Source organism: Ornithodoros turicata, chromosome 1 (assembly GCF_037126465.1).
Source record: "Ornithodoros turicata isolate Travis chromosome 1, ASM3712646v1, whole genome shotgun sequence".
Taxonomy (NCBI): Eukaryota; Metazoa; Arthropoda; class Arachnida; order Ixodida; family Argasidae; genus Ornithodoros; species Ornithodoros turicata.
This window is the reverse complement of record NC_088201.1, coordinates 218,928,909-219,064,992: the sequence shown is the minus strand read 5'-3', so window position 1 is coordinate 219,064,992 and position 136,084 is coordinate 218,928,909. Positions and strand designations below refer to the sequence as shown.

The window sequence follows — 136,084 nt, the reverse complement described above, 5'->3', positions numbered from 1 at the left end:
AGTGTCAGCGATCCCAATGTTATGAGTGCACGCGGCGCAGAGTTCGGTGTACGCTGCGAAAGGGGTCGTGGCAACGCTCTATTAACCCCCAAGAAACGGAATAAAATGCGCCCTGCGCTGTGTCTGCACCCTGCTAAAAAATCCAACATAATTTTCCAGTATGAGAATTCCAGTATCATTTCATATCGTGTTCGGGAACCATGTATGTCATCTGTATAACTGTATACCAGCACATTTATACCTGCTCTTGGTAGTGCTGTACCGGATCTGTATACCTGTTCAGTATGTGTATCTCGTGCGACTGCATGTATGTGGAAGTCTCATTAACTTATGTAAGCTGCAAGAAATGCATGCAAAGGCAGCCATGTCTGTGCTCCTGATGGTTGTGTTGCGCTCATGGGCACCATCAGGATCCTTTCTAGGTGGAGGGAGGCAGGGTAGAATGTTTGGAGTGGTGGTGCATCAACTGTGCCCACAGCTACACCGGCTCAGAAACCCTAAGTTTCTGAAAGGCAGGGGGAAGCCTCCCCCCCGACGGCGTGCCCATGCTTGTGTCGCATACTGTACCAGGATATGCAAACAGTTTGTGTCCCCAGGCCATTTTTTATTTTTTTCTGTTGGTGTCAGACAGCAGGTTACGAACATAACTAGGAAGCATCTTAAATCATTCTTCCTTTGAGTCGCTCGGAGGTGTTCTTCTTTTCAGGTACTCCCCGTAGGCACCTGAAATGAGGCAAAATAAAAAATAAATGTTATACAAGGGTATCCTACATACCATGACAACTGTTATACGGGGTGGTTCACGTTATATAATAAAACGTTCTAGCAATAACATACTTTACAGAAAGTTAGGTGGACGTACATTATTTGACTAGCAGATAACGTTTTCCTGGCTTTGTGAGGTATTTGCAAATTTTCTACTCTACTCTAGCTTGAGAAGCTTATCTTGAGTATTTTTCCAGCTCAGATCAGCCAGACATGTTTTCAATCCGCTACTAATTTCAGTTCATAGAACAAAGGGTGGAACTAAAACGGAACATACAGAAGCAAAGAAGACTCCAATTTGTCCCTCCCACTCCCTAAGGCTCCATTTGATTGAGCCACAAATGGAGCAATGAATCAGAAGATAAACACGTGGAGATATTCCACCTCTCAGAACAGATATAGAAGTAATGAAAGTGCGATCATATTTTCTTATTTGCTGTTGTGGATTTCACACCTCGGTTTACCCCTAAAAGTGGTGGTGGCCAGATGGCAATTTCCATCATCATGCACTTGCCTCATTGGCCAAAATGCGTTACAGTCTCATCAAGCCGGTACCAAACTGTTTTCTGCTGAAAACGTGATGTTAACGTTGAATATATCAAAGGTAAAGCGAATAAATTAAACTTGTCGTAAGGGGAAATTTAAATTGCCTTTAGAAGGCCAGCGAAAATGTTCCCTAACCTGAATAGTATTTTATTTGCACAACTTGTTAATCAATCAAAAATATTGTATTTGTAAATAAAGATCCAGATATAAGCTTAATGGCCTATAAAGCAAATGTGAAAGAAAATTGGAATGCAAAAACTCTGTCTTCTGACATGTTCCATGAATACTTGTAAAAGAAGCTGTTCACTGTTGTGTATCTCATCACCTTAGTAACCTGACTGACTATGTTTCTGAAATATTTAATATGTACATAAAAAGAGCAGCCATAAAGATGTGCATAGTTACCATTACTGTTACTGTCAATGACAAAATTAAAAATTAATACGCAAGTCGTGTACAAGAGCGAATAACGAGACGATTATGAAACTCACTTCCAAGGGTATCCAATTTTTGGGGGTTGCGGCGTCGCTTCCCCTCTGCGCCTTGTTTTAGAAACAGACGGTAGGTTTCTCCTGTTAGACTTCTCTCTGCCAGCTGCTCCGTGCTCCATAGAGTTCTCACCATGTCGCGGGAGAACAGAGAGTCCTTCTGGGTGTCAAGCAGGTATTGAAAATGTTCCTTGTTGACATTTACGCCATTCTCAAGAGTCACCAGTTGCATGAAATAGAACAGATATATTGTCGACCGGAAACAGAAGCAACAACGTCGCAGGGCAGGTAGTTTACTTTGCCCGGAACTCGAACCAACGTTGTCAGACCAAGATCTCAAGGCTGGACAAGCACAATGGCTGCACAAGCACAAGAGCGTGCTGGCCCAATCCAGCCCAGCAACGCTCTGCGCTCAAAGCTCTTCTGACATTTCTGGACACCATCGGACTTCGATCGTTATTGTGAAGGGGCTCGTTATTTTATACCCCCCATTCCATCCAGCAATGGGGTAGAGTATCGCCTGTGGCGATGAAACTCCCCACTCTCCAAGGTCGAAAATAAAGTTGTTGTTGTTGTTAAATTCCTCTCGTTACTGTTCAGCAATTGTGTCAGGTCTGATTCGTTCTCAGTGCTGCAGGAACTCATACGAGTGATTCATTTTGATGTAGCTCTCCATTTCGGGTGATTCTAAGGAATTTTTCAACTATTCTCGGATCTACAATTTATTGGCTCATTTGAGGTGTTATTAGTGCTTGTCCTATTGTGAGCGTTCTAACCTAAAAGCATTTCTTCATGTTCCATGAATGATGTCGTAAGAGAGGGAGCATGTCCTACCTCATCTCCAGTAAATACCAAGTCAGGGCGTGTGGGGGCACTTTGAATGAGGGATCTTCCCAGGAATGGTCACGATATCCTGTTCCTAGAGTTGGAACGTCCCGAGGTCTGTTGCAGATTGGACAATTGTAGTGTTAGGTCAAACCATGCCAGACATGTCAAGAATAACTTCCAAGATTTATAACACAGAGTGAGTGTAAAGCACAAGAACATGCTCCCCAATATTCCCCTCTGAATTACATGTCCGTGCACCTGTTGTCAACAGGCAATGCTGCAAGGAAAGTAACAGTCGCAAAACACACTTGCCACTGCAGCATCCCCGCCGTAGAATCGAATACATACCAACCAATCAACCAACCAACCAACCAACCAGAATGCAAGAAAGCAGAGGAGCTACCAAATACACATAGTATGCATGGCGCATTTCCTGTCTTTTATGTCACGTTTTTTTTTTTTTCAAGAATCCCCCTCATATGCACACCGCACACTTTTTAATCCCCTATAAACAGCACATCCTCGCTACCTCACTCAAATTGCTTTCTGAGCAGGGTAGGAGTAGTAAACGGAACCGTTCCGTTTATTATACGCTCTAAACCTGGTACCATCTAGTAAAGGGTAAAATTTCAAAATTTTTACCCTCTATTTCAGAAGTTACCTTTTAACTTATGGGCAATACCCTCTATAAACGTTACACGGAACACCTATAAATACAGGTTACTGTCTCCTAACCGCCATACCGACGTAAAAGTTACAGTTTCGCCAGGCATGGCTGTTTCTAAGACGCTCGCCTCCTCACAGACGCCACAGAACAAATGGTCTTCAAAATGAGCTCTCATCAGTGCAGAACGCACACTGTCATTCGGAACATATAGCTATAATATACGTAATTCATCTAAGGGCATCCAGTGACGAAAAGTGACTGATCACTACATGTACAGATTCACATGCACAACAAATGAAATAAATAAATAATTGCAACTGGAGCATATGTATTATTTAATTGGCAAACCTGGAACTACAGCTGAGGCAAGAGCACGAGGACGTCACAATATAAACACTTGAGCTGTGATGAACGACATTCAGTTTCAAGGAGGTGTACTCTTTGCAGTCCCACGTTGTTGCAACTCCCTCACCAGTACGCCGAAAACATTTCTATTCCTTTCTGATATGTCAGAATGACACATCAGCGACGCGGCTATGGTTAATCAGAAGCACACGAAGAAGTAAAACACAAGGATGACAAAGGACTAAGCAAATAACGGACGTTAGACGCACACGTACACGCTGTGTTGAACCGTTGAACCGTGTTAGAGAGAGAGACTGTGCTGTGATAGTGTTCCTAGACTGTCCACCAAAAAACGTAACCACGAAAACTATGTAGTGAACATACCGCAGAAATACCGTGATAAAGTTCCGTCACTTGACCCTTGTGCATTCTTCACAATTCTGAAGACGATACGCAGTTCGTACAGACGCAGAGACACAATAACGTAACGCACACTGATCCGACACTCTCGTACAGAATGATTGAATGTGCGGCTTGAACGAGAACGCAGTGACTTTTGAGCAGTACCTTTTATAGAGGTTACCTTGCAAAGAAACAAGAAAAACAAGCGAAGGAAATTCAAACGCGGAATTCCTTTAGAAGTTACAACGTTTCCATAAAGGGTACATTTATAAGTTACGACGGTTGGATTTCCGTTGAACACTGATGTAACCTCTACTGCTCCTCCAGTGTCGCGTTACAAGTTGTGTTTAACCTCTTAATAGAGGTATCTGACGTGTAACCTCTACGATATTTGGAAATCTACGTCTATATAAAGGTTACACATTGCTAAAAGTTACAATAAAGGGTACCGAGTTAAGTGTAGTCGTGCTCAACTTGAGAAGAAAAAGAAAACGAGTCCGTCAGCTCCCAAAATATTACTGAGCCGCAGAAGGATTGCTGGACGCAGAGAGGTTATGGTATTTCCCTGCGCCAAATAATCTAATACATCATACTAACGCTGCTTACGAATTGGATGTTAAAATCTAGCCGCATGACACTACGCTGCGGCAGAAAGTTCGCTCCCGTACTATGGCGCATGGTGGCGTTGCAGTATTTCTCCTTTGAGCGCTATTGGGTCTCCTTATCTATAACGGCGTGCTGGACATGACGAACTACATTTCTTTTGCTTCTTAAGTGAAGTTTCTATAGTGTGGAAATGCGATACATTATTTTCATTACCACTTCAGTGGCTAACCCAATCAACTACCGACAGGCAGGAAGTACAACCCGATTTCCGGATGTCGGGTTCGGATGGCACTGAACTCTCAAACGATGTTGCGCTCGCTATGATTAGCCGCTGTTTGGGCATAAGACCATGTTTGAGAGAGTAGAAAGGCAATGGGAACTATTTGCTGGGACTGGCCGCTGTTCCATTGGCCTGTGGAAGAACACAACCAGCGGAAACCGGGAGATGCATTAATGAGAGGTTGCGCGAGCATAGGGGCAAGGAAGAAAGCGCTACGAAATGAGACAGTATTGTAGGAGACTTGTAGTACTTGTGAATATTGTAACCTTACATGATTTGCGTGCAGCGCAGCGGCAAACCCGAACATAAGTTGCCGTGGACCTCGTGCAGAAACAGGGATGTCGAGTGCAAGCACATTCCCTTATGTTGAAATCAATGTCATCTTTGTGCATTTACGGATATCTGGCTGAGTTTAATAGCGGCGCACTTTGTCATTTGCCACTTCCTGGCCTTTTCGGTGGCACGCGCTCACAAGCGCAACGTCGTCCCATATTTTTCTGGAGACTGGTTGAAGCGTGTTGCACTTTTAGTGTACATGTTAAAATTTGTGAAGTTAGCTGCAATCGTTTGCGAGTTTCGCAGAACGGTGAATCGCGGTAGGAGGCGAATTCTGACTTTATATGCCTATGCAGCGAAGGAGGGAGAGGAGGCGACAAGCCGACCTTCTATATCTATGTGGTGTTGGCTGTGCTACCTGCCCTCGCGGTTGTCGTGGGTTTGGTTCATGTGCATATCAAAACTAGGTTCAATATATTCTAACGCACGTGCGCATTTCAGGATTAAAAAAAAATTGAATTACGTTCAACGAGGATTGCCTTCCATTCTACCATTCCGCTTTTGCACGAAATCCCCCATGAAATAATTGCTTAATGAATTTTAGTGAGTTCGTCATCGTGTAGCTACATACTCTCTTAGAGAGAATGTCAACCTGGCCGTACAACTCATCTGTGAAAACGACACCTACGCTGGTCTCGTGGCGTGTTGTAAAATGTGTATATATTAAAGTCATACGTACATTAAATTACATCAGCCTAATGAATCACTTGCGCTCACAAGAGACGCGTCTTGCAGACGCCGACAGAGTAGGCGCACTAAGTGTGTACTTCTTAGACGAAGTGGCGCGATGTACAGCTCCGGCCACCCTTAATAACAACACCGGGAAAATGTGGTATTAATGTGGCTATTAATTAATTAACTAAATGTGGTAAAATTACAGCAACCCTTGGGGCCACGAGGAAATCTTGATTAAACAAAATTATTCTTTCAGTTTAACGCAAGAACTTCCCAGTTCATTTCACAGTCTCCCATCAAACTGGGAAATGAGACCGAATTGTTTCCAGTGTTATTAATAAAGTTGAGTGAAGTTTTACAAGCCGGAGATGTCGGGGGTCGCGAGATTGAGAGGGCTCCTCGCTCATGCGCCTCTTCCTCAAATTGAGGCGACGTGGCTTTACTGATGCTTGAAAAGTGCGAAAGAAATACAGTCGCATTTAAAAACCGAGGTGTCAGTTCCTTATAATTGGCACGTTGTGCTCAAGAATGTGGTTTCGCGCCAGCTTCTGGTGCAACAGAAGCAATTCGAATGGTAACGTGAGGTGTACTTGAGGCACGTGGTAAAACCGCCACGACTGTTCTTGAGGGAGAGACATGTGTTGGTAGAGTGTTGGTGCACCGATATGGCGGCTTGCCCGTCTTTGTCGTTGCTGCGTTTGAACGGATCAACGAAGTACGTCTTTACACATAAAAGTTTTTTTTTTAGTAAGAAAACAAACCACACCATGTACATCCCTTTTAGCACCAAAGGGACTGCGAGGCTATGTGGGCGTACGCGTCCTTGACCCAAGTTATGAACGCACACTTGTAAGTAGATATATCAGGAAAATCCAACAGTTGTCTTTATTAAATTGTCCTCGCTTCTGCAATGAATGCGTACCAGGCATCCCAGTTGCTACTTCTTTCATTAGCTTAACCTTATACATTCGAATCCACCTACAAGCGTGTGATCTTTTCTGCCACACCCGCAGCAAATATCAATTTATTTATGCCTTATATGGGCGACGCACGCTGCGATAAAAAAATGTCTACACTCATTATTTATGGTATGTTCTTCTTACAGGTGCACCCTCACGAGCTTTGCGAGGCACGGCTGAGTCATATCGTTAGCGCTCCTTAAACAAATAAAGCTCCGTCGCTGCGACGTCTATTCTATTTTCCTATATGCGCATTCCTTGTTAGTACAGCCATGAGGATCAGCCTTACTCTTTACTTGTGCCTCTTCTCGCTCCTTTCCTCTGGAAAACAAATTCCTTACAACGTTTGCGATGTGGACCCGAGGGAAGGTAACAAGTGTTTATTTTTAACTGAGCACTCACAGCTTTGCGAAGGAAATCCGCACTGCAAAAGCACAATGTTACTGATGTGATTATCCTGAAGCGAGGCGACAGAAGGAGAACAATACGGACAACGACGGTGCGACGTCGCGTGATTATCCTGTCTGTAGTATGCAAAGCAACTGGGCACTAATGTATGAGACAATAATATTTTGTTGCGGGAGCACAGTGCGAGGCGCGAGGATTCGAAAAGTACGATATTTATGCTATAGGGGCAATTCAAGTCTAACGGCGACTGGACGGGAACCATTTGATAATTATGATGGTTGTCACTATACATATCAATGATACTTACATTGTGTTGTGTGTCTGTGTAACTCAATTCCTGCGTCCCTAGTCTAACAGGGTAGTACGTGACGTCTGATTGCACATAACTCCGTCAGGTATGTTCGTGGCGACAGCCGTTGGGCGGGCGGTGCAACACTTCATAAAGACATGTTTCCCGCCTCTGCAAGAACTCCACAAAGCCCCGACTTCCAGCGTCCTCGTGAGTGTGAGTATGACGCGAGGACTGGGTCACCTCAATGCTCTTCCAGCGATGCATTTGAAATATACGTAATACAAGTTACGAATAGTATAGGTTGAATAGCAAATGTAGGTCACAAAAGTAGGCCATAACTGCAAAAGACTTGCATCATTGTCATGAATCGAACCATAAATTACTTCTTTCATGTAAGTATTCTCTTCGGAATGCGTCTATTATAACCCCATGTATGTTGTATCTTCTGTTGATGATATCTTCTTGTTGTATCTTCTCTGATGATATCTTCTTGTTGTATCTTCTCTGATGATATCTTCTTGTTGTATCTTCTCTGATGATTTTTTGTCTGTGTAGCGTTCCACAAAAGGTACTACACTGATCAGTTGCACCATGGGGGGGCCTTGGGTTCTCTTGGTCTAAAGAAACACCCGGACTACACTAGTTGAACTACACAGTGGTGGTGCACAGCAAAGTTGTCTGGTGCGTCTCCTGTGTGATTCCGGTGTTGTCTTGTTCCCCTGATGTGCACACTAGACCAACATGGTGTTTTTGATGTGCACATCACAGGGAGTGGAGCCGAGTGTCGTTTGCTGACGCATTGCGACGGAGGGAAGAGTTGCTCTGATTTTGCTCTTTGATCTGCTTTTGAAATTGTTAAAGCGCTTGAGCTACACAAAGTCTAAGACAAACTTAACTAAAGTGACTTTGGGGGGGGGGGGGGTTAGGTGGTGTAGGGGGATCTATATAAATCACTGCTTCAAGTTTCGGTAAGGGGTGCCGAAAGTCGGACTCTGGCGCCAACACTCAGTGGCGCCACCAACCTCAGGAAAATCCGAATCTACGGAGTTTTGAGGCCTTGTTCGAAAATTCACCCGAGCCCGTATTGTTCCCTGTCTGCATCAAACCTGGGCGTTCTTTTTTTTTTTTTTCCTTTGCAGAATTTTTACGACGGGAGAAGCATATAGATGTCGTTTTTGCAGTTCAGTTGTAGAGTCATGGAGGTATCCTCTCTAATGGAGTTTTCAACTATAAAAGGACTGATCAACTAAAATTCAACAATAAGCTCTTTAAACACGGAACTTCGGCAAAAAGTGAGAGAGCAGAACGCGAGCGAATCGTTCAAAGCGTTTTTATCTTCTAAAAATGCAGAAACGCGCTCGTGTTGTGAAATAAGCGTAGCTGAATTTCGCTATGCCGATGGCCCGAAACCAAAACAGCGCTCCTCCGAAGCTCATCACTTTCGCCGACGGTGGCGGTTGTTCTCGTGATGCTTGGCGTAGTCGTCCACGCTCAGGCGACAACAATGCCACAACAATCTCAGGAGAGGAATCGTGCGCCCTGAGCCAGCTTCACAGATAACTGCCGACATTTCTCATAAAGCGTCTGAGGAAAACAGTGGGCAATCATTGCAAAAGCAAGGAAGAATACCCAGACAACACTGCCGACTACATCATTCAAACCCGGGTATCCTCCCACTCTCGTCGTGGAATGACAACCGTAACCGTCGTAGGGAATCGTAGACACAAGTGAGCTGGCCGAAGGGGCCGACGGTGGCTTCCCAAGGAGCACAATGTAATGAAAGCCGGGTGCAATGGGTGCGGACGGGTAGGTGGAAGCCCATGAGCTGACCCGCGAAACTAAAGGACATTCATAAGTGACAAGCCGTGCACCGCCATTGCATTGGACTTTCAGTACATAGTGCTGTTTGGGTTATCTGGTCCAGAAAGTCTGGCCATTAGGTCAGCACAATAATCTTCCTCGCTCCAAAGCACGTGGTCCTCAGACGTGGAATGAGAGCTGTGTGAACACCACCGGCATACAGAAAGCCTGCTTACCAGTCGACATGGCGTAACAACAAAGAGTCAGGTAATTGCGATTTTTTTACACAGCCATAGCCAATCACGAACGTGCTTTCAGCGTCGTAGTCATGTAGAGGGGCCACCGTCGGCTTCATGGGCAGCAGCTGTCGTCTCCGAGTAAATGTCATCCGTGCTAAATGGGAAAACAAAATAAAGCGCAACGTGGTCCCATATTTTTCTGGAGACTGGTTGAAGCGTGTTGCACTTTTAGTGTACAGGTTAAAATTTGCGAAGTTAGCTGCAATCGTTTGCGAGTTTCGCAGAACGGTGAATCACGGTAGGAGGCGAATTCTGACTTTATATGTCTATGCAGCGAAGGAGGGAGAGGAGGCGACAAGCCGACCTTCTATATCTATGTGGTGTTGGCTGTGCTACCTGCCCTCCCGGTTGTCGTGGGTTTGGTTCATGTGCATATCAAAACTAGGTTCAATATATTCTAACGCACGTGCGCATTTCAGGATTAAAAAAAAATTGAATTACGTTCAACGAGGATTGCCTTCCATTCTACCATTCCGCTTTTGCACGAAATCCTCCATGAAATAATTGCTTAATGAATTTTAGTGAGTTCGTCATCGTGTAGCTACATACTCTCTTCGAGAGAATGTCAACCTGGCCGTACAACTCAGCTGTGAAAACGACACCTACGCTGGTCTCGTGGCGTGTTGTAAAATGTGTATACGTCAAAGTCATATCATACGTACATTAAATTATATCAGCCTAATGAATCTCTTGAGGCCTGATCTAGCGGTTTCAACCATGACAGTAGGTATTTCGGAACAATCATGAAGCATACTGAAATTCTTAGGATGCCTAAGTGCATCCGACACTTCTTACCTGGACGTCATGTTTCTGCTGGCATTGCATACCCTGAGGTACTATAAAATGGATTTCAACAACTGCTTGGAGCGCTTCAAGCCCATCCATGGACCGGGTTCGTGTCTAGGGCCTCCGCTACTGCGGACATCGTATTTAAAGTGAGGCTAGAGGAGGCCGCACGATGGACATCCGTAAAGGTTGCTTAATACCCAGAGCCGCAGTGGTAATTAGCTGATGCAAAATTGCTGAAACTGGAGACTAAGGAAATGGCCTGAGAAAGAGACTACTTAAATGAAGTGACGCAGGACAGAAAGTGAGGCTGCTTCCGGCGCAAGCACAGATACATTTCGTAAACATTGCCGCTTGTAAATGTGCTTTGACAAAAAAGAAAGAAAAGATAGTGGAGTACACGATATCCGGCTTTGATTGGACACTACGGTAGTATGAAAAACCATGGACTTAGAACCACAATTACGAACAGCAGATTTCCTGTGCTTGTCGATTACTCATTTGTCATTAATCGTCTGTGGTAAACGTTTATTCTGCAGATGGTGAATTTCAGCTGCAAATACGGTTATGTCTGCATGGAAAGCGTTGGACAAGAGGTCCCAAAGGTACACGTTTTGCTATACTATGTCGACAAACCATGATGAACGAACAACAGCCAAAGGAAGACGCAGCAGCATTGAAACAGCAGAGGACAGCTGCTGAGTGTTATACTGAATCATTTACGTACCCAGTGACACTCTGAGACACAAGCGGAATGAAGGGGATAGGTATGTCAATAATTTGAAGCAAGGTTAATAAGGATATAAAAGACAGCCAGCCCCTCTTCCCAACACGTCCTCACTATAGCCTATAGGTAGTGTATATCGAGTTCCAAGAACCTAAGAGATGGCGAGCTGGCACACCAGCACGTGCAATGTCTAGAGATCAGAGAAGCTTGGGCGATTTCCCTGAAAACCGAGCATGAATAGTGGTGTTGTGGGAAAGAGGCTGACAACCACACTCCCTACAATGCGACGGTAGGTGGCCAGACGGTGTGATGTTCTTGAGGGAAGCGTTGTTTAGAGGTATAGGAAAAACCTGCGAAATAACAGAGAAAAGCTGAAAAGCTCGTGTATAGGGCAATCTTCGGTTCGCCACTTCACAAGCAAATTTGATTTTACTTATCGATATCTCGGCTGGTCTTAGTCTCTTCACAGGTGCGTGTATGCGAAACCAGATGATGATGTTGTCCGAAAATACGTAAATGGGCGCTACAGTGCAAAAATTCCTAGCCGAATGAAATATGCTGTTGGTGTGACACAAACGCAAAGTGAACGAGAGTGATCCTTCGCGTCAATCTTGTTTTATGAGCGAACGCACCTGCAATTCACGCTTTCTCTCTCCTTCTCATAAAGGCTGACCACGTGGAACGTGCTCCCACTCGTTCCGCAAACGATTTCTCCGATGCTCACGTTTGCTTGAGGACACCAATGTGAGCGTTCTCCGGACCCTCGATCTTCTTGAGAAGGACAGTATCGGGGAAACAGTGTTGATAGAGAGTTTTAGCAGACGGTTGATAACATGGCTAGCGTCGAACCGTATCAACCAAAACCAATCAGTGGACAAGATTGTGAGTCACGCACCACTGCGATTGGTTCCGATAGGCACGGTAACCTTATCAACGGTATACTAAAACTCACTAACATTTGGGCTGATTGGTGGAACATCATTGAACAGGGACGGGGAGAGCCTGATTTGCGGTCTCTTTCGTTCAGAAGTCACAAACGACACAACGGATGAATCTCATTCATTTCGTATCGGTGTTTAGTGAAAGGCATCTTTCATGTCGGAGAGTGGATTTTCCAAGGTTTACTGCCTCTTTAAGTAGTGTACCAGATGGTTTGTTCATTAAACCTGACGCTATTGCCAGAGCCGAGGGGATGTTCAAAGTCCGCCGGGGGCACGATGAACTTGAAGCCCCCCCCCCCTCCCCCGTCCGCACCTTTGTACTTCGGACAAGCTGCTCTTCCGTGGTGAAGACGGGTGAGGGGGAAGTTGGCCGATACTTACCGTCGGCGCTGTCTCGTGCGTCACAATCACGGTTTTGGCGTGCGAATATTTCTCCAATATTTCCTTAAAATGAATTTATTGAGAATTGTTTTCGGTGAAATGGTTCGCAAAAGGTTTCTCCAAGGGCCCGAAACTCGCGAGTTCGTTTACAGGATAAAATGAGGCACTTCATGCGTTTTACGTCATTGGACGTCAGAAAACGTCATAAATTTAACGTCACGGCGACATCCTGTGGCTAGTACTTACTGATTGGTTCCCATGAGGATGAATTCGTTTTCTGAGCGATGATTGGTCGTTTTCAAATTTGTTCTCGAGCGCTCAAACAGGCAACAGCGCACCGGCTGTGCCGGCTGAAACCGGCGTCCGCGGAGTCACAGGCGTCCGCCTCGGATGGCTGATGTTGTGTATAGCGGTTGGGTTGCTGTATGAGTTCGGATTTTTCCCGTTTGAAAACGTTGGCTGGACCTTATCTGTGTCCCCGAACAGTCACAGCTGCCAGGGAAGATGTCTGCGCAATATTTCTGCTCTGTTTCGTGGTGTAGAAACGATTCGAGAATTCGAACGCCTCGTTCTTCCGGTATCCGGTCGACAGGTAAGTCATTTGTTATTGGTTGTTGAATTACAACACCACATTTACTTACTGTTTTTTTATAAGTAGCTCAACAGTCATTGTAAATCCGAAATACGCTGTGACCGACCGCGTAGCTTTGGAGTTACGATGGTAGATTTTATTTCTTTTCATGAAACAATATCATTTTCATGTTACGACTAAACACCCGCTCACGTCGTACTGTGTAAAAGCATGACACTACTGTAAGTCAGTGATTCTCGGTGATTTCGCTCGACAAGTTTCATCCGACGTTAACTTAGTAGCTGTTTTGTACGTAGCTCCAAACCCAAGTTTTTCTGGATATTTGGCCTGAGTAGAGCAATAAAATATATTTTTTGTACTAGGTCGCTCATCATACCCCATAGCTGCGAGCTTCTCACAACCATACTACAATCGTTCTTATTTTTCGCATTCAATAGCACATTTATTCGTTCTGTTTACATTGCAACTTCCACATGCATAGCCATATATCTGATACTAATTTTTATCTTGCAGCCACCGAGCTCCAGTACTCCGTAGCAGTCCTTGCCCGAGGCAGTCCGACATCGTCAGGCTTCTTCAAGGAAATTCCGGAGCAATAATAATGTTACGTTGTTTCCGATACTGCAGACATGCTGTGTACGTCTTCCTTGCATAAACGTACAGACCACAATGAAATACTTAATGTGACCAAAACAGTCATGGCTCCGTCGTGTTTCTGTAACTCCCACTGCATTCCGACAAACGCAAAAAAAAAAAAAACAGCGAAAGGGAGAAACAAGGAACAACATAAGAAGACGGGAATCAGAGTAGAAAGGAGGAAAGTAGCGAGAGGAACGCGCGCTACGTCATTCTACGTTATTGGCGTCATAATCAAAAGAGAAAAAAGTAGGGTGACTAGTCCTCAGTCATTGGTCCAGCTCCGGAGGTCACGTGAGTTTCCCGCTACAATAGGTTTCTATTGCACCATCGCCGCCCTGTTTTCTCCACTGCCCAACCGAAATATTCCATCCTCATCGAAGATTCCTCTTAAGATTTCCGCTCCGCGTTACTGTTCACGAACGATTTGAATTATCACAAATACGATTCATTAACACTATGAACTTTTGCCCACGTTAAAGTCACCAATAAGACTTCACCGGAGCTCTACGTCACGCAATAATAAGGGTATTTTCACCAACTCTACCGTAATAAGCACAAATATTGTTAATGACTGAAGGTTCGTCTGCTCTCGAGTTTCATACACCCGGATAGCCCGATATTCGGACGTTTTCGCCGAAAACTGCCAATGTCGGATGAAAGAGACTCGGCTGTACTCGGTAAGAACAGTCGGTACAACGTTTTATCGTTTACCTAATAATAAAGCTGCTGCATTCCTTTTGCTGTCCATTATTTCGGAAACAATTGCAGATGTCTATCTGATGCCTTCTTTCACCCTACAGTACATGGAATGTATCATCGAGCTGCTAAACACCAATTGGGTTAGTAATGCGACTCTTCCATTATTAGATGTTGCCTGCAGGGAGTACTACGTTAAGCAGCACTGATGGTATCGTTGTGACATTTCAATACCTCATTCGCGGAAACCTAACAAGACACGCCGCGTTTATTTCGTCGTGTAAAAGAGACATTAATTTTATTTCATGTAATTCAGTGACCGCAGCGGTAGAGATCTTTGCTAATCCATCGGGACAAAGGGCTGCTTTGATGGGAGAGGTCTTAATACGCAGGAGGGTCATTCCAGGCGAAATGATCCAATGGGTGCGCTCGACCCCCCACAGTTTTGGTTCAAAAAATTACCACGCATTCTTTACGATACGAAAAGGCACGTCTCCGAGATTTACTCGAAAATATTTGCCCGCTCAGAATTTACGCGGGGTAAAAGTTTGTGAGAATGACGTAAACCATACGGGGAAGTAAGTAGACTAGTGGACAGAATATTGCAACTGGACAGGTTGATGCAGAACGAGAGAGCAGGGTTCAAATAATGGGCCAAGGTTAAATTATTCCGGCTCGTTGCGCATTTGACCAGTCAAACGGACCCCGTTCGCGGGGCTATTTCGTCCCAATTTGGGCCTCGCTAAGGGAACTTTCCAGATGAGTGAGAAATCCAAGGAAAATTGAGCATATTAACCATTTCCAATACCATCAGCTAATTTATTTTGAAGATCCAATTCGCAGTAGTGTTTGCTACATTTCATCTCAAAGTTCGAACTTTGTTCAGAGTTCGGTGATTTCGATGCGAATTTTGAAAATGAAGCGCTCGACGGGCAACAGTAAAAAGGTATGCATATGATAGGTCGAAATGCAAAGCAAAACATATAGAAAAAGTAAAAAATTACTTTTCCATAAGCGCGAGACAATAGTTTTTATGTCAGAAATGGTACGTACGAACCGTGCGGGTATACGCTCCGCAAGTACGTTTCTGCGCAGAAGAAGAGTGCGAGGGTGTAAAATGACGTGCGCGGCGGCGTGCCGCGCTCCCATTCGCCAAGGCCCCTGTCGCCTCCACGTGCGAACCAGAGAGAGGTAAACAGCAGGGAACCCGCCGTACGTTTTGTGTGTTTTCCGCTTTGCAAAGTGATACGGTGTTAAACACCTGCTGCATTGATGACTGTACTTCGTCGCATTTGGATGTAGTGTCACTTATTTATTTCCAAAGCGCATACGGATTCGCTGACGGTGGGAGAACGCGATTAACTGTTGCTGCTGCTGTCGAGTTCAAACGGCATTCTACGACCGAGGGAGTGTTTGTGTGCGTGTGTGTTGTGCAGTGATTTACACTGACTACAGAACGTGTTCAAACACGGTGCACTCCCAAGGCTCTGCTTTCGTGACAGTGACGAATAGCGCCGCGGCAGGTCACAGTTTAATGTGCTGTTTTGAGTGGTCTCATAGTAGTTCTAACGTCTTATAACAGTGGAACGAACCAGGAACGAGCATGATCATTGTCTGTTCGGGTGCAACTGCGCAAGGCTCCAGTTGCTTCACAGTGGAGGACGGAAGTTCGTACGCGTGCTGAGGCACGGTTGTGGTCGTCGTCCTGTCGTTCAAGGTAGTTTAGACCATTGCAGCTGCCATGTGACTGAATTTTCCATGTCTACGAGGACACTCACTGTACGCCTTAGACAGCTGTCAACTCCATGAGACCGTAATTTGAACAAAACGGGGAAAATGTTTGCAGGGTGCTCGCACGAGCGAACTTAAACGAGAGTCGAATAGTTGAAACTTCAGCAAATATATTGCGTTAACCTTTCGTTTGTCTTTGTCGATAAACCAGGATCATTCCCAACGAAAAGTGGGACCTCTAATACAGAAACCAGAGCTGTTTTGTCCCTCCCAGGGGCCACTCCGTGCATCGAATGTGCCTTTGTTTACCTTCTTGAAGCGCGCACATGGTTCCTTCGGCCAATCGGGAGCGTCCTAGAAACGTCACAGTGACGTCATGCGCACTAAACTCGCGGGCTTGCGGAGCGTATACTGACGGGCGGCTCTCGTGGCCGTGGTTTGCAGAGGACGCCTGCCGGCTGGGTGACAGCTGTACTGTAATAGTTCTGGTCCTTCCTTTTTAGAAACCTAAATTGTCTCTGTTGATATCATTTGTAATTCCATCTTCGGCTTTCAGTCGTCGCAGTATGAGAAATGCACAACGGTCCGTGAAGTGCGGTGGCGGTGCGCTCACAGGGGGAATAGGCAGTTTTCGCCCGTTTCCACAGCATCAGCGGCAGGGGCGGGCTGGCCATAGGACTGACCGCGAAATTTCTCGGTTGGCCGGTGGGGCTGGATACACATGGGCCGCCCGGAAGGCCGCTTAAGTGGGCCGCATAGTGCTAGTCACTACAGGGAGAGGGCCGTTATAGAAACCGCGTGCCATATAGAGCGGAAAGACGGCCATAAACTAATCATCCCAGTCTCCCCAGCCAGCCTCCTAATCCAACTTCAGAGTCACGAGTAAATGCTTGCCTGTGCAGTACCACCTCAATGCCGTAATTTGTTCCGACGTTATCTGTGAATGGTTGTTGATGCTGTGGAATGGCGAAAACAGCATATTGCCCATCTGCGCGCAAAGCCACCGTCATCACGACTTCACACCGTCGTACCCCTGTTTTACTGCCACGATTGAACGATGAAGAGGGAATTACAAATGATATCAACACAGACCATTTAGGTTCTCAAAAAAAAAGGTCCAGAACTACTACGGTACAGCTGTCACCCCGCCGGCAGGCATCTTCTGCAAAGCCCGGCCACGCGAGCCGCCCGTCAGTATACCCGCATGGTCCGCACGTACCATGTCCTACATTAAAAAATATTTTCTCGCGCTTATGGAAAAGTTATTTTTTAGTTTTTTATGTTTTGCTTTGCATTTCGAGCTATCATCTGCATACCTCTTTACTGTTGCCCGCCGACCGCTTCATTTTCAAAATTGGCATCGAATTCACCGAACTTTGAACAAAAGTTCGAACTTTGAGATTAAATGTAACAAACGTTACTGCGAATTGAATCTTCAAAATAAACTAACTTATTGTACTGGAAGTGGATAATAGGCTCAATTTTTCTTGGATTTCTTACTCATATGGAAAGTGCCCTTAGCGAGGCCCGAAGTAGGACGAAATAGCCCTGCGAATGGGGCCCGTTTGACTGGTCAAATGCGGAAGAAGCGGGAATATTTTAACCTCGGCGCACTATATAAACCCTGCTCTCTCGTTCTGCACCCCAAACACCTGCCCAGCTGCAATATTCTGCCCACTAGTCCACTTACTTCCCGGTATGGTTTACGTCAATCTTACAAACGCGTAAATGTTGAGCGGCCAAATATTTTGGAGTAAATCTCAGAGACGCGCCTTTTCCTGTCGTAAGGAATGCTTGGTAATTTTTTGAATCAAAACTGCGGGGGGTCGAGCGCACCCATTGGATCATTTCGCCTGGAATGACCCAGTAGATTCCCACGGAATGCACTGAGCATTGTTTATTTATTTATTTACTGTGAGTTGCTTGTTCAAGATTTTTCACGTTCTTTTACAGACAGAATGGAATAGAATCGACGAACACGACAAAACTCTAGCTGTGGAAGCTCTGGTAGGTATCATAGTAGCACAGATTAAATGAGCAACCTTTTCCGTGGCAAGCACACTGTCATGCCATATAACTCTCACCTCCACGATCCGCGTAATCCTGAACACCTTGTATATCCGCGTGAAAGTGTTTGAGTGGCTTTTCAGTGCATCTTAGAGATTGTGCAATAATTTGGTGCCGCTTTTTACATTTACAATGGCGGTCTACAGCCAGTAATGGCTAGCTTCCAGTGCATTTATGAATCCTGTACAGCTGGGACGTGTACATTGCGCAATTCTAGGGCTTAAGTAAACAGCTTTTTTTTGTGCTCATTTATTTTGTTTTGCATATGTACTTTAAATGGGTAATCCATTCGGTACACCTCGACAATAAAGGTTACGAGAAAATGCAACTGAGACAACCTTCCCCGCTACTGGGGCGTATGCCACACTTGACGACCTCCGCGCATATGTTTGATATACTGCTTTTTGAAGGCAGATTTAGTTTCATATGCGCGTTGTGGTAGCCAAAAGATCGCACCAAAATCCAGCTTTGGTTTCATCAGCTTGACGAACGTACTTTCGTTTCAGCAAAGTCGGAGTAAAAACAGTGACAACGCTCCCCGGCCTCGCCTATGTTAAATATTGGCCAGATTTGATATGCGAACAGAGCATTATACAGGCTGCGTCACCTAACGTGTCATTTGACCTTTGTTAAAAACGGCTTAACAGAAAAATGTGGGGTAAGAGGCTACCTTCCGGCCATTCAATTTGCCACCAATTAAAACTACTTTTGACGTCTTTTAATTGAAACAAAGTTTTTGAATTGTACTTGGAAATTTGCCGAGTCGATGTAACGTTTTTCTTGCTAAATCAGATAGACCATGGTTGAATTAGCAAAACCCACCGCAAAATACGTTACGTACTGCGGCGGTTATGTCCAGAAAAGTCGTCGAAAAACTGAGGTTTTTATTTGCGCATTTGTCAGCGACGTACTAAGTCGGCCGCAAAACAGCGGCGTGAGGAGGGCATATCACTCTCCACCTGATAGACAGAGCAGCTGAAAAATAAGGGAAGGTTAGCGACAATGTAGGTTGCTGCTGTCAACGGATATCACAGACGGAGGTCACCGCTCTCGTTATCGCTCTATCAGGTGGCGAGTGATATGCCCTTCTCACACCGCTGTTTTGCGGCCGACTTAATGCGTCGCTGAAAAATGCGCATTTAAGCCTCAGTTTTCTTGCGACTTTTCTGGACATAACCGCCGTACTGCATAACGTATTTTGCGGTGGGTTTGGCTAATTCAACCACGATCTATCTGATTTAACAAGAAAAACGTTACATTGACTCGGCAAATTTCCGAGTTCAATTCAGAAAATGTAATTTATTTCAATTAAAAGTCGTCGAAAGTTTTTTTAGTAGGTGGCAAATTGAATGGCCGGAAGGTAGCCGCTTACCTCATATTTTGCTGTTGAGCCGTTTTTTACAAAGGTCAAATGGCACGTTACGTGACGCACCCTGTATACGAGGACCGCCACACATAGAAGTCCGTGTCTCAGATTTTTTTCATCAGATTGAGTCATCTACAGTTTAAAAGCGCTTCCTTTCGTAAGATTCAAGAGCTGGCAAGATTCGTAAGCTGGTAGCAAAAGTTCCGTTTCTGCAGCGCTGGGCTGCTTCCGTCGGCAGTTCTGTTCTAAAAGAGAAAACGTTCGCTGGTCAACGAGGTGGCTTTGAAACGCGAGACCACCGTGATCACGAGTGACTCTTCAGAGGTTAGAGTCACTGAATAGGGGTAGAGATTATCGCGTTCCTTTTCCGCGCCGGAGCCGCCGTTCGGTGTCCGCGAGTGGGCCGATCGAGTCACGTGGTTTCTCCTTCCAAGAACGCGCCGTCCATGTAGAGTTCCCTCCATCCGAAACCGGTTTCCTCTGTTGCGAGCTGGCTCGACTGCGCGCTATTCTCCGGCTGAGAATGGGAGATGGCGTCCCATTGCTAGGCGACGCAGCCCCGCACGACTAAAAGATGACGGCCTCGCTCGTCGGTGTGGCTCAGTGTCGCTACTCTGTTCTCTAATTAGTGACTCTATTCAGAGGTCAGCTCGGAGATTCATTTTTCACACTGAAGGCCTCTTTAATGTATGCGTAAATCTCGGCATACGGCGAACAATAGACACCTCCTTGTTTTTAAACAAATGACATCATAGTGTTCGACTGCGCCACCGGTTTGGTAGAGTTGAACTATGCTCGAAGCTATGGGGCGAACAAGATCGGGCCTGAAAACCATGGTCTTGGGGGGATTACGATGAGCCCTTACAGGGACGCGACCTTCAGTCCTACTTTTCTTTCAATAGGAGGCAGCGAACAAGTGTCCATTCGTGGAACTCCGCTTTCCCCTTCAATCTGTTTCCGTTTAAGTTTGTCTACCAACATCATGATGACGAGAGGATAGAGAGGTAACAAGCGAGCTGGTGGTATAGATCTATAACTTAAAAACCGTTGTCATTTTTTGTCCCCTATTCTCGGGTTTTTACGTTATGGATCAGGATGACGTTTCTCGCGCAGACGTTTATACCTTGCGTCGATCACGGAGGTCGAAGTTTCTTAGCAACGTCCTTGGCCGTGTTCGAACCCGTAACCCTGTGATTTGTAGGCGGACACTACACCAAGTGATATACGGAGATTGGTAGGGCGCGTCTTGAGCAATTAGACGCTGCGGCGTTCGTGGGCGTGCCGCTTTTCAGTGTCTTTCGATGGCGCCTTGGACTCCGTGCGGCATGTTGGTGTTGGTGGCCAACAAATAAAATTTGTCGTTTTCCTGTTGATCTGTTATTTAGTACAGCTTTCTCAGCTTTAGGAAGTTGGAGGTCCCATTGAAATTCTTTCCTTACACTATAAATGTCCTTTTTCATTCCTTTTTAGCGATGTGCATATGAAGTAGTGCCGAGCTTTGAAGTGGGGAAACACTTGATTCTGTACGTGCGAAAGCTGACAGGGTAGTGCGGTAAGGAGCCCGGGCACGATGTTTGAACATGAAATAAAAGTACGGAACTCCTTCATTCGAGTGAAAAGCTTTAACATGATGAATTTTTATATTAAAGGAGATTTTACTTCTGTAATTATAAATGAAGGAAATAGTTCTGCTCCAGGTACTACGACAACACTGGTAAGTCAGATCTTCTGTCTAGAGACGTCAATATGAGCTCGTGTTCAAGAGGTGAGAAGATTTTGGAAAGGCGCTTAGGTAAGTATACCCTTAGGTAGACTGCCCCATTTACCCGTGAACTGCTGTGGAGGATACGGGAAGAAACAGTGAAACGTAAGCAAGTGGAAGGGTTAACATATGGTATAGAATAGTTGTTCTGACAGGCTGGTCCGAAGTGATCCCGATGGAGGTGGAACGTTCACCCGGATAGGCGTGGATGGTGCCATAGTATCCGGCGTAGCCGCCGGCATGCTGATGATCTCTAGACCCAAAGTAGCGGACCAGGCAAAAGCCAGGAAGCTCTAGAAAATAAATAAATAAATAAATAAACACCGTCCATCGGGTCACGACGGAAAAGACGCTGTGCAGCGACTCCTTCTCCACTTAGCCCACGACCGAGGCGCTGGTTCCGCTCTGTAGCTTCGCTCGCCACCAGATGCGGTTTCTAATTGTAAAGTGGAGCACAGCGCGGAAGACAGAGAAATACACACATCGCACAAGCGCTGACCAGCAACCTCACTACTTTAATGGATATACACGGTTAAATAAAAAGGCCGATTAAAGCACAAGCCAGTATATATTTGTTATCTCGTTCGTTGTTCAAGTTGAGAACGAGAGAGGGGAAGGATTGTGGGTAACACAATCAAAGACGTGTGCTTATGAGGGATGCCAACTCCTTCGCCCAGATGTGCACCGATGGCTGGCTGACGCAGCTACCCTTTTGTTTGTCCATAGGATACCCCACTACTGTTCCCCTTGTCCCCTGCTTACTGGGTCATCCTATCATTACTATACCCCTGCATTACTAACCCTGCGTATCTGTATCTGTTGCACATGACACCCGCATCTGCGGCACCTGTTTCATTTGCAATTGGACAGCGCAAGCGGAGCTCTCGTCAGAAATGAACCGGGCTTCGTTACTGACAATCACGCATCGGCCTGTCTCTCCAACATATACTTTTTTCAGAGGACACAGGGATGCTATAGGCAGAGTGCACTTCGCCAGCGGTTAGCTCGACGCTCCGCATTCGGCGCCACTCAGCGGCAGAACTGTTCCCAACTGGGTAGGTGAGCCGACTGCAATGACTGTAGCTGGCTTTGAGAATTGTAGCTGATCTGTTAACAACAGTAGTCATATGTATGGGGTCCGTGAAACTCACGACAAGATAAACGTTGACTTCCTTGATTGCTATACACGCTACGTTGCCCATACTGGCATACATGGTTACGGCGTACAGATCAGTCGGTGGTGTGAAGATCTAATGTTCCGTTGAAACACGTGATGAAATATTATTTAGGGCGCTGTCTGTGTACTGCAGTCTTTCCTAGACGTGTTATACACGAGAGAAACTGATGTTCAGAGGCTGGAACACATAGAAGGGACAGACACAAACAAAGCCTCAAATTGCCTAAGAAATCAACGATGAAAGATGAAAGTCACTGAAAACCTTTTCAGTGACTTTCATCTTTCATCGTGTTATACACATTACGGCGACCCTAACCCAGCATTATGATTTCGATGCACAACGATTTTGACAGTTGTTTTGCTTTGCAAAATAGTATAGATATGAAACACATACAGGAAGTGGTCTCACAGCTGAAACCAGTTTCGAGATATCCTGTTACTAAGAAGAACAGACGCCGAGAAACTCTTTCATTAAATTGAATATATTACAGAATAACATACAACGCAAGTTAGATGCCCTAGTCATGTATTTAACGGCTTAGTTATATATCGTAAATCAGTTATTACAATATAAGTGATCATACTGATTTCAGTGTATTCTGTTGCGCCTTTTTTTTACGATTTGAGCAATGTGGTGAAGCACAGACAAGATTGCTTGCTCAGACTTGTCGCGCTTAATGCGCGCTTAACATGTGTTGGCGAAATGCTATCCTGTACAGTTTTCCGGATATTAATTGTCAGCACACGAACGTTCAGGGAGTTCAGAACAGTCTTCCTGGAGTTGGTAGTCGCTGACCTTCAAATTTTCCGAAGTTCAGCTGCAGGCACTAGTGTTGCCGTTGGGCAAACACTGATCTCCATCTTGTCTACGAAGAAAGAATTACTCTTGTTCTTGAAATTTAGAATGATATGCTTGCTATAACAAACAAACTAAAATCTTACCTTGTCGTTTGAATTCACTTGAGTGACAGATCCCCAGCGCTGTCTCGATCCACTTCCCTATTTTCAACGGGGAAGCGGTGGAACTACAAATGCTTCCCAGATTCGTTGTCAACATAGCTCTCAATGTTAAGGCAACGAACAATGCAACAGTATCTCCTGTTATGACCGTTCTTCTTTAACACTTTTCAGTGTTGTAATATCCGTTTTCCATTGCCCCACATTGCTAGCATGTGTCAACCACCTACCAAGTTGGAAGCGGCCTGCACGGGAACGGGAGCTACCAGAACTTCGAAACTTTAGTTGACGGAACCTATAGACAACATACGTTTTACACAGGAGCAACTTGTAGCGTAGTTCACTTAACGGTTATTCGGGGTCCGTTAAATTTAGCGGCGTGCGAAGCATCCGCAGTTTTTGCAGGGTTGGGAACACAACCGCTACGCTTCCATGATATTGCGAACAGTTCTTGTGAATGTACGGAACGACCAGTGACCTGCCGTCAAATCTGATTGGAGACCCTCTGCCACCTTTCTCGATACCGTTAGGGCGTCACGAAAGTGCTGGCAACATCAAAACCGTGGGCAGACCGAAACCGGTATGGAAGAGGTTTGACGAATTCGGGTGGTCGCTGCCGACGTGGTCTCCACTCCCGTCGGCCCAATGCAGCGCCATATACTGAACAGAGAGATGCCCTTATCCGGTGCCACTAAGGTCATCGGCGCCGCAGTGCACACACGTGAGCAGTTATGGAAAAAGGTCTATTCTGTAGGAGGACAGAATGGAGTCGCGCCAAGGCCGCAGCATGCTTGCTTGTTCGGTATTAGGAGACGATAAATAAATATGCGTAAAGCCATTTACCTGTAAGCAAATTTTGTCAGATACTGCATGTAGTTTTATCACATTTTAACTGAAACCAATTTATTTACCTGAACTGGCTAGCGACCATACCTTTTTTGTTGTTTTGCGAGAAAAAAAAATCGATTTATCCCACTCTACTGCAAGACACGTTCATACTATCACCGTACCAAGACGTGACTGATTTGGTAAGTTTCGGTTCGTATTTTATTTTTTTCATAGATACACGACCAGGACGGATCCACGTACACAGTTAATCTGTCGTGACTGACTTGATTAGGTTTTCCCTGTACTCTTTGCATAAACATACGACCAGAGTGGGTCCACGGACAGATTTCATTCATCGTCACCCACTAGGTTAGTTTTGGTCAGTGTTGTTTTTTTCCCTCAAACACACGACTAGAGTGGGACACGGAGTGGGACATGCACGGTTCACGGTTCATTTGCCGTGACTGACTTACTTGTTTTTTGTTTGTACTTTATGCATAAAGACATGAATAAAGTGGGTCCACCTAGAGAGCTCATCCATCGTTACTGACATGGTTAGTTTTGGCCGGTACTCATTTGCATAAACACACGGTCAGGCTGACTCCACGTTGACTGCTCATCCGTCGTGACTAACTTGGTTAGTTGTAATCTGTATTTTATTTTGCATAAACACACGACACGATGGCGCCACGACGAAAAGAAACGTTTCTCTAATTTGCCTACCACGGTAATGCCTAGACAACATGCATGAGATGCGTTTAATTTCCAGCTCTTTTCTGCTCAATTTCGCGCATGTTATGAAATGCCTAGGCATTCAATAGAATGCAAGACTCGACACTTTGCCGGTAACATATGTTAAGAAACAAGAATAAACAACACGACGGTGGCCGAGCACGGACTGCAGACGACCAGCCTGCACCAGTACTCGCTCCCTAGTTTCGGAAGCGACCTCGGAACGCTGGTGGATAATCTGCATTTACACTGTCTGAATCGCAGCCGCACTATCACGGTACCATCACAGATCTTCCCATAACTAGTGCAGCCAGCGCAGCCATATCCAAGAAGCCTCACGTTGGACGACCAGATCGTCATTGACATCCTCATGAGAAGATGTTATCAGTGTGGAAGAGGTGAGCTAGAAAGACAGCAATGTGCCCGGCGTATTCAACGATATGTGTTACAATACTGTTTTAGCGTTTCTAGATGCGAACCTTGCCGCCAGACAGCCAGAAAGCGCAATCGTCGTTTGTCCCAGTGCCACGACGTGCTGATTCTCTATCCTTTTAGAGTCTCACAGAATTTATGCTTGTCTACATCTGTATTCTCCCGAAATATATTTTCTCCGTGTTGAGCGGAAGTATCATCAAATTAATTTATCGTTTTAAGAAGTATGACATCACATAGGGATCAAGCTCCAATGCGTCTGGTAACATTGTTCCCTAAAGGTCAATTTCCGGCCACAGAGGAAAGGACACTAAGGAGACCGAGTGACGTAACGTGAGAGCAGAAGCCGTTATTCCTGCTGCCTGTTACGGGCACACAACCTCCTCGTACGAACCCTGACCCGTATAAAATTGGTCTTGCAAATATTTGCGCCGTGTTGCGCGACGCTTGCTCTTCGACCTCCTCGTGATAAATGGCAGCGCCCATCTGTGAATGTCCATTCGTTCAGCGGGCAGAGTGACGTGTAATTTCTCTCGCGTTTCTCTGCGGCGGGGGGACGCGGTGTGCGACACCCTTAGGATTCCTCCCTCCGTGATATCTGTCCTCACGCCGCTTCTGCTGCTGGGTTGAGTGATGAGACCCTTTCGCTGTTTCTCTCTCGATGACATCACCTGCTCCTGAAGAATCACTACCTATGCATTGATCTGCGATGTTCACTGATAACACTCATGTATTGCTCACTGCGTCTTCGAGTGAGGTTCGTTTATGATTCGAAATCAAACGTGTATATATGTTTATCTTTATTTTTACTCCGTAGTGGAATGTTAAAGGGGCCACGTGAGGATACTTGACACGCCGACAATCCTTTACAGTCTGTTCCTCTGTACTAAAGCATTCGCGCTGTGAATTATCCAGTTGAAAATCGTTCAAACAGCGAAAATATTCCATATTAACCACGGCGTGAACGGCGGCTGCTACGACCCGCCTACGAGGCCAACTGTACGTGACATCATTCACAGAGCGTATTGCCGAGTCACGAACCGTCTTCTGCGAGCAAATTGCAAAATTTGCAAGCAAGGTTGCACACTTCGCCATGAAATATGTTTTAGTTTGACCTGGGGCTAAGACCGTATAGTATAATCGTTGACACAGAATCATACCAGAAGTGTAATGTAGCCGTTGATTGCAAGCATGATTACCGGAGCACGTTTCGCTCGCTGGGCTTCTTCTTCGTCAGAAAATGTCTCTGTAGGTAGCCTTTTGGGAGCTGCTGTATGCGGGACGATTCCTAAACGCTATGTCCTTCGCATAATCTCTTTGGTCACCTTTCCTTTCATCTCTCTCTTTTTTTTTATAAATTCCAGTAAATCCCCCCTGTTTCAAGAAAAGACGCTAAATGTGAGAATAAAACGTGTTCTAACAATTTGCAGGGGATGCTGGTGAGGGAAATAGGACGATAATTAGATGGCGAAGATTTACTCCCGGATTTGTGTATTGGAACCACCTTCCCGACTTTCCAATCATTAGGAATTGTATGCGTATTGAGTGACTGCTGGAACAGTTTGGAAAGTATGATTGACGTGTATTGTACAGTGCTCTTCAAAAACTTCGTATTGATTCCATCAAAACCACAGCTTGACGAAACCTTCAGATTACTGATTAGTTTGATGATGCCACAAGGTTCAACGATTATGGGCACCATTCGAAAATAGTCATATGTTCGTAGGATAGGGAGTGAAGATGTAGTAGTTAGAACAAAATTATTAAAAAAAAAAACATATTTAGCAAGGATGAACACTCGGAGTCCGGCACAAATGATCCATTCGAGTCAGCGAGTGCAATACGACTGATTTTCGCCGGGCTGACCACACGCCAAAATTTGCGGGGGTCGCTGGTAAGCATGGATGGCAAGGAATGTTGGAAAAAAATAGTCTTGGCGAGCTTTAGGGCGGCTAAGTAAGCAGTGTTCGCTTCCTTATATGATTGCCAATGTGCAGAAGATTGAGAGCGCTTAGCTGCACGATACAGACGCTTCTTACGATTGGACAAACGTTTTAAATTGTTATTGTACCAAGCTGCTCGAGGATTACAGGTGATAATGCGCAAAGGGATATATTTATTGGTTAAGTTATGAACCATAGTTTTAAACATATTCTAATTGCTCTCAATCGATCTGTTGTCAAACCCGTCAAGAAAGCAATCAAGGAAGGAAGACAACTCGTTATTAATCGCGTTGAAGTCGCCTTTGTTATAGTTACGAATTTGTTTCCGAATTTTTAGTGTATTATTTATGGGCACACAAATATTAAAGGAAATAGCTAAGTGGTCACTTATCCCGGGCAAGTAAGTTAAAGGAGAGGTGAGGTCAGGACGCGAGGTCAAAACGAGATCTAAAATGTTAGCAGTGGAAACCGTTACGCGTGTTGGGCAAGTGACAAGCTGAGACAGGGAGAATGTTGAACAAAGGTTAAGGAAATTAGAATGCTCAGAATTATGCGCAAAGGAAGTGGACGTAACGGAAGACCATGAAATATTTGGATAATTAAAATCACCAAGCAAGAAAAGAGATGATGATGCTGATGGATAACAGGTGGCAACAAAACATAATACGTCGTGAAGTTCGTCAACAAAAACGGACGAATAAGATGGCGGGCGATAACATACACCAAAAGCAAGTTTATGATAACCAATATCAACACATGCCCAAACAGTTTCAAGGTTAGTTGAACACGCGATCTGAAAGGATTGAAGGTTTCTGGAAACTGCAAGTAACACACCACCGCCATGACGCAGTGAACGATCGCAACGGTATATGATAAACCGTGATGGATTATTAAATATCTCATGATCGCTAATAGCTGGGTGAAGCCAAGTTTCAGTGAGAGCTATGACGTCAGGATTACAAGTGTCAATAATGGAGTCGAGTGAATCTCGCTTGTTAAGAATGCTTCTGACGTTGGCAAGCAAGACAGAAATACCACATCCCCTCACTTGATCCTACAAAAGGACATTCAGGTTAGCCTGACTATTTCCAGTAGTGCCAGCAGGGACTTGAGGTTCAGTGGGAGGGCGTTCAGGAGGAGGGTTAGCAAGTTCCTTCACAACATCTGCTACGGGATCATAAGTGCAACATGTGTTGTTCACAAATAGTTTGTTGTAGCGTAGTTTAAACAAGGGTGTGTTGGGCAGGGATTTACCGAATTCAAAAAGCTTATTTCTGGCATGCCGTGTAGCAGAAGAAAAATCTTCAGAAACCTGTATATTGCTGGGCTTAAGCTTTGAACGAGATGCTACAACCATGTTTTTAACTTTGTAGGATAGAAACTTGACAATAACAGGACGACATTTGGAGGAACAAAAAGTGCCTAAGCGATGAGCCCGTTCAATAGAGTTACGAGGAAATTCGCAGCCAAGAGATGTAGTTAAAGCAGACGCGACTTTCGCTTCCGTTTTATCCCAGGTTTCACGCGCATCAGGAACACCACGAAGTACGAGATTATTCCGCCTTGAACGGTCCTCCAAGACGTCAAGCCGGGATTGGAATGATGCTTGTTGTGCTACCAGTCCATCAGTCATTTTATATACAGCCGCAACATCTTGTTCAATAGTAGATAAGTTTTTAGTTTTGTTTTCCAGTGACTGAAGGCGGTTAATAATATCAGACACTTTTGATTCCATTGCCACTTGGCTGGACTTAATAGATTTGATGTCACTAGACATATCAGCCTGAGCTTTCACCAGCTCTGCGGTTCTATCATTGATACCCTTTATCATCGTGAACATTTCATTCAGCTGGTCTGATTCAGAGTCAGTGCCAGAGCGCAGTGTCATCGGACCAGGGTTCGACTCAATATCGCCGCAGCACAGTAGCAAGAAAAAAGCATCATAACATTGAAGAACAGTGGTAAAAATTACATGTGGGCGTGGGAGCAAAACTAGGAACCTGTTGTCACTCTTTTTAGAGAAAAGACAAAAACGTCTACACACCTGCGGAGCGTACATCAAGGTAGTGTTAGCCATGTTATTCCGGCAATTGCTCCCAGGCCCACTGAAGAGATAGCTGAGATGCTGGCTGTTAAATTCAGTGCCATGCCCAGATGGCGTTGCAAGCATCGTTGACATTAAGATATCAGGTGGCGTGGCGACGATGTGCCAGTTGATGCGGTCACACAGAGGAATGTACAGATAAGATTGTTCGAAGTCACAAGCGGGGCAGGCAGGCGCAGAAAATCCGGTTACAGGCAGCGCTGGGACGCAGAACGACATCAGAGACAAAAAAACCTGCGGAGCGTAGATCAAGGTAGTGTTAGCCATGTTATTCCGGCAATTGCTCCCAGGCCCACTGAAGAGATAGCTGAGATGCTGGCTGTTAAATTCAGTGCCAGGCCCAGATGGCGTTGCAAGCATCGTTGACATGAAGATATCAGGTGGCGTGGCGACGATGTGCCAGTTGATGCGGTCACACAGAGGAATGTACAGATAAGATTGTTCGAAGTCACAAGCAGGGCAGGCAGGCGCAGAAAATCCGGTTAGAGGCAGCGCTGGGACGCAGAACGACATCAGAGACAAAAAAACCTGCGGAGCGTACATCAAGGTAGTGTTAGCCATGTTATTCCGGCAATTGCTCTCAGGCCCACTCTGTATTATATCCCACTCTGCCCCACTCTGTGTTATATCACATGCCTCAAGCGAGACCGGCAAAGCTGGACGGCGCCGTCATGCTTCGTCGTGGCGTTGGCCTGCCTACACGAACAAAGGGTCGTTCTCGGACTTCCTATGTCTGTGGCCTTTGTCTATGCGTTGGAGAAAATCCATTTACGCCCGTCCTTAGCCTCAGAGGTTTCACGTGAATGTTTCAGGTCATTAAAATCGATGGCTCTCGAAATACGATAGAAATAAAAATAAAAACGGTGTGCATCATTCGCTCAGGGTGTTTGCTGCCACCAACGGCGCGACATGGACATTGAGGTTGGTTGTGAACTTGACAAGCTGAAAAGTACGGATTTTGTAAAACATATCAGAAACAGTATGCAATAGTATTATACTTGTACGAGTACATGTTTTACTGGCCGCTGTAAGGAACAAAAGGCTCTCGAAGTAGCATGGCGTCCACGCGTTCCGTGCAGGAAGCTCCTAACAGGCCGCGGAAGGTGGACAGTTGCCGGGTTATGCGACCTTCAAACTCATTCGAGGACAAACTGTGGACTCACGGTTCGTTCACTTTCACATCGGGCTACAACGCTGCGAGATAGTGACATGTGTGACATTTAAAGAGGTTGCGATAGGTAATCCCAGGTTACCCCAGATAAACGTAAAAGACGCTTGTTTGCACAGATGTTAAGCTGTATTGAAAATTTCACCGCGAAAAGGGCAATACGTAGAAACGGTGAAAATGAGCACCGCGAATACCAAAAGTCAAGCGGCTCTGGCGTGATACGTCTCGCCGCCGCCAGTGAGGCAGCGCACGAGGAGTCACGTGGGAACAGCTACCAATGGGAATGGGCGCAAGTCTCAGTTCTCTGACGATTGTGCTTTCCTCGGGAGTGTGTTCGAGGGTTTGCATCTCGGTAAGTACGACACGTAGAAGAATAATTGGTTTTTCCTCGGCATTGTGGCGTACAGCACAATGCGTCCGTAATGTAATGAACCGCATACATCTATTGAAGTGTGAATGATCTCACGGTGCCACCAAAATAGTTTTCCTTTACGCCAAGACACCAGTACCCTATCCGCTCTGGTACATTACGTCATAACTCTTGACGTTGTCTTGGAGCACAACTTGCAGTTGTGTTCGATATCTGCAAACCATTTCGCGCAATTTAAAATTATCCCCGCACTTTCGTAACAGTTGAACGATTGTTATCGCATTACTCGTCGTTGCATCAGCTGGGAGACCTCTGTTTTTGTCGGGTTTTCTGAAATATATGCTAAGTGCTGCTTTAGATGATACTACACGTATGCGTATTGTTTAAAATTGTGCTTGATATGTACGTGAGAAATTGATGTTGTGAGGCTGGAACACAGAGAAAGGACAATTACATACATAGCCACAAAGTGCCTAAGAAATTAATGATGAAAAATTGAAGTCACTGAAAAGGTCAGGCAGCTGGAGGATTCGAACCCACATCTTCTGGATAACCGGTCCAGGGCTCTACCAATTGAGGTAAGCTAAGCTAAGCTTGAGCTTTCATCAGGTCTGCGCAGGAGTGGGACCGCTTTTTTGCCTGATAGGAAATCAAGTTCACCCTTTTTAAGTCTACAGACCGGCAACTTATAGATCCGTTTCCAATCTCCTTGATGCACTTGACTTCTATTATTTCACTCCCCCTTGTTGTTATGATATGCTAATTGGCGGCGTCAGAAAGAAGAGCACTGCAATGGCATTCATTGGTATGTGCTGGTTGTTCTTTATCGCACCGGAGTGCTGTCGGAGGCGGTCATTCATGGATCGTCCCGTCTCGGACTTCCTGGGACCCGAAATGACACGGAATATTTGTGATATTTCGGTAATTATTTTTTATGGTCCAAGAACTTCGCAAAATCAACTGTTATCAAAATATTATTTGTTGGTTTATTACAGTGCGATGTCCAATGTACTAGACATTTGGGCCTATATGTATGTGCTACATTATAATCCTATGGAAAGCTAAGTTTCAAAGCTTCTAAAGCTCTCAGGGACGTAAATTTATTGATAGAAATGCCAACAAATTTCGTGGCATTCTCAATAAAATTTTTGACTCTGATTGGGTTGCTGTCTCGTGCAAGATGAAAACACGACAGGACGTTACAAGTAATAAAACACTGAGCCAAAATTACCAGCAAGTAACAATATTTCCATTGCCGGCACTGTGAGTCGCATGGAGCACCTACTGAGATTCAGCTCCAAAGTCCAACGCATTGGACACGAGAAATCCGACAAAGCGTACGGAAATATTATTACACTTAAAGAAAATTTTCAGTTGTGTGCCTTTTCTGAAGCTTTGGCTTTCGTGCTGACCTAACAATAAGATCAATAATTCATCAGGATGTTCAAAACAACACTTACCTTTCTCGAAGTCGCTGTGAGACTGGATGCTACAGAACGCTGCCAGTTTAGATCTCTCTCGCGCCACTCAATGAACGCTACTTCTATGGGCACTCACTAGATGGCACTATCAGGTGTCCAAAATATCACATATTGGGTTTCTACGGGGAAGAAGCGTTTCGAATGACCTACAGGTTAGAGCAAATGTGTCCAATATATGTTGACTCTATAGCCGGGTCTCAGGAGGTCCCGCAGGACAAGGTGATTTCGTAGATTATGCCCGATCTGCACTTGCACTGTGTATCTAGTTTCTTTTTCCTTTTTTTTTCTGTAGATTTCGTGGGGCTGTTCACTTTCTTGGAATGGATTGACAGCTTTCCGGTTACGGTGAGAACAGTTTTAACCCCGCGTTTTCCTGTCACTTTTTTAACGTGTGGGAGACCTGCTGGAAGACCTAGTAATGTCTTAGGCGCGAGCAGCGTTGAGGGCTGTACTGCGTACCTGATGCACTACTAGAGCTTCTGAGGACATCATTAAGTAATGCCGTTAATCGTGCAAGCGGGAGCGGAGCGCAAGAGGCACAGACACGGAGGGACAATCTCGTGTTCGCTACCACGCCTGAAGGCCAGCGATATAACGGCGTTGCTAATTTTCCAGTTTTAGTTTTACAACTGCCTGGTTAATCGTTTCAAGTTAATTTTCCAACCCAGCGATAGGCGTGCTCGAAAGCGTGTGCAAAATATCATAAGTACCTTCCTGGGGTAAGCAGGTCCTAAACGAAGCTTCGCTGACGTCCGACAATATCCGCGCCTGGAAACGACCGGTTCCGGTTCTTTTATTTATTTATTTTTCTTTTAGGTAATTCCATTGTAGTAGGGAATGTTGAACGTTGTAGTTGCGTCGCCTAAATCCCACATGCCCTTTCTGTTTCTGACAAAGAGAACACAAGAGCGTGGGTTTGACGGGGCGACATTCAATTCCGAAAATGCAATCTGTCGCGATTAAAATTGGTAAAGTGCTCGGAAGTCATCGCAAGAGATCCCCGGCGATAAATAGCGTTGTCCCATTTATTTTCAGAGAAGTCAATATTTATTACGATTTTTTACATGTTAGGTGAAACAGCTTATCATAAGGTGGTGCTGCTTGAAGACGGGAGAAAGTTGAGGACAGTTTCGACCCCGCATTTTCTTTCCAACACACTTTTTTTTTTAATTCTCACGATGCGGTGTTGACACTCGATGTCTAGACCACAGAGTGGCGTATTCATATCGCGCGTGCGGATTTGTTGTGGCACGCCACGCGGCGCGTTTTACAACTCCTCGAGGTGCTCAAGAAAGTGCTTTTCGTGTCAGTCATAGAAAGATATACATTTGAAGCAACGATGCGCAAGTTATTCAAAAAGCGACAGACGGGCGAAAGAAAATTATACAGCTAACCAACGAACTGCGTCAATCTGTGTGCAGTCTAATCGAACCAAAGGATATCCACAAGCACATTCGCCCGCGTCGCGTAATTCGAAAAAGAAAAAAAAAATGCGCTGCCAGAATTGGTTCTCTTCCTGCTTTCATGTCACACGGTTCGTAATTAACATTCTCCTCCGGCGAATATCCTCCCTTCAGCTCCGTCGGTATACCTGTACCGGTGGACGCGATCCGATGAGGAAAGTGTGTTAACGTTTCGGACCTCGAACTTGTCTAATGATTGTCGCTGCATAAGAGAAATAGCCAAAACTGTCTTCAAAGTGGTCCCTCCTGCTCTACGATCTCACGCCGAATATCCGCCTGTATCGATATACAGGGTGTTTCACAAAATGTGTCATTCGGACTTTATAAAACAACGAGGCGACAGAAAAATACGGGGTCAACGGCATTTGTGTGGAAACTAAATTTTACACCTTGCAAAAATATTTCAATTTGATTTTAATTAAAAGAAATTGAATTTCTTTAATTGAACTCCAAAATTTCCTAAGTCAACCTAACGTTTTTTTTACAGAATTAGAGAGCCCGTAGCGAAATTACTCGAAATTGACGCTTCAAGTTTTGGGTATTCAACGGCGCACCAAATCAGTAGCAAAGATGCGCGGAGAGGAGGACATGCTCCTGATGTCATCACCATTCTTTCAGTGTCATGTCTCGCTATGCTCAGCAGAGTAAGATCGCAGAGCCTTCTTTGACCCATGGAAGCTCGCAAATATAAAAGTATCTGTTTTATTTTACTGAAAGACCTCTCACAGCTGGCGATAGAAACCGCTATCATTAGCATCATCTGGATCGCGATACGAAGATTGCGGAATACGCTCTCGTCGCCACACCGAACAATAAATTCAAGAAGGCCCTCAGGACTCGTTATCTTCAGGCTGGAACGACTTCACAGCAACATTCTGCAATCTAAAATTTCTTCATAGGGTTGCTCCCCATCAACATCACAGTCGTAAAAACTACCGAAGCGGCTACACTTCTCCTTCAGACTGTCTGTGTTTGTGCCATAACATAAACCCTCGATATCGAGAAGGAATCCGAACATGACGTCAGTATCACGCACACGGGTGAATGTTTCGTCCATCTCTCCGCGAAGACGATAACTCACTCACCATTTTTACCACCTTAGTTAGCCTATCGGCGCCCCCCATGAAACGGCGCGTAGAGCAAGTGTACCCACCTGCCCCACCCTAGATACGCCTCTGCCTGGCCGCACGAAACGCTTCCAGCCAACAATTATACCACATGTTATCCTTATCTCCTCTGATTTCGTGAGAACAGGAGGCGGACCCCTTTTTATCGCACTTATACAGTTGCGTTACTTGTGACAAAAAGTATACACCCGCGCTTCACACAAATCGGGAGTGATGTCCTGCAGTGGTTGGCTTTCGATCCGAGTTCTTTGTTCCGCACTTTTACGCGGCGTCTTCAAATACTCTTTCAGTTCCGTCAAAAAAATAAAAAAAACACTTCCTTGCACTCGCGTGGTGTATTACCTGTCTTTGGGTCTACGGCGCACACATTGTAGGGAGCTCTAACACCCGTACTGAGAACCGATAAAAGGCACAAGTAGAAAACACAAAACTTGTCGACGAACATATCGATGAACAGCGACAAGGAAATGGGGAGAATGCAGCTACTTTGGCTCCTCCGGCTTCTTTCGCGCTATTGCCTCTTGACATTGAAATATTGATACACCTGTAGAATGATCCGGCAGTAGCAAGGCCAGACGGAGGCATACGCGCAGCATGAATCTGCGTTAATGACAGCGAGATCAATGTGTTTGACTTCCACTTTTATTGCCTGCGGGGCGCAAGAATTATTCTTGATATTCAATAGACTTCATGTTTACTTCTTTTCCCATCTCCGTTTGTGTCGTACGTTGGTGATTCAGCTCCACCGTTGCCGGAAACAATGCGTCAAGTAACGAAGCAACGAGCAAGGGTAGCGGCACACGTGAACATCATCATTGTTCTTTACCAGCACGTCAAGGTATGGCGGCCTCGTGCTGGAGAGAAAAAAATAGAAAGAAGAACAATAAAGGAATTGAGATCAGTACCCATCAGTGGGTCTAGATGATCTGGAACATCCATGAAGTATAATAGGAAAAAATAGCCGGAGCTCTTTGGCTGCACGGTCCGTGACCTTCTGACGCCATCCACTCAAACGTTGCCTGCCTGCGTACTGCTGATGAGGCCCAAGAAGGCCGAAACAGCTGTCCAGTACTGGCATGGCGATGTTTGAGTTACAGACATATGCTATACGTGCAGCCAAAGAGCTCCGGCTATTTTTTCCTATTATACTTCACTGGCTTTGCACTGGGCTTTCAGTGAGTGAGTTATCACACCCTGACGGGAGGAATCACGTGTTACGTGACCTTCTGACGCCATCCACTCAAACGTTGCCTGCCTGCGTACTGCTGATGAGGCCCAAGAAAGCCGAAACAGCCGTCCAGTACTGGCATGGCGATGTTTGAGTTACAGACATATATATATATATATATATATATATGAATAGATGGATAAATCAACGAGGCTTCAGACGGAAACAAATAGGAATAAGTTAAAACTAATATTTAATATTATACAAAGTAGAAATAAAATTTAGCTATTTCAAAATTGACGTTTCGGCGGAAACTCCGCCTGCTTCAGGAATGAAGAGAACGACCAACGTCTGTCCATTTTAAAGCGTTGCGGCTATTCGTGACGTCAGACGCGCTTGAGGCGGATGCGGCGGTACTAAAGCATTGAAACTTCCAGTAGGTGTTTGTATATATATTTTGTGAGCTTTCTGTGTCGTATACAACAAAATAGTGACTTCGAGCATACGGGTTATGGCTGTAGTACATGAAGGGGGAACCACTCAGACATAGAATCAAAAAGTGAAATGCCCTTTGCTCATGCTTAGCCACATGGTGATGTGCGCACGCTAGTAGCTGTGTTAGGAGGCACGGTGTTACGGGAGTACATAGGGCACACTGGAGCAATGTACTCCAGGATGGTGAATAGTACGGCTTCTTTATAAATTCGAATTTCTGAAAGGAGAGAATTCGATGTGGGGAAATCGAAGTTACGAGGCTCCGGAAGCGGAGCAAGAAAAACAGAAATGGTTCTCCACCCCGCCGAGCGTTCTCGAGTAGTCGAGAACAAACGTTAAATGCTTGATGCGTTGCCCGTCCAATGGCGGGTGCGTAAAATATCGCTGGCAAAGAAAGAATTATGTCAGGATATGTCCATTCATATTTGCATAGTTCGTATTAATCGAACAAATCAGGTAAAAAGGCGCTGATGCAGGGATTCGGAATTGGACCATCTGACTACCATTGAGATTTGCTACTCTACACTACAGCAGCAGGAGTTTCTCTCGAGCGAATCACGCAATTCCCATTCTCTCTCGCATCTTTACCACTGATTCACTCACTCATTCATACCGAGGCAGAGCGATTGATTTAGGCAGGGCGAACTTGTGATTATAGCCTAAACAACGGGTGCTAGAGGAGACAGGCTGCGGTTAAGGACAAACATGAACGCGTAAGCCTCCAAACGCCCAGGATTCAACGAAATAAAAATAAAAAGAAAAACTCTGAAAAAAAAATTGGCAAAAAGGGCTCGAGCCTGTTCCTAACGATTTCCTGAATCACTGAATCCTGGGCGCTCTGATTACGAAAACCTAAAGAGACATGATCGAATCCTGGCGGGTTGGGCATCGCCCCCGGCGATGAAACTCCCCACCCATCATCCCGAAATAATAATGTTGTTGTTGTTCCTGGCGTATTGCTACATGCCGCTTACTCCGCATCCAGAAGAGGAGAGTGAATGGCATGCTCGGTGTACTCGGTGAAACGGCAATCGTGAGGAAAATTATGGGATGTTGAGCGCATGCGTTGGTGTCACCTTCCCGAGGACGTCGCTGAAAGACATCCGCGAACAGAACATGACGTGGTCGTATCGACATCGTGTCCCTCTCACTGATCTGTGTAAGTAGGTGTATCACCCATCTTTGACCCTTACTAGCGGCAAACACTGATATTCGTCAATTCGTCATGAGCGACATGGTCGAGCAGGTTAAGGCGTCCCGCTCATTGGTTGCAGCCAAAAGTCATGCTGAGGACTGGGAGGTGGTGGGTTCTCAATCCTACCACTGGCTGCGCTGCCCGAGGTTTTCTAGTGGTTTTCCGAAGACTTTTCGGACCAACGTCCGCACAGTTCCCCGTGAAGTCCTCTCAGGACGCATACTTACCCCCTGTCCCCTACTTCTCCCTGCTATCCTCTCTCCATCTGTTGATATTTGTATTCCGCCCATAGCCACATTTGCTTCGCGGCACGTACACCGAACAAAAACAACCCACTCTCCATCTATCTATGTCTGAACCCCAGACACTTGGTTCGCGGCGCAGTGTGCGAGGTGGAGGGCAGCCACATGGACTGCAGTTTCTCGCTACTTTTGGAACACTAGGCGGAAAACAGAAGTTTGATCGAGTTTGTTTCCCCAAATTGAAGAGGCAATGAGGTCCAGAATTGCATTTTAATGAAAGGCCGAATCTCTGGCACACACGAAGAGGGCCCAAAACAGCCAAGAGGAGCGCACGCTCTCGTGCTTCTCAGTTTTGTAGGTTTCCGTGCACGAGCCGGATGACGTTTGCCCGTGACCAACGATGACGTTACTGATGAGGAAGTAATCGGGGGCCGATGGTAGCGACGCAGTCGTGACAATCTCGAGAGGTTAATCGATGCAGCAATCAATCGGAGACTCCGCAAAAAGAAAAAAAAAGGAAGACGTGTCGGAGTAACAGTGCGACACCAACCTATTCCAATGACGTTTCGGTGAGCACCATTTCTCATCCCTAGGAGCTACAGATAATTAGAAAACAAATATTATCCTTTGAGTAATCCGGCGGTCCACGGCGGTCTTCGGCGGAAGAGCGGTTCAGCAACATTGAGATTCACGTCACAGGTATAACTCACATGCGCCTTTCTGTAGGTTCCGCTCTGCCAGAAGCGAGTACTTTATAAAGAAATCGAAGAAGGAGATGGCTATGGTCATTCATATCACACACAAGTTACCATGCGCGTTCCCGAAACTATGTAGCCCTGCAAGAGGCTAACTGTGACGTCACATAGATTACAGGAGGCCGGAGAGAGAGTCTGTATCGGTTTCGGTTTCGATATAAACATCCCAGCTCTTTTTGGCAACTAACAAGTCTCCGACCGTCAAACTAACTTTGTTTCTCATTTAGAAGAATGTACTGAACTAAATTACCCAGTCACTATAAGAAGGGCCCCCTTGCTTTTGTTACTAGTGTTTTTTTTTTCGTTGTGTGTGAGACGTTTGAAGCATTGCGACTGTCAATTTGTATGTATTACATTGATGGCTGCCGATAGTTAGCTTGCGTTGTGTACGTAATACTGGACGAATTTCACGCCTATGGCTTTTGATACTTTTAGCTCGTGCCGTTTTATTATATTATATTATCCCGACTGACATAGTTATCTTCGTCGATTCCTTGAAAACAGGGGCGGCCTATATGTGACCCCTACGCAGTCATCTCAATTGCTACACAAAAGGCGTACGCCCCGTTTTTCTCACAAATCGGGAGTGATATGCTGCGATGGATTGGCTTCAATAAGAGCTATTTGTTCCTTACTTTCACGCGGCATCTTCGATACACCTTCAGTACCGTCCAAAGACAACAAATTTCCTCGAATTCACGGTACCATACAGGAAACTGTGACTCTTCTTTGCTTCTTATTTTCGCTGCTAATGCTTGAGACTAGATAGCGAGCTTAACACGTATACAGATTCGCCAAATTCGTAATGATATGTTAGCGATCGCAATGACTGCCAACGACTCTAAACAACAGAACGTGGATTACGTGTCTTTGGATCTACGTCGCACACATTGTAAGGAGCTCCAAAATCCTTACTGTGAGCCAATAGGAGGCACAGGTAGACGACATAAAACTTGTTCACCTACATCTCAATGAACTGTGACGAGGAAATGGGGTGAAATCAGCAGCTCTCTGGCGTCCCTGGCTGCCTTCGCGTTATTTGCTACACCTGCACTATAAGCAAGCAGTGGGAAGGCCAAACCGAAGCATACGCGTAGCATCGCTCCGCTTCGTGATAGTGCGATTAATGTGCTCGACTGTCACTTTTATTGCCTGCAGAGAGCAATAGTTACTGATGATACTCAGTGTAGGTCAAGGTTATCTGCTTTCTCATTGCCGTTTGTGCCGTACTCTACTTATTCAGCGCACCCGTTGCCAGTTCGTCCGTGCGGCCGGTCCCGTTAAGTGAACAGTGCGTCAAATAACGCAGCAGTGAGTAATGATTGAGGCGGAACTAAAGTTCGACCATGTTCTTTACCACCACGTCAAGGAATGGCGGCCTGAAGCTGAAGTGGAGGAGGCATAGAAGGATGATGGTAGCAACGATGGATATCAGCGCGCAGTAATGGATATGCAGGGTGTGAGCTGAATCATCTTCCTAAATAACTTACGAACCGGTGCACCAATCGAATAACTTTCTTTTTTACGGGTATCCGTCCGGTACCGCCTACAAGCTGCACACCGTCTGAATGAGAGGGAGCGCTGATTATTTAAATAAAAATTCAATTCAGTTTCATGAAATGCATAACTTCTAAAGCATGGCTCCGTCGGCATTAAAATGGGCAGCAGCCCTTTTTGGGACTTTCAGTGGACATCTTTTCTAGAAAAAAAGTCGCTGGTCGCGGTGAATAGCAAGAGGACGCTCTTCCACCCTTTATACACCAATCAATTACGTCCTTTCGCGCTTCGCCGCGACCAGCCACGAGAAGAATGTATAAACGGAAACCAATTATTTATTGCAACAAATGACCCGATTCTGTAGCATTTTTTTTCTCTGAAAGTTGCCTAATGAGGGTCGCGAATGGGGGAAGTACCCCTATAATGGTGACGGCGTTGTGCTTTAGAAGTTAATGTCTTCTCACGGAACTCGTTTGAATTTCTAATTGATTAATGGGCGCCTTCCACTCATTTACACGGTGCGCAGCTTGTAGGCGGAACCGTATAGACACTCGTAGAAAGGAAGGTTCTCTGATTGGTGCATTCGTTCGCGGATTATGTAGCCCGGGGATTTAACTCAAACACATCATACATGGTCTGGAACTCTCGATGTGAACCTGCATCGAAATTTCCACAGCGAAGAGAATAATAGAAAGAGCGAAAGTGGCACCACGAATACGGAAACATACGCTGTTGTGACATCACAGCCTTCGCCGTCGCCAGTCGGCAATAATAGTACTGTGATGTTACACGTAAGGCTTGCCTGCGCAGTGTAGCGACATGTTGCACGTCCCTCAGAGTAGGACTGCGGTTAGGACGCAGGGTATAGGGCAGTGCAGGAGAAGTTACCTGCTCGCGGCTGCCAATGCGAATGGACGCGTCTGTGAGCAATGTGATTTGCTCGGAGCATGTACGCTTCAAATATTTTGTGAGATTGCCTAGATTGCCGCGACAGTTGTGTCTTTCAAGAAGCGCACCCCAGTTCAAAATTCAGGACACCTTTGTTGTTTGTCAGGACACCAGCATGCCGAGTGGCTTCTCGCCCTTGGACGGTCGAAGGCTTGCCACATCTGGATCTCTGGATCGCCGAACTCAATCTCCACTGATTGATCGACGGACGGACGTGAAAGAACTACGCCAATGAGAATAACAGACTAAGGAAAACAAGATGTAATGTTATTTTTAAAGGCCTGTTTTCTTATTCGACTAGTGTAACCGTAGAGTTGGGTGTCAGTAGTACTATTATGTTGGGCGTGAGTGGGGATGAGAAATTACGACATGGCCACCAGGGCAGCGCCACCATCGCGTCTGGTTCGTTCGCGTATTTTTCCCAGCGCGGGCGCGTGTGGCGTTGTCCGCGCGCTTATAACATGCAGAGAAATACAAAGAAGGGTCATACACAAAAAGAACAAGTGAAAATATATTTATTAATGCCAATTGTAATGCCAATCAAGTTGAAATATATTTATTAAAGCCAATTGTGATGCCAATCAAGTGATGGAGAAAAACCCAGCCAAAAAGCCTTCACGACCTGTAACAGAAGAAACACAATACACGTAATAAAGAATATATTTACTCATTACCAATTTCACAGCTTCCATCTGGGTATGGAATATGGGTATGGCTCAATGGCATTAAGGAGGTATCTCTTATCATCATAGGGCATAAGTGCAAGCTTAGTTGTTTCCACTGCATACATCCATTGGCGTTTACTACATATGGTCCTTTGTGGATGACTTACCTTCACACTATTAAACAAAACATCTTTATATGCATTGTGATGCAATTCTTTACGAGCAATACTTTTCTTAACACCTTTTGCTCTAGCAATTTGACTATCATCACTCAATCGGACAGAATACATTTTTGCTTTCAGAGCAACCACCTCTTCAATTATCGTACCTCCAGTCTCATCCTTGAAGCGGAACAATGCACCTTCATTTTTATTACTATAGAGTAGATGATCAGTGGTATAGGATGAAAGATCGAGGTGATCATCTGCAATCTTTTTGATTTCGTCTTCATACTCTGACGTATGAGTACACCAATGATAGAATCGGTATCCGAATGCATGATGGTAATGAGACAGTTCAACTTTTCAAAGAGAGTGCAATAGACAAATTCGTACATCATCAACTTACTATAATCTAGAATACAAAAACTAATCTGCAATTGGAAGCTACATTTTACCTTCCTTTTCTTCATCTCATACAACACACAATTCTCTGACAAAATTTCAAATCGAATGCGGTCGTTCGAGGAGCTATATCTTTGGGCCTCTTCTTTGGTGAATACTATCTTAATTGATCTAAATCGCATGGGGGAAAGTAAAACACGACCATACAAAGAGTTACGGTTCATTTTATACGTTTGCTTCTCAAAATCCGTTTGTACTGCAATGTGTCGCTGAATGTTCATTTCAATGTACGGACCAAAGACCGTACCCTGATGAAATTTCAACACTCTATGAATTTTGTTCACCTGCATACCTAATTTGCAATATTGACTTAACAAACGATAATGTACAACATACTCTGTTTTATCATTACAAGTAAGAAGTAACTTACCCTGTGCTGCAGGTTTGTAATTCAATTGGTCTTTTAGAGCCAACTGATACTCTGACAACGAACTCTCATCACCCTTTTGCTTCATTGGAGCTGGTGGGAAATACCTGGTCTTCTGGTGTAGCTCCAGCGGGTAGACGAGGTCGCACATGTAAATGTAGCCATACTCTGCATCCTGAGGATGTTTAATGATGTCCAAACTCGAAAATTCGGATTCGGGCACCCACTCAAATCTCCCAATAGGCAATGGCAATGTTTGGCAACCTGCATACAGACTGTTTGCATCCCAATAGGAGATGTAACTTTGTGGTTTCTCCGGGTCAAAGTTTGCACAATATTTGTTATTGGCAGCAGCATACCTCAATCCTTGTTGGCAAATACCACCTCTAATAGAAGACTGGATGATTCGATACATATCTTCATCTGTAAGCAGCTCGATCTCGGCCTTTGTATACTTGAGAGCAGCCTGCCAACTGAATCTGGGTAGACTGACAAAGTGCAGCACTTCCAATCCATATGTCTTTCGAGAAAGCTGTCTAAATTGCTGTATAACATCTAACAGGAGCAGGATATCACATTCCAAATAGATTAAAGTATAATCTTTCAATGACTTGCAATCAAAATGATCATATGTTTCCCGAGCAAAAGCATAGTCATCATCGCTGATGTGTGTTCCATTCAAATCATCATAAAAACCATCCTTGGCTGGCAGGCATTCTTCATTGTAGACTTGAAAGCTTTTGATCCAGGAATAAGGGTACATGCCTTTCCTGGTTAAACGTGCAAAGTCATTAGCATACACCTGCTGTAGGCACTTAAATGCCTCCATTCCTTCAGACACCTTCAAACTATCCACCAAGCAAGAAAGGGAACTATTTAGAAATTGCGTGGTGTCCCTGAATATGAAATTGCCATATTCAAAATTGCGAATCTTCTCCGTGCTCGTCGCCCTGAGCTTGGGTGGGCGTTTCCACTTCAAAGCATGGAAGCAATGCAACAAGGAGCTGATGTCGTACTGAAGGTTGTGGATGAGCACAGGAATTTTGCCATGATTGTTACAACTGATGTTGCATTCATTACAAATGGTAGCCAAAAAGTTGCTGACACTGCTTTCATGACTGTGATCGTGATGACGAACCTTTTTCCTGTCACCACTAAATAACACAACACAATACTCACAGTGCGTTGCAGCGATATGTTTACGAGTTCTGTGTGATGTTTCTACATGTCTGTGAGCTTAATGGGGCAGGGCAACGACTGATATCGACCACCTTGTTATGAAACCGTAACAGGCAGTCGACACACCTGGAAGCGGCATCGGGGCCTAAATATTTTTTATTTGCGAGTGTTTTCGAATCATAGGTTCTCATAACATGCTTCTGCACGGCACTTTTCACATTCGTATTAGGGTCGAGGACAGACTCTGCATCGAGTCCGATAATATATGGAAATGCAAACATGTGACCAAACTTGTCAAATTTTAGAACATTCTTACCTGGCTCAGGGAACTACAACAAAAGCTCCTCAAAATTCCTGCACACTCTCCTATGTGACACTAGGTTTTCCTGTGTTGTAAATCCCCTAGTACACTTTTCACAAAAAGATTTCTTTGCGACCAAACAAGGTACTGAAATTCTGTATTCCAAAAAAGTGATTATCAAATTATAATAATTGCACTTTATCGTTAAATGTGAGACGCGGAACACGGGATATGTGGATACTCCCATCCTCATATGAGTGCACATGCATCTCAATTTGGTTCCGGTCTTCAAATTCTGCAATCTCCGAATACGATACCGGACCGTCGGGCCACCATTGACTCTAGCTGCGGGATTCGATTCGAGATCCACCAGATAGTTACGATATGTTTTCCACTCATTTCCATGTGATTTTTAAGGTTGCAACAATGCTAAAGTATTGTATTTAAAACACTCGTTGTCGGGGCACATTTGTGAGTGTTTTCTTTCTTTTTTTCAATTCGGCAGGAATTACAGTGTCACAACCAATCTTCTTTTTTTCAATCGTGCTTATGTTCAATTCGATTTCGGATACGTCCCGGGAGACGTAACCGCTACCTTCACCCTGATAATTTTCCAGGTTGTGTGCTAACTTGCTAATCATTTCATTTAGCGCAACCATTATATCCGCGAGACTATGAATTTCTCGTGACACTGCACTTAGAAAAGCAAAATGGCTACTCATCGAATCGCTAACTTGCTTCACCATCAGTACTTTCACACGCATGTAAAATTTAAAAGGTATGGGGTGCTGTTGTAATATGGAAATTTTATCGTGCTGGTAATGTACCAGGTATTCGAACAGATCTTCGACAAGGTCGTCATACGGTGACGCCAACACGACGTAACGTCCAAGGTACCATCCAAAGGCCGCAGCGGATTCAAAGAATGGAAAGTATGGTAGGCTAACACCTGAATGAGCCACCGAAACATGTTCCACAAGATTGTTCACAACAGGCTCTGGGTTATCTGGATTTTGCACGGCATCTGCCCGCATATTATCATCAAAACTCGATCAAATTCTAAACCCCACTCTTCATCAAACAAAGCAGGATCTAACTTTGGAACATTAGCTTCCTGCTCCATACAACGAATTATTTCCTCAACGCAATCATGTCACAGATTCCACAGCGAGGCACTAAAATAGACATTCCGTAAATTAAAATAAGAACAATAAGCAAGAAGTAGACTTACTCTTCAAAGATATCGGCAGGACACCAAAACAAATTTTTGGCAAAGGAAACAAGCACTGCAACCAGGGCAACATAACTAGGTGGAAAAAACAACCCATGGGTCACTATTTTATAGTAAATGTGGGCGGGCCCGAAAATTGTATATAGAGTGGCATACTAAGAAAACCAATAGGCATCCTTTCCATCTCATTTTCTCACAAATCAATGATTAAAACAGACGAGTGCTATTCACTCTCCCTGGAGGACTGCAAATTTTACAGCTTTTCTCCTCTCTTTCCAGTAACTTTCAGAAGATTTTTGTTTTAGATTACGAGCGTCTTCTGACAGGCGACTTGCCCATTGTGCCAACATTGAAGACACCACCCAGAAGTTTCTTTATACAAAATGGCGACCATCTGAGACAATGTGGCTGCGGGGGATTGATTTCAATGAAATTGTCAGACTGGCTTGATCATAACATCAGACCATATCTGGGATGCCATCCCAACTCGGATTGAGTATGAGCTCAGCTGAGAGATTTCACTTGACTCTACAGTAGATGATGTATAAGGACCTGATGCAATTAAACTCGTACTTGAATTGCAACGGACCTGAGAGTGACTTCACACTCATCTTGCGAAGTTTACCGCATCAACTCAAAACAAGACGCGGACAACTAAGGAAGAGACTACAAAAGTTTTTCGTCGTGAAATGTGACTTGTTAAGACGTTATCGTGGTGGTGAACAGATTTCGCCGACCCTTATCAATGCCGGTTTGAGAAGACCAATCCTTCGCAATTATTAAATTCAGCATTCACACTACATCGTCCAGCGAAAAGAAGACGGCTCTCGCAAGATAGTGAGTCTGGATGATATTCTTCAAAGAGCTTGTACATTGAACAAATAAAATGAGACAATTGTTTTAAACGAGGTATTTCTCTTCAGTCATTTTTATTACCTTGAGGTCATTGTGTACAAGGTTATTGTCAAATGACATAATGCTTTTGAGTGGATAATTCTTACAAAGACGAGAAGCAAATACGGAAACAGAGAGGCCGCAGTGGAAGCTGTAGAGACGCTGTATACACTTGTCACAATATTCGCCAACGGGTAGATCTAGCAGTTCCTCTTCAATTGGTGGTAGACGAAAGCTGTCCGCATAGATGAATCTATAATTTCGATCCATCATGTACAACAACCAATGCTCTCCCAGGCCGTCGTGTGGATGCGTATTAATGACAATGAAGCCTTCTTCTTGAAGTGGCAAAACTCTGTCGACAGCGTAGGTTCCTCGATACATTCTCAGAGTTTTTGGGTTCATTGAAAGCAATACCCACAGTAGTTCAAGATCTAGAACGTCCATGATTTAATCCAAATGAACTGCAAGGTCAGCATTGACTGTGAATATCTTGGGGCTCTGACTTATAAGTATAACCGACACGGCGTGAGGCAATGGTTTTGCCAAATTTAAGTTCAATTCTACAATTTCTTTTACGTATTGGATTAAAGTAGCCACCAACGGACTCGTCTGCACTGAGGTTCCAATGCAATATGAATGAATTAGTTTTATGATTCTGATAACGTAGCTCGACGCTTCTATTATTCAGTTGAGATAGGAAATCATAATAGCTTCCTCTGCATAGGTCATTGTCCGAATCGTATGGTAGTTGTTTTCGATGTCCGTCAATTGTTAGTGTTACTGAACTCACATTGAAATGCTCAAAACTGAATGGACTCAGTTTGAAGTCACCCTGGTAGGCGCTGGTCCGTGTCATAACCATTTGAGATCCGATCTGGAATGCGATCGGTGTATAGATTGTCGAAATTTCCATCCACTGAGCCAGCAGTTAATGTCTTAATTTTGCTCTCTAAACCTCGCATAGTATAACATGCTGGATGTTTCTTCAGTATAGACTTGTTAGAGAGGAAAGTTGAGTTACTGACTTTGACTTTACATAATGACAATACTGCATTGTGTATCTTGATTTGATGTTGATGCGTTTCTCCTGGACCAGTCGATAAGCGATGCATGTCCCTGGCGTTCACGGCAGACACCCTAACATCCAATCCCGGTAATAATAGCTTAATTTGATCTGTCAAATCTGTATTAACACACATGACAACTTCAAATAGTTTGCCAACCCTTGTTCTAGAAATGAGTGCTTTAGCAACGAAACATTCGAATTTGGATCGTTTGCGGCAAGTTCACCTGAATCATAAATATACATACCACAATCATCTACTGTTTACTGAAGATGTGTGTTGGTGTGGAGCAAAGTATGAAACATACATTGGTAGGAAGTCAGACAATTCGACGATACTAATCGCTGGTTGATATACACATTAATATACTTAAACATTGCAGCTCCCAAGTTATTCACAGAGAATACAATATCGTCGGCTACACCATCCGCCGTTCTTGTATACGGATCACTCCCATCTCTTCTCAGTATCTGCAGAGTTAGTTTAATGTACATACTAGAAACATCAAGATAGAGATCAGATAAGTTGCTTATATTCGATTCAATCGTAGATTCGCCGCCTGTAATTGTCGATACAGGGTAGAACAGTTGATTATCGCATGATTCTATAGAAATTTGAGTGGGCGGGATTTGAAAAAGCTCACACTCCCCCTTCAAAACCAATTCGGACTGGGCGTGGACTACGTTGACCAGTGAAATGTTCGCGACTGAATACAAGTATCACCCTCTTCCTTGTTTTATTTTTAGGACTTGACAGGCCATTTATCTGTCGCCTACTTATTTCCGCTTTTCTCCCCCGGCACTTCTTTCAGGGTGGAAGACAGTGTGCCATGACCTCGGGCGTCGATGCACTGGTTCTAAGAAGAAATGGAATCGTTTCGCGGCTCTTCCTTTTCGAAGCAGTTTTTTATGGCATCTTCCCATGACCTATGGTAACGAGTACAAAATCCGATACCGTGTCGCGACCTCCGGCACTGATGCACAGCTTCTAATGGTTTTCTTTCAAATTGGACAACTCCGTGTCGCGACCTCCCATGTGGATGCGCCAGTTCTAACAGCTTTTTTAAGTGGACAGTCCTGTGTCGCTTTGACTTATCCCCACTGCAATCAGTTATCTTGCCTTATTTCCCATTTTGCCCTATCTTGGACTGCTCATTTTTACTATCCAGTCAGACAAACGGACGCCAGCGTTGACGAAAATAGTTAGTCCTCGCTCCAATTGGGTTGCTTGTCAAAGACGTCTTTTCTTCTTCTTTTCCTCCGTCTGCCACTGCCGCCAGCGAAATCTTTTAAGAAGTGCGCCTTAAGCTCGGATGCACTGCTTCTAATGGCTTCTTTCAAATGTTGACCATCTGAGAGTTTTTGTGCTAGGTTTTTTGCTGCATTCATTGCGGTCTTAGTAACGTATGGATGTGCTCGTCGCAGGAGTGGTAATGCAAACTTGCGCCATGATTTAAGGAATCCACTGCCCCTCTGAAACATTAGTCCCGAGTATGGTGTAAGGTTGCCCAGTCCATGACCGTAGTGTATTTCCGGGATTTCGTTAGGATACATGTCTAAAATGTAGAGCTTGAGCTGTTTTGCCTGGTCCTTTGAAGTGGAGAGGTCGACCAGAGCCATCACACAACTTAATTAAAATGACATTTATGTCATTATGCAATAGCTTCAAATACTGCATGTTTTGGAAAACGTAATGAATGATATTGTCTTCCTTTGCAGAGTATGGAACTAATTTTAATATGGGAAACTTCTTTGCACCCAAGTGCGATGATTCGATAATATCGCATAAACTATAAAATGATGGAATAATGGTGTAAGTCTGAGGTGTGTGTTTCCACTTGTACTGCTCGCAAAGAAAGAGTCTCTCCACCGTTCTCGAGTGATATTCTTCACAACACCAAAACGGTCTAAAGCAGCCTCAACAGCTTCGTCAGGTACATGCTGCGGAAGCCAATGTAGCTTGATTTGAAGCTCTTTTTTGTGGGGGTCCAGAATGACGCAGCGTTTCCCTTTTACTGTAAATTCCCCAAGGCTTAGCAACTGGTCCCTCGCAGCCACATTATCGAACGTCAGGGCCCACAGATGATTGTATACGAAGGGACCAACTGATGTAACCTCACTCCGGTTCACTTTGTCCTTGAGTGCCTCACTAAAATGACCAATGTTGTACGGTCGCCCAGCGGGGTCCGCGTGTAGGAAAACTGTATTCAAGGCAACAGTACCTGAAGGAATCATTGGCAGAACAAATTTATATCCATCATCCCGGCTAGGCCTAGCCGTAGAAGCCGCTCGATCAGAGCACATATTTGTTGCGTCCGGCCGATTCGCACGAGCTCGCAAAAAAAAAAAGACGACGCCTCGTGGGTGTTCCTTGGAGGTATATTTTGCTAACTTTAAGAGCGTCCCCTTACACAAAAAATTAAGAATTACGAGTTCGAACACTCCACCGTTGCGTCTTTCCCTTACAAGAGGACAAATTTGCATCGGCCGGGAATCGAACCCGGGCCACCCGCGTGGCAGGCGAGTATTCTACCACTGTATCACCAACGCCACATGGGTGTTCCTTGGAGGTACCTTTGGCCAACCTTAATAGCGTCCCCTTACACAAAAAGCTAAGAATTACGAGTTCGGACTCGCTCGAACACCCTACCGTTGCGTCTTTCCCTTACAAGAGGACACATTTGCGTCGACTGGGAATCGAACCCGGGCCACCCGCGTGGCAGGCGAGTATTCTACCACTGAACCACCGACGCCACATGGGCGTTCCTTGGAGGTATATTTGGCCAACTTCAAGAGCGTCTCCTTACACACAAAGCTAAGAATTACGAGTTCGGACTCGCTCGAACACTCTACCGTTGCGTCTTTCCCTTACAAGAGGACAAATTTGCGTCGGCCGGGAATCGAACCCGGGCCACCCGCGTGGCAGGCGAGTATTCTACCACTGAACCACCGACGCTACATGGGCGTTCCTTGGAGGTATATTTGGCCAACTTCAAGAGCGTCCTCTTACGCGAAAAAGCTAAGAATTACGAGTTCGGACTCGCTCGAACACTCTACCGTTGCGTCTTTCCCTTACAAGAGGACAAATTTGCGTCGGCCGGGAATCGAACCCGGGCCACCCGCGTGGCAGGCGAGTATTCTACCACTGAACCACCGACGCCACATGGGTGTTCCTTGGAGGTATATTTGGCCAACTTCAAGAGAGTCCCCTTACACAAAAAAAGCTAAGAATTACGAGTTCGGACTCGCTCGAACACTCTACCATTGCGTCTTTCCCTTACAAGAGGACAAATTTGCGTCGGCCGGGAATCGAACCCGGGCCACCCGCGTGGCAGGCGAGTATTCTACCACTGAACCACCGACGCCACGTGGGTGTTCCTTGGAGGTATATTTGGCCAACTTTAAGAGCGTCCTCTTACGCGAAAAAGCTAAGAATTACGAGTTCGGACTCGCTCGAACACTCTACCATTGCGTCTTTCCCTTACAAGAGGACAAATTTGCGTCGGCCGGGAATCGAACCCGGGCCACCCGCGTGGCAGGCGAGTATTCTACCACTGAACCACCGACGCCACGTGGGTGTTCCTTGGAGGTATATTTGGCCAACTTTAAGAGCGTCCCCTTACACAAAAAGCTAAGAATTACGAGTTCGAAGACTCTACCGTTGCGTCATTCCTTTACAAGAGGACAAATTTGCGTCGGCCGGGAATCGAACCCGGGCCACCCGCGTGGCAGGCGAGTATTCTACCACTGAACCACCGACGCCACGTGGGTGTTCCTTGGAGGTATATTTGGCCAACTTTAAGAGCGTCCCCTTACACAAAAAGCTAAGAATTACGAGTTCGAACACTCTACCGTTGCGTCTTTCCCTTGCAAGAGGACAAATTTGCGTCGGCCGGGAATCGAACCCGGGCCACCCGCGTGGCAGGCGAGTATTCTACCACTGAACCACCGACGCTACATGGGCGTTCCTTGGAGGTATATTTGGCCAACTTCAAGAGCGTCCTCTTACGCGAAAAAGCTAAGAATTACGAGTTCGGACCCGTTCAAACACTCTACAGTTGCGTCTTTCCCTTACAAGAGGACAAATTTGCGTCGGCCGGGAATCGAACCCCGGCCACCCGCGTGGCAGGCGAGTATTCTACCACTGAACCACCGACTCTTTTTTTTTTTTTTGGCATTTTTATTTGCCTAAAAACCGTAAGGGTCACATCGTACACTGCTTATGTACCTGACAATTAAAAACAAACAAACTTTTGCAAGATTCGCAGCAATCTACGCGTCTCACGCTACCACACTACGATAGTTCTGGTTCATGGCGTTCACAGTTTGCTGTTAAACACGCGCCCGAAGGTGTTGATATCCAGCCACTGCACTGTCGAGGCCAACTTCCCCCACATATCTTCGTCTTTCAATTTGTTAGAAGCCAACAGCGATAGCGTCCACATCAACTTCTGTTTGAGGTATGTCACAACTGATAGGGCTCTGACGTCACATTCCACACGCGCAGTGCGGGCCTTCCAAATAGCGTGGAGTCCTACTATGACAATGGTACTGAGAAATTCGGCGTGGTCGCGGTTCTGGAAATGCAGGAACTTCAGTGACTCGTAGGTGAGTTCTACCTTTAAACGCAGAGACGTCTTTAGATCGCTCCAGAATAAGACTGCATTCTTGCAATCATAGAAGATGTGCCGCAATGTCTCTGGTTGTCCACATACGTCACACCTTCCTTGCCATGGTACGAAGAAGCCTTTCCCCAGGAGCCATTGTTTCGTGGGAAGAACTTCTGTGTGGAAGCGCACGAAGAAATCCTTCGTTCCAGTTGGCACAGGTAGGTGTCTTACACGTTTCAACACATCCTGTGGCTTTACTCCTGTGAAGGACTGTCGGTAGAGTGGGGGTGGGAAGACATTTGTTACGGTGTTCCAATAGAGCTGCTTCCTCTTGACCGATGCCAGGTACTCCCACGAGTACCTTTCAAGAAAGAAAGCGACGCTCTGTTTGATGTTCCTGTAAAACTTCAGCGCAGTCGTGCTGGTGATGACGGGCTCAGTCGTCACCATCCATGGCAGCAGATGTCCTGATCCCAGCTTCTGCATAGCAGCGCGAAGTTCGGGCTTGTTTTGGTCACGAAAATACATGAACAGTTGCACCTTCACTTTCAGCTCAAGGTTGATGACGCTTAGCCCGCCAGCTTCGAGCGGCCAATAGATGTTTGATCTTCGCATGCGCTCAAACTTGGACCCCCAAAGGTAGGTGGCACATATTCTGTGGAACCGCTGTGCTATAATGGTATCCACCGGTACTGCTTGAGCGGAGTAGAAGACAGATGGGTAAAGGACCGTATTGCAGATGAAGCTACGGTGCAGGAGTGATAGCTCTCTTCCCCTATACGGCTGCAGTTTTCCGTGTAGTGAATCCAGTTTCCTCTGCCATCTTTCGTCGTTCTCTGTGTAAGGGTCGAGTCTTACGCCCAAGTAACTTCCCAATTCCGAGGAGCATTCCAGATTGAAAAGGTTATCGGGTATTTTTTCCCACTCTCCTAGCAAGGAACATCTGGATTTCGTCATGTTGACTAGGGCTCCCGATGTCTGACAGAAAGTATCGCAGATTTGCAGAGCGGCCTTTACTTGATCTGGGTCGCGGCAGATAACCGCCACATCATCCGCGAAGGCCAAGACCTTGATTTCTTCCTGACCTAGCTTCAATCCGCTAACGCTGGTGCTCCTTAGAATGAGTCGGCACAGTGGCTCCAGGTACAAACAGAAAAGGATTGCCGATAAAGGGCATCCTTGGCGCACTGATTTGGTTATCTCGAACTTCGGCCCTATATTTCCATTGATGACTAGTTGGGCTGAGATGTCATTGTAGCAAATTCGAAGCCAGCTTTCCATATCTTGTCCGACGCCTACCCAGCTTACGAGGTCAAATAGGAATTCCAAGCACACCCTGTCAAAAGCCTGCTTTAGGTCAACTTGCAGCACGGCCATGCAAGCTCCCGTTACCCTTGCGAATTCGCAGATCGTTCTCATGATGTGAAGATTCGTTGAAATAGACCTTCCTTTGATGCCGTAGGTCTGGTGCCAGCCTACGCTTTTCCACAGCATGCTGTCGAGCCGTCGTGCTAAAATCTTCGCTAGGATTTTGTAGTCCGTGCACAATAAGCTTATGGGGCGCAGGTCAGACACGGACGATTCACCACCTTGAGTAGGCTTCTTGTGAATAAGGACCATATGACTCTTCCTCAATGACGGTGGCATAAGGCCTCGTTTTTTAATGTCTTGAAAAACCACTTCCAGGATAGGGGAGAGCTCTTCTCCATAAGTTTTATAAAACGCTGAGCCCAGCCCGTCCGGCCCCGGCGCCTTGTTCCGTGATAATTTCTTGATTGCGTCTTTGATTTCTCTTTGCGTGATGTCCCTTGAGCCTTCTCTGCATCTTCTGGCGTTATCTTAGGTATGTTCTTGAATAGCTCTGAATTTCTGTTGACAAGACAGCTGTCCTTCTTGAAAAGACTTCGGTAGTGATCATACAGGGCCGCTTCCACAGCTTCCGCACCTTCGTGTAGGGTGTCCTCCGTCCGTAGCTTCAAAATTTCGTTTCGCTTAGCGTTCTCCCTTTCTCGTGCAAGAAACACCTTCGTTTATACCTCATCCCGTTGAATCGTCAGCAGCCTACTTCGAACTTGCGCTCCTCGGTAGCGTTCGTGCATGCGCTGTAGTATTTCCTGCTTGATTGCTTTGATGTCGTCTGCGAATTGGCCCGGGTTCTTCTCCTCTTCTTGTAAAATCGTTCGCAGGCTGTCTTTTAGCGCTTTCATTTCTTTTTTCTTATCCGTTGCTCGAATTTCAGCAATCTCGATTGCCCTGAGACGGACCTGCTGCTTAAAGATCTCCCACGCTGGCGCGTCTATCTCTTTTCTGTTCAAATCGGCAATCATGCACTTTATCTCTTCTGTGAACTTTCCATCCTCTAATATTGTCTCGTTCATTTTCCATGATTGATTACGACGTCGAGCGCGATTACTGTTATCATCTGCGAGCTCGACGATCACCATCGCATGGTCCGTGAAGGCCATTGGGACTACCTTGTATTCGTTTTCTGGTTGATTAAGCTCCCCGGAAACGTATATTCTGTCGAGTCTGGCATGTGACGTGCCCTGCCAGTGGGTGAACAATGTCGTCCTCCCTTCTATCCCTATCGCAGAATCCTGTAGGTCGTTATTTTGCAAGATCTTTTTCAGCTCGTTCACGCTACTGTCTGTCTTCTCCCTTTTGTACGTGCAATCCTGTCGGCGACAAACACAATTAAAGTCGCCGGCTATCACAAGTCTGCTGTCGGTTTGTGTGAAATGATCCATGGTTGTTTCAAAAAAAAGTTTTCGCTCCGCGTCTTCATTCGGGGCGTAGATGCTAACTACTCTGATGACATTATTATTCCACAAACAGTCTATTGACGCCACTCGTCCATTCTGCTCCAACTCGCAGTCTATCACGGTGATCTTACTCTTCTTGCTGATCATTATCGCTGTTCCCGCGCTTCCATTTACACCAGTTGCATGCCGTACGAAGAACCAGCGCTGAAAGGCTTTCACCAACTCCGTTTCTTGCTCGATGGATGATATTTTACTTTCTTGTATGCATGCGATGTCGATGCTTTCTTCGAGTAGAACGTTTCTTAGCCAGGCTTTTCTTTCGTGTCGGATCAGGCTGTTGACGTTTAAGGTTGCAACTTTCAGTCTTCTTTTCATTGTGCTGAGAGTTTGAAATCCGTGGACTGTTTGCCTTTCTCCTTTAGGAGTCTTTGTCTCCTCTCCTCAGGCGTTATTATTGGCGTCGGAGTGTATCTGACTTTCTTGTGGCTTGCCGTTGAGTCTTTCCATTTGAGGTCGGATCGTCCGCCTTCGGACCCCTTCCCTTTTTCGTTTCCCCCGTCGCTTACTGAAGACGTTGTATCCGCGGCTCCGACGAGGTTTTCGACTTTTCCTTCAACCTCTGATAAATTTTCACCACTCTTTTCGGTGTGGTCGAACTTTTCGGTGTGGTCCTGATGCCGAGTCTCGCCGTGGCCATCTGGGTGTTTGACGTCAATCGCTTTCGCTTGGTTGTCGTTCTCCGCGTCGTGGTAGCTCGTCGTCGCGTCGCTGCCGCCAGCTGGTACCTCTGCTGCTTCTGCACTATTTTCCTTACTTCCGTCTTTCTTCTTAGAGCCATCTCTTAGGATGGTGTCGCTCCTGGTGGCGTTGTCTTCGGAAACGCACTTGGAATTGTTGATGTCTTCCTCACAACGAATTACTCCTCCAGCGGCGCCTCTCGCTTGTGTACACTCTTCGACATCCATGAGGTCTGTCGTTGACGAATCCCCCACTGTTGCTCTTGTTTTAGAAGCGTAGCTACTGACGCAGTCCTCTGCCTCATGCCCGAAGCCTTTACATATCTTACACCACGGAGCCTTGCATGCTTTCCGAAAATGGCCGACTCTCTTACACCGTAAGCAGAGCGGTGGCCTGCCGGGAATATCGATTAGCACCTGACCACCCATAATCTCCATCAGGTGGGGAATGCTTTCGACACTGACGCCGTCGCGCAGCACAATAGAAACTTGACGCGTTGTCGTTTCAGCGCCGGCAAACGCCGTCGACCGCCATATCTCCCTTTTGATTTCTTCCACCTGTCCATAGGTGCTTAGAGCATTGGTTACTGCGTTATCCGGTACATGCATTGGGAGCCAGTGCACGCAGAGACGAACTTCTTTCTGATTCGGGTCCAGGATAAGGCATTTTTTGTTCTTCACTGTGATAGTTTTCTCCGCCACAAGCTTTTCCTTCGGCAGCCTTGAGTGCAGTGTTAAAGCCCACACGTGATTATAAAGATACGCCCCAAACTGGGCCACATCGTCTTTCGCGATAATTGACAACACCCCTTCCGCAAAATCGTCGGCTCGGTAAGGCCTTCCAGCTGGATCCGCATGCAGAAATATGGTGTTAAAGGAAATATTGCCAGTCGGCAACGTAGGCAGAAGAAGTCTGTACGTGGTAGAAGTCTGACTTGCCGTTTGTCCTTCGGTGAAATCCCGGCTAGGGTTAGCCGTGTTGGCCGCTCCGACGGAGCTCATGTTTCCCACAACCTTTCGCTTGCGCTATCGGAAGTAGAATCCCACTGAACCACCGACTCCACGTGGTTGTTCCTTGGAGGTATATTTGGCCAACTTCAAGAGCGTCCTCTTACGCGAAAAAGCTAAGAATTACGAGTTCGGACCCGTTCAAACACTCTACAGTTGCGTCTTTCCCTTACAAGAGGACAAATTAGCGTCGGCCGGGAATCGAACCCGGGCCACCCGCGTGGCAGGCGAGTATTCTACCACTGAACCACCGACGCTACATGGGCGTTCCTTGGAGGTATATTTGGCCAACTTCAAGAGCGTCCTCTTACGCGAAAAAGCTAAGAATTACGAGTTCGGACCCGTTCAAACACTCTACAGTTGCGTCTTTCCCTTACAAGAGGACAAATTTGCGTCGGCCGGGAATCGAACCCGGGCCACCCGCGTGGCAGGCGAGTATTCTACCACTGAACCACCGACTCCACGTGGTTGTTCCTTGGAGGTATATTTGGCCAACTTCAAGAGCGTCCCCTTACACAAAAAGCTAAGAATTACGAGTTCGAAGACTCTACCGTTGCGTCTTTCCTTTACAAGAGGACAAATTTGCGTCTGCCGGGAATCGAACCCGGGCCACCAGCGTGGCAGGCGAGTATTCTACCACTGAACCACCGACGCCACGTGGGTGTTCCTTGGAGGTATATTTGGCCAACTTTAAGAGCGTCCCCTTACACAAAAAGCTAAGAATTAGGAGTTTGAACACTCTACCGTTGCGTCTTTCCCTTACAAGAGGACAAATTTGCGTCGGCCGGGAATCGAACCCGGGCCACCCGCGTGGCAGGCGAGTATTCTGCCACTGAACCACCGACGCCACGTGGGTGTTCCTTGGAGGTATATTTGGCCAACTTTAAGAGCGTCCCCTTACACAAAAAAGCTAAGAATTACGAGTTCGGACCCGTTCAAACACTCTACAGTTGCGTCTTTCCCTTACAAGAGGACAAATTTGCGTCGGCCGGGAATCGAACGCGGGCCACCCGCGTGGCAGGCGAGTATTCTACCACTGAACCACCGACGCCACGTGGGTGTTCCTTGGAGGTATATTTGGCCAACTTTAAGAGCGTCCCCTTACACAAAAAAGCTAAGAATTACGAGTTCGGACCCGTTCAAACACTCTACAGTTGCGTCTTTCCCTTACAAGAGGACAAATTTGCGTCGGCCGGGAATCGAACGCGGGCCACCCGCGTGGCAGGCGAGTATTCTACCACTGAACCACCGACGCCACGTGGGTGTTCCTTGGAGGTATATTTGGCCAACTTCAAGAGCGTCCTCTTACGCGAAAAAGCTAAGAATTACGAGTTCGGACCCGTTCAAACACTCTACAGTTGCGTCTTTCCCTTACAAGAGGACAAATTTGCGTCGGCCGGGAATCGAACCCGGGCCACCCGCGTGGCAGGCGAGTATTCTACCACTGAACCACCGACGCCACGTGGGTGTTCCTTGGAGGTATATTTGGCCAACTTTAAGAGCGTCCCCTTACACAAAAAGCTAAGAATTACGAGTTCGAACACTCTACCGTTGCGTCTTTCCCTTACAAGAGGACAAATTTGCGTCGGCCAGGAATCGAACCCGGGCCACCCGCGTGGCAGGCGAGTATTCTACCACTGAACCACCGACGCCACATGGGTGTTCCTTGGAGGTATATTTGGCCAACTTCAAGAGAGTCCCCTTACACAAAAAAGCTAAGAATTACGAGTTCGGACTCGCTCGAACACTCTACCGTTTCGTCTTTCCCTTACAAGAGGACAAATTTGCGTCGGCCGGGAATCGAACCCGGGCCACCCGCGCGGCAGGCGAGTATTCTACCACTGAACCACCGACGCCACGTGGGTGTTCCTTGGAGGTATATTTGGCCAACTTTAAGAGCGTCCCCTTACACAAAAACTATGAATTACGAGTTCGAACACTCTACCATTGCGTCTTTCCCTTACAAGAGGACAAATTTGCGTCGGCCGGGAATCGAACCCGGACCACCCGCGTGGCAGGCGAGTATTCTACCTCTGAACCACCGACGCCACATGGGTGTTTCTTCGTGGTATATTTGGCCAACTTCAAGAGAGTCCCCTTACACAAAAAAGCTAAGAATTACGAGTTCGGACTCGCTCGAACACTCTACCGTTGCGTCTTTCCCTTACAAGAGGACAAATTTGCGTCGGCCGGGAATCGAACCCGGACCACCCGCGTGGCAGGCGAGTATTCTACCTCTGAACCTTTTTTTTTGAACGTTTTTATTATTACTAAAATATGTAAAACCACGCTACATTTCTTCCGGTTCCTTGCTGGCTTCCGCCTCACAAACGAGTTGCTACTCTCCTACCATACACCTGTCAACTGAGGTTGCCTTCACCGCGTTCGATCTTGCTTTGGACCTCGGCCCACAATCCCACCAAGTCCTCGTTTGGTAGCACAGTAATTGTCCATAACACCTTTTGCACAAACTTCTCCCACGCTGTTCCGTTTCCTTCACGACATTCAACATAGTCCATGCGATAGCTCCAGAGGGAATGTAGTGCAAGAATTAAAAAACTGTCCAGTGTGTCACCAAAATGTAGAAACTTCATGCGGGTCCAATGTAGATCCAAGTCCACGTCAATGAAATTCCTGAATGCACCCCAAAATTGTATGGCTCTTTTACACAGCAAGAACACATGAATGAGAGTCTCCTCTTCCTCGGGGCACACAACGCAGTTAAGGGACCAGGGAACTATGAAGCCTTTCCGTCGCATCCAGGTTTTAACCGGTAAGACCTCCCAATGGAACCGAAAGAAGAAATCCTTTGACCCTGTTGGGATCCTTAACCTCACTTTCCTGAGCACGTCTTGTGAGCCGTAGGGTGGCTTACACTGTCTATACAACGGAGTTGGCGTAACTTTAGCTATAGTGTCCCAATACAGTCTTTTCCTTGAAACGGATACGAGATAATCCTGTGAGAAGAGGTCCTCAAAAAAGGATATTGCACTTGCTATTTCTTTATAGAAAGTTAAAGAGTGAATGTGGTGGCTTCTATCTTCAGATGTTACTGTCCACTTTCTGAGGTATACGCCGCCTAGAACTTGAAGTGCTGCTCTAAGGAACGGATCTTTCTGTTCTCTGAAGTAAAAGAATCTTTGCACTCTTATCTTGATCGTTAGGTTTACGAGGCCTATGCCACCTTGCTTCAGGTTAAGGAAGAGGTTTGAACGTCTCATGCTTTCCATAGACGAATGCCAAATGAAAGTCGCACAAATCCTGTGGAACTTGGCTTGGAAGCGTTGATCAATGCTAGTACACTGAGCTGCGTAAAGTACAGCAGGGTACAACACTGCATTGCAAACGTATGCCCTGTTGCAGAAAGACAAGTATCTGCTTTGCCAGGGGACCAGACTTCCACGTAGAAGGTTCATTTTTTGTGTCCACCACATGTTTGAGGTACCCTGCCCGTTGAAGGCAATACCCAAGTATTTTCCAATGCTTGTGGTCCAGGTGATTTGCATGAACTGCTCCGGTGTATATGTCCAATTCCCAGGACGCTGCTTATATAGGTCCAGAGCATGGTACGGTACCACTGCGGAGGTTATACTTTATTCAAATAAATATATACAAAACAAACACTTGGGGAGTGAGTGCGCGCCGGAAGGTGGTTTCGCGTTACAGTTACGAAAGGAGGAGAATGTCGTTGGCGGGAAAGGCGAAAGTTGAACAAAGAGTTAGGTACGCAAACCTGGCAAACAGTTGGCAAACAGTTATATAGTAAGTCATGATAGTGGAATTGTCTGAATATGTGGTTATTGGAATTGTACTCTCAAAAATACCATACAGGTATAAGTATAAATTTAGTATGGCGCGACATCTTCCCCGTACACAGAAAGAGTGTCCCCACTCTTAGGCAGCTTGAGTACAAATCAATACTCTACACAGTAAGCCTTCTGCAGAGGTAATTATAACAATCAAACACCAGGTACACTTCAAACACGACAATATAACTCCTGTCCAATACTCAATAATATAAAAAGTCTGGGCGCTCAGTGCGTCGCGCGTGACGTCGAGGTCGGCAATCTGAGTTCCCAATTGGGCGCGCTTGCGGAAGGCTAGTCGCATGTCGGGAATCCGCTTCGTCGTCCGACGCGTCGTTAGCGCTGAAGAACTCGTCATCACCCGATTCATCCTCACTGCCGCTTACATTGCCGTGGTTGGAACCTTCGTTTCACTCCGGAGCTTCATTGCCTTCTGATTCTTCCCGTAATTCCCACGTCGGGTAATATGGCTTCAGACGAGAAACATTAACAGTGTCAGTTCTCCTACCGGTTCTGTTCTCAATTTCCCAGTCGTTCTCGGCTGTTTGCCGGACGAGGCGGAATGGACCATGATAGCAATGAAGGAGCTTTGTTGTCTGTTTCTTTGACCTCGGCGGTGACCAAACATAGACGAAGTTTCCAGGCTTGAAGTTGTGGCCCCGTCTACGTTGGTCGTAGCGCTCCTTGTTCTTCTCTTGTGCGTCTCTCTCTTTCAGCGACGATTTCCCGTGCAAGCTGGAGCCGCTGTTGTATGATTTCCGGATCTTGAGAGGAAGGCTCATTGTAACGGTTCTGCAGGGCCACGTCAATAGGAAATGCAGGCTCGTATCCGTGCAGGAGGAAGAATGGCGTGTGCCCTGTCGTCTCCTGCTGTGACGAGTTATAGGCGAACAACACATAGGGAAGAAACTCATCCCAGTCCTGATGGTTGGACGACACATACATGCTTATCATATCGACAAGCGTCTTGTTGAATCTTTCACAGAGTCCATTTGTTTGCGGATGGTAGGCCGTCATGGTCGCGTGATTTGTCTTCAGCAGCGCGAGTATTCCTTTCATCATCGTAGCCACGAAGTGCTGCCCACGGTCCGTGATTAATTTATCCGGGGCGCCATGTCTCAGCACGATGTTTCCGATGAACCGCTTTGCCGCCTCAGATGCAGTGGCTGCCGGCGTAGCAACGGCTTCCGCAAACTTAGAGTGGTAATCCGTCATCACAAGGATGTAACGGTTACCGTTCCTAGACTTCGTAAAGGGGCCCAGGAAATCCATTCCAACCTGCTGAAAGGGGCGTGAAACAGGAGGAATGGGTTGTAAGAACCCAGCTGGCTTGAGAGGAGGAGCCTTCCGTGTCTGGCAGTCCTTGCATCCCATGACGTACTTCGTAACGTCGGAAAACATCTTCGGCCAGAAAAATCTGCTTCGTACCTTCTCCAGGTGCGCTTGATACCCAAATGCGCTGCCGTTATATCAACATGGCAAGCTCGAAGTATTTCGGGACGTAGGCACCCTGGAACAACCAGCACGAGCCTTGTTTCTTCTTAATTCTTTGCTCTACGGTAGAGTACACCGTCGACCATCCGGAATGCCCTGGCTGTTCTTTTTACCCTCCGATCAGCCGGGTCATCCGGGTTTTCTAAATGTCGAATTATTCTGGCCAAGAATGGATCTCCTCTCTGCTGCTCCGCAATGTTCCCTTGATCCGTGACCAGAAGCGGTAGGACAGATTCATCACTTTCCGGTGCTGGATCATAAGGAAGGCGGGATAAGGCATCAGCGTTGTTATTCTTTCGACCAGCTCGATGGCGTAGCGTGATATTGAATTCTTGAAGGAGCAGGGACCAACGGATGAGTTGTCCGTTGGAATTTTTCACATTCATCAGCCAGGTGAGGCTGGACTGGTCGGTCACAACTGTAAACGAACTGCCGAATATGTATGGTCGAAATTGGCGGCAGGCATACACAACAGCAAGGCACTCCTTTTCCGTAGTGCTGTAGTTGCTCTCAGCTCGATTAAGGTGACGGCTGGCATAGGCCATCGCACGTTCTTCGGTACCGTCCCTCTGCACGAGGACAGCGCCAATACCATAGTCGCAGGCGTCCGTGTGAATTTCCGTCGGCTTTGTTGGGTCGAAGTGGCAGAGCACAGGTTGAGAGACAAGGCGTTGCTTAAGGTTTGCCATAGCTGTTTCGCACTCGGCTGTCTACGCAAATGGCACACCCTCCTTCGTGAGGTTTGTCAGGGGTCGGGCAATACGTGCAAAGTCTTTGATGAATCGCCGATAGTAGTTGGCGATCCCTAGGAAGCTTTAGACCTGTTTCTTGTTTTTTGGCGATGGTATCTCCTGGATAGCTGCAATCTTGGTCGGATCCGGTCTAATATGTTCCCCGTCGAGTACGTGTCCGAGGTATCTGATCTCCTTCTCCGCGAATTTGCACTTGTCTAATTTTAGGCGCAGGTTAGCATTATCCGGGGCCCGGAACACCTGTTCGAGATCCGTCAAATGGGCTTCCATCGTCTTCGAGAAGATGACAATGTCGTCCAGGTACGCCAAGCACACTCTCCAAAGGAGACCACCAAGTTCCTTGTTAATCATCCTCTGAAAAGTGGCCGGCGCGTTGCACAGTCCGAATGGGGCCGCATTAAATTCGAAAAGTCCTGCATTACAAGTGAAAGCTGTCTTTTCCTTGTCCTCTTCTCGGATACCGGCCTGCCAATAGCCGGACGTCAAGTCTAGGGTTGTAAAGTACTTGGCGCCTTGTAGAACGTCGAGGATGTCATCTATACGCGGCAACGGGTGTACGTCCCTCTTCGTAACCGCATTGACTTTCCGGAAGTCGACGCAGAAACGTCACGTCCCGTTTGGTTTTCGCACCAGGACCACCGGAGAAGCCCACGGGCTGTTCGATTCCCGGATGACACCGTCCGCCAGCATTTCATCCACCTGAGCCCTGATTACTTCTCGTTCGTAAGGAGAGCAACGATAGGGATGCTGCTTTATGGGCACCGCATTACCGGTGTCTATCGCGTGCTCCGCCAAATGCGTCCGACGAATAGGGTTGTCCTTTCTTGTGAACAGGTGGGAGAATTTGGAAAGCAGGTTGTGTAGCGCGGCTTGATCCTGGGCTGATACGTGGGGTCCAAACCGAATGTCTCCGTCGTCTTTTGGCGTTCCTTCTTGGGGTGCCACTACGCAGGTGGTGGTGGTGGTGATAGGGCTTGCCGTTGTCGGCCTCACGTATGTGGGCAACGTCACGACTCACGCCCTGGGGGAATGTGCGTCCTGGGCCAACTTCTAAGGGAACTGTGCCGACATATGTCTGAAGGCGTCTGAGGAAAACACAGCAAAAAACCCCAGACAGCACAGCCGGCACTGGGATTCGAACCCGGGTACCTCCCAGTCTGGCAGTGACATGGCCAGCACGCTAACCACTGAACCACGGGAGCTGGGTATTTAATATGGAGGTGGCCAATCCAATTTTGCTATGGGCGTGAATGATGATGGGCGAGGAGGTTGAATTTGCAACGCGAACGAATCCCTTTTGCTGTTGCACGTTCGTGATAGTACGTGCTACTGATAAACCGTTGGACAGTTTAGGGTACGACTCGACAAGTTGTAGCCCATCATTTTGAACCTTTACTTGCAGAACCACTTCAGTTCCCGATTCGATTCGCACTTGGGAAACATTATATACAGGCGTCACTTTATTTACGCAATTTGCATTACGCTCACTGAGGTTAATAGAAAAGGTTTCTTGGTTAATATGCAGCTCGCGATTATAAAAGTCAATAACAACGTTAGCGTCCCTACGAAACGGTATTCCCCCCAGAACGTCATACTGGAAGTCCGATAAAACTTCAAAACGATAAAAGACACGGGAAAAATTAAACTGTTCGAAAATTCCACATTCAAAACACATTGTCCTGCTGGCTGTGCCAAATCACCACTGACTGTCTTGACGAACACATGCGGTGCTGGCTGTACAGTCACAGAAGATAACGATGATAAAAAATTGGAAGATATGATGTTCACTGCTGACCCTGTGTCCACTATAAAGTTTGCAACGTGTCCTTGTACATTCACAGGTAACTTCAACAGTTCATTTTTCGAAAGCCTTGCGGTAGGGCGGCCAGACGTGCCCCTTACATCTGGCCGTTCCCGTTTCCCGCCGCGGGCAAGTTGAGTGGGGGTAGGTCTCGATGAGCCGAGCTCAGTTGTTCGTCTCGCATTCTTTTATGGCATTGCCGGTAAATGTGACCCCGTTTGTGACAATAGTCACACACGGGCCTGCCATCGTCCCTTCGCCCTCTTCCTGCCGGAGGCCACCGCGCTTGGGTGCGACGAAGATGGACCTCCATGGCAGCCAGTCGCTTTTCGAGGGAGCGCAGGGATGCCCCAAGGTCATCTTGTGGTTGCGGGCGTTGATGGTTTGAGCCGCTTGGTGTGGATTCCACGAAGGCGCTGTGGAGTAGTGTGGGATGGGGAACGGTTGATGGTGGTGGCCACGACCCTGCGTTGACTGCCGCTTGAGCGAGGCCGAGCTGCTGCAACCCCTGTGGAAAATGCGTCGCTGAGAGAGACATGACGTTTGCTTGGCTGATGCGTTGCAAAGTGTGCAGAAAATCGGCGCACGTCGATGGATTGACGAGGAGCATTTTCTGCATATCTTCTGGGTGCAGTCCCTTCATGAGGTGCCGCAGTTTGCACGCCTCAGTCATTTGTGGGTCCACCCGAGCACAGAGCTGAAGCACGTCGTAGAAATACTGCTCCGGTGTCTCCAGTGGACGGTGTGTGCGGCCGCACAGGTGTAAGTGGAATAATTCTGTCGTTTGCCGCCCACCGAAGTTCTGCGTGAGTTCGTGTTTCCACTGTTCCCAGGTGAGCTGTGCTCCCGTTAGCATCTTGGTGGTATACCACTTCCGTGCGTCGCCGTCGAGTGCGAGGTATAGGCACTTAATTTTTGCTTCGTGATCCCACCCGTTGATCCCAGCAACGTGTTCGTACCAGGTCAGCCACTCGGATACGCTCTCATCGGGACCTCCTTTAAAGGTGGGTGCTCCCACGGCCGGTCGTGCTGATGGGGTTGCCATTATATTGGACGCTTGTTTACTTTTCTTGCTGGGCATGAGTTTTGATTAGTTCTTCTGCGAGTTCGAATAGGCGGTTGAAATGATGATCTATTTTGTTCCTGCGTTCTTCTTCGTATGTTTTGGACGGGAGACGAATCGGTTGTGCGGGTTTTGGGCGTGTTGCTTGCAAAAGGCGGCGACGGCGGTTACGTTTCTGACTCGCCGTTAAAGCGTGAACACTGATCGCGTTTTGGGGAGTCGCTCTCATGGTAGATTAGGGATCTTGCCCCGCACCTCCACCACTTTTGTCGCGGTTAGGAATGCTCTATTGGGAACTTGTCTGCTCCGAACCCTACTGGCTCCACACGACACAGGCGGGAAATCCTAAGCATCCACAGCCGGAAGGGGAGCCGAAGCTCCACACAACACAGGCGGGAAAAACTTCCTCCAAAAAGCCTCCACAGCCGGAAGGGGAGTTTACCTCTTTCGCGACTTCCACAGCCGAGGGAAGATACAAGTCCTCACACAAGGCGGGAAGCGGTGCTAGAGAGGCAGAGTGACAAGAGGCCGAGACAGTTTCCAGAGATACAACAAACGACCCCCGGCAGTGGCCCAGGACGCTGCTTATATATGTCCAGAGCATGGTCCGGTACCACTGCGGAGGTTACACTTTATTCAAATAAATATATACAAAACAAACACTTGGGGAGTGAGTGCGCGCCGGAAGGTGGTTTCGCGTTACAGTTACGAAAGGAGGAGAAAGTCGTTGGCGGGAAAGGCGAAAGTTGAACAAAGAGTTAGGCAATAATATTGGTAAACAGTTATATAGTAAGTCATGATAGTGGAATTGTCTGAATATGTGGTTATTGGAATTGTACTCTCAAAAAGCTGCTCAAAAATACCATACAGGTATAAGTATAAATTTAGTATGGCGCGACAATACGTTGGAAGTCACCGCTGCCACACGTGATGTTTCCGGTTCCGCGTACTTCTTTTGCGTTCTGCGCGCTGTGACTAATCTTCTAATAGAAGAGTAAACACCCGAACACAGAAAGTGCGCACAAGCATGCGTTCAACGTAATATTGCCACCTGAACTGTGACACACCTGCGGAGACTTGTCTCTTGTGGCGCCGTGCTGTCTGGAGGGTCACGTGAGCGGTCACGTGGTAGAGAAGAGCATCCAAGAATGCAATGTGAAGCCGCCTACGCTCGTCCCGATCAAAAAAAAAAAAAAAACAGTCGGAGGGGCCGCTGCTTGCGGTTGCTTCCTCCATGGCAAGAAAGCATGCAGGAATGCACTGCGGAAGAATACGCGGTGCCATGTCACTGCTCACCGGCGGAGCGCGGAGGAACGTAGCACGCTCCAACTAAGGCATAGCCGGCACACGCATTATTCAACAAGCACACGAGTACACGGCTCAGGGGGCACACATATTATTCAGCGGGCACAAAGCCGTTTCATACAGACGTGACGGCTTTGTACCACCTGAAATTTGGCGATTCGGATCGCTGTGCTTCCTGTTTGATAACGGTTACGGCTGTGTACCGGCTGTACTTTGTGAGGGAACCTTTTTTAACCGGCACGTGTCCATCACAGGATTTAGAGTGTACACGATAAAACATAACAGACGTCGTCTGCTAAGCGAGGCGCGAGGTGAAGTGGTCATGTGACAATAAGGCGTATATAGCATACGACCTTCGCCACAGACGAACTAAGATACCTAAATTCCAGCTTGAACTTCATTTTGCAAAGTGAGGGGCCTAAGTGATGGCGAGGTGTGGTGCAACGCTGAGTTGATGGCTTCCCTCCGCTGAACGTCTTTTGAGGGAGCTCATGCGCTAAGCCGGTCTTGCGGGAGCAGCGTCTTAAGCCGAGGCTGGTGCAGCCGACGGTTAGTGACACATTGTGGGGAATGTGGATGCAACCCTGTGTTTGAGAGCACAACAGTATTGCATAGGGCCAACGCACAAATAAAAAGAGAAATATTAGAAGTATTCTGTATACACAATGCCCCATTTTAATGCACCAGTAAGCCGACTATATCTCGTGGCTGCCGCAAGAGATAGATTCTCTGTCAAAGCTGCCAAAACTTCCCTGTTCCTGTTATTTACAGGTTCCCACAATCCAAAGCAGGAAATGGCCAGAGGGAAATGTGCGTCAATGTAAAATTAAACCATTGTCTCGGTGCGAGTGCAGCGAAGTGCTTCGTCCCCGTAAAGGGTCGTTCCTTACTCCTCCGAACAATATTGTTGTTGTTGATTTGTTAACTAACGGCCTTCACCCAAGCCCTACACAACGATTTCCTTGACCGAGGACGCTGAGGGCTAAGGAAAGCAAGGGGAGGTGGCCTGAAGTATGAATAAGGCCAGGACATTGTCAACGTGTGCTCAACAGAGGAAACACTGTGGAAGTAGCCGCAAGTAGAAAGAGGGCAGAGGATAGCACTGTTAGAACTTGGGCTAGTTGGCACTTTTGATGCTTTTAATGCTTGGTATTCTGACGAAAGACGCGCTGAAATGCCAACTTCGCCAGGTTTTAGCCAGGTTCGCCTTTTAGCCAAGTTCTTCCGTGTCTTCTCAGCGCGTTTTTCAGTAGGTAAGGGTTAGTTGATATATTTGGTACCCCAACTGAGGCAAGTATGTGTTCCTTGGCTGAAGTGGGTAAAGTGTTAGGGGCTAGTTTGAAACAGCATGAGGACGCCAGAGAGAAGCCCGTGTCATGAATTTCGACACACTGGTCGTGTACGTCACGTTCTTCACATCGTCCGTTTCTGCGACCGGCTATGCTCTGGCTGTGGTCTTCATGGGAGCAGCTCAAGAGGAACATGCGCATGCTACAGCGATCCTTCAACATTTCCGATTACATATTCCCATGAGGAAAAAGGAAGTAATCAATAATATACACTTACCCCGAGAAAACGAACACGATATCTGACAGGTTCATAATTGGACTTTTTCTCATAAATTCACGAATTGAATTGAGACTTTTGTGAGCATCAACTTCTTGTCTGTTGTCAACCAAGGTCAGAGCTGGATCAGTAAACCGGATGAACTGTGAAAGGACATATTCAGTATCATTACATGAAAGCTTGAGAACGTTTTCACTACTAATTGTCAAAGTGTACAGGGAGTAGGTACGTAGATACTAAACTTCTAGTCTAGAAGTAATGTGAGAAGCATACGCTAGTGGGCTTAGGAGAGCAACACAACATATTTAGTTTGTATTTATTTTTTCCTAAAAGGAGTTTATTAATATTTATTTACCTACAGTTCACAGCTTGTTACAAAGACATTCTTGCGCAATGAAAGACATGTTTCTGTTGCCCTATGTAGGCTAGGATATATTTCACAGACATGACACACTCATTTTGATCGTCTAATACCAGTCGCATCTGGAGCAAATGCTTGTTTTTTTTTTTGCCGTCGGACAAGTTGTGACAAACCCATTAAGCAGATAATGATATCAAGGCAAATGCCGCTGAAACTGTCTACGTAGCACCGGAGGAATGTCTCCTGAAACATGAACATTAATACTTGACACATTATCCACATATTGTACTTGTCCTGCTATCCCAGCATTGGTACAACTTATGCAAGGATATGGTTCAGCAGAAACCTTTCTTAAGTAAGAGTCATTAGAAGCCGTAGTACGAGATTTAATTACTAATTACGAAGGTCCATTCGGAATACACACAGTAAATATATTTTCAGCGAAAATTTTTAGACGTTCCTGTAGGCAATGTCACGACTGACGCCATGGGGAATGTGCGTCCTCGGCTGACTTGTAAGGGAACTGTGCCGGCATATGTCTGAAAGCGTCTGAGGAAAACAAAAAACAGGAAAAACCCCATATAGCAGAACCGGCACCGGAAAAGCTGGAACTTCAGCACATAATACGCAGAAGGCGTATAATGGAGACTGCGGAGAATGATCTGAAGAGAGAGGAGAGTACTCATCTTTCTGTTGTCAGTAGCACACATGTTAAGCATGACAAACTAAGTGTCGCCTCACATACTGGTGAAATCAGGATAGAGTAGGATGTAACTCGAATCTTGTTATGCGTTGAAGCCCTGTGCGTAGAGTGCAGTAAGCCCCAGGGATGTCCCTACACCCTCCCCACGGGGGGGTGTACACCCTCCCTGCATTTTTGCAACCCCCCCCCCCACACACACACACACTCCCTGAAATTTCTCAGGTGACCCTACTCAGCTCGGCCACCAACACGTTCTGCTAGTGAGTCCGGGGCAGCGAATTACATCCTGTACTGTCAACCTTGGGCTGTAGGGCAGTCATGCAGATGATCGTACGACGCATTTGTCTCAAATTATTTGAAACTGACTGTTCAGTGCATATATTGCGCTCCTATGCGTGCAAAAATGCGTGCGGGCAAGCAAACTCAATGTGGATCATCAAGAAGCATTTGCGCCCAACTCAATCAAGCGAGGTATTCTGCTTTTTTCGTAAGGTTTTCACCGTTGGTTGCTAGGTATGCATTGAGCTCCGTGAGATAATGTGCCAGTCTTTTTTCTTTGTCGGTCGTGTGATTATGCATCTTAATATTGAAATGCCGTTCATAATGAATCTGCATTCTAATGTACTGAGTTCTAACGTAATAACATGTGCAAATAAAACGGGAAAGCTGTGCAGATATGTCACCTTTGTGCCGCGATTCTTTCAGAAAAATTCCGTAAGTGGAACCTTCAGCAAGCATACCCCTTCCCCCTTGAAAGCTCGGCACTCCGCCCCTCCCCCCTCCCCCAGCAGTGCATAACAGAACAACCCCTGCCCTTTGAAGGAATCTCACAGGGCACATGTGGCAAGCAAGAGGTTTCACAACTTCCAAGTGGCGGTGGTTTTCACAAGTCCTCTAGGGTCATTATTACTGAGCTGTAACAGCCTGTAACCGTAACCCTTAACAGGGAGATCTACGGCACCGTTGATCAAGAATTGCTCACCAACTTTGGAAGGTTGCGCGGCTATTGTGACTATGGACAGGTTCGAATTATTTCATGTAGTTGTCAGATTTCACCGGAGCGCGCTAAAGCGTGTCTCGTATAGAGCCCTCCGTGAAAGGTGGGGCCATCTTTCGCAAGGACCAATGCCGCCGCAGCTCATAAGCGACCCTTATGACTCTCTAGCTTTCTGGCACAAGGTGTACGCAAGCGGGCGTGTGCTGCTCAAATTGTACTGAATTAAACGTTATTTTGTTCTGCATGAGGTACATTCTGCATAACGATGAGCAGGGCATTAAAATGCAAGCAAGCTGGTTTGAATCAAGACCTGTGTGCTTTTGTTTTGTACGTCTGTCCCTACCATCTCCTCAACGGCAAGGAAATGATAGCGTCTGCATTCTTCATGATCTACAGCAGCCCTCCAGAGTCCACCATTTATTCCGTTTATGTGGCTGTCAGTGAAGCGCAGCGAGCACATGGAGTCGTCATGGTAGACAACGTATAAGACGATGCTGTTGTAGACGCGTTGTTGCGGGTGCTGTGGCATCCATACAGGGTTTCGTTTACAGTTACCCATGTAGATCTCCTCAAGCGTCTTGTGCTGCGACTTAGACAGTTAGTTGCCAGTTAGCGGATGTATTTTCTTGCTGTGTTCTGTCGTCTGTGCTTATTTGCTCACAATGCCATGGTTACCAATTACCAGCTACACCGTCTCGCCACCCTCGATGACATTTACAAACCTGAGTGTTCTACACCAAGGACAACGAATAAATCTAATTACAGAGTTCTAAAGAAGGTACAAAAACGATGCACAGAAACAGCGATTGCGTTGTTTAAGGAACGGTTCCGCCGTTCATCGTGGGTGCTTCCATTTTAATCGTCACACGTATGTTTGCGGTGACGTGACAGAAGGACTAGACCGGAATACATTGAGCTCGCGAGGCACGCTATCTTCTATGGAACGATAGATGGTAGGTCACACTTTTGAGTGTTCCGGAACATTAGCCGCTTCCTTTCAAACTTGATGTCGATGTGCATGCGCCACCTCACAGCGACACGATGAGCTCACTTGGGCGTTATCGAACCTGCTTCCGCGAATCCTTCGTTGGCGAACTACAAACCACGACATTTTGGGGTCAATTCCCTAAACGTTTAAACCAAGTCATTATATGATGATTGTAATTATTCGATAAGGCTGTAATGCAGTCTAGGAGTCTCCAGTATGGAACATTCATGCGTATACAAAGCGCAGGACCCATATCAGTATGATGATTCTTACCTGGTCGTGATACATTACGACTTCGAACTTGATTCTAGGATCCTGCATAACTTGAAATTGGCGATTTATCTGAAAGTTGAAGTTAACCGCCAAATTAAATAACCTGTATCTTTTAAGTTGACAAAGTTCGCAGTGTCTTTAAACCATACTTCACAATCGTCCATGCAATATAGGCCATGCGAAACAGTGACACTCATCGCCATCTCTAATAGTATATGCCATAACGCGGATTGCTCCCGATTGCGGGTACGCGGCCTTAGGCCGCATACCCACATGCGGAGAATCTGCGCAGAAACGCGAACGCGGCGCGGCAACTCTTGCGGCCGTGCGGGAAAAGCCACCTCCGCTTTCCGCTTTTTGGCGATCGCGCAGTGCACGATTTTTAGCGGCATCCGCACGTGCTCGGCCAATCAGGGAGTAAACGAAAGTTGCGTCTGTTCTTGTTTTCTTCCGGCCTCCCGCACGGAGGGCATTGACGCCGTCGGTGACTGGAAGGTATGTGGCAATGATGCTCACGTTTTTCAGTCGGCGAATTTGTGACGGAAATAAAATTCCATTGCTGCCTACATTATCGAGCGTTGCGTTAAAATTACTTCTTGGGGTGACACTGGAATAAAATTTCGAAGTGCAGGTAAGTAACGTGTAAGATATAGTGTCACGAAGTTGAAAGCTAGACATTGTTCACAAGAAAAGAATGCGCTATCGACGCAGCGAGTGAACCCAAAGCCTGCGTTTTTTGGGTCTGCCATGTTGATTTCGCAAAAGCTCAGATGTAAGAAAGGAAACCTTCACTACAGTGAACGTAGATGGGTAGAAATCCAGCGAACCGGTAGAATGTAGGAAGGGAGTTGCCTCAGGACAGAAGCCGCCGATATTTCGAACAGAGACTGTTCTTCTTCTGGCCCAGAAGAAGAACAGTCTCTGTTCGAAATATCGGCGGCTTCTGTCCTGAGGCAACTCCCTTCCTTCACTACACTCTGAGAAAAAAAGGAGTCGAACGAGAGTATTAGGCAATTTTACACCCCTTGATGCAGTTTAACTCTCACCAAACACCATTGCAACTCCCTGTTTCTGCGTTTCTATGTTTTCATGCTCTAATAACTCCATTCAACCAGCGCTTTACTCCGTGGTAAGAGTTGAGCGCGAGGCGTCTTCATATTCTTGGACCGTTTTCGTTCTTTTCATTGCGTAGTCTAGCAACACTGACATCGCGCGGTCGTTTAGCGGTTGGCCGTTGTCGTGCGGGAACTTGAAACTGTATGTATTGACGATGTTCTCAAAGATGAATAAGATTATCTTCGAAGAACAACGTCGGCGTGCTGAAGTGCAATGAATGCCACAACTACAAATCATGTGTCTGAGTGTCGTCCTGTATGTACTTCAGGTAAGTATGCGTCCTGTGTTACGTACACGAATTATGAAAATGTGGTAGCTGTTCACAGTTATGCTTCTTCAAGAGAGTTTCTTTTCGTAAGTGGACCTTTGTATCCTAAGAAGTCTAACTTCTTTGAAGAACAGGAACTTCAAATTGACGATAAGTGAAATCGTATTTTGGATAGGACGCTTTGTTAATTAATGTTAACAGCATTGCAGAATAGTCTGGCTTTGATGGAACGCACTGCAGATGACGAAGGTGGCAAGTTACCTAAAGGCTAGCATCACTCGGCATGGCTCTGGAATGAGAAGTCAACTGTGCAGGTTGTGGTAAGGAGGTTCCCTGCACTGGTAAGTTTCAATGGGGTAGGTATTACCGCCGCTCTGTATTATCATTCACGTGTATCCTGCAGACGACAAGTGGTGTCAGTGCAGGGGCGGATCCAGTCCATGTCGCTTTTGTTGTTGTTGTTTTTTTGGGGGGTTTGTTTGTCGAAGCCCTTAAGTGGGGGGGAGTGGGGGACACCGCTGCCAAACCTACTCTTTTGAGCGGGGGGGGGCGATCGCCCAACCGTCCCTCCCCCCGGATCAGCCACTGCATCAGTGTTGAGTTCTAATGCTGTTGTTACTGTTTCAGATTTACGAATCGTTTGCACGGCACATTGGGCAGACAGAGAAAGAAAAGAAAACTCCACAAAGGATGGATGCACATTGCAAGAAAGAGAAACGGACTAGTTAGAGCAATCATCACCTCATAAATGAGAATATTATTGATGAACAAGATAGTAAGTAACCGACATAGCACCAATCACTTTTTGCACGCACAGACATGATTCAAACACTTCATTTTTCTGGCATAGTTTGTTTGGCACAACAAATTGTTAGTTATGAAGATATTTGACTTATGATAACGTAACATATCGCCACTGCTCGGACTCCATTACCTATATTTATGTTGCAGATTATTACCCAGCATGTGTAATTTATGCCCTTGCTCATCTGCTGAAGGAGGTACATCTGACCTTTTCACTTGTGTAAGTGCTCATGTTATTACAGGTGTTTTACAATAGATGTATTGGGAAGTGTATACACACATCTATTTTAGGCAAGATATTCTTGTAGGCTCCAAATTGTGAATTACATATGACAGCAGTTTCTCATATAAGGCAACTACCCTTCTGCCAAGAAAAAAGAAAAATCTAAAGTGCCACTTTATGCCTCAGCCAGATGCACTTCAAAAGGCGCGTCTACCCCTGCTTTCTCATGAAAAAGCAGAAAAGTGGGTGCCGATATGTCAAATTCATATGCACTGATATGTTAATGTATTGTGACAGATGAACTTCGAATAACTGTTTTGTTTCCTGTTTGTAGGAGTTGGAAGTATATGCCAGGTGATAGTAGCATTGGGTGTGTGGCAACCTTATAATGCAAGAATGTACTTGTACCTGTGGCATCTTACCAGTTGTTTTCATAGGATCATATTAAGCACTGAAAGCTTCCTTTTTTTGTTCTTGCCATTTTGTATCAGAGACACAATAAATGTTTCTTATTTAGATATACTGTTTTGCAACAGTTATTTGCATGATCTTCAAGGTGAGGAGACGACTGGAGTAATGTGCACTCCAGGTGAAGGGCATAACTTTTATGCCTTATGTAGCATAACAAGAACTCCCCAGTGGAGTTACGCTAGCCTCATGAACGGAGTTACTTTTACACCCAATATGCTGGAGTAAATAGGGAGCTGTATGGGAGTAACTTTTACTCTGTACCGTAGGAGTAAACTTTACTCCGTAGTTCCCGGAGTTGCAGATACTCTTCAAAAGGGGTGTTATTTTGCACCCCGGAGTTAGGACGTTTTACCCCCGTAAAGGAGTCGGTACGACTCCTTTTTTTTTCAGAGTGTACAGTGAGTAGCTCGACTTCGCTGTCGTTTGCCAACTTCTCAAGCCTTCGCTGTGAAGGGTCGCGGGTGGAGGGAGTAGCTGGGGCGGAATGCATACGCGTCCGCTTGCGGCAGGCAGTTACGCACATCTCTACCGCATGTGGGCGTACGCAGTCTTACCGAACGATGTTGAGGAACTAATCCGCTCATGCTTCCGGAGGAACTGCATTCTCTCTATATCACGGGTGACGAAAAAAAAAGAGAAAACGAAAAAAGACTGAGATAGTAACACCAATAAAAACGCAAAATAAATGTTTGCGACCGAAACGTGTTTTATGATATCACTTAGTTTGACATCAAGTAGTTCACAGACAACCTGATAAAAACTTCGCACATTTTCAAAAGCATCGCTTGTGTTCGCTGCTATTGTCAGCGCAGATTTTCATTTCGGCCATATTGAGTTGTTGAGCGTGCTGTCATCATGAACACCTTTCGCGCAAATTTTGTTTTCGACTATTTTTTAAAGCTCAACATCACCTATATGTACGAATACACTTAGTGCAATGCGCTCCATATACTTTGGAGGTGAATAACTGCCATAATTTGCGAGTGAATTGATGATTTGCTTTTGGTTGTGTAGCTCTACGCAACACCAACGGATGCACGTAGTGTCAGTGCCATTTCGAGTAAATGACATTCACGTCACCGTGTGACAGGGAATATAATTGCAGTTAGGTTATAAACTGATTTGCATGCTACAATATTGCTCAAAGCTGTTCTACTATGTCGCGAGAATAGAGAAGATAGCGTTGTACCGGCATAGTTTCTTCATATTTGGCACCACCTCTTATGATGTTCTAGGTCCACAGCCGAGAAAGGACATGTGTGTTAGAAGTATCTTCTTACACGTGTTATCTACTCGAACTAGGGTTGTAGGGCCGGCTATCACAAGCAACGAGGTAGCAATGGCGATCACATGACTACTAGCAATGGGTACAGAGTATCGCAACTGGCGATGAAACTCCCCATTCATCATCTCAAAATAAAGTTCTTGTTGTTAGGATCGGCGTCTGGCTATCGATCCCACCCGTCTAACGTAACTGACTAAGAGCAATGCAGTGGAATGCGTGTGACTTACTGCGTTGAAGAACAAGCTGACGTACTTTTCTCCTTTATTGCGGTCACTGAAAGCGGTGTGCTGAACGTTATCCAAAGCGACGTAGACCTGAAACGTGATTTCCTCGGGGATATCTTGACTGGTTCCGCCTGCGCAGAAAAAGATTCGACTACAATTATAGCGGTTGCAATAATGGAGACCCATTAATTAATGATGTATGCATTTCTGAGGGAAATATGCATCCTGAGAGGGAACCAGGCCGTCTCCCTGCTGATGCACCTGCAATAAGATCGCTGCTGATTCGCTGAACAATTACGAAATTACGCGAATAATTTCGTTAAAACTTCCGCTGTACTCCGAAATTTAGCATTTAGGGATGGCATTGAGTTGCGCTGGAGTGACACAAAGGAAACCAAGTTGTCATTATACGTTCCGTAAACAAAAAATACACGCAACACATGCTTGTTATTTGGAACGAATACAGTTTCATTAAACTTCAAATGCTGCACCGCTCCTTCACTCTGCGCACACTTTGAACACATGCAAAATGTGGGCTTATGAGTGTTAAAGAAAGCAAAATAATCTTTGTACCTCAACGTATTGACGCCACGAGGAAAGACAAGGTCGCTTGCTGTGCTGCTTGGCAAGGTAGCGGGTTCGAGATCATACACAAACTGCAGATAGGACGATTTCGTCACATATGCCAATAAGTATTGATTCGAAGCACCTCATACTGATGGTGGTATTGATATCCCGAGGGACGACGCCACGTGATTCGTGATGACACGCAGATTCGGAAAGTGCTGTGATGTCAATAGCGGCGGTTGCAGGATTTTTCTGAGGAGGGGTCCAGCAATGACAGCATGTTAGATACGCGACCTAGGGTTAGTTAAAGACAATGCGAAGACTGAAATTGACGGGTGTCAAGACATCCGGACCACCTCTCTCTAGATCCGCCCCTGGATGTCAATAGTTTCGTAGTTTTGGTGAGTACTGTATAAGACGCCCCGCTAGGAGAACATGTTAACAGATATATTTTATGAGGGGACACTTGTGGGTGGCAGGCAGGTAATCACTATCAATGTGGTTGGCTTTGCGTCTTGCTTCGCCGCCATTAGGCATCCCCAGTGCGGTACGCGTGGCGCAGTCTATCGCTGTCGGTGGCTTTTTGCACACATCGCCCTGAAAATACTGCGGCTAGCACAAAAGATCCATTGATCTTTTGGAAATGCGTTAGCATAAGGCTTTGGTTCCTTCTTTAGCTTGCTCCTTGCTTCTTTTCTTTGATCGCACTCCATTGTACAGGGTGGGTGCAGATAAAGCAGCCCCACATTTTCGCACATGGCGCGTTCCCTGCATACCGTACGAACTTCCGACGGTGCATGACGTTGGGTTTATGCGGTGCAAATCGAGAAGAAAAAAAAATCGTGGTAACCAAGCTCTGCGCAATAAAATCGTTAGCAACGTGAACTTCACTCCGTGTATTTCCAATGCGAGATTGCAGTGTAGCACAGTTGCATCGCCCTACCGCTGGGGGGTGCCACCTACCCAGAAACAAAACGAGATCTAGAACGCCTAGCGGTAACTAGATGCAACTGGTTGTGACAGACATCTTCACTTCTGCATAGGAAAATCGGGATGCACGGAAAGCAACGTTTGCGTGGACAACTTTTTTGTTACGCGCAGTTGGGTTACTACGTTTTTTGTGCGTTTGTACCGGATAAATGCGTCATCAGTGCTACCGGAAGTTGATGCGGTAAGCAGGGAACGCATTACGTGCAAAAATATGCGGCTACTTTATCTTCACCCACCCTGTATACTTCAAACTTCACCCCACACAGCCGCACACTCGAACTTGCACGCGCATCTGGCACGCCGCCAGCACCGTTCCTCCAGCTACGCCTCCGCTGTGATGTCAGAGGAGGCACAGTAAGCCAGTTTCGCCGCCGCTAAAATAGTGTCGCCGCTGGCATTTCCCGCCAAATTCCGGCTATTTACTTTCCATTGGCTCCGGTCCCCCACGTGACCTTTCTCGATCATGATTGGCCGAGGCTCATTTAACAAGTGGATTGTGGATTCGCCCGCGTTCGTTTCTCCGAGGCGCCGACCCGTCTGACCGTTGTGTAGCTCGCGTCTACGTATGTGAGCAGGTGGTGATTTCGTTTCGTGGATTTCGAAGATCTTCTAGCCATGGACGAACGCCTGAATGAGTCAGTGATCAGACGTTTAATACTGTCGCCTAACTGTGTGCATGGAGGTACGCCTTGCCCCGTATTACATCACTTTCTGCCGGTTATCAGTCATGGTCTGGTTGATGATTCTGCGTGGCGTTACTTGTTGCGTTTTGTTCCGCTATTTGAATGTGTCTGATGTTTAATACACTGGTGTGCATGAAAAGGAAAATAGCGTGCATCGCGTACGCAGGGCTCCTCCAATTTTGGCATTAGTCGACATTAGGCGCGTAACGCTGGCAAGTCTTACAGAGCGTATTCAGCCAATTGACGTTGCCTGTGCTCTGGTTTACCATATTATTAACAGGTTCCCTTGTTTTTTTTTGTTTCTTTTTGCTTTTTTTTTTCATTCAGACACCGACAGCTGTTCGGGGCCCTGCGATCCGCGAGCATGTGGCGCCTGTCACCAGAAAATTCGACAGTTGTGCTGGGATGAAGCGGATGGCTTCTGCGACTCATCACGTGCTATATATATGTATAATAATATCTACTTTCTCCAAACCGAATAGGTTCCCTTAAGGATTGTATAATATGATAGCCACGCTTTCTGTTGCTCGGCACTATTTATTCTCTATTTATTCTGCAGTATTCTAATAATCGTGTAGATTTACTTGCGTTCAAATGTTGCTTCTTGTGTATATGTTTACCGTGTCAATAAATTTGTACATGTGAATCCCTTCGTCTTCTGGATTTTCATGTACTACTTCCGGATAATATGAGCAGATGGCCGGCGAAGCGCTCGGAACAGGGGGGGGGGGGGGGAGAAGATGAGTGAGAGGGTGTGGAGAGGGCACGCAGCGCACATGCGCAGTTCGATCAGCCAGCGCGCGCTTTTTGGCGCCGTTTTCCGGCTATTTTGTCGTGATTCGTTACGGATGATCACGTGGTCAAGGGGGGCGGTGGTTTTCGTGGCGAAACTGTGGAAGCTACAGCTGCACTCCACTGGTGATGTCCCGTGCCCCTCCCTCCTCTTCCGCTCGGCGCGCGCTCCCGTCTGCGCGTCTGTCCGCAAACCAAGACCGCAGTTTTTCCTTTGACATGATTCTTCTAATGCTAACGCATTATTAATTTCTGAGGTGGAGAAGCAACTCATCCTGTGTTATGCGTGTAATATGCAGCGTCCTCACAACAATAATGTACATTTGAATGCCGTTCTGTTAGAGCAGGTAGCAGCAGCGGTGGATTGTTTTGGTTGCCGTCCATTCAGACTAGCGACATTCCCCAGGATACTCAAGTGGAAGATGCGGAAAACGTCACGTCGTTTCGCTGTCATGTGAGCGCGAGCGCTGGGCGTCGTGTCCTCACGTGCACTGCTGACCGCGAGGAATATCCTGCGACATAGCCACAAGATATTTCGTAGCAGATGAGAGGAAGAGAAGCCGACGGTGTCGTCTGCCATTTTGTACCGTGTGGATGCTCAACTTAACGCGGGACGGTACTTCGACTCCGTAAACAGCGTTTTGCGCTTTTTCATCCTCTGGGATATTCCGTCAGGATGTCTACCGTGTGAATACACGGTAAGTGGTGGAAGCACACGCACGAAACCCGTTTTCTACGCATCTGCGGGATTTCCGCTGAGGATTCTTCGCTGAAAGACGTACTATGCTGGTTGGCTTTTAGAGTCTCCAATTCAGACGCCAGGAAAATACCTGGTGCTGCTGACGCACGTGATCTGCAGCGGGTACAAGAACGCGAACGGATGCACAGAGCTCGCGAAGACCGAGTTCGTTGTGCAGCCGACCGCACAAACAAGGGAGTGCGACGTCAGAATCCGAACATGCGTGCCGCCGGAGCTGAGGCACAAACATAGACGCGAAGACCATGCAGTGCATGCCGCCGAAGCGGAGGCAAGGCGGACTCAGCGGCAAGACCTTCCAGTACGTTCCGCAGAAGCGGAGGCAAAGAGGCGTCAGGGGCCAGCGGAAGCCGAAGGAGCCACGAAAGGCTTCACGCGCCAGTTCAGGCAGGATCCGCTTGGGTACAGTTGCTCGGTGTACCATCGCTTTTGGTTCAAGAATGATCTCACAGCGCTGCCACTGACTTTCCATACAGTGTTTCGACTAGAATTGGACGGTTAAAATCAAGGCACAATGCCGACTGTGCTGTCGCTCAAATTCGCGTTACCCAACAGTAACCGTCCTGTGATATTTTCTTCCTACTACTGCCACCACGTAAGCTGTCGTAACTCTTTATAACTTTACCCAAAAGAGTCATTGGAGTTAACGGTTCTTGTAATTCACAGGGGTAGCATTGCAGACTTACCTGTGGCGAATGTTCTAACAACAGCTGCCCAGAAAAAGCAAAGCGCGGCATCGCGGAACTTCATCTTTTCTACAGACGTTTGATGTGCTTCCTGCTACCTGTCGTGTGCACTGTTTTTATGGGTGGACAACTGACGAGATGAAGCAGTTCCGCAATACAACGTAAGCGGAAATTACGGAACAATTAATCAAGTGCATTGTGACCTTCAGTGCACACAGCACAATGTCTTCCTCTTGAAATGTGATACATCTGGCCCGAGCACATGGTTGCCATTCATGGCGGCAAAACGACGAACACCTTTTAAGTCTGCCAACACATGTGAAGTGTGCTAAGCTATTATTCTACCTCACAATAAAGTTGACGTCTTATTACGATATAAATTGCTTGGGCTGTCGAACGAAAGAAAACTCCCATCGATCATTCAGTTAATCTAGCGTTGGTAAAGGCTATATATTTTATAATCATACGTACGTGTTCACAACTTTTCCACAAGAACATACTCATGCAACTTGAAAGGTTAAAAATAAAAATGTTACAAAAAGTACTTAAAGTTAAATTTTGTATTTACTCGTCGACAGTGATTTCTTTGCTCTTGAATTACTTTTAATTCGTATGCTATTCACTATACTAGTAGTTCATCATAGATATTGATTTGTTCACGTACGTGTAAAGTGGGCAGAAATTATTAAAATTCTCAGAAACTCAACACGAATAAGGTGTTGCATACGAGGAGGCCCTAATCAGAGTCACAGAGGTGCTAACGTAGGTCGACTTTCGACTACCCACATGAATAAGGAATCTGCTGCTGGTGATGATGCTTCAGGTTTTCTTGGCGCATGAGGAACGAAGGCCAGGAATCTGCTAAAATGGTTTTCACTCCCTTAGCGCGTGAGGCTAAGTGTGCCAACAACAACAAAACAACTTGATTTAAATGATGACGAGTGAGAAATGTCATCGCCACGGGCGATACTCTACTAGCTCTCATGTGGTGTCAATGCAGTTGAAATAGTCGGTTTTAGTCCTAGGATATTCCAAGCTCCACCTAAGCGTCCCTTCCTGCACTTTCTTTCCTTTGATGAAGATATATGTTTTGTACGAATATAATCGGCAGTAAGCGGATGATATTTGTGGCGAAGAGCCCGTGTACTTTCTTTGTGAAAGCGAACAGAGTTAGCCAGTTCGACTTCGTCTCAACGCACATCCCCATTTTTCTTTTTTATCACATCACCATCACGAAGACCCCGAGACTTAGGGAACAAAAAGGGACGCACACGAATACAAACCTTGTGTACTCCAAGACAACCAGGATCCGTTCCGCGGACGCCGACGGCATCTGCGACCTGGATATAGCCAAGCTCCCCCGTATGTTCGTAAAAAGCCGTGCGTCGTGGAGGGGACATGACGACAAGGAACGCAATCAAGCCAAATCTACTTATTTTATCTGTATATAAAGCGTTAGTCTAGCAAACGTCACACCTTTCAAATGCATTGTAAAAATAGAAGATGGGGTTTAGCCAACCCCAAACTTCACAGACTAGTAGCCATTTGTCTGAAGTTTTTTTGCGAGTGTTATGGTCCTGTAGAAGAACTAAAAATCAAGCAACATCTCACTTTACGCATTTTCTATGGCCTATATGAGTCAATAGCCACAATTTTCTCCTACGTGAATTTTAATTACATTTCACCACACTCAGGTGGTGCCAATATAAAAAAGAAGATGATTAGTGCCTAACATCAGAATGGAACATGTGACATCGTTGTAAGCAGCGCCGCTTGTGTGATGTGATGTGAATGTGAAGCAAAAACGGCCTCCCTCGTGCAAATGTCCTCCTCTCATCCGATCTTTGCGGCCGACTTCGTGCGCCGTTGAAATACGCGCGTCTGAAAATCAGATTTTCCCAATTTTTTTCCTCTTCTTACTTTTGTACCACGAAATGAATTGGGGGCGACCACCAACACTGGGGCGACCACCTCCGAGAGGCTAAGAGTGAACAGCATTCCTGCGCCCTCTTCTCTCGTTGCTCACTGGTCGTGAAGCTAAGTGAGAAGAGCATTCCTGCGCCCCCTGCTGGCCGTTCTCATTGGTCGTGAGGCTAAGAGAGAAGAGCATTCCTGCGCCCCCTGCTGGCCGTTCTCATTGGTCGTGACGTCATCCTATTGTCTCAGGGCTACCCTGTTTTTCTTTTTTTTTCACTAATGCTCCTTTGGTCAATCTACAATGAAGCCACAGTATGACGTCATCATGCACCTGCGTGGCTCAAGGACGCGTACGCTCTAGACAGGGGACCTATTATTTATTGAATCACTATCCCATGATTATTTCCTTTATTCTTCTATAACGATTGCATAGGAAACTATTGCAGAAGAGCACCATGCATGAAAGCTGATCGTAGGAATTCCAAAGTCTTACTAAATGAGACTTGCAAAAGAACAAAATATCCTAACACGTAACTCCATCAACGACAAATAAGAGGACTAGACACTCAACAAATCAACGCGCGCAGAACTCAGGGCAGCACTATCGTCAAGACAACAATGTTCCTTGTCAAAAAAGAAAAAAAGAAAAAACGTCAACACAGGAAAGCATGCATATCGGGGCATGTCAGGACACGTCAGGACAAATCGTACGACTGTTGGGCAACAGAGGAAAACAAACACTTGAACAGAGTGAAAAAGGCACTCACCATCATTTTTCCTGTTCACAGCATTCCCTCATTGTAAATCCGCTCGTCACAAAATCCACCTGCATCGTCGAACACCATTTACCAGTGACGAACCACACATCCGCACCCCATCAGAGGCAGACAGAACCCCACCGAAGCTACGCTCTTCCACTGACGGCCAACGCCAGGAGCAGAATTTGTGTGTCGAGACCCGTCAGTGTCCAAGAGAGAAGTGAAACCTTGCGCCCCCTGCAGGCCGTTCTCATTGGTCGTGACGTCATCCTATTGTCTCAGGGCTACACAGTTTTTTTTCCACTAATGCTCCTCTGGTCAATCTGCAGTGAAGCCACGGTATGACGTCATCATGCACCTGCGTGGCTCAAGGACGCGTGCGCTCTAGACAGGGGACCTATTATTTATTGAATCACTATCCCAAGATTATTTCCTTTATTCTTCTATAACGATTGCATAGGAAACTATTGCAGAAGAGCACCATAGACAAGAGGAGATTGTAGCATTTCATTCCCAAAGTCTTACTGTACAGGAAAAAAAAAAGGTTCAGCAAGACATAAAGTCACACACCTGTCCCCCTCGCGGTTACTCTCTGAACTAAATGAATCGCAAAATTATTAAGAATAGCTCTACTCCCATTCAAGGCAGCACTATCGTCAAGAATATGCCTTGTACAAAAAGAAAAAAACTACATGTAGAAGGAAAGCATGTCAGAACAAGCCCAGGCATGTCAGCACATGTTTGTCAGACAAGGGGGGAAAAAGCGAAAAGAAACAAAGAAGGAAACCAGCATCAAACTATTTCTTCTTATTCAAAAACAGTGCTCATCATAAATCTGCCCAGGACAATACACTCTATTTTTCTATTGCCACACTTTTTTTCCAGTAACGGTCAATGATTTGCTACAGACTGCGTGACGTCATCACATCCTGTCTGAAGAAGACACCAACAAAGACTCCTATTATTTATTGAATCGCAAGATTATTTCCTTTGTCCTACTCTTAATGACATTGATTCTCTCATTAAAATTCAACAAAAAAGCACCCCGCATATTAACGATTTTCACCCCAAAGGCTCATCATGGTCATTAGAATTACAGTAAACTGCCACTGCTCTTTTAAAATAATAAGTGAGACCACTCAACATCACCTCCAGGCTTATGTAATACATGACCCTTTCTATGCTCATACATTCGTTGTCTGAGGCTACACCTGCGAGCAAAAAAGGCGCGGAAGCCGGGTGGGCAAAGTTCCATTCGCGCATTGCGAGCATAAAGGCGGGAAAGCCTGGGAGCAAAGTTCTATTCGCGCATTCCAAAGCACAAGACAGAACGCCTTTACGGGAACACGATAGCATTCCTATACTATATTAATGATTATTGCATTGCAGTTTAGAAAAACTACAACTAAACTATAATTTTAGGAGCCCAACTTTCTATGGAAACTATAATTGCCCTATTACTTGGATCGCTACTAATGAAGCGCTCCAATTATTTCTCTCTTCCCATTTCAGCCTTGTCATGCAGGGAAGCAGACTCATATCCAAAATAATTAATTTACACTGAGGGTGCCGTGCTTCAGGAATTCCTATCCTGCGCTCAGATGCAAGCATTTCTTTACGGATACAGCTGACTTCCTCAACATATCGAACACCCAAAAAAATCAAACAAACAATCAGAGAAACCCTCTTCTCAGCTGTACCATGAGGCGTTTCGAAGGAAGACTAACTGGTTGACTGAGTGCATGTCGGCAGAGGAGAGTTCATGAGAATGGAATTTGTTTGTTTTTGTTATATATCGTTGAGTGTCAGTATTCACTAGAGGTGTGCGAATATTCGAAATTTCGAATATTGTTCGAATATTGTTGATATTCGAACCCTATTCGCATTCCAAAATTTGATAATCGAGAAATTCGAATATTCGAAAATTTCGAATAATGGAGCACAAGCGCCAGCATTCCCGCTAAAATGAACAGAATTCCAGGTATTGGGATTAATCTTGCGAAAATTCCACGTTTGGCACGTCCTTAGCGCGATTTCCAATTGGAATCGGACTTCATGTGCATCCAGCAAAACCGCAAGTTGGCTTCACACGTCTGGTAGGCTACCTAGCCGATTTGATTTTTTTTTTTATGTGTGCTTTCGTTATTTTTTAAAAGATAATACAGACTCGAAGAAGTGTTTCTTTGTTTGTTAGTATGTGTCTGTCACCTTCGTAGCGCTGTTCAGACTTTATTTTCTTTGCAAAAATTCAGACTTTATGGTATTAAGCTGATCGAGTAGAAGTGACTTTCTGCGCTCGCTTAAGATAGATTGTGTATCCCTGTCCTGTGCTTTCTTCACGCAGGGCCAATGCAAATGAGTGTTTAGCATTATGCAATAATTATCTGATAGCAGAAAAGGGTGTCTTTGTCGCAGTTTATTAGCGTGTGCGTCGTGTGCGCGCAATTCTTCGCTGCTCTCTTCCTCAGATCACCGATTTTACGAAGAAGACAGTCGCATGGTACAGCTGAGAAGAGGGTTTCTCTGATTGTTTGTTTGATTTTGTTGGGTGTTCGATATGTTGAGGAAGTCAGCTGTATCCGTAAAGAAATGCTTGCATCTGAGCGCAGGATAGGAATTCCTGAAGCACGGCACCCTCAGTGTAAATTAATTATTTTGGATATGAGTCTGCTTCCCTGCATGACAAGGCTGAAATGGGAAGAGAGAAAAAATTGGAGCGCTTCATTAGTAGCGATCCAAGTAATAGGGCAATTATAGTTTCCATAGAAAGTTGGGCTCCTAAAATTATAGTTTAGTTGTAGTTTTTCTAAACTGCAATGCAATAATCATTAATATAGTATAGGAATGCTATCGTGTTCCCGTAAAGGCGTTCTGTCTTGTGCTTTGGAATGCGCGAATAGAACTTTGCTCCCAGGCTTTCCCGCCTTTATGCTCGCAATGCGCGAATGGAACTTTGCCCACCCGGCTTCCGCGCCTTTTTTGCTCGCAGGTGTAGCCTCAGACAACGAATGTATGAGCATAGAAAGGGTCACGTATTACATAAGCCTGGAGGTGATGTTGAGTGGTCTCACTTATTATTTTAAAAGAGCAGTGGCAGTTTACTGTAATTCTAATGACCATGATGAGCCTTTGGGGTGAAAATCGTTAATATGCGGGGTGCTTTTTTGTTGAATTTTAATGAGAGAATCAATGTCATTAAGAGTAGGACAAAGGAAATAATCTTGCGATTCAATAAATAATAGGAGTCTTTGTCGGTGTCTTCTTCAGACAGGATGTGATGACGTCATGCAGTCTGTAGCAATGCATTGACCGTTACTGGAAAAAAAGTGTGGCAATAGAAAAATAGAGTGTATTGTCCTGGGCAGATTTATGATGAGCACTGATTTTGAATAAGAAGAAATAGTTTGATGCTGGTTTCCTTCTTTGTTTCTTTTCGCTTTTTCCCCCCTTGTCTGACAAACATGTGCTGACATGCCTGGGCTTGTTCTGACATGCTTTCCTTCTCCATGTAGTTTTTTTCTTTTTGTACAAGGCACATTCTTGACGATAGTGCTGCCTTGAATGGGAGTAGAGCTATTCTTAATAATTTTGCGATTCATTTAGTTCAGAGAGTAACCGCGAGGGGGACAGGTGTGTGACTTTATGTCTTGCTGAACCATTTTTTTTTTCCTGTACAGTAAGACTTTGGGAATGAAATGCTACAATCTCCTCTTGTCTATGGTGCTCTTCTGCAATAGTTTCCTATGCAATCGTTATAGAAGAATAAAGGAAATAATCTTGGGATAGTGATTCAATAAATAATAGGTCCCCTGTCTAGAGCGCACGCGTCCTTGAGCCACGCAGGTGCATGATGACGTCATACCGTGGCTTCACTGCAGATTGACCAAAGGAGCATTAGTGGAAAAAAAACTCTGTAGCCCTGAGACAATAGGATGACGTCACGACCAATGAGAACGGCCTGCAGGGGGCGCAAGGTTTCACTTCTCTCTTGGACACTGACGGGTCTCGACACGCAAATTCTGCTCCTGGCGTTGGCCGTCAGTGGAAGAGCGTAGCTTCGGTGGGGTTCTGTCTGCCTCTGATGGGGTGCGGATGTGTGGTTCGTCACTGGTAAATGGCGTTCGACGATGCAGGTGGATTTTGTGACGAGCGGATTTACAATGAGGGAATGCTGTGAACAGGAAAAATGATGGTGAGTGCCTTTTTCACTCTGTTCAAGTGTTTGTTTTCCTCTGTTGCCCAACAGTCGTACGATTTGTCCTGACGTGTCCTGACATGCCCCGATATGCATGCTTTCCTGTGTTGACGTTTTTTCTTTTTTTCTTTTTTGACAAGGAACATTGTTGTCTTGACGATAGTGCTGCCCTGAGTTCTGCGCGCGTTGATTTGTTGAGTGTCTAGTCCTCTTATTTGTCGTTGATGGAGTTATGTGTTAGGATATTTTGTTCTTTTGCAAGTCTCATTTAGTAAGACTTTGGAATTCCTACGATCAGCTTTCATGCATGGTGCTCTTCTGCAATAGTTTCCTATGCAATCGTTATAGAAGAATAAAGGAAATAATCATGGGATAGTGATTCAATAAATAATAGGTCCCCTGTCTAGAGCGTACGCGTCCTTGAGCCACGCAGGTGCATGATGACGTCATATTGTGGCTTCATTGTAGATTGACCAAAGGAGCATTAGTGAAAAAAAAAAACAGGGTAGCCCTGAGACAATAGGATGACGTCACGACCAATGAGAACGGCCAGCAGGGGGCGCAGGAATGCTCTTCTCTCTTAGCCTCACGACCATGAGAACGGCCAGCAGGGGGCGCAGGAATGCTCTTCTCACTTAGCCTCACGACCAATGAGCAACGAGAGAAGAGGGCGCAGGAATGCTGTTCACTCTTAGCCTCTCGGAGGTGGTCGCCCCAGAGGGCGCTAGGAGCGCGTATGCGTAGCGGCCGCGGAGCGGCGCCCCAGTCAGTTTCTCTCCGGCTGTCGCAGAAAGCAGACGTGCGCTCCCCGCGCTCGCTCAGTTTCTGGCTGGTTGTCACGGAGAGCAGTCGCATCAGTCTGCGCTCCTGCTGTGGTGAGGTGATTTGTTGCGTAACTAATGCTTTCGTCAACTTTGTTCCCGCTTTGTTTGCGATTTTCGTGCCAGTGCTGGTTGCTGTTGACCGGGCATCCCCGGCATTTTCTATCATCTTCTGCCTTGGGAACGGCAGTAGCGCTGGCGTGATTCTTAATAATTTTGTTGTGAGATTAGTTGAGAAAGTAACCGCTAGGGGGTGCAGCTGCGGGGCTTTATACAGGACAAAAAAGCATTACGAGTCAGTTTCTGCCTGCCTCTCGGATGGAGCAGTCGCATGGTTCTGCGCTCCTGTTGTGGTGGGATCATTTGTTGTGTAACTAGTTCTATTTTCTTGTTAGCTATTGATGGTTTGCATACTCTTGCTTTCCCAGCCTCTGTATTACGAGTGTTTTTCTCCTTGCATGTCCAGAGCTGTCCTAACTTGCCCAGACATGCCATGATGACGTCACAGCTGACGTCACAGGATGTCCGGAACTGGTGCTGCGATGCTTTGCAACCTGCCTCCGTGCTCCGTCGCCCAGCGACAGTCAGCGGCCGTTCCGGACCGCTTTCTACAAGATGGCGTCGTTGATCTTCAACTAAACTCCTTCTCTCCACTCTATCTCTATCTTTTTATTTTATTTTCTACCTATTTTTTATTTTTTATCAGCTCAAGTAGCCGGAAACTCACACAGTGGTCTGGACGTGTCTTAGATGCTCCCCAATTAGTGTAATGACTCCCTGGTGGGTCCTGATTAATGTGGGGGGTCCCAAATTGCTCTAATTGCTAATTAATGGCGTCCAGACGAAGATGTGAGTTTCCGGATACTTGAGCTGATACATTACTACTGACAGCTAGTCCATCTCGCTAAGGGATCGGGAGAGTACGGTTCAGGAAGGTCGCCATCAGATGCTTACATATTCTACAGGGTATACAGGTCAAAGACACTAAGACCTGAGCCTACAAAAATGAATACAGCAATGATAACAACGCCATGCACATCATTTCTTCAATTGGTGCACCGGTTCGCGAATTATTTAGCAAGGGGATGTCACTCACGAATCTTTGACATGTTATTCACTTTCGGTGTGCCACATATCTGCAGCTAATTCTTCAAAAGTCTTTTCAAACTGGTCAGATTCCGTTTGAGTGGAAAATTAGCAAAGTATTCCTGATTTTTAAAAAAAGGAGACCCATTGCAAAATGTAGTATAATCGGTGCATAATATCACAGTTAAGTCCGAATGTGAAGAAGACTGTTGCTATGCATATTACAACAAAGCAAACATCTCTAGCCTATAACGATTACATCAACGATACTTTACTGAGAAAGGTTAGTTCCTACAAGTACTTAGGTTTATAGTTTCAGTCGAACTTATCGTCGACAGCAAATGTCGACTTTGTTACTCAAAAAGCTGTGAGAAGTCTGTTCCATCTAAGACGATCGTTATGGCAATCAACGCCTGAAGTAAGACTGAACGCGTACAAATCACGCTTGTACTGTTCGGGACATATATCTTGTCAGTCACAAAAAGAACTAGAAAGTGTTCAAAGAAAACGGGCTCGGTTCATTTACAGGGATTTTCGCACGTGCACATCTGCTTCTGGGCTGTGCCGCCGAGCAAGAATGCCCCCTATAGAATTACAACTGAAGACTGTACGGCCTAAAATTAGTTTTTCAACTATCCAGACTTGCGTCCTGTCTCTTGCTTGGTCAAAGCTACTATATGTTCAAGGCATAAACATCAACTTAATTTACAAGAATCCAGTGCCCGTACAGATGTGTTTAAGAATTTCTTTTACCCAAAAACAATTCACGAGAGGAACAGTCTTCCGGACAGTGTTATTAGTCAAAGAGACTTTTCCGCTTTTACACAAAAGTTGGAATGTTTGTTATATGCCGGCTGACTCTTGTAACGACCCCCGTCGGCGGGTCAACAGTATCCTAAATAGATAAATAAAACTGAAACACACAGTAGACCCATTGCTGCGTAGTGATCGTCATTGTTTTGTGTCTTCTTATTTCTACGTGTTTTCCTCTCCAGCTCAAGGCCACCGTTCCTTGACATGGCGGTGTAGAACAAGGACGATCGTTCAACTTCTGCCTCAACTCTTGGTCGTTGCTGCGTGACTTCGCGCACTGTTTACTTGCGAAGACCCTGTTGCACGGGCGAACCGGCAACGGGTTTGCTGAATAACCAAGGTAGGGTACAGACTGAAATGAGAAAAGAGAAAACCGTGACCTACATTAGGTATCAATTTATTTTGCCCTGCAGGAAGTCTCAGTGGCTGTTGGACACGTTAATAGCGATATCATTAAACAAACGGATGCTACGCGTATGCTTCTGCTTGGCCTTCTTACTGCTTGCTTATAACGCAGGTGTACCAATATGGTAAGGTCATGAGGCTAAAGCGCGAAGGCAGCTGGGGAAGCCAGAGAGCTTTTGCTTTGTCCCCATTTCCTAGTCGCTCTTCATCGAGATGTTAGTGAACAAGCTTGGTGTTTTCTACTTATGGCTCTTACTGGCTCGCAGTACGGGTCTTCGAGCTCCTTACAATGTGTGCGACGTAGACCCAAAGACAGGTAATACACGTGCTATTGTCTAGATCCGTCGCCTGCCATCAATCTGTCTGGTACCACTACTACTTTGGCGAGTCTTTATGCGTGTTGAGCTCGCTATCTAATTTGAAGCATTAACAGCGAAAACAATAATATAGGAAGAGTCACAGTAGCCAGCATGGTACGTGAGCTCAAGGAAGTTTGCCCGTTTTGGGCGGGACTGAAGGTGTAGCTGAAGATTCCGCGTGAACAAAGAGCTCGTAGCGAAGGCAAGCCATTTTAGCATATCACTCACGATTTGTGTGAAACGCGAGGCGTATGCCTTTTGTGTTAACTGACATAACTGCGTAAGTGTGACCAAAAGGCGTCCGCCCCCTGTCTTCATGAAATCACTGGAGATAACTACGTCAGTCGAGATAACAGTTGGCTGAAAACGTTTCATGCGGGCAAGATGCGTTAGACGGGTGCATTCGATTAAATTTCAGAAATTTTAATTTTTTAAATTAAAGTTAAAAAAAAATAAGGAATTTCTAGCAACTTGCCAGTGAACAGAAAAGTGTTATCAAAACAAGTCTCATCGAAACAAAGTATTACCGTGAAACGCGAAGGATGGCGTTATGGTGACAGTATATAGCTGGCAATATAGATAATCTGTGCAGTTTGCAACAATAATTCGCTTGAGAGGAATTTGGTCGGTTATCCTATTCGCACTGTGCGTTCACTCGATCAAGAAGGTAGGGTCTCTTACCGGAGAAGCCCGCCCTCTGGGGTTGTTCCACGGGACGTGGTTGTCCTTGCAAAGTTGGTGTCCTAGTCGTTTTTATCCCTCTGCATTGCCCTTCATGTACTTATTTTTCCTCCTTCAGATCTGTGATGCGTCTCTGGTACAGAGTCGCACATTCTGCGTGAGGCCGTTGGGCAGGAGAGACTATTTTGAACAGACAGTCTTAGATTTGAGACAGTCGTAGCTACCTCTTCGTTGATTTGAGTATCATCAGACAATTCTGGCCGTAGCTTTTTCAGAGTTTCCAAAACAGATTGAGAAATGTACCCTGGTTCCTTGTGATGGTAAAATGAAACATATTGTATAATAAACAAAAGTATCAAATTACACACTTTCTTCAAACTGCTCCACGCAAGGGTCCAGTTCGAGACATCGAAAAAGAGTGTTCTTCACAACACGCTTAAAATGAGCCCGAATTGCATGACACACATTTCCCGCACTGGTCAGATGCTGCAAGACGTACTTCATGGTACCACACGTCGCAGGCGTTGCGCTGAATCCAGTGTGACTGCTCTTGACTTCAAACGCATCGGGAGCTTCGCCAGTGCGCTCTCTCATTATGACCATAGCCAGATTGTCGCACCCTTTTGCAATTGCGAGGCATCTCAAAGGGAGACTCCGGGACAGTGCGAAATGCTTATAGTGTCTTAGTGTGTAAGCTCGGCACGTTCTTCAGAAATGTTGGTTTGGCGGGCGGAGACTGGTTAGCTGCCAAAAGAGCTAGGAAGCTTACATCGAAACCGAAACTCCCAAAGACTCTCTCTCCGGCCTCCTATACCCTGCATGACGTCACAGGTAGCCTCATACATGGCTACATAGTTTCCTGCAAGCGCTTGGTGACTTCTTCGTGTAACGGAAATGACAAGTCATCTCCTACCTCGATTGCGTTGTAAAGTACTCGACCCTTGCAGAGCAGAAGTTACAGAAATGCGCACGCGAAAAATAGCAGTGAGGTGAAGCAAAGTGTTGCTGAACCACTCTTACGCCGTCGAGCGCCGGATGACTCAATTGAAATTGTTTGTTTTCTTATTATCAGTGCCATCAAGGGATGACAAAAAGGGTCCACTGAAACATCATAGGTTACGGATCGGAGTCGCCCTGTTACATCAACACGTTTTTGTCGCGGAGTATCTCTTTAAACGATTTCTAGCAGCATCGATTAACCTCTCTAGATGAGAAAAACGGATCCACAACTTCTGTTCTGCAGCTTGTGTTAAAAAAGTAGGGCGAAACTACTACCCATGCGACTACCTCTTAAATTGCGCCACGAAGCAAGTGTCCCAGGTACAGAGGTGGACAGGTGGAGAGCGGGTAGTTTTGCATTCGGTTTTAGCGCCGCGAGGAAACCGTGGCTATGAGCTGAGCACCAATGTGGCCAGATGGAGAGATGTTAGGAGGAAGGAGAGGGGTTCGTATGCGTCCTTGGACGACTCTGCAGGGAAGTGTGCAGACATTCGTCCGAAAAGTCTTCAGAAAACCCCTTGTGGCAGGATTTAGAAACCACCACCTCCCAGCTCTCAGCAGGACTTTGGCTACGACCAACGAGCGGGACGGCTTAACCCGCTCGCCCATTTCGTTGATGACGAATAGACGAATTTCAGTTAATGGTTTCTACTACCACTGTGACCCAAAGACGGGCGATACACCCATTTACACAGATGAGTGAGACTGACACGACGTCGTTACGATAACGTCATATTCTGTTCACACACCATCATGGGCAAATGAAGTGCACTTCTTTCTGGAACGTCCTCGGGAAGTTGACATCCCATAATCTTCCTCACGATCACCGTTTCACTGAGTTCACTGAGTTGCTCGCGCTTGCCCTACATAAGCCTCTCCTGCATGCGGCGTAACATGCTTGTTGGTGGATGTGCGACAACGATTTTGAGTTCTGGGAGCGCGTGAATTGTTCTAACGAACTGTGCATCGATGCGGACGATGACACCATCACGGTGTACCTGTGAAACGTATATCGGCACCTCTAGATCTACTCATACGTGGAGGTGTCATGAGAGCGAACCCCTCTCAGTGGGAGAGAACCTGCTCCTCGCTGCCTATTGCCAGGGCTTCATATGTATTTCGTAAAAACAGAAAACACTCCCTGAAGCTCCTTGAGACCTTTGGGAATGTGGCGTGCATGAACAAAACCGCACACGCCAAATGGGGACGCGCCTCGAAGGTCTAGACATGGACTGTCGGCACCGTGTTGTTAGGCCCTAACAACATGGTGCCGAAAGTATGTTCAAACGGGAATACGATGTCGAAACTGTCCTCAACTTCCTCACGTCGTCAAGCAGCCTCTCTTTACGACATGTTTATAAGTCCCAAACGTCGCCACACCAGCATTGGACAGCTGTTTCGGCCTTATTGGGCCTTCATCAGCAATGCGTAGGTGGGGGACGTTGGCTTCGCACTGGGCTTTCAGAGGTTAGTCACTCACCCTGACGGGAGGACTTCACGTTCCACGTGACCTTCCGACGCCACTCGCTCATATGTTCAACGTGCAGCCAAAGAGCCTATGCTATTTTTCTTCACTCTTTACGATAGGCTGTTTCGTGTAACATGTAGGAAAACCGCAATAAAAGTTGCCTTCTCTGAAAGTATGGGGACAACGCTGTTTATCTCGCGGGACCTTTTGTGATAACTTCAGAGCACTCTACCAGCTTTAATGTCCAGAGATTACATTTTTCTGAATTGAATTTCGAAATTCGCACAGTGAAACCTTGCTCTTACTTATTCTTTGCTAGAAACAGAAAGGGCATGTCGGAATTAGCCCATGCAACTACAGGATTCAAGCTGTCCTATGAGAATCACTCACTCATACCTAAAGACAGCAACAACAACAAAGCCGGAGCCGTCGTCTGCAGCCGCGCAAATTGCCAGAATATGGCAGGGATTCTTATAACATCTTTACTCCAGGACACCACTGATGACGTTTTCCGCACGCTATCAGGACTCCTATCGCTGCGTTGAAAAATTAACTTTAATCGAATATCGAGGCAGTTTTAAAACCGAAACTGAAAAATTTGCGATGTTGTAATATCGCTGACCCCTAATTTCAGGTGTGGTAACGTACTCCAGAGGTTGCGCCCGCTTGCATGTTCCTCTTGCGTTTTGTACCCGCTTGCAGGAAGATTAGCGACAGTCCTCACTGGTGTCCTCAACAGCTCCCGTAGTGCATCGTGCACGCGCTACAGTCCTCCGTGAAGGTGTACTGAGGATGCTAACTGGTTCGCTCGTTCGCTGCCTCTGATACTGACCATGAGACGGGATCAATTGGAGAGGAAGATCACTTCCGATTACCTTATGTTGGGCACACGACCGCCCTATAGATCGAGTTAGGTTGCTATCACACATAGGGTTCATAGCGAAACAGAATGCGCTTTTCGAATCCGGAGGTGAAACGGTATTAACTATACCTGTCGCTTGGATTGCAGCAGCTGCGTGTTGAAGAGCCACAAGTATTGACCGTGGAATGTGATAGAGGGTAACGAGCTGATTTCCCTCACCAAGTGACGTTCATTGGTGGGATGTAGTGGGCACTGGCAGCGCATCTGGAACGGTGGTTTATGAAACCATCTGTAAAAAGCGCGAGTGGTATACGTCACTTATTATGTTCTCCGCTGCCATTCTGGCCACCAGGGGTCTGGACTCACTCTGCTTCCGTAAACGTGGGATGTCAAGCGTTGTGGCGGCCACGAACTCACGCCATGGCGGCGCAGGTGGACTAGCTGGAAGACGAGGTGGGGCACCACAATAAGCCAGAGATCTAGTTTCGAACATACTAGTAAGCTGAGAAATGTTGCCGCGTTACCCAAAAACCGGATCTTTTCACTGACACCAACAGGCTTTTCCTCAGCTTCCAGGTTCGTTTGGGTGACGCTAGAAAAGGTAGGCAGACCAAGTGCAGTTCGTATTCTGGCGCGATGAAGACGCTCAAGGGCCTGTCACTGTGTGGGCGCAAGGTTTTTATAAGGCGCCACGTAGAAGATGCGGGACAAGACGAGAGCTTTGTGCAGGGTGAGCAATGATCGCGCAGTGCAGCCCCGTGCAACGGAAAGAAAAGTCTTAACTTACTTCGCAGAATCAGCGGTCGTCGAGGGTGAAATTTCTGATGCCGCATTCATCTACAAACTCTTGTGTTGATTCTCCACTCTTGCTAAGCTGCATAAACTTTTCCTGTTCTTCTGCTACGCTTCGTAATCCGCCTGCATGTGTGTACGTAAAGCGTATCCCTACGACCCATTCATGCTTTGTAAAATTTTACTACACTGTTGCTCGGCTTCACGTGATATTTTTTCTGGTATAGTGTCTTTGGGCGATTTTTCTCCTTCAACTCTGACGGTGAAAAATAGCTAGATTTGGTCAAAGTAGCGGAGGTGAGCTCATTTTTCTGCTGGTTTCCTAGGGTTAACCCTAGTAACAACCCTTCCCGACGCTGCTCCAAGGCAGGGTAAGCTGGAGTTACGACGTCACGCTCATGCGCATGCGACTTCGTCGTCTGCTACCCACGACAGGTGGCCCTCTTCTGCTTGGGCTTTAGTGAGTTTTCAAAAGCTCTGCGATTAGAGTTAGTTTAAGGAATTTTTTAAGCTTTATTATCATTATTATAAGGATTTTTACCTAGATAGAACATTCGGTCGGGAATGTGGATCGCGTTCAAAACGTGCACCACGTACTCGCGTGCGCATTCAATAGGGCGTGTGTTTCTTATTCAAGTGGAATAGCAAGTATTTTGCAACACTGCAGGCTGGGTTATGCAGCACATGGTTCTTACTCATAGCATACTATTACTTAGGAGGGTCTAGATATTCCCGGTTGCGAAATTCCTGATCTCACATTCAAGACAATGAAAAAAAGAAAATCATCCATTGCTTCGAAAGATGATATTCCACGCGTAGAAAGCCGACACTGGTGATTAAAGGGACACTAAAATGCAAAAAATAACGTGCTTTCAAGTGAAAGTCTCTCTTTGAATCAATATAATGCAAGCAAAATTAGTTCACACCGCGCTACCGTTTAGAAAGAAAATGCAATGAACACAAATGAGACCTTGGCGGCATCCTACTACAGACAGCAGGAGAAGCGCGCGAATACCTACCCTGGACATGTGGACTTCACACGGGACCGGTCGTAGTGTTCCGTACATGCGCGGCATGGTGCACGCTGCTGCATTTTTCAGCACCGATTCACTGCAGTCCACAACAGTTCTCGCGAACGTTCCACTGACAACATTTATCTTCGCGAGCTTCGGACCGTGCTTAGGCGACAGCGACAGCGACATTTTTATTTTTATTTTCGTTCCACAGAGGCAGTTGGTTCCGCGCATGATGTAGCAATAATAGGTTTGGTTGTCGACATCGCTTCAGGCTCCGCTCGCATATAAATCATCCAACGAGAAGTCGAGGCATGGAAAAATTGTCGCTATCGCTCTCGCAAATGGCGTCCTTGGGAACACAGCTTGACACCGGGGCTGCTCCATCGCATGGCACGCGCGTGCGCGCGCAGCAGTGACCAAAAACACCGATGCATCAGCTGAAACGACGTTCGCTGCTTAGCGCCGAAGCAAGAAAGAGTCCGGTATAATTTCGATTGTAACGGAATCAGAACTTTTAATTAGATAACAGATACGAAATTAACGTAGCACGTAACGTGATTTGAAACGAACTTTTTATTTTAATCGCTTAGCTTCGTGTTCGATATCTGTCGAAGCCATTTTTAGTTTGTGGATGTGACCGTCTTTCACTCGCATATGGAAAGTTATTATTCGAACGGCTTATGCCTTCACTGCATAAGAAACTTCACCTCCTCTAATTATAACTATCGAGTAATGCAGACTTGACTACCAGGTACGCACAACTTTTACTGAGGACTGCTTGCTACACAGCCAGTAATGAACAAACGACAAGAAACAAAAAGTGCATCAATGGAGAGCAAACAATAACATCTAAGTGAACACGTATGGCATCTAACTTCAACCTGAATTCTAGAAGAAACAGAACTAGACTGTGCCTATTCCTCATTTCCTATTCCGTCCCCCTTGTAGTTGAAGCACTCTAATTCAGGAGAAAATCATGTTGCTGTGGTGTAGAGTAGCATATGTGACTGGAAATCAAAAGGTCCCGGTTCGAATCCTAGCGTCAGCATCTTCTCCCTGCGTTGTTTGATTACATCGATTTCAGCCGTTTACACGCTTTCGTGGTCGTGTTACCCTTAACTGCAGCTTTCCTCGCCTAACAGTCGTTGCTTTCCTGACACTCTTCTTTCTTTGCCAGCGATATTTCACGCAACCGCCATTGGACGTTCAACGCATCAAATATTTAACGTTTGCTCTCTAATAGTCAAGAACGCTCACCACAAACCGGATGCCAAGATGATCAATGATGTGAGTATGCTTCAAAATATATAATTCAGTCCTTTCTCAAGTACGTTGCTGGAGGAGAATCGTAGCTGGTGTAGCGTGCAAGGGGTGGCTCACGTGCACAAATTAACGTTCAATAGACGTGACAAGACATCAGTCTACCTGCACATAAACTATCCCAACATTAGCGAGCTCGCGGGAACCGGATAGGAATCCTGCTATGAATAGGTGCCGCCACCTTTCGATAAAAGTGGAAGACAGATACTGTTTTCTGAGGCGCTATAAAGGTTCCTTCGCAGAAAAAAAGAATCGGAGTTGCCGCCCAAACTTTGGTACTCGCAACTAAAATACAGCGACAGATGTCTTCCTACGCATTCTTGGCAGACTTGAACACGATTCTTTCACTGTGTTTCAAAGTTCTTAACATATAATTTAACATATAATTACAGAAAATTTCGAATTAATAACACATTATAAAATTATTATTTTTATAATTTGTTAATAATTCGAAATAATATTTTACAAATGCATTACAGCTCGAAACTTGTTCAAATGTTTAGGAATGCTCACTATCCTTTCTGAAGACGTTCGTATAGCAACTACACAAGCCAAGAACCTTCCCTGTCGGAGCCGTCATCTCCAAATGTCTCGCATGTTGTCCTTGCTACCGCCGCTCCTGCATCACTACACCTGACGTGATACTCAACGTCGCATCATGCCACCTTCGCAGCGAGCTTCTTCCGTGACTCGCCGCGCTCTGATAGACGCTCTGGGACAGACGGTGCATGCATGCTATCCTTTGCTTATCTGCGCACATACAACTGTCGCAGTAAAACAAACGTGTTCTCACATATATCCGATCGATTAAATTGAATTTCATGCAATTGCTTATTTCCCATTGAACGATGGGGAGGGCCGCCGGGGGAAAAGCCGCAGAATACAGCTCGATGAGTCCACCAAACCCTCCAACCGTACTTGACAGAAGTCAGGGAAGATGTGCGTATCAAGCACAATTTAAAGCAGTACGCGTAAATATAGCACGATCTAACGCAGCATTTCAACGCAACATTCTAACGCAGCATTTCTCATATATGAGAGAGAATACAAAAAAGAAAGTGGTCTCCCGGCTGATGCAAGGACGAGTAATTCGATAACAATCGTTCAACTGCTAAGAAAATGCTGGGTTAATTTTAAAATGCGCGTAGTGGTTTGGAGATATCACCCAAATTTAGGAACACAACTGCAACTGATGTGATGCTAGAAAGGATGGGGCGCTCTACGGTTTCGCGTGAAGGAAAACTAGTTTGATCGCAGCGAGAGTTCCTTAAAGGGCATATTGTGAATGCAGCAATAAACAACACAGGGAAGACGCGAAGTTGATGCCACGGCTACTTACTCACAAGTTGTACTACAACCGCGTTGTACAAGCTTAGTCGCAGGTTGTGACAAAGCAGCCGCCGCGCCAACTTCGTGTCTTCCCTGTGTTGTTTATTGCTGTATTAAACAACGTGTCAATATACCAACTACACCAACTTCGTACACTTGTGCAGTTTATTTCCTTAAATGGGTTGGGATACTTTAACAGATAGATGTGGTTCATTACATTAGCGACTGATTGCGCTGCACGCCATAATACCGAGGAAGAAATAATTATTCTCCTGCGTGTCGTACTCAGCGAGATACAAACCCTTGAACACGCTCTCGAGCGAAGCGCAGACGTCACGTGCTCAGAGTTGCCCACATTCCCATTAATAGAAGCAAGCACGTGACTTCTCGTGCGCTTCCTCACTGGCGGCGGGGAGAGCAGGGGAGCTGTGAAGTCGGATGAGTTCAAGTATTCGCGGCGCCCATTTTCCCCGCTTCCATTACCCTTTTCGCTGTCGCAACCCCTTTAAGTAGAATACATACCATCTGCCAACGTAGTAGTCCGTCGTGAAAGTACGAGAACACGTAGCCCACAGTTTGTCCCTGAATAATCCTTCTCTTACATTCTGTTAGGGGCCATAAAGAAGCTTCCAGCGCAGAATTCTACAGTGCCATACGACCGCTGCAGCCTTTTTTTTTCCATGCGGCCAGGTTAACATATGCTCGCATCAGAGTAACAATATTGCACACTGTTTCTGATATGCTTTATACAATGTACCTTTCAGCGTGTCAAATTCACAATCAACTTCAGAGTCCACTGTCGTTCCATAACAGGTCGCAAACACCATGAGCGAATCATGCATACTAACTTTTTCCCAATGTATTTTAAAGGGACCGAAAAGTGAAAAATAACCCCCATATTTTTGCCCACTGTCGTGCACAACATCGTTGTTTGATAAGACACAGAAAGCATTACTTCTCAATTCCGCATATTTTTTACGTATAAATATTTTGAAGATTGCCGGAACATGGACGGTGCTGCCAGCGAACGGCGAAAAAGAGCAACTTGGGTTTCAGGTCCAGGGCTCCCTGGGATTGGTCAACCCTTACCACGTGAGAGTTAATTTTGTAGAGAACAAAGCTGACGCACAATATCTTACAGCTAAACACCATTTTAAAAATGAGGCTCACTTCCATAGCTTTTACGTTAATAAAGCATTCAGCTACTTCGCCGCTACGAGCTGCGATCCGCCGCGCCATCTGCAAGACCGTCTGTGTTATCTCGTTTATTGTTTACGTCGTGGGTGGTCGCGTTGGTCGAGCGAAGAGAGGTGGATGACATGTTCGTGGTTGTTGTGTGAATTATTCGAGAGGCCTAAACATCCCTGGTGTAGTTTTGGTGTTCGGGGATGCAAAAATCATGTTCGTTCACCATCGGCGGCGGGCGTTTTCTACCACAAGATTCAAGAGGAGAGTGCGCGAAAACGAATGTGGTTCGAAACAGTCGGCTATTAGATGTAGCAGTCGTGTCGTGTCTGCTGAGCTCATTTTGCTGCCGATGACTAAGAAGATGCCGTAGAAGGCGAATTGCGAAGACGTCCGAAGGAAACTGCCGTTCAGTAACCAGTGATTTTGCTTCACCGAGGTGACGAGTTCAACACAACGTCTTAGGTATGTACAGGCGTCACACATGTATAAATTATAATATAGCGACGACGTATTCCATTTAACTTATGTTATCCTACTTGTCCCGTACTCAACATTGTCAACATCAACAAATTTAATTTTAGGAGCCTTCCAGTGTTGAAGTGGCGCAAAACTGTTTCGTGTGTGTGTGTGATCCAGGCACTGACATGACAGAAATAGCTGAAAACAGGTATGCAAAGTCCACAGATGGAAGCACTAGATTTGTTACGTGTTCCAGACTTTGTGACATTTTTTTTAGTCTTTGGACAGGTGCAGAACATTCGTATGACGTCAACAAGGGGAGAAGAAACTGGTGAGAACTACTAGCTTGTTTGAAGGGTACAAGAATACTTCCTGTTGAGATGTAGTTGTGACTTTATGACTAAGGAACGGTAATTAATTTTCTAGAGATGCATCCTCTACGCTTGAATGCCCAGTGAAGCAGCAAACGTCCGTTGTCTTTGAAGTCCCACTACTGGAATTGTTCAATGTGTGTCAGAGCTGCAGTGAGCCATGCAAGGTTGCCACATCATATTGGTCCTAAATTTGCAGAGTTCCCCTATCTCGGACGCAACTGTCATTTTTCTTTATTGCTCTTCCGATCCTACCTTCTCAGAGATTAATGTGGTTCACCATACACTGCATGGGTACTGCCTTTCTCTATACTCATGCTTTCGGTTTCTTGTTCTGTTGAATAAATCTTCACTTGAGTTTGAGAGCCATCACGCTGTCTCCTGTGTTTGCCCGTCATCTATATTGAGTGTTGTAACGGTATAGCACATCGACATGCCAACAGCCTACCAAACAACCTTGCTTAGTCCTACTTTTGGATGGAAACTACACGATGTGGTAACATCTACATATATAAAGTTTTAATCGACGGAGATTTGCTGTTTTTGTACAACCTTCATTGCACATTTCTTTTGTCTCACTTAGCATGCCTGAAGAAATGTTCTGATCCTCATCAAGATGACAGGTCATTGTTCGATCTGCAGCATTATTGTTCCTGTAATCTTTTCACCAACAGAGAATACAAAAGTGAACAAATGGTAAAATATAACTAGCTTGTTAAATTCAAAAGGGAAAGACGAAACTGTCTATACGTCTCTTGTTTATTTTGTTGCAGGTTTTACAACTCTATCAAGTACTTCAAAACGTCAGAGGGCAGGAAGTCCTACTCTGTTTCCTAAATCCCTGGACAATAAAAAAGAAAGATATAGTTTGAGTTGTGACAATATGTTGCTTCTGCTCTTATATTATATTTCAATTAAATGTTACGATGCATTTGTAGTGTACACTGAAGCCAGTTTCAATTTGCCGGGCTGTCAAAAGTACTTTACAAAAGTACACCTCAATTACAGTAACAGAGAACTTATGCAATAAATTATTTAACCATTTTGAAGTACTATGCACACCAATGGTGCATGATTAACTTTGAAACCAGATCAAGGATTAATAATACTTGAAGTCAGCCCTCAAGTCCTCCTTTACAAATGTCAGTTGGTGACGTGATAATGAATCAGTTACAAGTACTACTCCGTTTAGCAAAACAGAGTTAATTAAGTGTTAGATCCCAATCTTGGTTCAATTATTAGTTGACATTTGGAAACGTGGTCACTAAGTATACTAAAAGGTTATGAACACAGTTCAAGTGAATGACACTGATGAAAATTATCTTACTTACTCCTCACATGAGACTCAATTGAGACATGAGTATAACCTACAAATACATCTATGCCCACAGGTTACTTAACCCTCCAGGAACAAACTAGTAATTATAATATGCTGTTCCTGAAGAAATAAGGGTTTTCCGTTCAAGTAGCGCGTAAAGACCACACGGCGCTGCCGTGTATGTTGCCATGCTCTTCGGTTTCTCGGATGTGTGTAAAAGACACCTGCAGTACTTCGCTGTCAAGGCACAGTATTTCGAAGTATTCGTTAGGTCTGATGCAATCGTCTGTCTGCTTTTCACACGCATTCTATACCCCGCGGCAGCAAAAACCGTAGTATCCATCCGTAGTATCCGTCGGTTTGCATTTCACACATGAACACCTGCACGACGAAAAAACAGCGCTTGTTCCGGCTTATACAAGTGCTTCTCTCTGATACATGGAAATTTCACAAAGCAGTTCATGTTCACGGCACGGTGAGCTACTGCTGAGTACGAATGTGACTCCGATTAATCTCTGGACGAGGAATCTTCTGCTGCGAAGAACACACTTTCCAGCACGCTAACGCACGAACAACAGTTCTGTGTGAGCGACAGTTCTCGAATGCGGAATTCCAGCGCACTCATGTCCAAGAGGCTCGCCATTCTCGACGTCGAAAGTGGTCACAAATGCCCACTGCCATTTTCGTTTTCGCCGGATAAGCGCTCGGAAGTGCGCGTATTACATGCGTCCTCGACAGATGGCGCGGGGTCATGCAATTGTTGACAGACTGCTCGGTTTCCTACTAGGTCCCTGGACATGCAATTATGGAAAATTCGATTACAGAAAAACCACAGCGATTTCAGCGGAGTTCTTTGATATTTGAACTTTTGAAGGTTCAAGCTTTTCGCTGAACATAAAGTTTCGATAGGTTTATATTCACTTTTCGGTCCCTTTAAATGCCACCCATTTTACTCATCACAAGCATTTACATGAAACCTCTGGGGATGACGACGGGCCTAAACTGCAGCGCACAGACATGGGCCACAAACATGGGAAGCCCGAGAAGGACCGATCGCTCATGTTGGCAGGCCAACGCCACGACGAAGCATGACGTCGCTCTCCCGCCTTGGCGATCTGGTCTGCACTACTACACTCGCAGTAACAAATCAACTAAATTTTGAGGGTTCATAGCTTTTTATTTGAGCATTGATATATGTAAATTTATATTTTCGTAGAAAATAGAACGTTTCAAAAATCGCCATCAAAAACAGCATACTACATATGGCAACCGCAGTCTCTTTTCGCATACCTCCTATCACGTGTTTCCGACCACTAGTCTGAATGACGATGCACAATTTATAAGTACTCCGTGAGGCTCTCGACGTGCTGTGATAAGCTATTTCGACATCTGCGGAAGACTGGAATGACGTGCAGTAGGCGAAGTCCAGCCCCAGTCCACTATGCTTGAATTTCGCTCAGGGGTCTCCGAGGTAGAAGGACCGAAAGCGAAGCAACCGTCACCAGAAAACGGTTTGGAAGATCCCCGGAGTACGAAGGGAACTCCTACGAGATAAATCGCACACATTTCACACATATATTGTGTTGTGGTGTTCTAAATAGCGTCTTGCTGTACTTCCTGTACTGTACTGTAAATGACGTACTTCCTCTTGAGCATTCGTGTTCTTGGTCTGCTTCATCCCCGCCTTTTTCCCTCAACGTGTCGCTTCAAGAAATTATTAACACACTTGTTTAACATGTTTCTCCGTCAGGCGATAAAGTTTGCCTGTGACAATGGGTATATCTGCGTGGAGAAGGTTGGTGAAGATATCCCAAAGGTAAGATATAACATGAATACTCTAATGTACCGGGCGAAAAAAGTACTTTCTAGAAAAGAAGAAACAAGGCTCTTGCTTCCTGAAAAATAAATATTCAGGCCGTTTCAGAGAAAGCTTTTAAACAAAACCTGATAAAGACCAGAAAGCAACAGGTCTGCGTTCGATTCAATCCACACTCTGGCTTTTTCCACAACTGTCAAAATTGGATTATATCTGAGTCTAACGTTCGTTCATTAAATTGTTCATTCGTTAAAGTTCCGCCATTCGTCCAGCTGTGAAGCTGCAAAGGAGATCTGTTGTGGAATGAATACAATACGCAACTGGATTAAGTTCAACTTGCCTTGTATCTCCCTCATCCACCTTTCATTTTGAAGAAGCAGGGCCGTTCTGGGACCTTATTGGTATTTGATGTACCAGGAGAAACCGCGTCCCTGAAAAGAAATACTAATACGAACATATATAAGTAAGGGTTTAGATACATTATGCAGTCACTGTGACGTCTCTGTGCACCAGTTACGTTCATAGGAAACTGACCTCCGGTTGTATCAACAACGCTCAGCGCAGAACCAAGTTTGCGAAATTATTTCAGCTTTGATCCCGTAGTTCGCATCTCAATGCTTTGCACCAATTGTGCTCAATACTTAGCGCCTCTACCAGAGTTGGCTCAAATCACAACTCAGTGGAACAATTCTTGTCGGCAGCTCAGCGCGCTCAGCCGTGTTCCTGTGGGGAGTGGCATATACTCAACATTTATTACGCTTAAATCCAACACTAGGAACACTAGGAACGAAAGTATGTGAGACACCCGAAGCCACACTTCGGGCACTTCCGCACTTCTGGCGGTGCGCGGCAGCTATGTAGTCTGTCAACTTCGTATGTGTCAAGGTTCTGTCAACTCAACAGTGATATATATTGGACCCCAGGAATGACTGATGTCCACATCTACTCTCAATTATAATTACAGAGTTCCAAAATGCTATAGAGCATTGACTCTAGAAGGTTTGTGGGGACTCAGACAAAGAAAAGGATGAGGCATTCCTTGTTCATGTTTTGTCATTCTTCAAGCCTCTGACATCCTGTAAGAAAGAAGAAAGGCGGGAACACCTGGTCAACCTCAGATGCATATGGGCATATACAAGGCGCTCCTTTATGCCCAGTGATAAGCTCCAGAAGAAACCTTGCTCAAATAAGCCGCACCGGCACATAAGCCGCAGTGGAACTTTTTCAACAAATAAGACACGGATTATTGACACTAGCAAATTGGGCCCATGTAGTAAAGTACTATCGTCTGCTACTACTGTACAGGATCGCCTCGAGATGTTAGGGGCCGCCAAGAAGCATTGCACAGTCACGTAATCCTTGAGAGCCAATAGCACACGTCTCGCAAAGGAGACGACAATGAATCCCTCGGTTTCCCTAGTGTGAGAGCAACGCGGTTAGGTAGGTGTTAAGTTAGGTGGAGCGCAAGGGTAAGATCAGAGCCCCCCCCCCCCCCCCTCCCCCGATCCACTAGACATGAGCGACCTCGGTGATCGAGCCGTGCTTACGAGAGCGGAGACTTGCGAGCTGTAGTTGGTACAGCCGGGGAACAACTCTTTATCTTCTAGTCGCATTGTAAGCAGGAAATGGCAGTTATGAGATGCAGTTAATTTCTGCCAAATCATATTTCATATATATTTTCTTCTTTATAATTACATCGTAGTACGTAGAAGGGTATCCGGCGATGAATATTCACAACAGAGAGAAGACGGTTGAGGGCATCTACATTTTAATGAACGCAAAACCAAAAGGGCTGCCAGGTACACCCCTTTTTTCTCTCTAAATTTTTGTGAGAAGAGACTTTCATGGACACAATTTTCGTCTCACTAATTTTTAGTTCCTCTCAACCGTCTTCTTTCTTCATAATTAGCTTACCTACTTAAATAATTACCGACTTAATAATCAATAAATCAATCAATTGACATTTCTGCTAAGTAGCACTATGACTACAATGTTGTGAAAATGCAAAAACGAACTGCTGGAGTGTTATATCTGACCTAGTCTGTATGACACTGCCACTTCGAAGATGACTTAATTATGTAACCATCGTACATGCAATCCAGGATTAAGGTGAGCCTGTCAAAGTAGCCTTGCTTTTCGTATTGATGCTCCAGCTGCGTGAATACTGAACACAATAAGCTTAAACCAAAATTGTATTCCTAACTCCCACAACTAGCGTATCAAGCCACCGGTGGGACTGTGCGATGACCTTTATCCTCAAAGTTGTAGACTTCGCTCTAGCTTGCCATTCAGGATACCTCGTGACCCTATGGCCCACTTCAACAGAGTTGTTCTTTTATTGTTCAACCTGATAACACTGACATTTAATTTTGTCTCGCAGTACGCAGAGTGTATGATCGAGATGTTCTTTTCGAATTGGGTATGTATCTCTAGTTGCCTACACATACCTATAGTAGTACATGATCTTAGCACTTTGTTGGATTTGTGCACTGGGCGACCATAGCTCCACGGAGGACGCAACAAATGTCAACTCAGAGACAGAAAGAGAGAGAATACAAAACCGATACGTATAGTAGAAAGCACGAGGAACAAGAGGAACAAGTACGCCGTCCGTGTCTGTTTCCACTGTTTATCGTGCATCATACAGCAACAACATAGATAATCCTCACCTTCACGAGAATATGGTACCTTCGGGAGGCTCATAGCACCCAGTATTTATCTGTCACCCAGTGGCTTTCTTCTCGAAAACTGTTGTTACAACTTCACAATCGCAGTTTAGAGTGGAAACATCGACCCCTGAATTTGGCTTGACAAAGGCTGAAGACAATGCTGGACTTCTATGTTTCTTTCTTTGTTTTTGTTTGCTTGTTAGTTTGTTTGTATGTGTACATTCACGTATGTCTGTCTGTCTGTCTGTCTGTGTGTAGGTACGTACGTTACGTATGTATGTATGTATGTATGTATGTATGTACGTATGTATGTATGTATGTATGTATGTACGTATGTATGTATGCATGTATGCATGCATGCATGCATGCATGCATGCATGCATGCATACATACATACATACATACATACATACATACATGTATGTATGTATGTATGTATGTATGTATGTATGTATGTATGTATGTATGTATGTATGTATGTATGTATGTATGTATGTATGTATGTATGTATGTATGTATGTATGTATGTATGTATGTATGTATGTATGTATGTATGTATGTATGTATGTATGTATGTATGTATGTATGTATGTATGTATGTATGTATGTATGTATGTATGTATGTATGTATGTATGTATGTATGTATGTATGTATGTATGTATGTATGTATGTATGTATGTATGTATGTATGTATGTATGTATGTATGTATGTATGTATGTATGTATGTATGTATGTATGTATGTATGTATGTATGTATGTATGTATGTATGTATGTATGTATGTATGTATGTATGTACGTACGTACGTACGTACTGTCAGGCACAAAAGTGGGAAGACGGCGTGGCCCCCATGGTCGTTTAACTGCTTCGTATGCAAGATTGTAAGCCACTAACACATCCATCACCAGCGGTGCGGATGAGCCTCGGATGCCAGAATTTTCAATTGCTTGCAGCGCAGTGTAGATTCAGTAAACATCAACCATTCCCGCGGGGTAAAATCAACGAAGTGCTCCAGAAAGAAAAGTATGGCGTAGAGTTCCGCAGCTGTGGATGATGTTTCATGCGAAAGGCGACATCCTTCCTCTAAGCTTTCGGATGGGATGCCGAATGCAGAGGCGGACTCTGAGTGCGTGTATGGGTGTGTGTGTGTGTGTGTGTGTGCATATATGCGTGCACAGGGCGGCGGCGTCCGCGATAAATTTCAGAAGGGTCGGAATTCGGGAAGCTCTTCGCCTTAGCAGAGCCTATAGCTCATCAGCATGTCCTTCATGTCCCATAACGAAGGGTCTAGCGGGGCGAGAGAACAACATAAGCTTGTGCGATAACCACAATCGAATTTTTGTTTACTTGCTTGCACTTCCACTTGTACGGCAAACCCTAGAATTCGCAGTACCGCCTAGTAAAGGTAGCAGCCACCGAAATATAGGTACCTATCATGACATTGTCACTAACCCAATGTTTATGTTCGTGCTCGTAGCTAGAAATAATTGATCATGTATTGTTTCACAGACTAGAATGGCGGAATTCGATGAGCATGACAGAAAATTACTTCTGGAAGGGACGGTAAGTATAACTAATGTACATGCAAGCAATGCAGTAAAGAGTGTTACAGTTAAACCGCCATAATAGAATAGAACATCGACGTGAAGTATGTGAATTGAATTGAATATCTTCAAAATTGCACTGTAGAATCGGCGCTTTCCTAGTCGAGTCTTCAGTGTCAGGAACTTCCTATTGCGGTTCGGACAAGCAACTTTGCCGCCGAACGGAGACAAAGTTTGTTGATTACGTCTGACCATATCCGAACGACATCTTAACCACCTTTATCGCGGTGGCACACCCACCTGGCGTCCACTATGTGCGGTAGCTATCGCATATATCACCCTGAAACTGAAAGCAGCTGCGTACATGTCGGTCATCTTTCTTCTTTATCTCGCGAATGTCATCTTCCTGGATGACCTACCATGTCAACTCCTCATACGGCATTGGATCCAATGTTCTATGTGGCAGCGTGATTGGCTGCAGGCATATTCGATAGTCATTCGCTTGGATGACCATTGAGGTCTGCAATGTGAGAGGGCGATTTTGTGTTCATGCTAACTACGAGACTTTTTTCCCCCGCAGAACGTTGTAGTTCATTTGTCTTTTAATCTGTTTGCATGATAAGCCTCATTTTGCAGAAAAGCCTACGTCGTAGCGGAGAAAGTGATGTGCCGGTGCACTGCGCGGCACGTGAAGGAGGAGAGCGAATCAGACTGCTCTTCGCAAGCTGATTCGCTGTTCTCTGTCATGTGGCGTCTCTATGTCTGTCTCTGTCAAGAGCGGAGTTCGTCAGCTGGAGCTGGAGCCGTCGTCAGTTACACCTCGTCTCTGGACATTTTCACAAATGTCTCGTGCGGTCTCCGAGAGTGTCTTTTGCGAACGACTGAGTTTGTGACTCATGTCATGTGACAGTTTAAACTGGAACGTTCTCCAATGGATCCCGGAAATTCTACTAGTCAGAATTCTAGTCAATGTATATAAAACAAACAAAGCACATAACAAGTATACGAGAAGTAATTAGATACTAACGCGTTGTCATCGCTTTAATTGCGCTAATCGCCCTCAATTTTTTAGATAAACGAGCAAAGAACGCTCATAGAATGACACTAAAGCTCTCTAACTTCAGAGGGACAGTCATATCCGGAAACCCAATTAATGAAACAGATAACGCTGTTCCGGTTAATATTTCCGTGGTTGAAGTGTTTATATATTAAATAAACGAACTTTAAAAATCAGCGCTTCTTCCGCGGCGACAAGAGCTCCGGCGGCTTGAGGTCAGTTCCTAAGCAGAGCAGTGGAACGCGGCGCACCGAAGAGGAAAGGTGCCGTCCAGATGTCCCGTAACTCAATGATATGGCTGCGGCATTCCTTTTCAAGGTCGCGCCCTGAATGGTTTTGAAGGGGGGACTTTTAGTCCTTTTTCGAGAGCTGGAATTTCGTAATACTCTCCAAAATCTGGCGTCTTCTTCTTGCCATGTATCCCGTCGAATAACCGTCTAACTGCGCCACCGTTTCGCGTGAGATTTTCGGTGCCGTGGTAAGTGGTTCATGAGGAATGAAATGCCACTAAAGGTTCGAAATTGACTGGAAGGGATGCGACCGTTCCTCTAAGGCCGGGTGCACACGGGTGACGGGACCCGGGAGACATATTCTTTGACGGAGTGGCGTCACGCGGACCAAGGAGTACCCCGTCCCCGTTGAGCATTCACAGGGTACGAGGGATGTTAGCGGATAAGTCCGCCTACAAGAACACTGATCGGGCTGTGTGAGCGAGATTTCTGCACTGTAGTTTAACATAAGTTTTTTTTTTGTCCATTGGGGTACATTTTATCTCACACATTCCACAATGCAGGAAACCACTGCACGAGCGAAATCAAAAAAGAAGTTCTACTATCGTCGATGACAACACATACGATTATTTCCCGGTTGTCGACTTTGCATAGGAGCAGGTTGCCGTGCTGGGGAATCATGAACTGCCCGACAATGAAAAAAATGGGTTGGAAGCAAGCGAGCTGGTGAAGATGATGCGTGATGCAAAACCCCGAGACTAGGGAACACGAAGGGACTGACACAAACACGAAATCTCAACAAAACTTTGAGACTTTGTGTTCTGTCCCTTCGTGTTCCCTAGTCTCGGGGTTTTACCTCATGGATAAACTGCCCACTTCGTTAAAAAGGAAGAACTGATACTGCACTGAGTTTTCAGCGAAGGAGACAGACAACTGTCAGTTCTCGAGTCGGGACACGTAGTATTAGAAGCTATTTAGAGGGCAAAGCAACATATGCACATGCTAAACCTGTCATAATCATAAGTTATATGTTGTTGTATCGTGCATCAATGTCAAATTTTCATGCGGTGCTCTAGTGGGTACCGTATTTGAAAATCAACTTGCTCTTAGCAAACCCTCGTTTTCCCTATTTTTTCTTGCTTCGTGAAGACCCGAACACGATCCCTCTTTATTTTTTTCTTTGTTTGGTTCTTCGAATCCCCTCTGCTTCCGCGGTTAGAGCTGTAAAACGACTTGTTCAAAGAAAAAACAAAAACAAAAAACAGTGAACAGTGAAAGAAACACTGGTTCATCCTCGAATCCATCGCCAACACGGGGACCACTTCTAGGACGGAGGCGAATGGTCCGCGGTGGGACTCCGGTGCCCCGCGGATCCGAGACAACGCACATTTTGATGGCGTAGGCTGTGACGTTTATACTATAACCGGACTTGTCCCGGGAATGCGTTCCACGTGTGAACCCACCCTAATGCGTACTAGCCGTCGCGTTGTGGGCCGCCCTTGGTGAACTCTGATCCGCCACAAGCAGCTTTTTCGTTTGACCGTTCTACGACAGTCTTGGACTTGGCTCTACTTCTGTACCTGACTGTGACATACACGAGGAAATCGATCTTGATCTTGACATATCGTTTCAGTTTCGAGATGATGTAAGCATGACCATTAAGTGGCCTATATAAGAAGAGTGCAGCTCACTGCAATGCAGTACCCTGTTCCTCGCGAGCGCTGTACACGGCGGAAGAACGGGGGCTTCGACTGCCGATAATACAATGGGTCTCTTGCTCTTGGTCGGCAGCGTTCCCCGCTGTATGGACACCACCAAGTCCTCCTGGACTAAATGAGATCGCTAATCGACGTGACGTATTTGTCAAGCCGGAGATAACATTCTACGAGACGCAGTCATATGCAGTCAAGTGGCTAGGAAAAGAACCGCCTAGCGAGCAGAAGAACAGCAAATGGCAGCCACACGATGTGGTTTTCCAGGCACCCCAACAGCCAACGCATGCATCACAACACGCCCACAATTTATTTTCATGTGTACTACTCTTACCATATCCCTGCTGAACTACTGGCCAGTGGTCACGCGCTTCATCGCGACAGTTATTCTCCGACATAAGTTCGTAGGTACAATATCACGGGTTGTGTATTTCTTGATCTACCGAGTCCTGCTCCGCTTTGCGCCAACTCGGGGTCCTATGATTTGCGGTCGTCATTATAAATCACTCGAGTCCACACGGTCTGGACTTCGCACGTAGGAAGAGGTATGGGGGATAGGAAAAGCGGTTGCGGCCCGTGTGCTTGCCTTCATCCAGAAAGCAGTGGTCCCGTCAACCTTAATAAGAACGCTGGAAAAAATTCGGTCACGTTTCCTAGCGCTATAACAGCCACCCTGGGTGCACTGGGATAATGTTAAGTGAACAAAATGATTGCGTTAAACTAACAGAATAATTGTGTTCAACTAATATTTCCTCATGGGCCCAAGAGTTGCTGTAATCGCACTCGGGAACAAGGCGATATTTTTTCCCATGTTACCGTTTACGGGAATTCCTCCAATGCTCTCTATAGAAGTACTGCTTCCGATGAGTCTCAATTGGTCACATCATAATGTGGTAACGCACTCATTAAAGAACTGTCTTTTCATTCCAGCGTTGCTTCGCTGAAGCAGTTCCAAACATGGATGTGGGGCGGCATCTTGTACTGTACTTTCGAAAAATCCTTGGTTAAATTAGTACAACCTGCCCTCGTTTCAAGAAGCTGGCGTAAATAAACAAGTTGATTACAAGGCTAGTATCGAATTTTCCTATCTTTATATTATATGTTCGCAGTGACAAATGACGTGTAGGATGTGTGTGTTTATAGCGATCGCATGCGCAGATTTTGCAGGGATGGTGTTGATGTTGCTGTTATAACCGAACTGTTTGTCTGACGACATAGCGGCCTGCCAGTGGTAAAACGACAAAGCGTTGGCCCTGTTCGTGCTGCACAGCTGAAATAAAACTGCGAAAAGCACAGGAGGAAACTGACGGGCTGACGTAACACACAACACAGAAGTGCACATGCAACCGAAGTTTATTCAGAGCACACGTCTAGTATTTATACAAGCACAGAAAACCCAGTTCCTTGTCACAAAAAGCAGCTGAGGGGCAACTTACACACTCTCCCAGCTTCTTTTATCAAAAACGCTTCAGGGATTCGCGTTGTTCGCCAAATCAACGCCGCACGGCCGTACAACTCGGGACTAGCCGATCCAGGTGCACACGGCCGACCCCGCGTTCACTTACGCAGAAGTTGCTGCTTTTCGCATGGGTCGCTGAGCTGCTCCTATATTTTGCTGTTGAAATCACGTATGAAGGAAATAGTTCCAACAACGACCAGTAAACTAAACGAAACGACGTTTGTTCTGTGCCTCAACGCGACTCTGTGCGCCGAGGGAACAGCAGTTTGTCGTTGCGCGGTTTCTTCAGTCCACACATGGAATACCGGCTACTTTGACGAATCCTCGGATTGATCGACTCAAAATCAGCCATCCTGTTACATCAGCAATGCTTGTGTGCGTGTGTGGCAGAGCTCCTGGAGCGGTACTGCCTACATGTCTGATAAACGTTCTTTCTTTTTCTTTTTTTCTGAAGCACACTTCTGTGCGGTCTGAAAGGGAAGCAAAGCTTCGTCTAGGCAAAACACAACAAGTTTGTTTCAAACTTGAGTAGCCATTATGTGTAAGAAAGCGCAAGGCATAGCGCGAAACCGTATAGCAAGTCACTTTTGTAAGTGTGCATTTGAATCAGCCCCTCATATCATTCGGGAAAGAACGCAGAAAGAATGCGACGTTTCGTTAAGGTTTCCCCAAAAGACGCGCACCAGTAACACACGGATATCGCAACATTACCCTGTAAATTCTAAACCACATTGATACACGCGCTAGACGCTTAGAATATCTTACCTGTAAGAGAGAATGAGTACAGATGTCGTTCTCTCATGTTCAACAGTTACCGCTTTGGGTCGATCTCGTCGTGTGATTGTGTGTATGAGTGAAACAAATTTAAGAGTGAAAGAGGGATGAGTGTGAGAGTGACTTGTTTGTCCATTCAGATGACGCACCAGTGGAAGTCGCTGGGGAGGTGTGTTAGCTCAGCTCAATTGATAGAGTCCTGGACCGCCTATCCAAGGGTTCGAGTCCTACATCTGGCTAACCTCTTCAGTGACTTCCATCTTTCATCATTAATTTCTTAGGCAACTTGAGGCTTTCTATTTGTCCTTTCTATGTTGTTCTTGCATGTCACTGACATTCCTGCAGCGCAGGAGACTCTATTAGGCCTCACAGGCTATTTAGGCCTCACAACCTGTAATCGTGAAATTCACATTCACGAAATGTAGTTGATCAAACACACGGAAACTTCACAAGCAGCACGCGACAACTATAGCCTTCTCTTTGAACAATTCGGTTACGCCTGCCAATAGTATATGAGCAGCGTTCAATACTTGTTCGCCTTCAGCGCATCCGGAATCAACGTTGCAGTTCACAAATCTCAAAATCGAAACCAAGCGACAACTTGGATGCGTCCGCCATGTTGGAGTTTAGATGCGCCACCTACAGGCCATGCAAAACGCGAATTTCTCTTTCATCCTCGTCTTTCCGTTTTATCAGCATGCTATAAAATATGCCTTTACACCCGCCGGATATCCCGTTGTCTGATTGTGTCCCCTGTCTTCCTTCACAGTCGTATCGATGTTCAAGTAAGCGTGCATTGATACGCTGAACGCTTTGACCGATGGACACAAACAGCATAATTATGTCTAAGGGACGTCACATGGCGTCACAAGTCATCCTAGCTAATCTCTGTGCGACGTACGTTGGACCTGTCCATGGCGGTACATCCAGTACATCCTGAGAGGGTCCACATGCCATCCTGGCTGATGTAATTTGGACATAACCTCTGCCATTCCGGGGTGTGTTGCAGAGACGATAATAGAAACACGTTATCACGATGCCGTCTTTCTATTATTGTCTCTGCAGATATGACATTTTGAAAACATATTTGTTGCTTCTTTACGGCCTTAGTCGTATAGGCACGACATGTCTACGACGCCTGCGATCCCACCAGCAAGTAAGCCGAACTCAATAAGGTAGAGCGGCCCTTTTGTAAATGGTAAATTTAACCTACGTGAGAACTGCCATGCAATAGAATTCTCAAAAAGTAATAAATAGCAACCTCAGCTGCAAACAAATAAGGCGTACCAAGTCTAATAGCGAAATGAGAATCGTTTCGTACATTATACTCTTCTGCGATTCTACCCAAGCAGGAAATCAATATTGGTCCTATATTGCACCCATATGAGCTGCCACGATTACCAATATTGGTCCAATATTGGTAGTGCAACCGGGCCCCTTATGAGACTAATACTGGTTGCCCACATTGGCAAGCCCAATTTGCGCCAATATTCACAATATTTCTGTGATAACGCCACTGGGACTTCGTTTAATAATAAAGCATTATCTGGTTTAATATCCACCACTGATATTACGTCTCTCTTATTTTTCATTTCTGCAGATCTCAATGATCCACGTTGCATACAATAAAAAAATATTCGCCCCAAAGACGGAGAACAGGTTCTACGCCCGTCTTGTTGGAGGATACAAGCACTCCCACGGAACTACCAATGTCAAACATCCATCAGAAGCCTTCATTGGGATCGCAAAAGACTGTGGACCAAAAATTTCCAATCCGCTCCGAGAGTACAGAGGAGCGAAACACTTTCGCGATAGTGAAGAACATACGCCTCAGCAACTGAGAGTGCCTGCAGAAAATCGGGAGCAGCTAATTTTACAGAAGAGTCATCCCTTCCTGTCAAACATTGTGTTTTGCACTTGAGCTGCCGCAACTCCATTATCATTAGAAGAACCAGCGACACATTAGCCCGTATGAAACGTCCGATCCAACTGTCACGCTTGCACATTTGTTGTAGGACGTGTGATTTCGCTCAAACGATCACGCTCGTTCACAGTCGGTTTGACCGATTGGCATTGGCATCGCGAAGCAAGATTGTGACTGCTTCCAGAACGTGGAAAGTTGAGTTGTCGAGTTCTAGTGAATGTTACAATGAGATTGCCACTTATGTTGACTGTTTCAAATCTGCGGGAAGTTGTTGGATGTAACGACGTATTGAATTGGCATCTCACACGCTTCAACGTCGAATCTTGCCTTGCTGCTTGAGGATTTGTACGGGTTTGGGCTAGGGTGCATGACGCTTTCTGCATTTCCAGTCAATATGGGGTGTACACGGGCGTTACGGGGCTCATATTTCCAGGTTTTTTCCAATACTAGTTCAAACTGGGCAGTATGGGGCCCATATTGCCAGGATTTTCCCAATATTGGCTCGAACTTGGCAATGTCAGCCCCATATTTCCCAGTTTCAGCCCATAATGTAGAAATGTTGGCGAAACGGGTCCCATATTGGACCCGTATGACCATTCAATATTCGCCCGATATTTTGAGCTGCATGGATAGGTTGTCGTACAAGCATAGAGGACAGTCTCCGTAGAGCTTCCACTCAGGAATCATTTGGGGATTCCTAGACTCGTCCTACACAGGACATGGACCTAGGGATCAATATGGGATGTCCACGGGATATCATGTGTTTTCTCCGTAGGAACAACCGCGTGTCAAAGGCATGTCATACAGACATTCAGATACTCAATGGATTAAGGTTTCGTTGTGTTTCTTGATGAACTGAGGTTTATCGCGAGTCTCGTTGATAGCCTGAATGCAGGAAAAAGATTACTGTTGTTACCAAATCGCATCTGGACATCGAAGTTATTAGCGATTTTCTTCGTCGGTGGGATACGCAGTGAACATAACGAAGCACGGCAGCTCCTTTCGCATTTTCAGGAGCAAAAGCCTCCTTTCCCACGTGCTTGTAGAGAGACAGACACACTGTATAACAAATACTGCAGAAAACCCACGTCCCGAGACATAGCTGCCTGTTTGTATGGGATTAAACTCTTGTTGTGGGGCAGTTGGATATTGCAGACGTTTAGAACGCGGTTCCTTGTTCCTTTGATATTACGTTCTTGTGCCTGCTTGATCTAAACATCTGTTTCTATAGTCTTGAATACATGTCGTGCTGGCAGGGCCTCGTGAGAGCCGCGTTGAAGGAGGTACTTCCCCCTTTTCACTGCCTTCGAGTGTTAGAGACCAAAAGGTGACTGGACCTTGTGTTATACGTTGATACCTCGGCAAAAGTGAGAGCCACTGTCAATGAACTGAAGATAAAAAATTCGTAAGTGCACACCAGAGCTCTTCTCAATATTGACGGTAAGTTCCGGGGCAGCGGAAGAGAAGAGAAAGGAGATGATGATACGCCATAAGCATTCGCAGCGAATAGTGCCGACATTTTTCAAATCCTGGTACCGTGGTTATCTTCTTAAAAGTTGCGTGCACTGGTTGACCACTATTCATATGGCAAAAACTACAAACCGGACCTGGATTGGTCACCTTTGCAAAAGAGCAAATACGTTACTGACCGTTCAGTTTGTATTTCAAAAAGTAAAGCAAGTCGACTACTTGACGTCTGCGCGGATTGCTTGCACTTCTTTTTTCTTCTCCTTAGAGTAAAGTCCATTGAATGTGTGACGCATCAATAAAACAGATGTTAGCGTATCCGCCAACCTTGGCAAAAGCCGCGGTATCGATACTGGCCAAGGACGCCATCAACTTCGTGGCGTGGTTGCTCAGACACGCCATCTTCTGCAAGCGGCATACAGTACACACTAGAGCGCGCTAAGCTTTCGGCGCACGTTAACGAACCCTCAGGTAGGAAAAACAAATCGACGGACAACTTTCGTATCACTCATGATAACAGCTGCCCCGCCATATAGTTATAATCGAGGGCGATTCTAATTATTGCAGCTGGTTGTATCTCTTCACGTTCCATTGTGTAGTACAAAAATGTATATACAATTCTTTTGGCATCACTAATGAACCTCCCTCGAAGCTACTGCGAGGAAAGCATAAATGTTATCAGTGTACATCGCGCGGTTCCAGAAATTGTCGAAACTCAACAGAACTGCGCAGGCTTTGACTCTGCAAAAGACCTTGCCGTCATCTACGGCTGCCATCGTCTTCCGAGAAACAGCGAAAGCATCTGGTCTCTTAATGCTACAACTCTGCAAGCAGCTCTGGTGGGAAGACGAAAATCATGGAGAAAATAATCCAGAAATGATCGCGCAACGCCTTTTATCACCGTAGAGAAATGTTGGAGAAGTGACATCAGACGTGACACGTCACTATGCACGTTAAGGCAATGAAAAGTCACAGACGCTGTCGATTTCGTTTCGTGCAAATGAGTGAGTCGAAGAGCGAGCGTGTGCATCGTGGCGCAAATAATTGAGAAACCTGTTGTATGCGAGACAGTATTCGTGCGAGAGGGTCGTCTGCCCGTAACAAACGGCGACGAGAGAGCTTCTGGCTTCTCTCAACATTACATTGCTCGGACTCCTTACCATCCTTTCACCTGTTGACGGAACTCGACATCTTGGGAGAAGTGTTGCCAGACGCACTGCAGATTGGGCACATTACGACGTCATTTTATGATACTTCCGCTTAACATGGACAAAGTGTATTTTGGAATAATACGGTGTTAAACATGCATAAACTCGGTGACAGTAGTAATGAATGACCACGACTATCCGGAAACGCTACAAGGCTTCTGGAAACGATTTAATTAGCAATTAGACCTAATAGGGACCCCCCACATAAATCAGCACCTTCCAGGGAGTCGCCACACTAATTGTGGAGCATCTAACTCGTGTCCAGACCACCCTCTGCGTTTCCGGATAATCGTGGTCATAAAAAAGAAAAAATCGATAGAAATAGAGTGGAGAGAAATAATTTATTCGAAAATCAACGACGCTGTGGCGAAGAAACCACTCTAGATCGCCCGAGTGACCAGCGCCCGCCATGTTCATAGTTGTCGGCGGGTAGTTGCAGAGATCGACGACAGGTGGCCACCTAGTTGCAAGGCATCACACCAGATGGCGCCAGCATCATAGCTCTATACGAGAAAGAGAACAAGACACTAGCGGCAGGTAAAAATGGTAACACTGCTAAACAAGTCTAGGCATGCGAGAGATAAGCTCTAACCGCTACTGCTAAACAACACGGAGAAAACAGTACACATCGGAGAAAAGGCGACCGGTTAGGCCTAACCACAACATCACCGCACAACACTACGCAGATAACACAAGGCGGGAACCGCAAAACGTGAAACATGCGACAACATGAACAAAAGGCTTGCTCACCGCTGAACAAGTTTAAACATGCGCGTACAGCAAACATGCGAGAAAAGGTGCGCGGTCAAACAATGCGCAAACATCGGCAAATCACTCACCTTTTCCCCCGTGGACTGAGCGGGCACGGGGACTGCGGAGCAACCCAGCGCACGTCTGCTCTACGTGGCAGCCAGCGAGGAAGTGACTGGGGCGCCGAGCCGCGGCAGCTACGCATGCGCGCGCGCTCCTAGCGCCCTCTATGCCGCCCGACCGCGGGTGGTTTCGGTTTCGGCTCTCCTGCTGCGCACGCGCTCCTAGGGGCGACGAGTGGCTTCCTCGTTTTAGTTTCGCTCTCGTTTCTTTGTGCGCGTTTATCTGTATAAAGGCAGCGCACACCGCGCTCGCATCATCAATACATGAAGATGTACAGCTACCACTCGTTACAAAATTGTTCCCGCACCCACGCTTCTTGGGAAGAAGTGGAGAAGGAATGTTTCAACAGCGAAAGTGGTACCCGCAACAAGCTCGTCATCACTGCTTTTCGCTAGATGATAGACATGGTAGGCTTTGGCAATATAGGAGAGATCTCGCCGGGGCCACTGCAGGAGATGGTGTGTCAGATCTACACCCATTACAAGAACGTCTACATAACGGTTCCAGATGGACCGCTGGGACTGATGAGCGAATTTATGAGTCTGGCCAATGCAGAATTCAACCAGATCGCTGCAGACATCGTGGACCTTCTCGCTCGTGCCGTCACTCATATTAAGTACGCCCTGCGGAAGCAGCGACATTTGCAAGCAGTCTACATCGTGAACTTTGTCACCGACTTATTGAAATACCATTTGGGTATCGACATGCAACACATTAAACAGTCCGAATAACTTTGACGACACTCTGTGTTTTCTTTCACTGAAACATCTTTATTGAATGCATATAAAAGAGTTGGACGATAGATTCCTGCGCACTCCTTGACTTGTCTACTCTCACGAACAGAGCATTACGAGATGATCAGACGTGCCAGAAAAGGAACAGGGAATCTTCCTCGTAGTGTCATCATTGCGCGGGTCACTGCACCAGCACGATGACGGAATGGTCATTCTTTTCATACACCCATTCCGCGACTACACTGTCACAACAACCCGTGCTTCTCCTGACTGAGAGAGAGAGAGAAAGCATGTTTCGACCAAAACTTTAATTGTCGACTATATGCGCGCGCAGCTCTTTGTTCCACGGTCACTCGCTGCCTGACGACGACGACGGTCTCAGGCTCTCTTCCAGGTTTTCCGTTGCTGCACAAAGAGGGTGTACTATCGTAATGCGATACGCGGCCAAACACCAGCAAAGCTTACCGTATTTGCAGCTGCCATAAGGGAAGGAGTGTACGGCATCCATGAGATAGCGTTTGTCGCCGTAGGGGACCAAGCTCTTCTTGAGTCTAGAAATGGTGTACATTGTTTGCTTTATACTCTGGATGGTGCACTGATTCTGAGAGACTGTCTTTTCATTGAACAGAGAATCTCGGTACACATCGTACAATAAACGTTTCCTCACCACATCTTTCTCAACTCCTTTCGCTCTCGCGATCTGTTTGTGTGTCCCAGCCAAGAGAATGCTGTACATTTTGGCTCGGATGTCTACGACTTCCTGAATAACTCCGCCTGCCGTCTCGTCTTTGAAGTACCCCATCTGATTCGCATGCTCGTCGTTGAAAAGTAGGTGGTCCACTGTATAGGAGGACAGATCGAAGTCGTCCTCAATTTTCATCAACTGCTCTTCCAGGCCTCCACACGTGAGAGAAAAAATTATGCTGTCCGTGTCGCTATAGATCAATTGCACTAGACACGTCAAGCGACAAAAGAGCGACTCGTAGATGAAGCTGTACATTCGGGCTTTGGATATCTCTAGAATGGCGAAGCCTGCGTAAAGGAAATGCGTGGATTTGATGCAGCGTTGTTTCATCTCGTACAAGATGCACTTGTCACTCAGAATGTGAAAATGCTGACTCTCGACAAAGCTAGCTTTTCGGAGCGCGCTTTCTTTGTCGCAGGCTACAGCGTACCTTTTCATGCGTCTCACATTTTGTATCGACTTACCGAACGTACTGTTAGACATGGTTTTGTACAGAAGTCGCTCGAATTTCGTGGTCGCGGCATTCCTCAACTCGACGTTTCTCTGCACGAAGGTTCGCAAAATGTCTTGGCGGAACGAGAGAATACTGTGAACACATTTTATTTTCATGCCCAACCTCACGTGCAGAGCGAGCAATGCATAATGGACAAGTGTAGCGTTCTTTGTCGTAGCACGTCAGCAAGAGTTTCTTTGCGGGAGGGGCGTTCAGCGCCAATGCATCTTTCAGGTGTCGCTGGTGGGGGGAGAGTTCGTTCTTGTCTACGCACCTGTGTTCGGGTGCTAGGGGAAAATCCGTGGTGAGAGCGTGCAGTTCTTCGGGATACGACACGTCTACCACATAGACGTAACACACTTCCGAATCATGAGGAATGTTGAGAAAATCGATCTTGCTCCATCTCGAAGGATCGACCCACTCAAAACCACCTGTCGGGAGATGGAAAGTCATCGTGTACGGGTACAAACTGTTCACGTCGAGGTACTGGATAAAAGTATTTTCTTGCTGGGGATCATAATCGTCACACCCCTCGTGATTAGCACGACAGTATCTGTGGAAGCCGTTACAAATGCCTCCCCTGGTTCCCTTCTTGATCGTTTCGTACATCTCGCGATCGCTCATGAGCTCGAGTTTGACTTTGGTGAGCTTCAGAGCGCTGCTCCATGCGTAACTGGCGAGGGACATGGCACGTAAGATATCCATCCCATCCGTCTCTAGCGCAATCTTCCTGAAATACAGTACGACGTCGCAGAGCTGACAATCGTCGAGCGTGACATAGAGACGCGTGTAACCAGCGAGGTTCTTACATTTGAACAATTCGAAAATGTCGAGGGCGTACTGGGAGTCCTCGTCCGTGATCTCTTGGTCGTTCAGGTCACTTTTGAAAGCTTCCTTTGGCGGCAGTGCGGGCAAATTGCACGCTTCGAAACTGTCGACGAAGGTGTATGGAAATGCCCTTCCTGAGGAGCTGCCGGAAACGGTCACCGTACATTTGACGGGTACAATGAAACGCGCTCTTGCCACCGCTGGCGAGCAGGGTTTCCACTAGGTTCGACAAGGACAGGTTGAAAAACTGCGTGGTATCGCGAAAATGGAGATCGCCAATGTTGAACCCTCTTATCTTTTCTAAGCTCGAAGCTAAGATCCACGGTTCACCCAGATTTAGAACGTACATGTGGTGGAGAAGGGAGCTCAAATCCTATTGCAGGTTGTGCACGCACACGACGAGTTCTTTGGTGTTACGACACGTAAGGTTACACGTATCACACAGCGTCGCCACAAAATTCGAAGAACCGAGCTCTACGAAGCGGGTGTGGTCGTGATGCGACACCTTTCGCGTATGTCGGTTAAATTCGATTCCACAAAATTCGCAGTGCGTAGCGCTCGGGTGCCGAAAGTGGTCTTCCATACTCATGACCAACGGTGAGGGACAACGGTTCAACCTATCGATTTGATTGCTAAATCGCTTGAATGAGAGCCAGCATTTCTCTGCAGCGTTGGGTCCCAAACCGCCATCTAGGCCTAGTATTTTTGCGTCCCAACTTCTCACTACAACGATGCAGTACGAGCTCATCCTGTGCACACTCACGGCGTCCTTCACGAGCGCGTCCTTTTCCAAAACGCTCTCCGTGTCCAACACCGCGAAATGAGGATAGGGATGCATGTACGGTATCTTGTTGAAGGAGACACTCTACCCCGCTTTTGGCATTTCGAATATCACTTCGTTTACGTCTCGACACAGACGTTCGTGTTGCTGCAATGCCTCTCTCGTCCCCCCCCATAACCGGACGTGCATTTCTCTCAATAAAAGTAGTCACTTCGTCCCATGAAAGTGCTAAATTTTCGGATCCCATAGAAATGCTCCCTAACCTCGAGCAGATGGACTTTATCCTTATAGAGTGTGCAGGTAACCCGATGTACACGGAGATTTTGTTTTTTCTCTCCCACAGGGTAATGTCTTTGTAAGTGACTGGGTAGCAGGGTGGCCAGTACGTTACGCGCGTCTTCGGATTCGAAGGATTCATGTATTTGTGGTATCTGACATGAGGGTTTGGTTTGCTCCTCAACGGATGCAAGAGTGCCAGCACACTATACTTGAAACACTCGTTTTCGTGATTTAGTGGAAGTTTGACCATTGTGAGAGACTTTGTTTTTCTTTTCAACATTTCGGGAAGCCCGATCGTGCACCCAATCCGCTTCGGTTTTAAGCGCGTCAGTTTTAAGTCGACACATTGGACGTTGTTCGAGGTGAAACCAGACCCTTCTCTCGCATAGTTTTCTACGCGTTGCGAGGACGCTGCGATGGCAGCATTTATCGCGCCTTCGATTTCTTCACGGTTACGAACCACTCTCATGTGAAGGTTCACGGGAAGGAGATGAGAAGTCAACCCGTCGACCCCATCCTTAACCATCAGCGCTTTCGAGCATAGACAAAATCTGAAAGGCATGGGATATGCTCCCAGGACGCGCATGATTACTGGAGCTATGCTCGGTAGATACAGTCGCAAATCGTGAACGTTGTCATCGTGCGGGGAACAGAGAAGCGTGTACCTAGTAGCCGTTCCGTCAAATGGCTCATCTGTGACAAAGAAAGGAAGGAAGCGCCTCTCCGTGACGGAGGGATGGTTCTCTACGACGTGTTCTCGTAATTCAACGATTCTACGACCCTGAACAGGCTCAGCTTCGTTTCGAAGTTCTGGGCTTGCATCTGGTGATTCATCTCTAGCCCTACCAGAAAGAGGAATGAAATCTGCATACGACCGATCCCTTTCTCACATGAGCAGTTCGTCTGCATTGTCGTGCCCATCTAGAGGTTCGTCGTCGTCGTCCATTTCAGGTATTACGAAAGGCGGACTACTGACTCTGTCGTCATCATCCGAAAGGACGACTGGGCTGTTACCGAGATTCACTATTCTAGCTTCGTGCTGTCTTTCTATGGCCACGAGCATGGCATCGATGGGGTCGTACTGACATACGAGAGAGCGTGGCACTCGGGTCAAACAAAATCAGTAGGAGGTTCCCCCTCATGAAACAATGCTCACTTTTCCCTTCAGTTGAGGCACGCTTGAGATTGATGATGAGAGAGGATGGGATGAGTCCCTGTGTGTGTTCAGTGTCATGCGGTGAGTAGTCAGAAGATTGGTATTAGAGCCAGGAAATGACATCATCAAGGACGTATGACGTCACTCAAGGCCCCAGCCGCTCCAGCCTCATATCAGTGACGTCAGTGGATAAGATAGTTAATCAGTGGATACACTATCAGTGATATCACATAGTTAATCTTAGTGATATGATATCAATGATAAGATTAAGCAACAATAATGACGTCATAGTGAAACAAACTAGAAATCGAACTTGGGTTCTTTAGGTTGTCAGACGAGCAGATCAAACCACTCGGCTATGGGCACTACATGTTTACTTGGGTCGCTACCCAGAATAGAACTGTGTGGAGGGGAGACATCGTTTGATTTATTTTACGCCAGGTGGCGTCGCGGGAGTTGAGTTTGTTAATCTAGAGATGGCAGCACTTGAATCTCTCCGCTACCATCTACAAGCTGTGAACCATGTGAATGAGTGGGAGGTGATCATTATTTAAATAAAATTCAAATGTGTTTCGTGAAAAAACATCAATTCCAAAGCAGGTCGCCGTCGGCATTAAAATGGGTACTACTCCGTTTGGGACCTTCAGTGGACACCCTTCAGAGAAGAATCTGCCACCGAAGCGGGTCATTTGTTGCAGTAATTAATTGGTTTCGGTTAACATATTTTTATCGCGGGTGGCCGCGGCGAAGCACAAAAGGACGTAATTGACCGGTGCAAGGACGTAATTCATTGGTGGGTGAGGGAGTGGAAGAGCGTCGTCTTGCGCTTCACCGTGACCAGCTGCGAGAAAAGTATGTAAACCAAAACCAATTAATTACTAAAAAAATTATCCGCTTCGGTGGCACATTTTTCTCTAAAAGGTGTCCGCTGAAGGTCAAAAAAAGGGGTAGTACCCAGTTTAATGCCTACGGCGCCCTGCTTTAGAAGTTATGTTTTTTCGCGAAACTAATTTGAATTTTTATTTAAATAATGAGCACCTCCCTCTCATTTAGACTGTGTGCAGCTTGTAGGCGGTATCGGATGGATACTTGTAGAAAAGCAAGTTCTTCGATCGGTGCACCGGTTCGCGAATTATTTAGCGAGGGGATTTAACTGAAACACCCTGTCGACCCACTACTGCGTATTGATCTCCATTGTTTTGTGTCTTCTTATTTCTACGTGTTTTCCTCTCCAGCTCAAGGCCACCTTTCCTTGACATGGTGGTAAAGAACAAGGATGCTCGTTACTTCTCCCTTAACTCTTAGTCGTTGCTGCGTTACTTTGCGCACTGTCTACTTAAGAAGACTCTGTTGCACGGGCGAATCGGCAACACGTGAGCTGAATAACCAAGGTACGGCACAAACTGGGATGAGAAAAAAGATAACCGTGACCTACATTCAGTATAAATTATTTTGCCCTGCAGGAAATAACAGTGACAGTCGAACACATTAATCGTGCTATCGTTAAACAAAGTCATGCTACGCGTACGCTACTGTTTGGCCTTCCTACAGCTTGGTCATTATACAGGTGTATCAATATTGGGCTATCAAGGGGCAATAGCGCGAAGGCAGCTCGGGAAGCCAGAGATTAGCTGCATTCTCCCCATTTCCTCGTCGCTCTTCATCGAGATGTTAGTGAACAAGTTTTGTGTTTTCTACTTGTGCCTGTTATTGGCTTCCAGTACTGGTCTTGGAGCTCCTTACAATGTGTGCGACGTAGACCCAAAGACAGGTAACACACACGCCATTGTCTAGAACCGTCGTCAGCCAACACGTCGTCAGCCAACCAGATTCGCCAAAGTCGTTGTGGTATCAGACTGATTACATAATCGGTCTGATACCAAAACGACTTTGGCGTATCTGTATACGTGTTGAGCTTGCTATCTAATTTCGAGCATTAGCAGCGAAAATATGAAGCCAGGAAGAGTCACAGTAGCCAGTATGTTTGCGGGAGTACGAGGAAGTTTTTTTTTTCTTTCGATGGTGCTGGAGGTGTGTCTGGAGATGCCGCGTGAATGTACGGAACAAATAGCTCGTTTCGAAGGCCAGCCATTGCAGCACATGATTCCCGATTTCTGAGAAACGCGCGGCTTATGCCTGTTTTGTAGAAATTGACGTAACTGCGTAAGTGTCACAAAAACGCATCCGCCCTCTGTTTTCATAAAATCAGCGAAGATGGCTATGCTGTCGAGATAATGGTTGGCTCAAAGCGTGTCATGCGGGCAAGTTCCGTTAGAAGAGTACATTCGATTTAATACTGGAAACTTTCGACCGCCCCGGCCAGATGGTTCAAAACGTACTTCGTGATACCACACCTCGCAGGCATTTAACTGAATCCACTGTGACTGCCCTGGAAGCAAACGCTTCGGGAGCTTCGCAGTCGCGCGATCTCATTATGACAATAGCCAGATTGTCGCACCCCCTTGTAATTGCGAGATACCTTAAAGGGGCACTCCAGGAAAACTCGAAATGCTTGACTGTGTAAATAAGTTCGGTACATTCCTCAGAAATGAGACAAAGTTGGGTAGGCGGACGGGGACTCGTTAGTTGCCAAAACGGCAGTTAAGCTTCCATCGAAACCGAAACCAAAGACTCTTCCTCCGACCTCCTGTATCCTGCGTGACGTCACTGGTAGCCTCATGCAGGGCTACATAGTTTCGGGCACGCGCTTGGTAACTTCTTGGTGTGATATGAATGAGGAGCCATCTCCTTCCTCGATTTCGTTATAAAGTACTCGCTCCTGGCAGAACAGAACCTACAGAAAGGCGCATGCGAAGAATACCGGTGAGGTGAAGCTCAGTGTTGCTGGGCTCCTCTTCGGCCGAGCAACGCCGGATCACTCAATGGAATATATTAGTTTTCTAATTATCTGTGCCTACTAGGGATGAGAAATTGTGTCTACTGAAACATCATACGGTACGGATTGGTGTCGCGCTGTTACTTCAAGCGTTTTTGTTGCGGAGTCTCCCTTTAAACGATTACATGCAGCAGATTCGATGAACCTCTCGAGATGAACAAAGGTGATCCGCAACTTCTGTTTTGAGCCTTGTGTTGCAAAACTTGCGCGAAAGTACTATCCATGCGACTACCCTCCACTTCGCAAGCTGCGCCGCGAAGCAAGCGTCGGAGGTACAGACGTGGACAGATGGAGAATGGGTAGTTTTTGTTCGGTGTAAGCGCCGCGAAGCAACTGTGGCTATGAGCTGAGTAGACATGTGGACAGCCGGAGAGAAGTTAGCAGAAAGGAGTAGGGGACAGGGGGTTAGTATGCGTCCTGGGAGGACTTCAGGGGCAACTGTGCCGACATCAGTCCAAAAAGTCTTCGGAAAACCCCTAGAAAACCTCAGACAGCGCAGCCGGTGGCAGGATTCAGAACCCCCCCCCCCCCCCCAGTCCTCAGCACGACATTGGCTACAACCAACGAGTGGGACGCCTTAACCCGCTCGGCCATGTCGCTGGTGAGGAATTGACGAATTTCAGTTAATAGTTTTTGCCACCAGTAAGACGCAAAAACGGGCGATACACCTATTTACGCAGATCAGTGAGAGTGACACGACGCCGGTACAATAACGTGATATTCTGTTCACACACCAACAAGAGTGAGTAAAGTGGAGGCCTTTCAGGGATGTCAATGAGGGAAGGTGACATCAACGAAGAAGCTCAAGATGAGATAATTTTCCTCACGATCACGGTTTCACCGGGTCGCTCGAGCTTGCCATTCACAATTCATTCACATTTGCCACATTGCAATTCACAATTGGCAGAGGACTGGACGTTGATGACGTAAGCCCGCTTCGAAGGAATGTATCCTGGGTTCACGCCCTGCTATTTTTGCGTGACAAACTGCGCCCCCAGTGCACTGAATACGGTGAACAGTCGATGTATGTAGGATAGTGAGGCATCATGAGAGCCGTTTCGAGCAGAGTACTTGAAATTCGCGAAAATCATTTCCTGTTCCCTTTAATTACACTCTGTATCGAGTAGTGAATAAAAACTACGACAAATACGAATGCACGTCTCCTGACAATATTCTTCCTTTGCCAGCGACATTTTACGCCACCGCCATTGAACGGTCAACGCATCAAGCATTTAACGTTTGTTCCCGAATACTCGAGGACGCTCGGCGGGGTCGACAACGAGTTCTGTCTTTTCTTGCTCTGCATTCGAAGTCTCCTAACTTCGTTTTCCCACATCGCATTCTCTCCTGTCAGAAACTCGAATATATGTAGAAGCCGTACTATTCACTACCCTGGAGTACACTCCTTCAGTGTCCCCCATGTGTTCCCATAACACCGTGCCTCACAACACGGCTTTGACATGCGCGTATCACCATGTGGCCGAGCACAAGCAAAGGGCGTTTCATCTTTTGATTCTATGTCTGAGTGGTTCCGCTTTCATGGACTACAGTCAAAACCCGTATGATTTAAGTCACTATTGTTACATACCACATAGAAATGTCATCCAAATATTTGTTTCTGTTCGAAATAAGTCCGCCAATACGATTTGCCTGCCGACTGCTTGCAGCTTTGCGCGAACTGATGACTATGTCGTACTGCCTGACGGACAGAGTTACAGTTTCGCTTTTCTAAGTTTCCCGAATATTTCCCGAGAGAGAGGTTCAGACAATTTAAATTTCAAATATAAAGTGTCTGAATCGCTATCTCTCGTTAAAGAAAAAATCGGCTATAACATTTGGCATTCAGCACGGATGCTGACAAACTGGTGCTCATGATACGCGCCAGTTCAACGCAGTGGCGCTAGAAACAACAAGGACAGAACCGCGTATGGACCCCCGTTTCCTCCGTTGCTTTGATTGGTTGGTGACAGCGCCGCAAAGGTTATCCACGGCTCATGAAAACGGTCTTCCAGTAACCACTACTCGAGTGCGAGTTTCCGTATTTCGTCCTTGTTGAGGTTTTAGCGCTTTTAAATATGAGTTCGTCCATTCACATAGATGCTGTCGTTAGGGTTCTGTTGCTGGTGTGATCCCGGAGGTGAGAACGTGGGTTATAGCGTTGCTACGGACAAAATAAAAATACGTATCTTATTAACTATTCTAAGTGATTTTCACTCGAAGACTGAGAAGACTCAGTACGCAAAAATACAAATGCAATCAGTGAACGTTACGGGATCGCAAGAATTTTTCAAGGAGGACTGAAAACCGTGCCAGGGTTTCTAATTCTTTAATAGTGGGTGACGTCAACGACAGTTGGCGTCTCTTTCCTACCAACACCGCGGTCATCTGCTCTGTTCGCCCGCCATTGGTACCAGGTGTACCAGCAGCTGCGGTGAGGAGACGCAAAAATCCACCTTGGGATAAAATGTTGCTAGACCAGCTCGTGTGGAGTACTTGTCAGGATGATCGGCCCGCACGCCGAGAGCGGGAGGTGATACGGGTTCAAATCTGAGGTATTCAGGGAATATTCCGTCACATTTTTTGAAGTGTTTTATTATTTGAATATGCTGCAGCCTCAGTCGAAGGTGTAGCACGAGTGAATCAGTGAACTATGTGAAAGGTAACTAACGAACATTATCATCGATGGCATTCCACTCATTAACGCACCTTGAGGAAAAAAATAACTTGAAACAGTCAACAGGACATGTATACTGTACAAGATTCAAACTATAACCACTTTTCTGCGAAGAAGCACCAGCAAAAGACGGGTAGTTGTCGAACGGAATTTTTAACACACGATTAAGTATTAGGTGAAAAGTCCTCAGACAAAGTGCCCGACGCCTGGTACAGACGGTGTAAGTTGTGGAATGGGAAGAGCCGAACGAGGGGAAAAAAAGATCGCACCTAGATAGTATGGGGCAAATGGCATTGTTTTGAACAGCCTCGAGTTTTTTAAAAATATATTTGTTGTCTGATAAGGATCCCAAAGTTCACAACCATATTCAAAAATCTGTCGTACTAAGGTTTTCTACGTTAGTAGCTTGGTCTCTATTGTAGAAGGTTCTAACGAATTTTCAAAGGACATATATTCAAAATTTTCATGTGATTCCAACTTCTAGAATCAACTATGTTGTCTTCCAATTTGTTCACTTTTCCACCAAGACATGGTATTCATTACCGCTTAATATCAGAAGCGTACCCACGCTTACTTGCTTCTGTAGGAACCTAAGCAGAGCAGCAAGAAAACTACGTCCGAGTTTATGACTTACATTCGCAACAATGATCACATGTAAGTCATAAGCTCTTTCTAGATATATGTGTAAAATTATATATACTTATGTATTTCTCTATTGCTAGTTTTCTGTTGCCTTTTTCAAAAGTTGTGTCTCTGAGTTTAGTCAACAACTTGAAGTCCCAGCACTACTTTCGAACTACGGGACCTCATCCTGTATATCATCTGCAAATTGTATTCTTCCTAGAAACAAACAAGTAAACAAATAAAAAGGGGGATCGCTTTCAATATCCCAGCTTCTTTAAGGCTTTTGAAGTAATTGACTCATTGTGAGCGGACCAGGTCAGCTTAGAATTTAACGTAATTCCTAGATATATTTGAACATTTGTGAATTTTAATTTCCATACAACAGTTCCGGCACCATTCACTATCCTATTGAATGATTCCTGGAGGAGTACCTTGTCATTTACCGATGTGACGTCACTATATATGACACAATCATCGGCATATAATCGTATCTTTGCTGTTGCTTCTTTTACAATATCATCAATAAATAGTATAAACAATAGTGGACCTAGCACTAATCGCTGGAGTACCACCGAGGTTACAGGAACTTCTGTAGACAAACAATGATTAAACAAACCTCTCTCTGCACGGCCGGATAGGTAACTACCAATCGACCCAGTTATGTTATTATTATTTATAAGACTGTTCAGCTTGAAAAGGAGCTTCAGATGAGAAACTTTTTTCAAACGCCTTACGCAGGTCTATAAAGATATACAGTTTGATTATTAGTGTTAATGCCAGATGCAAGGCTGCACACAAACTTAATCAACTGATTAGTAGCTGGATATCCTGGCCTAAAACCGTCCTGAAGATTAGATAAAAGCGAGTTATCTTCCAAAAAACGGGAAATATGATTATAAAATATATGCTCAAAATGCTTACATGTGGTAGCGGTTAACGAAATTGGTCTGTAATTCATCATAACCTGCTGGTTACTCTGTTTAAATACAGAAATTACATTAGCCATTTTCCATACATCACGAACCACACCAGATTGCAGAGAAGCAGAATCAATTACTTCGAGGTAACTTGACACCCACACAGCATAACGTACCATAAACTCAGTTGTGATGGAATCTGGGCCACAGCTTTTCTTATTGTCCAACCTTAATAACAAGTTAAGAATGTCTGAGGCAGAAAATGTACCACCACCTGAAGTCAGTCCAGGGTGCATATTAACCTCCTGTGCCCTACTCTTTCCTGCTCACCTGTTTCTATATGTCCACATCTGCACGCAGCTCGTAGCCATAGTTGCTTCGCGGCGCTGACGTGCAATTTATAAACGAAGCGCAAAATGCAGAGGCATTGCCAATTGCGCACATAAAGACGTAGTACTTCTCGAAGCGAGAAACTGATTTTATGACTCATAAAATTCCTTTGCACTTCCGCATAACATAGGGCAAGAATATTTTTGTGCAATACAGTGTCAGACATGTGGATGGAAAATGACATAAATTCGCTAAGGTTCCGAAGACGCGATATTGATGCCGTAGTGGCGATATAGGTCTACCAGCCGCCGGACAGGAATATTTCAGGATTCTGATAGTGCACTCCAAGGAAAAAGGGTGTGAAAAGGTTGTAAATTCTATAGTTACCAACATGGCGTCAGAAAAAGTGGTGTAGAAGGGTGGTAAAAGCAATAATCATACATCCAAATTCCTACAAAAAGGCCTACGCCCCTTCGCTCAACCTATCATTCGTTGCAATGGTTGGCGGACAAAGTGCTATGCGATGAAGTAATGTTTTCAGAGTGAGGTAGCCGGCAACCTTTTAGGCACAACACATACGACAACTGTTACCTCCTAAAGGGCGTAACTGCTCCACCATTTTTTCTAAGAGTATGGTCACCATTGATATTACAGTTACACTGTGTTGTGTGCTTGTGTAACTCAGTGACAGCTCCCCTTATCCAACATGGAAGCGTGTGACACCTAACTAAACATACCTGTGTCAGGAATGTTTGTGAATACTTGAAGGACACACTGGCTTAACGATACAAACTAACAGGTTTACTGCACTCTAAGAAAAATGGGTGTGAAAAGGTGGCAGGTTTTATAATTGCCACCTAGGCTGACATCGCGTCTAAGAAAGGGTGTAAAAGGGTGGGAAAAACAATTATCACATATCCAAATTGCTGTGAAAAGGCGCACGCCCCTCTCGCTCACCGAATCAGAAGCGGTAACCCTATCATTCGTAAGTAGCAGGTAGAACTTTGGAACCTTTTATGCACAACATATGCGACGACTATTATCTCCTGAAAGGTATAACTACTCCACCCTTTTTTCTGAGAGTGTGTTTACATCTCATTGCATTTACTGTTTACATTACGTCGCTCTTTACTGTTTACCGTTCACTGTTTGCTGTTTATCGTTTACTTCACCTTACATCTGATGACATCATCGGGCAAAGTCTGATGATGTCATCAGAATGATCAGCCATCATTATCCAGCACTAGCCAGCACTGCCATCAGACTTTGTCTGATGATGATGCCCACATGGACGTCGAAATGTCTCAGTAACGTTGTTAGTTTTCACTCTAGGCCAGACATGTACAAAAAACTCAAAAATGTATTTAAGATAAGATAATAAATACTAACGTAGAAATGTAATCAATATAGAGTATAAATACCTGGAAATTAAAGTAATTAAGATAGAGTACAAAATACTTCAAAACGTATTAGTACTACAATTAAGATACTATTTACGCAAAAAGTCACTGGTCAATGCGGCAAGTCGTCGCCATGTCACATGAGTCACTAAACCTCGCGCACTACGCTAGCCGCCGCTCTGTGGCGTCCTGTGGAGTCCTCTAAACACAAGTCCCAAAAAGATGACGAAGATATATCACATGACTCCACTAAGTATATGTGACCCAGAACAATGCAAACTTCTAGCAGGTCCTGCTCGGCGAGGTTATAATTCGGCGTCACCGCGTCAGGGCATACATAATAGAACCCTCTCTGGCCAAGGATTAGTACACAGAGGGCAATATCTCTAAATGTAGACTTCGAAGAAGGGCCAATGTCCGGGTCTCGAGTCACTATCCGGGTCAAGTCCGAGGGACTCTGGAAATTTTCACTGAACAAGCAAGATAATAGAAAGACGAGGCACAGAAAGTTTGAGAGGGAGATCGAATATGTAATAAGAATATTGAGTAGAAAAAAGCATAAAATGTATTTTAAATAGAGTACAAATACACAAAACAAAAAGTATTGAGTAGAGTACCAAAACACACAAACTGTATTTAAAATACAGTATTTGAAATACAATACTCCAAATACGTACATGTCTCCTCTAGGCCAATGTTTGCTTCAGTAATTGGTCATGCCTCTGGGCTTCATGGTGCTCATGGTTTATGGTCTATTTCTAGGTATCTTTGTGGCGACAGCCGTTGGACGTGCGGTGCAACATTTCTTCAAGACGTGTGCCCCGATTCTGCGCGAGCTCCACAAACCCCCAAATTCGAGCGTCCTCGTCAGTGTGAGTATGATTCGAGGTCTGGGTCACCTCAATGCCCTGCCAGGGATATGTTTGAAATGTCCGTATTGTAAGTTACCAAAGCATTAGGTTCAATAGAAAATGTACGTTATGGTGACACTATGGAGTCCTTGTTTGGGAAATAGAAGATACTCAAGTTCTCAAATCTGTAGGTGAATGCATCCAGCACGCCCCAAGGTCTCAGACATTACCGATGGTAGCTAAAGCAACCCATGACTGCAAAACACTAATACCCTTGTGGTGAAGCGAAAGATAAATCACTTCTTTGGTTCAAAGATTCTGATCGGAATGCGTCTATTATGACTCCATGTATTTTGTATCTTCTTCGATATGTTTTTTTTTTCTGTATCGAAATGCACACGATGTAGTGTACTGCTGAATTGCATCCAGAGGGGACCCAGATACCTCCCCGATTGAAATAAACACCAGGCACAGCAAAGTTGCCTGGTGCGACTCCAGGGTGATTACGATGTTGTGTGGTTCTCCTGATGTGTACATTAGACCGACATGGTGTTTTTGTTGTGCACATCAGAGCTGCCTATACTGTAGTACCACGGTGATTCTGTCGTTTTGCAGTATGCATGATGCGCCCACCAGATCGACGCAGTTTTTGAACGGGAAGGTAAGAGTCACCGGGTGTGGTTTAATAGACACCGGAGTACGTGCACTAAGCGGTGTTCTCATGAGCACACTAATTAGCAATAATCACAAATAACCCTATAGCCATTAGCGCGACTTCTTTTTTACTTGGTAGAATAGCACGCACATTGCTCGGGTATCGAAATAATCGAGGCGTTTTCGCAGCCTTCACTTCAGTATGAAACCAAAAGTTTACGCTCACTCTGTCACTTCAAGACGTACTCCATCGGCATTATATGCTCTCTTGAACTTCGGACACTTCTAGGTTGCTCGTGGGTGAATTAGCGCTTCATCCTGCATTTCAAACAGAAAACAGCGAAAACATGTGCGCACCTTTGAACCTGTGTTTCTGAAGAGTTATATTAGGTATCGCATATGACAACCATTTACCCGCCTTTCGTGACTGGGACGCCAATGCAGCAGGAACGTTATATAATGTGTAAATCTAACGAATAACCAAGCAGCTTTTGCTGTCTCGTCAAGGTGCCGAGGGACCAAGCAGCTCGCTGAGACATGCGTGAGACATATTAATGTGCAACACTGGAGCTTCAGAGAACGCCAGGCAAGCTAGTGTGCAACACCAGAGCACACATACCAAGAAGCATCAGGAGTCCTGGTGTGCAACACCAGAGAACAGACATATGAAAACACCAGGATTTGTAGTGTTGTAAACGAGATAACAAGCACCATAGATGTCTAAAATCACGGATAAAATAACATATACCCAAAGAAGCTGGTGAGCCGAATCCATGACGACGAACCTTGAGCTTCGTCGCAATGGATTTCGTCCCCCACCTGGCCCCTAATCACAGTTACCACCTTAGGAGCATAAAATGTCGCAGAAGCGTCTTTATTTCGCCAGATTGGGATAGAAGACGATGCGGATGCCAATGCGCCGTCTATTAGGCGTGTAGCACCTTTAG

At 45.8% G+C, this 136,084-nt stretch overlaps 1 long non-coding RNA gene and 19 other non-coding genes across 20 annotated transcripts; all 20 read right to left on the bottom strand.

Moving 5' to 3' along the window:
- Nucleotides 1-50,271: 50,271 nt before the first annotated feature.
- Trnag-gcc (transfer RNA glycine (anticodon GCC)) lies at nt 50,272-50,342 on the bottom strand. Its single transcript has one exon. It is a non-coding gene; the product is annotated as a tRNA-Gly (tRNA).
- Nucleotides 50,343-50,474: 132 nt separating this feature from the next.
- On the bottom strand, nt 50,475-50,545 carry Trnag-gcc (transfer RNA glycine (anticodon GCC)). The gene has a single exon. It is a non-coding gene; the product is annotated as a tRNA-Gly (tRNA).
- Nucleotides 50,546-50,677: 132 nt separating this feature from the next.
- Trnag-gcc (transfer RNA glycine (anticodon GCC)) lies at nt 50,678-50,748 on the bottom strand. The gene has a single exon. It is a non-coding gene; the product is annotated as a tRNA-Gly (tRNA).
- A 133-nt stretch (nt 50,749-50,881) lies between these two features.
- On the bottom strand, nt 50,882-50,952 carry Trnag-gcc (transfer RNA glycine (anticodon GCC)). Its single transcript has one exon. It is a non-coding gene; the product is annotated as a tRNA-Gly (tRNA).
- A 134-nt stretch (nt 50,953-51,086) lies between these two features.
- Nucleotides 51,087-51,157, bottom strand: Trnag-gcc (transfer RNA glycine (anticodon GCC)). Its single transcript has one exon. It is a non-coding gene; the product is annotated as a tRNA-Gly (tRNA).
- A 133-nt stretch (nt 51,158-51,290) lies between these two features.
- Nucleotides 51,291-51,361, bottom strand: Trnag-gcc (transfer RNA glycine (anticodon GCC)). The gene has a single exon. It is a non-coding gene; the product is annotated as a tRNA-Gly (tRNA).
- A 122-nt stretch (nt 51,362-51,483) lies between these two features.
- Trnag-gcc (transfer RNA glycine (anticodon GCC)) lies at nt 51,484-51,554 on the bottom strand. Its single transcript has one exon. It is a non-coding gene; the product is annotated as a tRNA-Gly (tRNA).
- Nucleotides 51,555-51,676: 122 nt separating this feature from the next.
- On the bottom strand, nt 51,677-51,747 carry Trnag-gcc (transfer RNA glycine (anticodon GCC)). Its single transcript has one exon. It is a non-coding gene; the product is annotated as a tRNA-Gly (tRNA).
- Nucleotides 51,748-51,880: 133 nt separating this feature from the next.
- Nucleotides 51,881-51,951, bottom strand: Trnag-gcc (transfer RNA glycine (anticodon GCC)). Its single transcript has one exon. It is a non-coding gene; the product is annotated as a tRNA-Gly (tRNA).
- A 5,144-nt stretch (nt 51,952-57,095) lies between these two features.
- Trnag-gcc (transfer RNA glycine (anticodon GCC)) lies at nt 57,096-57,166 on the bottom strand. Its single transcript has one exon. It is a non-coding gene; the product is annotated as a tRNA-Gly (tRNA).
- A 133-nt stretch (nt 57,167-57,299) lies between these two features.
- Nucleotides 57,300-57,370, bottom strand: Trnag-gcc (transfer RNA glycine (anticodon GCC)). Its single transcript has one exon. It is a non-coding gene; the product is annotated as a tRNA-Gly (tRNA).
- Nucleotides 57,371-57,492: 122 nt separating this feature from the next.
- On the bottom strand, nt 57,493-57,563 carry Trnag-gcc (transfer RNA glycine (anticodon GCC)). Its single transcript has one exon. It is a non-coding gene; the product is annotated as a tRNA-Gly (tRNA).
- A 122-nt stretch (nt 57,564-57,685) lies between these two features.
- Trnag-gcc (transfer RNA glycine (anticodon GCC)) lies at nt 57,686-57,756 on the bottom strand. The gene has a single exon. It is a non-coding gene; the product is annotated as a tRNA-Gly (tRNA).
- Nucleotides 57,757-57,889: 133 nt separating this feature from the next.
- On the bottom strand, nt 57,890-57,960 carry Trnag-gcc (transfer RNA glycine (anticodon GCC)). Its single transcript has one exon. It is a non-coding gene; the product is annotated as a tRNA-Gly (tRNA).
- A 133-nt stretch (nt 57,961-58,093) lies between these two features.
- On the bottom strand, nt 58,094-58,164 carry Trnag-gcc (transfer RNA glycine (anticodon GCC)). Its single transcript has one exon. It is a non-coding gene; the product is annotated as a tRNA-Gly (tRNA).
- Nucleotides 58,165-58,297: 133 nt separating this feature from the next.
- Trnag-gcc (transfer RNA glycine (anticodon GCC)) lies at nt 58,298-58,368 on the bottom strand. The gene has a single exon. It is a non-coding gene; the product is annotated as a tRNA-Gly (tRNA).
- A 122-nt stretch (nt 58,369-58,490) lies between these two features.
- Trnag-gcc (transfer RNA glycine (anticodon GCC)) lies at nt 58,491-58,561 on the bottom strand. The gene has a single exon. It is a non-coding gene; the product is annotated as a tRNA-Gly (tRNA).
- Nucleotides 58,562-58,694: 133 nt separating this feature from the next.
- On the bottom strand, nt 58,695-58,765 carry Trnag-gcc (transfer RNA glycine (anticodon GCC)). Its single transcript has one exon. It is a non-coding gene; the product is annotated as a tRNA-Gly (tRNA).
- Nucleotides 58,766-58,886: 121 nt separating this feature from the next.
- Trnag-gcc (transfer RNA glycine (anticodon GCC)) lies at nt 58,887-58,957 on the bottom strand. The gene has a single exon. It is a non-coding gene; the product is annotated as a tRNA-Gly (tRNA).
- Nucleotides 58,958-72,017: 13,060 nt separating this feature from the next.
- Nucleotides 72,018-81,067, bottom strand: LOC135376686 (uncharacterized). Its single transcript, XR_010417806.1, has 3 exons — nt 80,885-81,067; nt 76,413-76,540; nt 72,018-72,087 (listed from the first exon to the last, which is right to left on the bottom strand). It is a non-coding gene; the product is annotated as an uncharacterized LOC135376686 (long non-coding RNA).
- Between the last annotated feature and the right edge of the window lie 55,017 nt (nt 81,068-136,084).